This window comes from Eupeodes corollae, chromosome 1 (assembly GCF_945859685.1).
Source record: "Eupeodes corollae chromosome 1, idEupCoro1.1, whole genome shotgun sequence".
Classification (NCBI taxonomy): domain Eukaryota; kingdom Metazoa; phylum Arthropoda; class Insecta; order Diptera; family Syrphidae; genus Eupeodes; species Eupeodes corollae.
Window position 1 is genome coordinate 107,039,499 of NC_079147.1, and position 125,671 is coordinate 107,165,169.

Genomic DNA, 125,671 nt, shown 5'->3' on the forward strand with positions numbered 1-125,671 from the left:
GCGATTGTAGCCGTTCGACGTTGTATCTTCTCCCAGCACCTCCCTGTTTTGCCTTGGGTCTGGAAATCCGAAGTGCTACCCTGGCTACAACGAGGTAGTGGTCCGAGTCGATGTTAGCTCCTCGGAAAGTTCGTACATCCATAATGCTGGAAGCGTGTCTGGCGTCGATCGCAATATGGTCAATCTGGTTGACGGTAGATTGATCTGGAGAAGTCCAAGTTCCTTTGTGGATGTTGAGGTGTGGAAAACACGTACTGGCTACCATGACGTTTCGCCCCGCAGCAAAATCTATGAGCCTGAATCCCTTGTCGGAAGTGTTGTCATGCAGTCTGTTTTTCCCGATTATTCCACCAAAAACGTCTTCCCTTATTAGCTTGCGATTAAAATCACCCATGACTATTTTAATATCGTAGCTAGTGCACTGCTCATATGTTTTGTCTAAGAGCTCGAAGAACATATCTTTGTTGTTGTCGTTTTTGTCTTCTGTGGGGGCGTGCGCGCATATCAGGCTAATGTTGCCGAATTTAGCCTTGATGCGTATGGTAATGAGGCGCATTGATGCACCTATAGCTCAAGACTTCTTGCCTAAGTCTGGCTCCAATGACGAAGCCGCATCCAAATAAGCGCTGTTGGTTTTCGTGGGCCTCCGCTAATTCTTCGGCTGCACGTGGTCTGTTAAGGGACCTAACATTCCACTTGCATATCCGAAGTTCGTTGTCCATAATCCGTTTGTGTAGGTTGTCAACAGTACTTCCGTCCGTATCCGAGGCTTGTTGGTGTTTCGCAACTATGTTTTTACTTGGAGGGCCAGATCCTTAGTAGTAGTAGTAGTAGTAGTAGTAAGTGTGATTTTTATTTACATTTATAAGAAGTAATTACATAGTTTGGTAGTTATCACAAAAGAGCATTGGCATGTGCCGTCAGCCGAAAAGAGAGCAATAATATTTCTTAATACAAAGTAAGAGTTAATTTAACGCAAAGTTTACATTAATAACAAATAGATAAACTAATACAATAAATATAAAAAATTAATTTTTTGATTATAAAAAGTAAAGCAGGATCAAAAAGATTCGTTTATGATTTGATTTCGATATTTATAGGCAGTTTTTATGTAGCAGTAAAGAAGTGTCCAATTTTCGCCATTAAGAATACCCTGAATTTCATCTTCATTAAGAGTATTTTTTCTCCAGATTGATCTTCTGATTGAGTTTAAAATAGGACATATGCCAATGAAATGACATATGTCTTCTCTAGTTCTCATATTGCACAAGGTGCATTCCGTATTTTGCTCGCTTATGTAGGGTACGTAATTTAGTCTAAGGAGTTCGCCTCTCGCTTTAAAGATAGTACTTATAACATCTAGACTATTTTGGTCATTAAAGTAATTATTTTCTCCCAGGAAGTGGTTTAAAAGCTTATACGAGCTTCTTGTTTGACTTTGATGGCAATGTTCGATGAAAGCATTTCTAGCTGAGTCTTCAATTTTACTTAAAAGGGTTTGCAGGTTTATTCTTAAATAATCTTCATTTTCTAGTTGGAGTGGAACATCATGCTCTAGGCTCAGTCTTCTCCATTCCGAAAAAAATTGTTCATTTCTGTTTTTGAGATGCAAAGCGATTTTATTTGTGAGGCGATGGTTAGGGTGTTTCAAGGTCTTTATTATATATGAAAAGTGTAAATCAAGAGTGTACAAATACAGTGGAGGTAGACCAGTTTCGAGGTGCAACATGTACGTTGGTGAATTTTCTGGAAGTCTGAATATTCTTTTTAAGAAAAAACGTAAGAGTTTTTCTACTTCTTCAAACTCGAGAATACCCCAAACTTGTGCCGCATAACACATAATTGATCTGACTACGGCCTCAAAAATTCTGTATTTTGCACTTGAAGCTATATTTCGATTGCAGAATACTGTTTTCCAATTACAGTTTATCGCGCGTTTGGATTCTTTAAGTTTTTCTTGTAAATGCTTTTTGAATGATAGCGTTTGAGTAATCCAAACACCGAGGTATTTATATTCCTTAACAGTTTCCAGTTTTTCATTTCCCCAAGTCCAACTTTCATTCCTTGCAAGACGACCCGCCCCGTTTCGAAACACCATTACTTTTGATTTAGCTGTATTTATTTTTAGGTTCCACAGTTTGCAGTAACAATACAGTTTATTTATCATGATCTGGAGCATGTTGGGAGATTCGGAGAGAACTACAATGTCATCAGCGTAGAGCAATATTTTTAAGGACATTCCATCAAAAGGAACTCCACCCGGAAGAACCGTAACTAGATCGTCTAAATAAATTGAGAAGAGGAGTGGACTCAAGAGACATCCCTGCTTTACACCAGTTGTTGGTTCGAACCAATTTGAAAGACTATTTCCATCCCAAACAGCCGACTTATTTTCTTCGTAGAGCTTTTGAAAGATTCTTAACATTTTTGTTGAGACTCCAAGGTTGCTTAGTTTAAGAAATAGAGATCTTCTGTCTATGCAATCGAAAGCTGCCTTGAAGTCTACGAAGAACGCATACAATTTTTTTCCTTTTTCCACATACATACGAGCAATACTTGTTAGAGAGAAGATATTATCTACTGTTGAGTACCCCTTGCGGAAGCCGGCTTGAAATTCGCTTAACCGGTCATTTTCGTTTATCCAGTCTGTTAAACGTTGAAGTAAGATGCCTGTGAAGATTTTCATGACAGTGTTTAAAAACGATATACCTCTGTAGTTACTGGGATTTCTTGGATCTCCTTTTTTTAAAATCGGTAGTATTACACTTTTCTTAAAACTGTCAGGGACTTCTCCCGTGGACCAAATAAAATTGAATGTCGATGTTAGTTTTACTAAAAAATCTGTTGAAGCGTTCTTGAAGAACTCATACGATATGCGATCTTCACCAGGGGCTTTGTTCAATCCACATCGGTGTATGACACTTGTAACCTCTTCGAGCAGTATAGATCGGTCTAAGAAAATGTCCTGTTGATATGGGAGTGCATATTCCATGGGGTTTGGATTTGGTGGCGGATTTAGGAGTTTTTTGAAATGTGTAGCTAACTCTCCAGCTTCCACTTTGATATTTTGCAAGAACAGGGCTCCATTTAGCACTTTGGCAGTTTTCCAGAAGGAACGACTGTCTTTGATGTTAACCAGGGCTGAAGATAAATTTTGTGAATAACGCTTTTGTTTTTGAGCGCATAAAATTTTGTAGTTTTTGTTAGCCTCGCGATACATGATTTTAGCGTAATTGGAATTGCATCTTCTTAACAGGAGGAGAAAGGCAAAAGATTTTTTCCTTGCAGATTCGCATTCCCAATCATACCATGGTTGCTTGCCTATTTTAACTGTTTTTTTCTGCAAAGGCTTCGCTGATTCCATAATACATGAAGTAAGAATATCTGAGCCCCATATAGACTGAAGGTCAGTTTCGTTTATAAGGCTAACATTGAGGTTTAGATTCGCTGTATACTTCTGTAAATCTCTTTCATACCACCGTAGTTTAGGTAATAAATACTGCTGTTTAGGCTGAGAATCCTGCTGAAGCTTAATATCAACTTGAACAGATATGGGTAAATGGTCTGAGTAGGTAAGCTCATTCACTATGAAGTCAGCAATATATTTTAGCCATATTCCCTTTGCAAGACAATAATCTATCGTTGAGCAAGCAGTACCCCTGATAAATGTGAAATTACCATTTGTATCGCCGTTTGTTCGTCCATTTAGTAAGGTTAAGCCGATGGATTCACACATTTCAACTAGTTTCTTTCCATTGCCATCCAAAACTTCATCTGTTGCACTTCTTACATTTTTTATTGAATCAGGCAAAAATTCCGGCTCTTCATTCAGTATTTGTGAATTACCAACTCTCCCGTTAAAATCGCCAATGATCATTAGGTCTTCTTTTTCGAATTCTAAGAGAAAATTGTATAAGCTGCTAAAGTCTTGCGCCCATTTGTTGCAGTTTATATAGACTGGTATTATATACATTTTCGTCTGTTCGACAGTTATTTCTATCAAATCTCTTTGAAGTATTTGGACATAACTACAATCAATGCCTATATCCTTTTTTATTCCAAAAAGACTTCCTCCGCTAGCTCTTCCTTGTGAGGACGTCCTAGTTGCTGGTATCCATAATAGTTTGTGATTAATAAAGAAGTTTTCGAATCTATCCATACCCTTATCAATAAAAGTTTCAAAAAGAACAAAAATATCGAACTTATTTATAAATTTAAAAAAATCGTTGAAGAGAAGCTTATTTCCTAGCCCTGCTATATTAAAAGCGGTAATACTTAAAGAAAAGTTACTTAAATTATTTCTTTTTTTATTAACATTAAATTTAAAACGACTGACGGCATTATTACTAAAAGCGCTGAATGCGATCATTTCGATTTACAGATTGAGAGCCACTGGCTACTGCGTCATGGGATGACGTTTCATCACTGACATTTAACAGCTGCTCCATGAGTGACATTCCACCTTCCTCATCACACGAGAGATTGTTGTTTATGTCGAAATAAAATATTTTATCTTGTATTTTAAGAGTTTCTCCTCGTAAATAACTTTTAACTCTCGGGTTTTTTGACGTTATTTCATCTCTCAGTTTGATTACACGTCTTCGTCTCTCACGTGCCGCTGCTGGATAATCTTTATGTACCGAAATGCCAGTACCTCTGAGTCTTACTGCAGATTGCAAAATCCGGCCGACATCTTCGCGATTGTGCAGCTCCACAATTATATTTTCCACCTTAGGGTTTCGGGATTGTATTAATCTTGCCGATGAAATTGCAGCCGTATTTTGGGTTTCTAGCAAGTCGAGGCATAAAGATTTTGCTTTATCCGTAGCTACTTCACCGTTTATTGCTGGGACGTGAAAGATTATATTCTTTTTGTTTGCTTTTTTTGACAGCCACTCGACATGTCTTTCTAGCGATATGCAGCGAGACTCCATTTTTTGAAGTTGATCTTGTAGAGAGAGATTCTTTTGTTGAAGTTTGTGTATTTCCTCACCAATGTCCTTTAAATCAGATTTGGTGGGCAAATCTTTAAGTTTTTCATCTAGTAAAGATGACATTGAGCCCATTATTAAAGATTTTAGGGCAGTGACAGACATGTTACCGACGGACGATTTACTTTCTTGGATTGAAGTCATTTTATGAGGTGGGAATTCCGGAGAAATCTCTTCTAGGGAACGTTTTGGGGGTGGGGGTGGCGACGTCGTTCCGAGGGTACAGTTCTCTTCGTTTCCTTTGTTAGGTGGGGTTCGTTGCATTTCAATATTTTTGGTTTATTGGTAGAATTAAATGCAATATCCTAGTGTTTTTGGACTCACCCTTGTGATTTCTACAAAGTCGAACTTTGATGCACTTTTGGATAGTTTGTTTAGGCTTTTTAAGCGTTTTTTTATATTATTTAAAGAGCTCTACTTTGAACACAACCGGTCTACTCACGCACACAGATCCTTAGTATAACTCCAAGGATGGGGAGCCGGATGAAACCGCTCCTATTAGGGCTGGGCTCCGAATAAGTCGAAGAAGCCCTATAAGGTGTTCACTAAGTAGTTCAACCTTACTGGAACTGTAGACGCCACCGTTGATTCCATCTCGGGAATTCCTCCGCTTCCATCTGGATAAGAAGGTGGCTTAGTGAATACACCTCTCCCCCCTCTCTCGTTTGCTACCCCCAACAACTTTCCACTAGGGTTGCAACTCAATCTCCAGTTGAGGTACTAGGCACCCGATGTTCACTACGGGGAGGTGAGAGTAGGAGTTGAGGTGGGATTTGAGAAAAACCTGTGGACGCTTGTGTCCTCTTGAATGCACATGTTTACCTTTTGAATATCTAATGAAGAATCTACTGAGCTGAAAAGATGCTTCTTCAATGAAGATGAAATGGTCAAAAATACATAGTTATTGAGTTAATTGCACCTTGTAAGTCCTAAATGCAAGTCTAAATGCATAATGTTCATCAACGAGAGAGGTGCAATTGTTGGGTACGACGACAAGTTGTGGTGGATGGCTCTTCAGCCCTACTATCGCGAACAGCAATAATTCCTACAGTACAAGATGTACCCCTAAAATGCTAAAATTATTGCACGATTTTTCCGATTATACCACCCTTTTTATTTGTTTTTAGACATAGTTTTATTGCTTTTCAGCACTTTATTAAATACTTTTTCTTTTGTTAACAGTGATAAATAGTTGCGTTGCATGCTTTTTCCTGAATAATCTTTTAAAAACCAATAAACGTGCCAAACATTTAGTTTGTTCCTTTCACAATTTTCATAATAATTTGGGCTCTAAACTGAATTCAAAATTGGGATACATAATAATTATTAATAAATTGTTTTAGATACTAATTATAGAAATATAAAAACACGGTACAAATCAGCCAACACCGAGCATTAGAGGCAATCACCAGCCTGGTGGTTTTTGGTTTGGATATCCTCCCTGTTGGTTAGCATAACTACCTGGGTATGTTCCATAGTGACCAGGCTGTGGGCCTTGAGGAAATCCAGAGTACTGGTATGCATCTAAAATAAAATCTTATTGTTAAAATTTCCGTTCAGTTACAATGAAAATGTGAGCACTTACTTGTTGGATACGGAAGAGTCGCGTACGGATTGAAACCTTGTGGCATTGGAGGTGGAACATATGCTGGATATGGGACACCAGCTGTTCCTCCATATGGCATCGGCATACCCTGCGTTTGCTGTGGGTATGGAATGCTTCCAGTAGATGCCCCCAAGGACGGAGCTGAACCACCAGCAGAATCTAAAATGTAAGATGAGTTAAAAACATTCAAATACAATTTGAACACCTAAACAATTGTCCTACCAGTTGTGTTTGTAGATGCATAATGTGATGGCATCTGAGGTGTTGGGGGTGGTGCTTGCCTGCTGGATTCCGTAGTTAGATCCTTTAATAGTTCTTCTTTTTCGGTCTTGCGAGCGAAACAAAAATCTGAGATTTTATTTTGGAAAACTACCAGCAGCTGAGTTAGATCATTGTAGAACTTTGTGCCTTCCTTGAGATTGCTTAGTAAATCGTTGAAGCTATCATAAGCCAAAGCCAACTCGGAGAAGAGTGCATCACGAGAATTGCCGGTGTTGCCATTTTCGGCAGTGAAGGCAGAGTGCGCCTCCTGAATGTCACTAACTAAGGTTGTCTGACGTTGAATGCTCTCCTGAACTTGAGATTGCAATGGGCCGAGGACTTGGCCAATGCATGAGACCGACAATGCAGGCTCATCAATGGCACCATCTTGAGCAAGGGCTTGTAGAAATTGATCTTTCATATTCACTGTTGCTGACTTGAGTTCTGATTCTATGGCGTCACGTTCGGCTTTTATTGTTTCAACCTGCAAAGTTACAACATGACTTTTATCGATATTTTAAAAACAGTATCTAGTACTTACAGCTTCCATTAGAGCTTTTAATTTTTGCACGCTTGAGCAATTCTGATCAACACTCCCGCCAGAAGATGGTATGGAATTATTTAACTGGTCGGCCGGCAACGACAGCAATTGAATTCCCTAAAATTCATTCAAAAACAATTAAAACAATTAAATCAATGAATTAAATTATTACCTTTGAATTCTTTTCAAACTTTTGACGAACTATTTTGTCTGCCTCTACAGCATTGTTTATGACTTCACGATACTTCTTGGCATTTGTCCTAAACATTTCGGTTAGTTTTTCCGATGAAATTCTCGACCAACGTTCCTTGAATTGAGCACGCAACTGGTTGTCCGAATCACGTTCCTCGTCGAGCATATTCTCGGTAGCGTCAAGTATTTCCCGGTTTCTCGTCAATAATTCGGGCAACTCTCGCAAGTACGTATTCAAACTAACAATGCCACCCTTGGCTTGAAGATCACTTGATTTTTCCAGCAGCGATGGCGGTAAACCGGAACCCGAATCAGCTGTTTCCACAGCCGCTGGTAAATTCAAACTTGACAGAACACCATTCAAGAGAGTTGTTGCTTCACGCAATTTCATTATTTCGGCATTGACAATCTCATTCTTTCGTGCTTCGGATGCATGAAGAGCACGATGAAGTTCAACTGGTACCAACTCAACGAAAATGTCTTTGAATTTGGGTGACATTGGCGATGCCACTGGCAGCATCTTGGCCAGTTGAGCCTTGCCCGGGGAGGCAAGAGTTTTAACATCAGGAATCATCTCATTGTAGATGAATTCATTGTCCTTTGTTGATTCGGCTAGATTGCGCTTGGCGCGGTTTGCGTATTCATCGAGGAAATGTGGATTACCAGAACGTGATTGGGCTGAATTGAAAAGATCAACAGCATTGCGCAAACGGGCAATTTCCTCACCAATTCGCTTAGCTGAACGACACACCAAACTCTGGTAGAGATTTGTCATGGCGTGGAAACCAGCCTGCTTTCCCGCTATCAATGGCACCCATTCTTTGTCCCAAAGATTGCGCAACGATTCTTTTTGCATTAGACGCAAAACATCAGCATAGAACTCTTCACATTGGCAACACAACTTTGCGATGATTTGATCTTTCATTTCATCTTAATTTAAAATAAAACAATATTTTATAAGAAATGTGGTCCCCAGGGTTAAATGTTTTTCTAAATATTTACCTTTAATTGCTTTATTAACAAAAACTTCTTGAGCCTGAGCCAACATCAAACTACTCAAAACAGCTAAAGTATCTTGACTTAGATCAGGTGTTGGTTCCGAAGGGATGGCAGCTGGAACAGCGCCTTTAAGAAACTGATAGATTCCAGCGCTTTGTTGGAATAATTTAAGCGCCAATTTAAGACCATCGTCATTGTCAAGGGCTTGTGATGCGGCGATACTGCTCTGCAAAGCTGCTATATTAAACAAAACGCATACTTTCTCATACAAGAGAGACGTAAGGGCTGCAAACAAAAAATAAATAAGATATTAAACAATTCTTTTTACAATGTGTATGCATTCCGAAGCGATGGATCCCCCTTCGAAGTTTCCTTTTTTTAATTTTTTGTAAAAATCCCTTGAATTCAAAACCTATCGTATTGTGTTGATGAATATGACTCCGGTATATTTTGAATTATTTATTAGGTATAAAAATAAAATTTGTGTTTTCCTGCTTTAAACTTTTAAACTATTATGCTGAAATACTGGACCAAGAGCATAAAATGAATCAGAAATTCAGCTCTCTTCCAATCGGGCAGCAAAAATTCATCAGCTTTTGACTAATACGCGATCCAGGGGGAGGGGGATTATATGAGTCATAAAGCTTATATATTTTATTTTATTTATTGAATTCGTTGAACAAACTAACGTTAGAAATTAACACTAATGTTACATTTATTCTAGATTAATAGATTTACATTGCTTTAATTCAATTTGCAAAAAAAATGAAGCTAAACTGAAGTATTGAAAAAATTTACTTTAAATGTTTTACTTTTAAAATCATCGCTTACGGCCAAAAACGTAATATTTGTTGTAAACTGAAATCGATTGGTCGAGGGGGCTGTTTTTACCATAGTTCGATCTGCTTGATATAGGACGAAAAGGGACTTGGCTTCTAATCCTTAAACGGCTATAAATAAAGTTTTATTTTCCAAAATTGATAGTGATATGACCGACCCATTGATTAATTTTATAATAAAGCACTGCTGAATGTACTCTGTGCTTAGAAAGCGATGGAAGATTTATAAGCGTGAGCCTATGATTGTAACGTGGAAGTTCGAGATTATTGGACTATGGGAAGAAACGGTGGCAGAAGCACAAAAGGGAGCCCATATTATGCAGCCACATTCCAATATTGGTCTTACAAATGTTATATAAGGAAGTTTAAGAATATAAAGGTCGCGAAATTCATGTGAAAACCGTTTTATAAAACAAGTGTCCTATTTGCTTTTTTAATAATATAATGACTTGTAAAAGTTAATTTTGAGTCAAGAATAATGCCTAGGTCAGAGAAGGTAGAGAGTTTAGTCAAATAAGAAGAGTCTAATTGATAATTGAAAGTCAAAACATTTTGTTTGCGTGTAAAACACATTGATTTACATTTGCCTATGTTTAGTAAAAGCTTATTTATAAAACACCTTTCGCGAAAACTATTTAGATCATCTTGTAGGCAAACAGTCGTCAAGTGAGTCAATACGTTTGCAAATTTTAATGTCATCAGCGTCAATTAAAGCGGATGAGTGACTTATAATAGAAGGTAAGTCGCTAACGTACAAAATAAACAGTAAAGATCCAAAGTGGCTACTTTGTGGTACGCCAGAGTTGGTATAAAAATATGATGACTGCTCATTCCTAAAAACTACGCTGTATGATCTATTATATAAGTACGACGAAACCCAACTAACAAATTTATCCTTAAGGCCTTGGGATTTAAGTTTGGAAGTTAACGTTTTATGGCACAATTTATCAAAGGCATTACTAAAGTCGGTGAAGACACAGTCAATTTGTTTCCGTTTTTCAAACGAATTTAAACAAAAAGAACTGAAATAAAAGAGGTTTGTAACTGTTGACTTATTTTGAACAAAACCATGTTGACTATCACAAATTATAGACTTACAATTAAACGATATGACTTTTCAAACTGTGGACTCAAATAACTTAGGAATGACAGACAGTTTTGCAATGGGACTAACATTTTGTATTTCATTTTTACTACCTTTTTTATGTATCGGTGTTATGAACGTACTCTTCCAAATTTCAGGAAAATAGGATAAATAGGATGCGCATTTTTCAAAATATAAGAAGGTACACCATCTGGACAGGGCTATACTAAACGTCAAGTTCTGAAGCTTTGCGAACAATTTCATCTTCAGAGATCCAAAGACTAATTAAATTCAAATGAGGGAAATTTTGTGAGAGGGCCAATAACTTAGGCTTTTGATAGAAGTTCGCTAATGCAAACATATTTGAAATTTTTTAAGAGTCATGGCTAAGTTCGTTGTTGAAAAACATGCAGTTTAAATAACCGTCAGTATTTCTCTTACTTTTAACATAGCTCTAAATTTTGTTTGTTTATTTTTTTATTTCGGTTTCAGTATTTAAAATAAAGTCATTATAAAGAATATCTGAATAGTCAATAAACACATTTCTTAGCTCATTGTATATTACCAAGTCATTATCAGCTTTCGTTTTATTATATTTAATCCAGGCCTTGTTTCTTTTATTTTTTAAGTTTTTTAAGCAAGAGTCAAACCAGATTTAGAATAAATAAAGAGAACATTAATGTCACAGTTCTCAAACAAATGATTCCAGTCAACATTACATAACGGGTTGAAAAGTTCATTAAGTCTGCATTTTTTTAAGTTAAATTTCAAGATTTTCTTTGGAGCAATTAGGAACATCACATACATTTAAATTAAAAGATAGGTCTTATCCTGGGTGATGTCGGTCTTCTTCGACAAGTAGGGTATTGGCTTAATTTACAGCAATATCAGCATTGAGTGTGTCCGAGAAGAATATGGGGTCCAATATTTTGTTGAAGTTGTTGGTAATCCCATTAAATTGGCTTAGTCCACATGAGGCAAGACCGTCAATTGTCAAGAATTCGTTGGTAGAGGACATGTTAATAGGAGATAGATATTTCTCATGCGTCTGTTTAGTCTAGATCAAGTTTGGAAGATTGAAATCTCCTAAGACTAGTGGCTCAATTTGATAGTTTATTTTGTCTATGCAATTAATTAAGTTTTTATAAACGTTGTTAGGAGAGTTTGGAGGTATATATGTGGCGATAATGTATAGCAGTCCTGTCACAGTTTTAACTTTTATGCAAATCATTTCTACATCAGATTGATGAAATTCGTCAACCAAAGTGCATATCAAGTAATTTTGTACGGCAAGCAAAAGTCCACCTCCTACAGTGCTGATATCATTTAAGCAATGTCTATCACGTCTGTTCACTTGATAATTCAAATCGATGAGTTCCGTATCCAAGAATGTATTTTTTAGCCAAGTTTTAGTCAAAATGATTATGTCTTGTGGTAGAATGGTATATTTTTGTAGACCTTATTGATTTTTGTCCGTACTCCATTGATATTTTGATAATAGATTTTAATTGCGAATAATGAAGAAGAGATACTAGAAAGTGTAGTTCGTGAAATGTGATGATATATTTCTTCCCAACTTAATTGTTTACCTTAATTTCTCTACAATTTTTCAATTTTGTTAACTCCTTTAAGATCAAAATATCTTGAAAAGTTTCTCATTTTCTGGGTTTTTGCATTTATATTTTTGTAGCGTTCTTCGCATTTATAGAAATGCCAAAAAGGATAGAATATATTACTTTTGGAAGAAAGCTACATTTCAACACAATTTCTAAGATTTGTACGTTAAATGGGCAAAAACCCTCTAAACTATTGTAATTTAACTATCTTAAATAAAACATATTTGGAAAATTTTTGAAATCATGGAATGCTTTCGAATGTAGGGAATCGTCCAAATTAAATAGTTAGACCATATCTTGCTGGACAACAGTGTTTTAAAATAATCTAATAAGTAAAATTTAACTTTAACCCTCGAAATATGTAAATGTAAGATTGAGAAACACATAAGAGAAAATAAAAGAATATTTGGAACACATCTTTATGTTAAGTGTGTGATTATGAGACCCTATTACTACTATGTGCGCTATGAAGAATATAAGACCCCTCGAAAAGATAAGAAATTAAGAAATCCGAAACAATATCCCAACTGACTTAAAAGATGGAACAAAAAGTCTGAAATGGAGTTGGGCAGAACATATTTAAAGACTTTAGGACCAAACTTTAAAATCGAGAACAGAGAAAAAGTAAAAGACCAACAGAAAGAACGAACAAGACATGGAGTAAAGAGATTTACCAAATAAACGAAAAAATCGAGACATGAGCCGCCTTGTTGGAGGCTTATGCCAGCAAAAAATATAAAATAATGTTCAATTTCCGTTCTAAAAATTTAAATTAAAGATACTAGACTAAAAAATACAATTGTAAAATACAAATTTCAAATCTAAACTAATGATTTTTATTTTATTTAATTTGTTTAAGTAGATTCAAAGTGAAAAATCTTTCAATTACTTGTTTAATTAAAACTGTACATAATTTCAATGCTTAGATGATAATAATGAAAATGCCAAGAGGGCTTATTGAGGAAAAGATTCAATCGTGAATAATACGAGCTGCATCAAAATGTGGATGTATTGAAAAGAGCCAAAACACGCCGACATCCCAAACCCAAGCCTTACACGACGATTAAGACCGGACTTCTGCTAAAGGGATCATATGGGTACTAACGCTAGAGCTCTTGGTTTGGAGGGCATTAGGGAGCTTGCAAAGGCTCGCAAACGACGAAAGAACTCCGGATGAGTAAGTTAAAAATAAATTAATCAACGGATTTTTTTTAATAACTCTATTTAAGGACAGTTTTGGGCTATTCAGGCCTATCACAAAATCTATAGTAATCGGAAACTTTTATGATTTCCGCTGTTTCACAAAATTCGTTTGTAATTCGAAATTGTATGAGACTTTCCTCTACGAACGTATTTGGTAATAGCTTTTTCGGCATTCTTAAAAATTTCCGATTACGATGGAATTCGTGATAAGGCTGATTAAGTTTATTACAACACTGAACAAAATACGCGAACACATTTGAAGATACTTTGCATATGTTCTAAATCTGTTGATGCTAACATAAGATTTTAAGATAAGATTTTCAGAAGCACAACTTGAAAACCAACCACTAGTTTCTCCTTCGCCCACTTTCTAAGCTTTCTACTTAGACAAATACTTTTTTTTAGTCAAATGAATGTTGGAATAAATCAAAGTTTTTTATGGGTAGTTCTTTTTTTTATAATTAGCAAACACTAAAAGGGTTTTTTATACCTTTAATATGCCAAAGACACAGTGTGAGCATTAGGAAAAGAGGGAAGGGTTGGATAGGAGGTGTCGGTGTACATTGGTTTTAAATTTCTGAACATTGCAATGATAGGGAAAGATAGAGCGTGGCAAGGCGTTCCACATTCGCGTAGTACGGCTAAAAAAAGAATCTCTGTACTTCATAGTACGTCCGAAGTTGGGCTCAAGGGTAAACTGATGGGCATTCCTAGAAGCGCGGGTATTACGGTTAAATTGTTTAAGGGGAGGAATGCAACTGGCTATTTCACTAGAGCATAGTCCGTTAAAATAACGGTAAAAAAGAGTGAGGCAAGAAACCTTGCGTCGATGTTCGAGTGATGTAAACGAGTTGATGATGTTAATGTCACCAATCATTTTAAAAGCTCTTTTTTGAATACTGTCCAAGAGGCTTAAATAAGTTACTGGAGCACCAGCCCAGAGATGAGAGTTATATTCAAGTTTCGGACGTATATAGGTTTTGTAGATTGTAGCCAGATCAGACGGAGAACAACATTTCTTGCAACGTCTCAAAAAACCTAGACATCTGGCGGCATTTTTGGCAACATCGCGTATGTGATCGCTCCAAAATAAGTGGTTGCTGATGCACATTCCGAGGATGTCAAGATTTTCTGTTTCGTTGATGCAAGTGCCACTCATAGATAGTGGCAAAGACGGTTTATCTCGCTTTAACGATGCAAGACAGCATTGCGTTTTCGAAGCATTAAATTCCACACGATTTTGTATTCCCCATTGTACAATGCTGTGTAGGTCGGAATTTAATGAGCTTATCATATTTTGCCGTTGCAGTTCCACATCCGAAGAGGAGGGTTGTGAGTCTGGAAACGAATATGAAAAGCTAAGAGTGCTATCGTCAGCGAAACAAAGTATTGGATTAGAAGAAGCAGACAGGTGATCATTTATAAAAATGAGGAAGAGGGTCGGAGACAAAACGGAGCCCTGGGGCACACCAGCGTTTATTTTATGAGTTTCAGACTTGAATCCGTCCAAAACAACTTGTATTGAACGGTTCGAAAGAAAATTTCTAATCCAACGAAGAAGAGATTCGTCGATACCGAAAGCACGCATTTTCGATGCCAAACTTTATCAAATGCCTTTGAAATATCAAGTGCAATAATCTTACTTTCTCCAAAACGATGTAAAGATCTGTTCCACTGTTCGGTGAGATGAACCATGAGATCACCAGTGGACCTATTGCTACGAAAGCCGTATTGCCGGTCATTAAGAAGCTTCCGTTCCTCAAGATATTTCTTAAGCTAATAATTAATCAGCGTTTCCATGACCTCAGAAAGAAGGGACGTTAGTGCTATCGGTCGGTAATTTGTGGGAGAAGAAGATTCGCCTTTTTTTTGGAATTGGCTGAACAAATGCAGTTTTCCAACTACTCGGAACGAGCCCAGAAGAATAGGATAGATGGAAAAGCTTACGCAGTGGTTTTGCTAGCGTGGAAGAACACCTCTTCAGAATAATAGCGGGGATACCATCTGGGCCAGCGGATTTATGAATGTTGAGATCTTTAAGAACTCTCGCCACAGTTCAAGTACGAAAAAAGATTGGTCCCATAGAATCATTTACGCGTTCAAGAACTGGGGGAGTCATGACACTATCTGGTAAGGTGGAATTTTCGGCGAACTGCATTGCAAATAAGTTGGCTTTATCAATAGAGCTAACTAAAGGAGTGTCATTGACAACAAGCGTAGGAACCGAGAAAGAGGAAGAATTCCTCATGTTTTTTACAAATGACCAAAAATTCTTACTGCCTTTGGGACATTGCAGTATTTTTCGCCGTAATTTTTGGTCATGTAAAAATTTGGTCCTTCGAATATAGGCGTTGCAGGGCTTCCTGGCTTGCTTAAACTTTTTCCGGTTTTCTTCAGTTGGGTTGGCTTTAAAACACCGGAAGCTCACCTCGTTCTCCTTGATAACCTCTTTGCAGCTCGAATCGAACCATGATTTAACCTTGGGTTTAATACTTTTAACCCTATTCGGGATAAACGTTTCCATTCCCAAATGAATCATACTAGAAATCATATCTGCACTGGAGTCTACGTCGCTACCGAGGAAGCATAGCGACCAGTTAAAGATCCTGAAAAGATTATTGAGACCGTCCCAGTTGGCTTTCTCGTACTGCCAAACGGTTCTCTTTGGAGCTCTTTCTTTAACTGGATTTGTTGGACACGAGAAATTAGCAGATATAACACTATGGTCCGATGCGCCTAGAGGCGTCAATACACTGATTGTGTACTTATCAGGATCAGAAGTGAGAAACAAGTCAAGGGTATTTTCTGCTCGGCCGTTAACGTCTGATATTCGAGTAGGCTCATTGACAAGCTGAGTAAGATGGTTAAACTCAGCAAAAATTTTAGCACACATTCCTTCGGGCGTTGTCTGGCCCGAATGGCGAAGCCACGAAGAATTGTGAACATTGAAATCGCCCGTAATAACGATTTCAGTGTGAGGATACAGGGAGACAATTCTTTGTATGGAGTCAGACAGAGCATCAAATTCCTGAGAAGTTGAAACTCTGTCCAGGTATGGGAACCGATAAAGAAAACAATAGTGAATGATGTCATTTTTCACGGAAAGTTTTAACCACATGAAATTAAAAAGGGAGTTGGTACAATGACCGTATTGTGGTAAAAGTTGATATGCAACATCATTCCTAATATATATGGCGAGACCATGGTGTGAGAAGAATAATGGCACTAATATAATAAAATTTTCAGCAGGATCGGAATCTTCACCTACTTGGGTTCTACTATTTAATAATAAATACCGACATGATTCAGACCGTTTGAATTAATTTAATATATACAATATGTAGTTCAACGAAAAGTAAATGTTTTGCACGTTCTAGTAAAACAATTATGCATAGAAATGCAATAAACTAATATGTGATCTGTTATTATTCTTTAACTTTAACATTTAAACCACTTGAGCGATTTATGTCATATCTAATCTACGTGATACTCGATATGATCATATTGCATCAATTGAATCAGCAAATATTGCCAAAGGTCTATGTGCTTCAAACACACACATCCGTTTTTAAGATAAAGATGTAAATAGACACGCAACACAAAGTAATGATGAGTTTGACTAAATGCTTCAATAGCCACTGAGTTAGATAAAATGTGTCCAATTTTATGAAAAATATAGACAGTGACGGCTACGACTGATCCGACACATGGAATATAAATACTTAAAATGCATTTTCTATGATAAAATGTTTGCAGAATATTAAACTTTATAACCATTTTATAGAGATATTTAAACACGTTTTTATTTTAAATAAGCCTAAATTACAATTTAAGCCTTTAAAAACAAAAGTAACTCAGAAACAAAAATTTAGTACTTAGTTGCGTATTATTCTTCTTGAAGGCCCGTCTTTGAGTCTTTACTTTTTATAAAGTTCTATTGATGATATTGCCTTGTATTCCGAATTTACAGACACTTGATCCCAAATGTTGTTTCAAAGTATCCATTTAATACATTTTACCTTCCAACAAATGTTAGATCCGAACTTGCAAACACAGCCTCATACCATAACCGACTCACCGCTATGCTATGTTAATAAAGGGTGTCCCAAAATTAACGCAAAATTTGAATTTGCCGCCATTTGTGCAGTGAATTGTTGGCAACCCTGAAAAAAAGCAATTTGACAGCTAACAGTATAGGGTTATTAAAAATGGAGAGTTACCCGATAGAACAACGTGTCTTCATTATTAAAAATATTTCAAAAATAGTGAAAGCTTGGCGGCTGCTGTTCGAAAATTTCATACAAAATATGGTCGGAATAGTGTTTTAACTTCGTCAACTGTGAAGAGATTAATTGAAAAGTTCATGGAGACTGGATCCGTTGGAGACGCCAAACACAATGGTCGCCCAAAAACAAGCCGTTCAAATGTGAATGTCGAAGCAGTGCGTGAGTGTTGCTGACAATCCAGGAACCTCAGTTCGACGTCGTGGACAAGAATTGCAAATTTCAAGAACCTCTCTACAGCGCATACTCACCAAAGATCTGTGTCTTCATGCTTACAAAATTCAATTAACACAACAATTGAAGCCTAATTACCATGGACAGAGAAGAGAGTTCGTTAAATGGATTATTGAACATCAACAATTGGACCCTGATTTTTCGAGCAAAATAATCCTACGCGATGAAGCACATTTTCATCTTGATGGCTTTGTCAATCGCCAAAATTGCCGCATTTGGGGTTCGGAGAACCCACATGTGATCGTCGAAAAACAAATGCATCCACAACGCGTGACTGTATGGTGTGGATTTTGGGCTGGAGGCATAATTGGGCCATATTTTTTTTGAAAATGATGCTGGTCAAGCAGTGACTGTTACTGTTGCTCGATATCGCGACATGATTACACAGTTCTTTTTGCCAAAATTGGATGATATTGATGTGTCCAATATGTGGTTTCAACAAGACGGTGCCACATGTCATACAGCCCGTGAAACAATTCAATTACTGCATGAGACATTTCCAGGTCGTGTACTCTCTCCTTTCGGTGATCGAAATTGGCCTCCTAGATCGTTTGATTTAACACCATTAGACTTCTTTTTATAGGGTTATTTGAAATCACAAGTCTATGTCAACAAGCCCACAACCACCCGTGCATTAAAGGAGGAGATTCAACGCTGGATCAACGAAATTCAGCCACATTTATGCAGAATGGTCAAGAAAAATTTCAACAAAAGAGTGCGCATGTGCATGCAAAGCCGTGGAGGCCATTTGTCCGATGTGTTATTCCATACATAACCCTATCCTATGTACTTTACGAGTCAATACAAATAAAACTATCAAAAGACTAAAAACGGCGTTTTCTATTTAATTCAAATCTTGCGTTAATTTTGGGACACCCTTTATTAAACAAAATAGACTACGGGCTCAGCATTTACGAAAAGTGTCCAAAATCAACACTTAACGTAATAAAAATAACATTTTATCAATCAATTAACGCATTTCAAACTACACCAATATTGGCCGTATCCGACGAGAGATTTGAAGAAACAACTTTAAGACTCACTACAGAACTCTTGTTTCTGTCAAGATCCATTATAGATAAAGATACAAAATCTGTGATACGACACCAAAAAAGAAACCCATCCTTTCTTATATTTTCGTCATACCCTTAAGGAACGTGCAGACAGGAATCCTTTGAACTGTCACTGTTCAATTTATCTAAAGAGCACCCTCCAAAAATGTGTACCGACAAATGTTCAATTCCATCAAAAACGACCTCAAAACCAAAAACTAAAAATTCATATTCTCCGAAGCTTCAAAAACACGAAATCATACTGGTTTTGCTGTAACAGCACATAATGGCGATCTTATTAGACTGGGTCTACTGCCTGAACACTCGTTAATTGTTTCCGCAGAAGTTCTAGCTCTCTACGAATCCTTAAAATAAGCTTGCAACGCAAAAGTTCACTGGGTCGTATGCACTGCATAGACAGCTTCTTAGTGATCCATGCTATCATGAACATAAACAACAGCTCTACGGCCATTACGAATCTTTGAGATATTGTTATCAAGAAAGCACACAGAAACTAATACACTGATATGCTGTTAGTAAATCATCCTTGGTACTAACTTTTTAGTAAGTAATGTTGGAAATAAACCTACCTTTACTACTCAAACTATACAAAAAGTCCTAAACATAACTCTTGTGTCCGATAATATGCACTATATCATCTTGGACTGGAAAGTATCCAAAGAACACTCGTTCTCTGATCACAGAAACATACTACAAAGTTTAGTAAAACAGGGACTATTTATTCCTTCCTCTAACGCTAGTGAATTTGGCAATAAAGTCAATGATCTCACCTTAACTATGAATAGATCGTTAGAAATTGCTTGTCCATTTAAATTCATGAGAGGAAGAAGAAAACCACTATGGTTGGCCTCAGAGCTAGCCTCACTCAGAAGAGAATGTACAAAACTCTTTAGAGCCAACGCCACAAGAATAAATTTTCACTGGGATTCTTATAAAGAGTTCTTAAGAAGTTATAACAATGTACTAAGGAAATCTTAGCGATCTTCCTGTGGCACGATTTCCTAGTAGCTCTCTAACCGCAACTTGCAACAATCAAACTCGTTCCAAGTTTAAATGTATATTCAGAAGGTCTGATCACAAGAGACAAGCTACAATAGGTTCCCAACAGCTTCGAACCATCTGAGTCCCGTCTATCAAAATTCGTAGTCAGATTGAGTGGAAGCCTGTTAATGGTTTTCTAATAAGTGGAAGGTGCCTGCAAGAGTTAATGAGTACAATAAACGCCCCGGTTTCTGTTAAAAAGATGCTGCAAGGAAAAGCATTCGCTAAAGCCGTTCGTGTTTTAATAATAATAATGGAACAAGTCGACATAAGCCAACATGAATTAGAGGAAATCCAAAATCTCATACAAAATTTTTTTGGTGAGTCTCCTTCGTTATGTGCACTAAAAAAACCCTCATTTGATACAATAGTGAGAAACTACAAACAAACCTTAACAAACTCAAATCCAATGGACCAACCGCAGCCTTATGGATTCAGTTGTTATTATGATTACATTGCTTAAAGATTTTATTCACGTTTAGAGGTCTGGCGATTGGAACGCCTATATTAACTGTGTGAAGAATATGATTCCATATTTCCATGCCGGCCGGCACTTCTCGTACGCCAAATCATGTAACCTGTATTTGCAGGACAAGATACAAGCCTTCTGTGATGACCCCAGATGAATTTAAAAACTTTGTGCAAGAGGGTTACTTTACTATGAGAATATTGGACAGCGGTGTGGTCGGACCGGACGATTGAACAAACTCTAATGTGTGGAATGCAGAGTATGGTGGCTTGACACCAAGGCGTGGAATCACGGATAGTATACTTAGCAAATGGGTACTAGGGCTAAATGCTGTAGCCTTGTTGTTCAGCATTCAAGGTCAACTAACAGGACTGCAAAGTCAGATAAAGGAGCAAGGCAAAAGGGTAGATCATCTCTACTCTTTGTTGCCTGGCCTGGCGCAATTTAGACCATAATGGGCGCGCTGCCGGAGACGCGCCTAAAAGTCCTAGCTGTGAATCTAAACTCACTGATTAGGATTGAACGAAGAGCCAATATGTTCCAATTGTTAAAAGACTACAGTCCCGATGTGTTTATGGCTAGCGAAACTAAGCTAAACCACAAACACAAATTGACTCATAAAAATTACAATATCGTAAGAAGAGACCGGCCCGACTCCACTCAAGGGGGCGGTGTCGCTCTCTTTATACGAAAAGGCATTAATTATAAAGTCATATACAACAATGAATTGCGAAAGCTCAAGACGCTAGAAGTTTGCGTTGTATGCATCTCTCTCTCTCAAGGGAAGCCGATGTATATGATTGCGGCTTATGCGGCTGGAGCTCCGCAGGTCACTTACTTTGCATCAGAACTCGAGATTGTCTTTAGGGAACTTAAACTGAGCTTTGAAGAAAACTATTTCATCTTGGCCGGTGATTTGAACGCAAAACATGAAGATTGGGGAAATCAACATAGTAATCCCAGAGGTAATCATCTTTTTAATTTGATGAATCTTTACAGCGTTGAATATGGCGTCTACCTGCTGGCTACTGAAAGGCCATCGTATCCAAGAAGCGGCTCCTTTCTGGACCTTTTGCTGTACGCCACCAGACAAAGTGGGTAATCACCCGCGAAACTGCTTACAGACAGTCGAGTACGACAGTGATCACTGCGGGCTGGCTGCTGTAACGCAGATTCCTAACGAACGCGTGGAGTTGGAGGAAAACGTTGCAACGCATTCTTCCAATTACAGTAAGATGCGGTGGCCTCGTTTCACCAATGCCCTAGCGAGAGAACTTCGTTCGAGTGACATAGCCCCACCAAACAACAGAAACCTGACAAATACAGAAATTGACCAACATTTACAACAGATGGACGAAACAATAAAACGAACGATGGAACGGACAATTCCAAAGTACAGAGAACGGGACCAAATGGACGCTTACAGAAACGCGACAATTGACGCACTGCGAAGGCACAAGAGTGGCTTACTGACAAGACTCAAAAACTTGCACAGACGATTTACAGACCCACGCGACTGGGAGGGTAGGACACTGAAATCGTCCATAAAAAATGTCAATCTGTTGATTAAGGAGAACTACAGGCTATCAATTAACAAGTACTGGGACCGCAAAATCCGGTCAGTTAATTCGAGTGACCCTAGTATGTTCCCCAAAATCAACAAGATATTCAGGAAAAAAAAAACGATAATGACCTTCCGTGTCTTAAACTCCAAAGAACTGAAGAGAACAGAGACGTACTCAGGACAGCGCAAATAGATCCAGAGGAAGCCATCTTTGACGATGACTTTTACATAATTGAAGATCCGAAGGAAAAAGTGGAGGCGGTGGGAGCTGCTTTCCAGCAAGTATACAAGGTGAATGTTAGCATTCGCCCCAACCACGACCTGGAAAACAGAGGCCTACTTAATCACTTTTACCTCCGTAATGATATCACACATTGGCGATCTGAGAACCGCGGTTTCATGCTGTTCAATGACGATTCCTTGGCAAATGCCATAATCGCCGAGCAAACGGGACCAAGTCCCTTGTTAGTGACGAAGGTTGAGCTTCAACTCGTCTTCAATTCAATAAAAAATAAAAAGTCAGCAGGTGTCGATGGTATATCCAACGTTGTACTAAGACATTTACCGACGGAAGCAATTGACATTTACACCACACTCTTTAACAATGCACTGAATAATGCATATTATCCAGTGCATTGGAAGACTGCTGTGGTTCATCCTCTCCCGAAAAAGGGAAAGGACAACTCCAACCCGTCAAATCTTCGGTCGATAAGTCTTCTTCCGAGCATCAGCAAAGTTTTCGAAAAAATCATTAATAGGGCTCTGACTAAGTGGGCTGCGGACAACAAAATAATTCCGGATAAACAATTCGGGTTCAAGGCGGGTCATGACACAATTCATGCTGCGTCTAAACTCGTTTCGGATATCCAATGGAATAAATCAAAACAACAATGCACAGGTGCTGTTCTGGTTGATTTGGAAAAGGCCTTTGACACCGTATGGTTAGAGGGCCTTTACCTAAAACTGAGCAGGCTTGGCATAAGCAAGCCATTGTTGTATATACTTTATGATATGCTTAACGGCAGAAAGTTTGTTTTCAAAACTGGCAATGTAACTTCTACCACAACATTCTCAATTATAAATCGTCCGAAAGGTTGAGGTTATTAGAATTCTCTTGCAGCGTGATTTCGACAAGATTCACCGATATTGCGACGACTGGAAACTGAAAATAAATGTCCAGAAGTCAGAGACAATTCTGTTCCGGACTCCGTTGGCTAGGGCCACGAGGGATACGTGTAAGAATTGGCGCAAGATGGTCATCGTTGATCTTCACGGGCAGCCATTAGCGAGCAAAAGTGTAGTGAAGTACCTCGGTATCTGGTTAGATCAGTATTTATATTTCGACAGACATATAAAAGCTGCTCTGACCAGGGCCAGAGGAGCCTTCGCTCTGACGAAACGGCTGTTTTTTAGCAGTCGGCTTGACCCCAGAGTGAAGGTAATTTGCTACATGGCCCTCATACGGCCAATGATTGTTTATGGATGTCCTGTGTGATTCAACGTTGCGTTCGAGTGTTCGAGCGGCAGTGTTTACGACGCTGTACCGGCTTATATCGAACAGCCGAATCTTCTTATGTGCATTACTATTCCAACGAGGTCCTAAACAACGGGGCTCGAACCAACAGAATTGACAATTTCGTGATAAAACTCGTTCGAGGTCACATTGCAAGAGCTATGTCTTAGACCAACAATTTAATTTTCGGGGCGTTCTATCCGAACGACGAGTATTTTGAAAGTGCACGCTTGAGCGGGTTCATTCCACCAGAGGCATTCCTCTTTTTAGACAAATGCGGACTGAGACACAATAGATTGGCAGTTCCGTTAATCTACCACGTCAGACGAAGAACCGTGGATAGGCGACTCCCGTAAATGATATTGATATTAGTTTTCTTTTTCAAATTTTCTAATAAATACAAAAATAAATTAAATTAAAATGAAGTAAAATAGATCTTAGGGGCGAAAGGCATTAGTTTTAAGTGTTATAGTTTAACTTAGAGTGTCCGTATGGGACCATTAAGTTAGTTGTAAGTTATGGATAATTAGGCTAGTTTTATGAATTTTTCTCTAGCTTTAAGATAGGTTTAAGATTGAATAAATAAAAATGAATTTGAAAAAAAAGGATAAATGCTGCTCATGAAATTTTCTCATCACTCGAAGAATTCCCTGGTTCCTTTTTCTACTAGTGAGTAACATGAAGATTTGAGGAGGTTAGAGATAATACAGACATTACAATGCTGTCAAATTGGTTCCAATGTCATCCTCTTTTTCCAGTTACAAATGAAATCATGTCAATAGCGAGTGGAATCGTTGGAGAAGATAAAGTAAGTTGCTACAATGCCTATTCTCTAGGCATGCAGGCAATAAGCCATACAGTGGGCCAACGAATTTCAGAAGTAAGAAAGGACCTACAAATTGAATACTACAATTTTTTTGTGGACAATTACAGACACGAATATATTTTTACCATATTTTTTAAGGAAGTTTAATAAGCTTTCTTTTCGTGTAAAAAAAACACATGTTTTCCTTAAATGCCTATAGAGTTATTTTACGAACTTAAACAAGTACAAACAAACCCGAAAAACTGAAAATGTTTCTCTTCACTGCCGCTAGAGTTATTTTATAGACTTAGATATAACAGATACGAAAAAATCAAGAAAGCTTTTTTTTTATAAAATTGAATGAGCTTTAATTTTGTGGATTGCTTAAGAAAAAGCAAACTTAATAAGGACATTCGTGAAATACAAGTCAATTCTAATGACCTATAAGGAAGCTGTATGGATAAGTAAGAAAAGGAAACAGTTTTTCACATCCTCTGTACATGCCCTGCTCTAGCTCCAAAACGTGAGACTTACCAAGGAGATTTCTTCTATAACGAATTAAAATAATGAGGTTTTCACGTTTCGTAAGATTGGTTTCATTGAGCTTAGAAGAAAACCTCAACATTTGTTATGTTTTTAAAGTTTTTTTTTTTTAATTCAAAAACGTTATTTATCAAAACTAATAGTAAATGTATCAAAAATCCTACATCATCACGGACAGCCGTTTTAACCTAAACTAGTAAATCACCAACGATTTTGTTCAACATCTATGATTCGGATCCCTTAAGAACGATCAAATCAGAAATGAAAACCATCCAGAGGCACAGGTGGTTCATCTATACTCATCACTTTTCTGGTATTAACAAAAACAAAAGCACAATCTAGTTTATACCCAATTGTTACACAGAAAGAAACAATTACCAATTTTGTTCTCTGACTCATTGACATCTTCTGAAAAGGGAAAATCCTCCGATCTGCCTACTTGCAATTAAACAATGGACATCACATACCTTCTAGACCACATAAACCGTCATTTATCTAAAAACAATCAGAACATTAACGAACTACTTACGGAAATGAAAATCTAGAAACTTTCAATAAATTATTTGAAAACTTAACTTTAAATTGTAAACTTGCTCAAAATTTTCAAATATATATCAGCGAGCCGAAAGCCCATTATGCTCCCCAAAATCTGGTACCAACCAAGCAATTTAAGATACTACGTTAGTTTTTATAAATAAATAAATATTTTCATGACTTTTATAACTCATACAGGTGGATTGGTTGGTAAATATTTGTAATCTTGTTTGTTTTTGTTTTAATGATAATTTTATATTTAAAAAAAAAAACAAGATAAGGTAGCCATGCATCTTCCAGAAAAATGTTCTTCTTTGCTTTCGTAGAAGTGGTTTATCAATTTAACCGCGATTGAGTCATTTCAATTAATCACCTACATAAGATAACCTTTGTCATCACAGAAGCAATCAAAATAAGTTTTGTGTAAACAGAATCGGAAGAAGAATCAAAAACTTTAAACTTACTCAAACTGATTTTTCCTCCAAAAATTGAACCCTTGTCAAAAGCGTCTTTCCATTTGAATGGTACCTGAAGTTCATTAACCGGAATCTTTGCTTCCAATGCGCATATTTGATCGTAGTACCTGAAGAATAGATGAACAAGAAAAACTTGCTTTGTTAACTTAAATAAGCATTCAGTGGTTTTTGTTTTGATATTTCTTTTCGAGAGCAATTGAAAGAATATAATCATCAACACAACTTTGCTACTAATTCTGTCCAATGACTCAGTAGTCGGTTGTTAGTTTGTTTTAATTTAATTCACAATCCAAGAGAGAGAGTTTTTCACACATTTTTAATTTTATTATGGGAATGAGAATGAGAAGCAAAAAGGTCTTAACTCACGCATAGACTGTCTCCAATGATGCTTCGTATTTGTCGAAGAATTTCCAAATAGCAGTGTTTCTTTGCTTTGAGAATTCGGTGACGGCCTCGGAGTAGTTTACTTTGTCTGAGCCTGGGCCACTGTATGTGCTTTGGATGAGATTTGTAAGGGGTTTTACAATATCTACTTCAGATGGCTTTTTAAGGGGGACGCCCAATAACTTCGACATTGTTTTAACTTTTTTCTTTTTAAGATCTTTTAATTAATATTGAACAAATATAAATTAATAACAATAAATTAGATGATATAAGAACAAATTTAATAAAACAAAATCAACTTCAGACACTTTTTTGTGGTTTTTCTTTAATTTCTTTTCTCCTGGAGCAAAAATTTTGTTACTTATTGCTTTGTGATGACGAATTATTTAATTTCACCGCAGTTGGAATTTTAATTTGACATATTGTTGATTGGTCAGCTGACATTTGGAAGATGGCAGAATGCGTTCAGTGCAAGAAATTTGTATGAGTTCGGAAATACATCCCCCTGAATGGGAGAACGAATTCAATGTTTCGTGTAGTTTTTGATATAAGGCTGAGTTTTCATCGAAAAATAAAGTAATAAGCGAAAACATGTAATGGTTGATTTACATATATCTGCAGTTTGTTTCTGCAAAAAAGCTATAAAGTAATGTTTGTGAGAAACAGAGAAAAGAATAAAATGCAGAAGATATTCTCTAGGCCTGAAACTGAATCCAATATTAGATTACAGAAAACACCTATGTGAGAAAAGCAACTGTGAGCAAGGCATGAAAAATACCTTTACGAACAAACGTATAATTCTTTCAACTACATATAATTTTGATTCAATTGTAAAATAAACTTTAGGCTACGCTTCTCAAGTTTGGGGAGAAGATGAATATGAAGGCATTGAATACTTGTATAGAAACCTAATAAATACTCTTTTTAACCTGCCCCAAAATTCAAGGTGATTACACAATCAAAATCAGCAGCAACTATCCAATCGCAAGACTTTCGAAAAAAATGTTCTTATATGAGTTGCGAAACAAGGACTGTTGTTTTTCAAAATGGCAGTATTTTGCAAATGCTTATCAAGAGACATTAGATGTTAATTGAATTAAGCGACATAAGCAATTTTTAAGAAAAAATATCCTGCGATATACCAACAAATGAGAACTCAATTCGACCCGAACTGAAAGTAAAAGCTCGGGAATCTAACAGCAGGATAATTGACTTAATTACAATCTGAGTGGCAGAAACTGTTTCCAAGGTTCGCTAAGCTATGAAGAAATACCTTTAATATTCTAATCTAAAAAAAACTATCTACATATATCCTAAACGAGCTTGACTGGAAAACTTTGAGCAAGTATCTGAAAGTAATGTATGGACAAGTACCTATAAGTTATTATTAATTACAGAATATTTAAATTTTTAAGTTTTTTGATATATGTATATTGTTCACAATTAAAAGAATGAAAAGTAATAAAACGTTAAAAAATGTTTTCAACCTGACTGACGGAATAACCAAAACTTTAATATTCCAAATTGTATTCAATTGTTAAGAACTAAATGTTAATACATTGATTACTTAGTCACTTTATTACTTAACTATAGGAAATTCCTATAATGCAGATGTCAAGATTATAGTGAAGACAAACATGTTCATATTTATTCAAGAGGACACAAGCGCCCACAGGTTTTTCTCAAAACCCACCTCTGTCTATAAACTCCTACTCTCACCTCCCCGTGATAACCATTGGGTGCTGGAGGTGTTTCTACTAAGGCACCTCTCCTTATCCAGACGGCAGCGGAGGAATTCACGAGATGGAATCAACGGTGGCGTCTACAGTTCCAGTAAGGTTGAACTACTTAGTGAACACCTTATAGGGCTTCTTCGAATTATTCGGAGCCAAGGCCTATAGGGAACGGTTATATCCGGCTCCCCATCCATGGAGCTGTACTTAGGATCTGGCCCTCCAGGTTGGGGGTTGTGCCGTATCGGGGTGACATCCTGGCCACGAAAAAGCCTCATTGTTGCGAAGCACCAACAAGTCGCAAGAACCTACGCAAACGAATTAAGGTCAACGAACTTCGGATATGCACGTGGAATGTTAGGTCCCTTAACAGACCACGTGCTGCCGAAGAATTAGCGGAGGCCCTAGACTGCTATAAAACAGACATCACCACCATCCAGGAAATACGATGGCATGAGCCGGGCAAAAAGAAGATGAAAAACTGTGATATTTACTATGGTGACTGCTACCACGAAAACCAACAGCGCTTCTTTGGATGCGGCTTCATCATTGGAGCCAGACTTAGGCAAGAAGTCTTGAGCTAATGGTGCATCAATGAGCGCCTCATGACCATACGCATCGAGGCTACATTCGGCAACTTATGCCTGATATGCGCAGGCCCCCCTCAGAAGAGAAAGATGACAACACCAAAGATATTTTCTTCGAGCTCTTAGACAAAACATATGAGCAGTGTACTAGCTACGATATTAAATTTATGCTGGGTGATTTTAATGCCAAGTAAGGAAGGGAAGACATCTTTGGTGGAATAATCGGGAAAAACAGCCTGCAGGTCAACACTTCCGACAACGGATTTAGGCTCATAGATTTTGCTGCGGGGAGAAACGTCATGGTAGCCAATACGTGTTTTCCACACATCAACATCCCCAAAGGAACTTGGATTTTTCCAGATAATCTACCTTCAACTAGATTGACCATATTGCGATCGACGCCAGACACACATCCAGCATCATTGATGTCCGAAGTTTCCGAGGAGCTAACATCGACTCGGACCACTACCTCGTTGTAGCCAAGGTAGCACTTCGGGTTTAAAGACCCAAGCAAAACAGGGAGGTGCTGGGAGAAGGTACAACGTCAAACGGCTACAATTGCCAGAGATCGCCAAATCCTTTTCCGACCGAGTTACAAGTAACCTCTCTCGAAGTTCTCTGCCGCCAACACAATGTATCGAAAACCAGTGGCAACATTGCCAAGATGCAATCAGAGAAGCCACCTCTGATGTGCTGGGTTTCAAGCAGCCACCAACAAGGAACCCCTGGTTTGATGAGGAATGTCGGCAGTCAAATGCAGCCAAACAACAGGCACGCAAAGCTGTGCTGCATAAAAGAACGAGAGCTGCTCATGTGCTCAATGAGCAGAAGAGAAGAGAAAAACATCGACTTTTCAGAAGAAAAAAAAGGCATGAGAAGATGTTAAGAGGTTTAAAAGCAGTTATGATGTTCAAAAGTTTTATGAACAGGTGAAACGAAATTCTCGATACATAAACCTAGAACCGAAGGCTGCAAAGACGAAAGTGGAAACATCATAGTGGAACCGCAGTCAATGCTGAGGATATGGAAGGACCACTTCTGCAGACCATATAACGGCGACGACGAACCGACTTCCGCTGTCAGGCTGGATGATCCATTCAACATAGACGACGAAAGCCAACAATCCCTTCCTCCCAATTTAGACGAAGTGAAGATTGACATATCTAAGCTAAAGTCTTATAAAGCCGCTGGAGCGGATGACTTGAATGCCGAGCCCTTTGAAGCAGCTGGAGATAAGTTGGTTAGAAGCATCCACCAACTTATACGTAAGATATGGCTGACCGAAAGCATGCCCGATGAATGGAACCTCAGGATTGTTTTCCCGATCCTAAAAAAAGGAGTTCCTCTAAACTGCATCATCTATAGAGGTATCAGTCTACTTAACATCGCCTATAAAATCTTCTCGGCCGTAATATGTGAACGTCTAAATCCTATCGTCAACAACCTGATAGTTCCTTATCAGTGAGGTTTTAGACCAGGAAAGTCCACAGTCGTTCAAATATTCACATTACAGCAGATCCTGGAAAAATCCCGAGAACACCAAATCAACACCTACCATCTTTTCATCGATTTCAAGGCCGCATATGATAGCATCTACAGGGACGAGCTGTATAGAGCCATGTTTAGTTTTGGCATCCCTGCCAAACTCGTAGGTTTGTGCAGGATGACCATGGACAAGGTGATGCGCTGTCATGCGATTTTTTTAACATCGTATTTGAACGAATAGTGCAGAGCTCATACGTCAACACTAAGGGCACCATCTTTCCAAAGTCTGTCCAATTACTTGCATATGCTGATGACATTGACATAATCGGAAGAACTCAGAGCGATGTCAATGGGGCTGTTGTAGGTATATTGTAGGCGGCAAAAATGGGTTTAGGGGTTAATGAGGCCAAAACAAAGTACATGCTGTCGTCAAGAAAGGACATACAACACCGACGTCTTGGTCAAAACGTCACCATCGACAGACATAACTTTGAGGGAGTCAAGGACTTCGTCTAACTAGGCTCCGCTGTAAACGCATAAAATAACACTAGCGCTGAGATCAAACACAGAATAACTCTTGCTAACCGATGTTTCTTTGAGCTAAGAAAGCAATTGAGTGGTATAGTCCTTTCTCGAGGGACAAAATGGCGCTATATAAGACCCTTATCATCCTCGTCATGCTATACGGTGCAGAAGCATGGACTATGACAAAAACGAATGAAAGCAGTTTGCTTCGTTTCGAGAGAAAAGTTCTTCGTGTGATCTACGGTCCCGTATACATGGAAGAGGAGTGGAGGAGAAGATGGAACGACGAGCGCATGAAAACCAATGCTCCGGCCCTGAAAGTCTTTGAATCCACACCCACAGGACAGCTCAGTAGAGGAAGACCACGACTCAGGTCGCACACGCTGGTGGAATAAGACGTCAACGAATTGGGGGTAGATAACTAGGTAGGGACCGAGCTAGCTGGAGACGCATGATGATTAAGGCCGAGCCCCCCCGGGCACCACCTTAAGCAAGTAAGTATTATGCATTATTTTGTTTGTATTTATTTTTTTTGTATTTTTATTAAGACACAAAATTATAATTTGGATCATATCACAGTTCAAAAATCTTAACTGAGGCCTAAGAATAGAGACCTTGGGGAAGGACATTTATTCTGAACTAATATTGGTTGCTTTTTGCGCATAAAAACTTTAAAGGGTTCTGCTTCACCGATTATTTCTTCATTCTCAGAAGATGTCGCTGTATGATTATTTTCAAAATCCTTGCTACTTTTTTCAACTCTTGCCGTCAAATTTAATTCTATACAGTTAGTGTTCAAGTTATCTCCAATATTCTTTTCGAAAATAACGGCTTTTTGGCGATCCTAAGAATAACATAAAAAATACTGTTTATAAAATGTTCATGATATAAAATAATCAATAAACTTGCATTGTTATTAAACTTGTAGTCGGATTTTGAAATTTTTTTAGATGTTCCTTCTTGTTTATATTTCATTTCACTCTTAACTTTTCTTATTTTGTTAATTTTTCTCAAATAATTCTTTGCTTTGGACTGTTCTTTGATATGAGATGCTTCATTATACAGGTCATTTCTCCTTGAGAGAAAATGTTAGTAAATATTTTCAGAAGTTTGATATTAAACATCATTATGCACTCACTCATTGATAATTGAGTCCAAGGAATCATTCTTTACTAAGACATAACCTTCTGGAATCTCCAGTTCCTTACTTTCTGCTAGTTGATTTTCATAGGCAACAATTTGATTGTGCAGTTTTTCATTCAAATGTTCAACTTGCTTGCGTAAGACCTTTTCCGATGCCAATTGTTCTTCCATAAACTTAAGACGTTCCTTAAGCTTTGACATCGATACTTTTGTTGATGATAGTTTTTCTTCACTTTCTTCTGAATTATCATCATCCTTTCCGAGTTGTTGGCGAATATTTCTGTGGATAAATTTACTCACCTCAATATTGTTTTTGATATTGAAGTCGATAATTGATTCATTTATAGCAAGGCAGTCTGATATAAGGTTTGCTCCAATATCCGTTATTCCACAATTCTCCATGTCAATAACTGAAAATTTAGTAAAATCATTTGAATGAAAAAATTTACTTAAAATCTGTAAATTTATCGATGTTTAACTTTTAATCCAAACATCTTCTTTGAGCACTTCAGAAATTATTCTCACTCCATCATCAGTTATATTTGGATTTCTAGCTAATAAGATGACACGAAGACCTGAGATCGTATTTGGATCTACATCTTGATATCGCAATGATTTTTGCCAGCCTTCCGAGTATCTACAGATTTTTTGAAACTACAAAAGTTAATAAGAAAATTGAAAATGCATTTATTTGAAGACTCCAAAAACCTAACCTTAATCATATCTCCGATATGACCAGCAGCTAGAACTGTCAAATTACATTCAGACAAATCGAGGGTCTCAATTGAAGGGAGACATTTAATGGACGAACAAATAGCTTCGCAACCCTTATCACCAACGGGTGACCTTTGAAAACTTATTTTTTTCAATTGCGTGTTGCTTGAAAGGGCCTACAAAAAGAAAATACAAAAATGTTAAGAAAATTGAGTTTATACCAGGGCGCCATTTATATTTTTAAATCATCTCTAAACAAAAGTAGGTACAACCTTTTCCTTCAAAGGTAAGTTATTTTGGTTTTAAGAGAACTGAATAGAGCGTTTGAGTATGTGGTTTGCCCGGGCGCCAGTTAAAAATAAAAGTACCTTTGCTATAGAGACAGCATAATTTTCATTCATTGGAAGAGCCTCCAAACAAAGAATTGTAAGGTTCTTATTGAATTGAATACTATAAGTGACCGCATCAATAATTCCTCCAAATATATACTTCGTATAGACCGCCGGTTTTTGTCTAAAAACCTTTGCCTTTTTCTCACTATCAATGTGTTCAATAACTATAAAAATTAAAAAGAAATTGAAATAAAGCAAACAAAGTTTTTAAAAAATTACCATTTCCAATATTTTTTCTTAAACGAATTGCTAAATGTTGTACAATTTTATCAAAACGCAACGACTCAATTACAAATAGCCAATCTTCAACCTTAAGTTTGTCTCCGAAGAAATCTAAAATTGATGTTGCATTGTTTTTTGATTTAATTGCTGGATTAGGTGGATAGTTTTTCGCTCGACATAATTCTAAATAACGAATATGGAAGCTTCCACACCGATTAAGTTTTTTCTCGTTCACCATTATAAGCTCAAGATTTGTTAATCCAACAAAAAAAAATTATTTTAAAAAATAAAGATAAAGTTAACCTAAAACAAAATTATACTATTTATGTGTATGTTAGTTTTATGACAGTAGAGAGAATTTTTTATAGAAAAGAAAAACTAAGTTAATTAAGGAATTTCAAATATACAAAACAAAACAGTAATTTGATGCTTTTTACGGTGATCTTATTAAAGAATTTTGAGGCTATTTATTTGAAATCACAAAATTGAAACTCTTCCCATTTGAAGTTTAAGAGAGACAAAAATCTAAGCAACATTTTTTGACAAAAATAAGACATTCAAATACAACGATTGGTGTCAAAACATGTATTGGTTGTCAAATTATACGCTACTTGACTCGCTGCTGAACTGACAGCAAAAGGGCAGTGAGGTAAACTGCAAGTTGGAAAGATGAACACATGTAGGTAACTAATTTTCAATAACTCGCCTACTATGCAGACTGAAAATAGACAATTAAAACACTATTATTTTACATAACGGATGCTTCTGGATGGGGCTTTTTCATTGGTGCCAGACAACAACCCTTGAGCTATAGGTACATGAACAAAGCGCCTCATGACCATCCGCAGACGAAAAGGATAAGTTCACACCAAGGATGTTTTTTTCGAGCTCTTGGAAAAAACATATGAACAGTGCTGTAGCTAAAAAAGGAGACCCTCTAAATTGGGCCAACTACAGAGGCATCAGTCTCCTTAACTTTGCATATAAGATTCTCTCTGCTGTATTATGTGAACGTCTGAAGCCGTTCGTCAACAACCTGACGATCAATGTGGCTTCAGCGGCCACTATAGACCAAATATTCACAATATGGCAGATCTTGGAAAAAATCCAGGAGCTTCAAATCGGTACCCACAATCTGTTTATCGGTTTTAAAGCCAATGACAGCATCTATAGGGAAGAGCTCTACAGAGCAATGTCCGTTTGTACAGAATGACAATGGAGAATGCACGCAGCTCTATCAAAGTCGGAAAAAATCTTACTGATGCATTTAATGTCAAAAAAAGGTTTTAGACCAGGCGATGCACTGTCATGCGACTTCTTCAATATCGTTCTGGAAGAATTGTGCAAAACTCAACCGTCAACACTAGAGGCACAATCTTCCAAAGGTCCATCCAATTACTCGGATACACAGATGATATTGACATAATTGGAAGATCAAAGCGTGATGTCATTGGAGCGTTTTTGAGCACTGCGACGTCTTGGACAAAACATGTACAGCTATAATTTTGAGGTAGTTGAGGACTTTGTCTACCTAGGCACCGCTATAAACACAGCCACGACACAAGCGATGAAAGCAAACGAAGAAGAACTCTTGCAAATTGCTTCTTCCTTGGACGTAGAAGGCAATTGAGAAGTAAAGTCCTCTCTCGAGCATCTAAAATCACCATCTGTAAGACACTCACCATCCCTGTCAAAGAAAGATGAGAGCGCCTTAGGATGCTAAGAGAGAAAAATTCTTTAGGTGATTTTTGGTCTCGTATGCATAGATGGAGAATGGAAGAGAAGATTAAACGATGAGATGTATGGGCTGTACAGCGACACTGACCTAGTTAGCAAAAATAAAGTCCAACGGCTTAGATGGCTAGGGCATGTAGAGCGAGTGGACATCAACGTTCCAGCCTGGAAGGTCTTCGAATATGACTCAGGTGGAGCCCGCAGGTCTGTGAAAACCGCAACCAACTTGGCCTGCGAAACTAGAGGGAGCTAATTAGGGACCGAGCTGGCTGGAGACGCATGCTGGTTGTGGCCCAGTTCTACCCCGGCTAGTAAATGTTCTAGGTGCTAGATTAAAATTGCTCTGGGTGATTTTAATGCCAAGCTGGGAAAGGAAGACATCGACTGCACTTTCTACAAAGGATTCAGCTTATCAACTTTGCTGCGGGCGGAACGTCATTGCAGACAATATGCGGTTTACACACCTCAACATCCACAAAGGAACTTGGAGTTCTGCAGATCAATCTACTGTCAACTAGATTGATCATATTGCGATCGACGCTAAATACGCTTCCAGCATCAAGGAAGTCGGAACTTTTCGAAGAGCTAACATCGACTCTACCACTACCTCGTTGTAGCCAAGGCAGCACTTCGAGTTTCCAGACCCAAGGCAAAACATTGGAGAGAACTGGGAGTTGATACAATGTCGAACGGCTACAATCGCAAAAAGATAACCAAATCCTTCTCCGACCAAGTCATAAATAAGCTTTTGCGAAGTTTTCTACCGCCAACACAGGGTATCGAGAACCAGCGGCAACATTGCAAAGATGCGATGAGAGAAGCCGTTTCTGACGTGCTGAGTTTCAAGCAGCCACCAACATGATGAGAAATGTCGGAAGGCAAATGCAGCCAAACAACAGGGACACAAAATGGGACTGTATAGAAGCACGAGAGCTACTCATGAGCTCTATGAGCAGAAGAGGAGAGAGGAACACCGACTTCTCAGAAAGAAAAAGAGAGAGAGAGAGCATGTGAAGCGTGCGGTCGAAGATGTTGAAAGGTTTAAAGGCAGAAATGAAGTGCAAACGTTTTATAAGCAGGTAAAATGAAATTCACAGTTCGTTTTTTCATAAAAAAATGAAATATACAAAAAATAGTACGCAAATTGGTAAAAATTGATGTTCGGTTCTTGATATCCCTCAAATTTATTTCATTCATCTAATTTATAAAAATTTAAGAAATGCTACTTAAATTGGTAAAAATTGTTTTCGGCTTAAAAACCTATTTAACAAAACTAGATTTTCAAACTTAACTATTCTTGGTATGAAAAATATTGTTGATAACTTACAAAAAATTATTTATAATGTCGATTAAACATTAATTTGAACTGGAACAAGAAAATTCAAGCCGTTAACTCTAGTGACCCGAGTATGGTTCCGCAAATTAACAAGATCTTTAGGAGGAATGATCAGAACGACATTCCTTGTCTTAAGCTTCAGAGGACGACAGAGAACAGAACGTACTTCTGACAGTGGGAATAGCTCCAGGATACGCCGCCTTGGACGATGACTTCTTTGTTGTCGAAGATCCGCGGAAGAAAGCAGAGGCCGTGGGGGCTGCTTTCCAGCAAGTGTACAAGGTGAATAGAGCCCTGCAGCACCACTTCTACCTGCGTAGCGACATAACACAGTGGCGATCCGAGAACCTCGGTTTTACCAGGTTCAATGACGAAAACTTCTAAAATGTCATCATTGACGAGCAAAACAGGACTAATACCCCATCACCACTCTGTTTAACAACGTTCTGAAAATGTTTCCGGTCCGCTGGAAAACAGCTGTGGAACATTCTCTCCCGAAAAAGGGAAAGTACAACTCCAATCTAATCTCCGGTCGATAAGTCTTCTGCCAAGTATCAGTAGAATTCGAGAAGGTTATAAATAGAGCTCTGTCCAAGTGGGCTGAGAACAACAAAATAATTCCGGATAATCAGTTCGGCTTTAAGGGGGGACATGACGCTATAAGCTTATTTTTGATATCCAGTGGAACAAATCTAAAAGGCAATGTACGGGTGTTTGTCTTGTTGACTTGGAGAAGGCCTTCGACACCATATGGTTAGGTTAGGGTCTGCATCTTAAGTTAAACAGACTTGGCATAAGTAAACCACTGTTGTATATGCTTTATGACATGCTTAAGAGCAGACGGTTTATTGTCAAATTTGGAAATGTAACATCTATAAAGTCTTGTATATTAAATATGTTCTTCAACAGGAAGCTGTTAACTCGTCGATGATTTTCAGCATTTACACCAGTGATTTGATAGCAAGCCTGACTCAGGCAGTAGCGTACGCCGACGACCTAATTGCGTACAGAACGGCCCCAAAAATTGAGGTTATCAAGACACTATTGCAGGGTGAATTCGACAAGATTCAGCAATATTGCGATGACTGGAAGTTGAGAATCAACTTTCAGAAATGCGAAATTATTCTGTTCAGGACCCTGTTGTATGGAGCCTCAAGGGATACGAGAAAGAACTGGAAAAATCTAGTGATCGTTGAACCAAATCCACAGCCACTGACGAATAAAAGAGTAGTAAAGTACATTGGTATCTGGTGGATCAGTACTTGCATTTTGACAGACATATGAGTGCTGCTCTATCCAGAGCTAGGGGAGGCTTTGCCCTGACAAAACATTTATTTTTTAGCAATCGTCTTAACATCAAGGTAAAGGTGATTTGCTACATGGCCCTTATCCGGCCAATGATTGCCTATGGGTGCCTGGTATGGTTCAACGTTGCCCCATTTCAAATGGAAAAGATTTGGGTATTTGAGAGACATTGTCTTTGACGTTGCCTTGGACTACACAGAACACAGAGTTGGAGTACAAACATTACTACTCCAATCAACATTACTATAAAACAGAGCCAACATAAAAAGAATAGATAATTTCTTGCTGAAGCTTGGTAGCGGTCACATTACGAGATAGATAACGTTGACTAACAGCTTAATTTTCGGGCCTTACTACCCCAACAATGAGTACTACGAAAGTGCACGTTTGAGTCGCAACATTCTGCCCGAGACTTTTCTCTATTTAGAGAATCGAGGGCTGATACAGGATAGGGCGTCGGTTCCACTAATCTACCACGTCAGCCGTAAAACTGTAGATAGGAAACTCCTTTACAGTCGAGACGTCCTAGCACTGGACCGAGCTGAGTACCTTCGGTTCAGTAGGACTGTTTCCGATAGGGACCTAAGAGATAGGGTGAGGCAGGAGAACCAGTTTTGGTGGCTTCAAATTGAGAATGTCATTTAAAGACTTACATAGTTTAAAAGATTAGGTTAGGGACAGTCAGGGTGGCACAAAAAAAAAAAAAAATAAACACACACACACAAAAAAAAACATAACACAAAAAAAAGGCTATCTGTGGCTGTTCTAGTTTTTAAATAGTTTTTAAGTAGTTTTAAGTAATTTTAAGTAGTATTATTGGTTTTGGTTAGTTTTAAGTACCTTAAGTATTATAATTTAATTTAATTTAATTTATTATGATTTAAGTATAATGGGTTTCTATTTTGTTTATTTAGTTTTAAGTTTTATATAAAATAAAAAAAAAAAACAAATATAAAGATACCAAGTTTTTTTTATAAATGTTCTTGGTTTTAGATTAAATTCTCGTTATTTAGCATCAAACTTGTTCTTAGGCCGAAAGCCAGTAGTTATAAGATTGGATTAACTTAGAGCACCCGCATAGGACCAGTAAGATATTTTTTAAGTTTTTGAAATTTAAGCTAGGTTTTTTTTAAGAATTTTTATCTAGATTTTGATAAAATAAAAAACAAATACTCATACATGTTGAAGTTTTTGAAGTCCTTGAAAATCAAATTCGTTCATTATTTGCAGCATCATTATACTAACCCTAAATATTGTTCTACCTTTATTCTATACTATTTCAAGAGTGAACATAAAAAAGAATTAATAAAGCACTCGCTAATACCACTCCTCCATGATATATCTCAAAATAGAACCTTTACCAGAGCCCCATTACTCGTATTCTTACAAAACACATATTTCATCAATTATAAAGATTGATGACAGTTTTGTTTTAATAAGCTTTCATTCAATATAAATTCAATTAAGTTAATGTATCTTCATTTGATAGACACATTTTCTCAAACCCAACGCAATGCGACGATGAAGACGATGCTTGAGCTCTTACTATAGCTTTAAAGGTAAAACAAAACCATGAATAAAGTCTACCTCGCCTCCATCCACATGAAATAATCCTTTCAGATTTTTAGAACTCTCACAAAATTTCATACCACACATTTCTCTGTTTTATATTTTATTTTTTATATGCAGATACTCGTATATAAAGGATACATCCATTCTTACAAACCATATGTAACCAAGGTGTGTATAATGTAAATATGTTTACATTTAATATACAGAAATGTACCAATTTCCGGTTCCTCACGTATTATATTGGTCAGCGATATGAATTACCTGCACTTGGTAGAGCATATAATCGAAAGTTCAAAGTAATTTTTTCCCAGCTGATATTTACTTTTAATTATAATTCTTTTTTTATTAATTCTACGGCGAGTATCATCAACTATCAAAATCCTTATTGAGAGATTTCTTTTTTTAAGAGAATGAGAAAAGACCACCTGCGCAGGATTCAACATTAGAGCTTTTTAAAGTGCGAGAAAAAATTCACTTGGGTGCATATGAACTTTTCATCCATTCGAACAAGTGTGTAGAACGTAGTCTAAGACGTAAATTTATCAAGGATAGAACTATCTGTCGCGTAGTATCTTTCTTTATATAAAAATATCAATTTAAATTAAACCCAACAAAAAGAAAAAAGAAAGAAATTTTCAACCCAAAAGCAAAAACGATTCAATTCAATTCGTCCTTATTCACATTATAAACACGGCTTAAAATCGCATTTAAAAAATTCCAATAAAAATCAAATAAAACACAAAACAACAACCTTTAAGAATCTTACCTGCATACATAAAATAATATTCCTAAAAATCTCAATTCAGTGTAATTTTAATTCTAAAAACAAAACAGACCATAAAAAGCAATACACAATAAAACATCCTTTTAACTTGTACCTATTTAGCTTAATAAATCAAAAGAAAAATACAAAAAGGTAAGTAAGGATCAAAACTTCTTTCATTTTTGTCCTACGGATATAATGTGCCAGTCTTTGCCAAATTTACGCCTCCCTCCTCGGAAAACACACAACTATAATATACCTACCAAAAATTGTGGTCACCTTATGGCCAAGCCAATAGCATAATACAACACAATACAGCATATTATTATGTGTGCTGGTATTATGGACATATTCCTTAATGGCTGCCAGGATAATTGGCATAATGGGATGACATTATACATTATACATTATACCTTGTCAATGGCACCGAACTTTTCTAAAAAAAAATCGGAAAAAGGAAACATTTGGTTTCTTTCTGATGTTTTGTCCTGATGTATATCTGATCCTACTCGTCGTTGTCGTCGTAGCCGACTCCACCAGTCGTTTGTATAAAAAAAATAGAAAAGAAAAATGATTATTGTGTCCTTGATCTTTGGGATCCTTATGAATGTTTTATGGTTGAGAAAACAAGTGATGCTGAAATAATTTTAATTACCTCTCTATCTCTATAAAATATTTTATGTGTGTAAGCCAACTATGAATGAGTTTGTTTTGTTTAAAGTGAAAAATATATAAACAAACATAAGCCTCCCACCATCATCACCATACGAGTAGGCCTCCTCATCCTTAGTCTTGTCTATACAATATTTTACTGCAGCACTATACTACCGACCGTGTCGTCGCCCGCCGCCGCCGCTGCCGGTTCTCTGGCCGCATTCTTCTTTTGCTTGCGTCCACTTTAAGGACATCTCACATCATTGTGTCACTAGTGGCAGTAGGCAGAAGCTTGATTATCCTGTTTCTTTCATTATATTTTTGTTGTGTTTGAGTCTTTTTGTTTCCAGTCCACCGCACCGCTTGTTGTGTAGTGACAAGTGGCGGCGGTGATGGTGCTAGAAAACGTGTGATGGTGCTTATGAAAAATGTTGTGGAAAAATTGACACATTTCTTAAGACTGACAGTGGTTTTTTCTTTTCTTATAAACCATAAACAAAACAACGAAACAACATTTTTTGAAAAGAATATCCTTTTCTATCGTCTTCTTGGAAGAGAATAACGCATCTGATTCTAAAGTTGTGGGTCAAGGAAAACCTCTATTATGACAGGAGATGGTTCTATTCTTTTCTTACTTTTTTTTTGTTTTTGTTATCAATGGAAATCAGTGAAGGGTTCTTTTAAATTCTTAAGAAAAGTGTCAAGAAGGACCTGAACCCTTCTAAAAAAAAGAAACTTTACAATCTTTCACCTAATGAGCACTTGAAAAATCAATGGCAAATTAGCAAAATTCAGGGTTTTTATGTGTACACGTAGGATACAGGCAGCCAGCCAGCAGGAGATGGTTCCTTTTTATAAAGCATTTTAAAATGTGTGCTATACGCTCCTTCGTACATGATATGGTGTAAGGGAACCTACCCTAAACTAAACTTTTTGCTACATATAAAGGTACAAAAAAGTCATATACAGTGCGGCAACGGCGGCGGTGGTGGTTGGTGTTGGCGCAATGCTCAAGTTTCTATATAAACTAAAAAATTATATCTGACAAGTTAAGACGTACGTACGTACATACATAATATGCATTGGATTCGGATTAAGGTGAATTATTTGGTATTTCTAATTCCACAAAAGCCACATCAACTAGAATATAAAATAGGGGCGAGTTCGAGTAAGCCGGTGTCACCTATATGATGGGACTTTTGGAATAGGAGGTGATTTCGACCAGTATAGGTATATGCATAATTTTGAATAAATTGTTTGTATACACGTCTATTCGTCTACATAACCATTAGGGTGCACTTTTTATGAAGAGCCTTGAAGTTGGCTAAAGTATACAACCCCATCTCGAGTATAGAAGTACACAAAAATAAATGCTTAAAAAACGTTTTTATGGTCTTTTTTTGCCACATATGCAATGAACTGACCTTTTGATATAAATTATTTAAGTCTCAGGTTTTACTTATACTCATATAGATTCAAAGGTTTAAACTTTAGAAGTGTTTATTATAGGCCAAGTAAAGAATTCACACAAAACACACACAACATGGGGTTTCTAATCAAAGGGCTCAGCGTTAGATTTGTGTAAATATAAAGGTTAGGTTGTGATGGCAATCGTGTAGTTGATTGGAATCTTTGAATTAAAGGCTGAAATATTCAGCAAAAATTGTAGATAGGAGATTTTTACTTTTACCTATAATCATTTGAAGTCAGTTATAGTAAAAATAGTTTATGATACTATTTGAACTTGTATTTTGAAATGGAATTTCTGACGTAAGAATAAGTGCCCAGTAGTGTATGATTCTTACCGCACTAAAACCACTGATTAATTTAGAAAAATCTATGAAAGATCGACAAATATAAATTTTCTTTCTTGCGTTGTAATTCACTGTAGGGGAAGTTTATAGGTGTATTGAAGGTCAGATCCAGACTTTTAATGGGGGGGGGGGGGGGTCAACCCACTTTAACGAGTTTTTGATAACCGCTTTAAATTGATCTTTAATGTTCTGTTAAGATGGCTGACAAAATTGAAAATAACATAAAGTGTGTCATAGCCTTTATTTTAAATTTTTTAAGGGCTCAAGTGACAACTTTAGTTTTTAGTTTATTTTAGAACACTGTTGGTTGATTTGGTCTAACTATTTAATATGGACTGCTCCCTGCATATGAAAGCATTTCAAGTTTCCCACAGTTTTCTAAATATGCCATATTTAAGAGACAAATTACGAGAGTTTAGAAGGTTACATTAGAGGGGTACATTTCAAGCAGAAATGTTAGAAAATGTGTTTCCAAAAACATTATATTCTGTTCTTGTTGGCATTTCTTTTCTTTTATTTTTATAATAAGCATCCTCTCAAGGGGACATTAATACCCTTATTAGGGAGAGACACATTGGGCAGGTTTAGGACACAATAAGGACTTTATTTGCAGTCAACTTCATTCTTTGAACGTAAATTTTAACAAAGGAACTAGTTAGTTTATCAAGCGCCATGACTTTCAAACTAAGAACTTTACTTCGCAAATCTCTACTTTAAGTTCATAGTACTAAAAGTACGAACATTACATTTTGTACATTTTGTATTGTAAAGAAATATTAGTTATTTCTTTTCAAAATTGACAAGGAAACCTTTTACAGAAAGCATTAAATAAAGTTGTGCAGAAAATAAATAAAGCATAGAGTAATAAAGTTCAGCTTTCAGTTGAATGAAAAAACAGGATCAACTGTCATTTTGACATGAGTAGACTTCACTTGATAGTTAAGGAGATTTTTCTTGACTAACTTTCCAGTCAACTTTCTAACAAAGTTGCCTTAATTGGAAGGCAATGTTTTGGCAGCTGGCCAATCAGATCCTAGAAACTTGCCTTACTTTCAAGTCCCTTATGTCGCCTGAACCTGTCCATTTTAAGCAATAGGAAAAGAGAGGGTTTGAAAGGAGATGTCAGTGCATATTGGTTTTGAATTTTAAAACACTAAGCCATTTCACATTCGCTTAGTACGGCTAAAAAGTAAATATCTGTATTTGACAGTATGTGCAGTAAAGTGAAGTTGGGTTTGGGGATACACTGTTGAGTGTTTCTAGAACCGCTAGTATTACGGTTGAATTTTTTAAGCGGAGGAAAGCAGCTGGCTATTTATCTAGAGCAATAACCGTTTAAATAACGGTTAAAACGGTTAGACAAGCAACAAAAAAAATGTATTTTTTTGTGTAGGAAAATAAAACAGAATACGTTATGAATAATTTTGTTGACGTATTTTTTCGGAATTGAATTTCTGGAGATTATTATTACCATCGTTAATACTTTATCAGTCTGCTTATTCGTAGATTGATGCTGATGTTTGAAGATAAATTCCAAAAAAATTCCTCTTTTCCGTGAACCTTTTGAAAATATGTCGATCTTGAGGGAGTTAACAAAATTTAAAACTTCCAGAGAGAGTTAGTTCTTGAATTTAAGGAAAAAAATGCATTTAAGTACATAATACCCGTGTTTTTTTGGCATTCTATAAATAGTATAGTAGAAAATTTTCAAGAGAATCCATCGGCATAGCCAGATTTTTGTATTTAAAAATTGGTAATACTGAAAGAAGATCTGCCAGAATAATAATTAAAAAACACACAAATAGAAGAAAGTTTTGTGAAAATCAAAAGTTACAACTAGCTTATCAAAAAACACTAACTAAAACTAATTAAATGGACAATTTTCAAGAAGAAATATTAAGAAAACATTTAGAAATTAAGATTCTTTAAAAAAAGATCATTTAACAATTGCAGCTTTAAAATAAAATATAAACTTCAAGAAAGGGGCTTGTTCGTAAACTACTACATTGACGTGTGGTCAAGGCTCGCCTCAATTCTGTATATACCTGAATGGTGTTAAAATGAGCTTGATTCTCCGACCGGAATGTAGTCAAAATTTGTGAAGAAAAACCTATGTGGAGGAGTTGGTTTTACAGATAATGCATTATGGTCAGTTTATTTGCATATTTGTGTACAAAAATTACAGTTTTATTTTCATCAGTCAAATTAGAAAAAAATTGCACTTAGAGTTGTTAGTATATTTGTATATGGTGCTGAACTATTCAGCTCTTTATTGTTTAACACGAATCAACTAACCACTTGCACTTCATAAGAAACATCAAAACACCATTTGCATTTTAGAAAGTGCTGTCAAACGTAATCATTTTTAAATCTTATTATGCGGTGGAAACACCAGAAAGTTTTTTTTGTCTAAACTGAGATAAACCTTTGGTGGAAACATAACAAAACTTAATAATCTTTTCTATTGTTTTCTCTTGTAAAATAAGTCCAGTTAGTCCATTTTCATTTACAAAACTAAATAATATCAACAGTAGCAGATTGATTTGTTTCGCCAATGGAGAACACATGATTCCAAATGCACAACTACTCAACGAACACAGCCATCGAGATACAAATGCAATATCAATCGTACCAACATTTGAGAACTAAATCACATGAGATCAATTGGAGACTCGTATAAATGTCAAAAACCCATTATTCAAAAAAACAGTATTCATACTACGGATAATGTTTTTGTTATTGGTGTAAGATCCTACTATACTATTGATAGTTTTCCAACAAAACACGGGTAATTCCTCAATTTTGCTGTTTTTGGGATATTTAAATTCATGACATTCGTGTTTAAATCTCTGATCTAGAGCATTTAAAGCAAATTAACTTCAAAAGGTGGATTTCTATAGTTTTGTAAGATCATAAAAATGTTTGAATTTAAAGGAAAATCACTTTGAAAATATTATAAAATGCAAGACTGGATCGCACGAACTTGCTCCTTTATACAAAGAGCCTGTTTAAAAAAGTACCTATATAAGATTTAAAAATATATTGTACCTGTAAAATAAGTTTGTCTTCAAATATATAAATGGCATTTTATTTGTCAAAAAAACCTCAATTTTTCAATATTTTTCTTTGAAAATCGTTTGACAGACAATATTATTTTACACATTTAGTAATTTTTTTTAATAAAATTCCAATGGTCAAAATTAAAATCTACAAAAAATAGAATATAAAATTGGTAAAAATTGATGTTCAATTCTCTATATCTCGTGATTAATAGAAGATATTGACTTTATAATTATTTAATTCATCCAAATTGTATTTGTTTATATTAGACATAAAAACGACAAATGGTTTACTATAAGAATACAACCTACATAATCTTTACTTTTTGTCTCTTAAATAAAGCTATTGATCCAAACCTATAACTTCATGTCGCAATGGGGATTTAATGACTGTCGCTAGCCTAGAATATAATTCTAAAACATGACTTCGGAGAAAATATATTTTGGTTTTTGAAATGTTTTGACTGTAAACAAGACATATTCTACACTTTAACCAAACCAAATATTGACAAAAACGAGGATAAGTTCTATATTGCCTTATTAAAGATAACCTTAATTTTGTTTAAAATGTATTTGAAGGTATCTGCATCTCATTTTTTATCGATTCAGCTATGAGATATATTAATCAAAGTATGTTTTCCAAAAATAGCTCTACAAATTCAACGTGTATATTAGATATCAATAACAAAATAAATATGTACATGTATGTAGTCAATAAATAAATTCATTTGAAAAATTGTTTGTATATATTATTTATTTCTGTTATTTTTTCAACCCGAACAAGGTTCATGTGTTGAGTGTAGACATAGATAACAGTAATTTATATGTCAGGATGGCCGAGCGGTCTAAGGCGCCAGACTCAAGAGAAATCTTGTCCAATGTGCAAACAAAAATTGGGCTACTGAGCGTTCTGGTCCTCTCTGAGGGCGTGGGTTCGAATCCCACTTCTGACAAGAGTTTTTTTGTGCTTACTTTTATAATGTTTTTTTTAAATTTATTTATAGAATTTGAAATAATTCTTAGATTTTAGTTATTTATATGAATTGCAAATACATACATTATAATATTTATTAGTTTAAACGGAATTTCATTTAATGAAATCAGAAACTTAAAATACATTCTGTATGTACAGTGAAGTGAATTCTTGAAAGATTTCAAAAATCGAGATATTACTATTCAAGTGATACTAATAGGGGCACTTGCACCATGCCTCAGTCGAAACAGAATTATCAGAAATAGAAGACAGCCCCAGTGAATCAAGTGTTGTACCTATATGGCTCGTGTTTGGCGGTGAAAGTTGAGCATAGCAAAGTTTAGGTTTAAAATTATTATTTGTGGAACTTGGTGGAAGCCACAGTTTCCGTCTAACGTTGAGGGCTTGAGGCACGTGGCGCGCGAAGCCCGCGTTAATATACGTGTATCATAAGTTTAACATGTTCGACAACTTATTTCACAAGGGTTGGGAATGCGTTGTTTTCACGTAATACCAATTTTACCCACGTATTATTCAAATCTTTGGTAATTGATTAATGAAAGCAATCAGATTCCTTGAAAAGTAATTTTTCCATGGATTTGCGTTCTTTTCCCGATGTCAAAAGTAACTTATATTCTTTCTTAAGTCTTAAACCATCTCCTTATCAAATTTCATTTAAATTTATTCAGTATAGTTTAGGTATAAAAGCGATCGGCTCACCTTAATTTTCCAATTGGATTGAGTCATTTTTCCGGTCTTAAAAGTAGCCTATGTCCTTTCTCGGATATACAAATATCTTCATACCAAATATCATGCAAATTTGTTCAGTAGTTTAGGCGTGATTGAGTAACAGACAAATATTCAGAGTTACTTTCGCATTTATAATATTAAGTACGGATATAGTACAATCAAAAGATTATGAAGCAAGAACAATTTAAGTGAACGACTGGGTCACACGAACTTGAGGAATAGGAATATTGTTTAAATACAACTATTTTTTTAACACCATAAGTGTTCCATTGGGCTTAGGCCGGGGGATTGTGATGGTTATTTTTGTTAGTATTTACTAGATAATGATGGTTATTTTTGTAAGTATTTACTAGATAATTTTGAGGGGTGCTTCTGGTCAAAAAATGCCACTTTTCGTGGACTTCTAACAGGAAGACTTGCTTCTATAAGTTGGTTTCTTATTGTTCTAGCTGCCAATGATCCGTTTAATTAATTTTTTGAGTTCTCTTAAAGAAAGAAATGGTTTCTTCTTACATATTCTTATTAATAGTGTATCAAAACGCGAAGAAGTTTATCTTTTTCTTCATCTTGTTTCTTCTTCTGGGCCTGAATGTAGAGTTTCAAATACTTTTTCTTTCGAACAGTTTAAGGTTTTTGCAATTTCAACCACCGTTTGTCCAGCTTGTCTTAGTTTTTTCATCACTTCGCGTTCAAAGGAACCACGACCCTTATTTATTAAAACTATAGACGACTTTTAAACATTTTGTTTAGTATCGTATATAAAACATCTGACAAACCTGTAAACAAACGAAAAACGCCTATTTGCATACAAAATAAAACGCAAATTACCTATATAAGATTTAAAAATAAACCTGTAAAATAAGTTTGTTTTAAAAAATATAAATATATATATAGATATTACTTCTTGATAGACACTTTAAAATAGATTGTTGATTAAATATATCATATTCGTTATTCCGATGTAATGGCCATCGTTGGTATTTACAATAGTAATAGTTATAAAAATACATAAATATGTACCAGATGCATTAATGTCGATAAAAGATAGGATTCTTGTTAAAATTTTGTCAAAATAATGCGCTCTTTCGGGCTCATGAATAGGATTTGATCAGGTGAGATGGGAGGGGGTTGCATTTAATACAGTTAAAATAATTAAAAAAAAAATATTTTAAGATTCAAAATTTTACCTGAAAAATAAGTTTGTCTTCAAAAATTTAGATGCTATTTATAAATCAAAAAACCCTTGGTTTTAAACATATTTAACTCCCCATAGGAAGTTATTGTAATGGGTCCGATTTGTCAAATTGAAAATTTTGACATTTCTCGATGTTTCAAGGTCCCTAGAGTCGAAATAAAAGATTTTTAGAAAGATGTCTGTGCGTGCGTGTGTACGTACGTTTGTACGTCCATACGTCCGTACGTTCGCGATGTTTTTTCGTTCTCCATAGCTCAAGAACCAGAAGAGATATCGATAGATATCCAACATTTTACGACTGAAATATGATTTCATCTCTAAAACAATTTTGTGCAACGAAGAATAATGTTTTTGACATCTAATAAAATTTTGAGAAAAATCGAATTGACAGTTTTTTTTTATAAAAAATAAAAATCTAAAAGAACATTACTCAAAGTTCGTAAAAGTTGAACATCGATTCAAATATCTTTTTAAAAACTTGAAATTTAGGCTTCAAGCTTATTTTATCTTATAAGAAATATTGTTTTAAACATTTTGAAAAATGTTGAGAAAAATCGAATTGACAGTTTTTTTTACAAAAAATTAAAACCTAAAAAAAAAATTATAAAAGTTGGTAAAAATTGATTTTCGACTCAAATATCTTTTCAAAACTTTGAGATAATAGGTTCTAGCTAATTTTTTCTTATAATAAATATTGTTTTCAACATTAGGACTAATCTTGAGAAAAATCGAATTGACAGTTTTTTTACAAAAAATAAAATCCTACAAAAAAAATGTATAAAAGTTGGTAAAAATTGATTTTTGACTCAAATATCAAACAAACATTTAAGCAAGAGCGGTTTATTTTTAAATTAATTTTGTGCATATAAAATTTTTCAATTTTGTTCTAAAAATATTTTTGGTATGCAGTTGTTTGTTTAGTAATTGTAAATATACGCTCTTCATTTGGATTTCGTAAAAAACGTTGACCAGTTTTTGAGATATAGAATTAAAAAAAAAAAATCAGTATTTTTTTTTTTAAATCCAAACAATAAAAAATTGCACTTTTGATAATCAAATATTGTTAATGAAATATTGTTAATATAAGAGCTAATTCAAAAAAAAAATTATTGAAATCAGTTCATAAGTTGTTAAGAAAATTAAAAATCAAAATAACGGTTCTATGAGCGGTACTTTTCCTGAGCAATACAAAAATATGTTTTCCGTATTAAAAGAAGCCAAGTTAAAATTAAAATTTAGAGAAAATTAAAAAAAAAACTTACCATATAGTTCCTATATGTCGCAAGTAAAAATGGATCCTTACGTTAGAATAACAGTTACCTTAGGTTGTTTCTATAATTTTTCCAGACGAATTCATCATTGGCTCCGAACTTTTTACCCTTAAGTGAAAACAAAAAGTTGTTTTTACAAAATAATTTTTGTCATTTGAGAGCTTTATTAGGTACGATTTAAATATAGAAAGACTAACGATAAAAGACTTACCTAATTGTTAAAAAAATATTATGTATCGAAAATGATGACTAAACTTGTTTCTATTATTTTTTCCAACACTGTGTATATTAAAATGCAGTTATTTAGAGTTTATTAATATAGATATGTATGTACGTTTTTAATTTGACTTGTAAGAAAATGATAACTCATTAATTCCCATAGAAAGTTATGGTAATCGACCCGATTTGGCGATTTTAAAATCTATGATTTGTAGAGTGATGTCTTCTTACAACCATACATACGTCCGTACATTCTGAACGTTTTTTTTCAAATTTTCTAATAAAACAAAAATTTTAAAATGAATTACAGTAAAATAGATCTTAGGGCCGAAAGGCATAAGTATTAAGTGTTATAGTTTAACTTAGAGTGTCCGTATGGGACCTTAATGGTTAGTTGTAAGTTATTTTCATTTAGACTAGTTTTATAATTTTTGGTCTAGCTAGCTAGGTATAAGATTGAATTAATAAAAATAAATTTAAAATAAAAAAAACATTCGGAAAGCTCCTTTCATCGTTTATATCTCAAGAACCAGTAGACATATCGACTTCAAGTTAATTTTGTTATACACATAGTAGCTTAAAAAGAGACTGGGATGCGACCCACACTGAAAACTTTCCATTCCGTCCATTTGTCTAGCTTAACTTTAAGGTAATATAAATAACAATATTTTGTGTGAGATAAATAATTTGAAGTCAATATCTTTCTTTGTTCTCCTAATACTTGAGTCGTTTCAGTTTTTTTGATGTTTTCGTGTTTCTTTAAAAAAAGTTGTCAGTTGAATTTTTCTAAAAAAAAATGTACTTAAATTTATCAACGATGTTTTGCATATGATGAACAGTTTGATTTCAAAATCTATTTTTGTTGACGAGATTTTTAATCAATAACTAATTTTTATCAATTTTAGTAGCATTTCTTTAAAGTTTTTATTTCTTATATAAACAAATACATAGTGAATTTTTCTAATAAAATATAACACAATGAAATCATTTTGAAGTCGATACCTTCATTTATTCACGAGAGATCGAGAATCGAATATTAATTTTTACCAATTTTGCGTATTATTTTTTGTATGAATAAAAACAGACTGTCGTACTTTTATAAAAATTTTACTGAATGCCGAACACGATATTTTCTATAAGATTAAATTAGTTTAAAGCCAATACCTATAATTTTGAAAAGGATAATTAAGTCGAAAATCAATTTCTAGCAAGTTTTAGTAATATTTTGTTTAGGTTTTAATTTTTTGTAAATAAACTGTTGATTTGATTTTTATTAAAATTATACTAGATGCCAAAAACGGTATTATACGTCGCATACAATTATTTTGGAAATAAAAACGTTTCTGTTCGTAAATTATTCAGAGTGAAAATTATTTTTTTTCAGTTTTTTTTGATTAAATCAACATTACTTGTATTTTTTCAAAATTATCTTAGTTTGGTATCACGTCACAATATATAATATAAAATTTAATTCTATTCGATAGTGAGATATTGAATGCGAAAAAAGATTCCCAAACGTCACGCACAGACATCTCCCTTAAAACCTTTTATTTAGATTATAGGGGCCTTGTAACGTCGAAAAATGTTTTTTCGATCAAAAATACTGAACAAAATTTGCTGTCATTCCGACCATTTTTCCAACAAGAAACAATTTTTACTCTAAAATAATTCTATATAATCAAGAATAACGTTTTGAAAATCTGTTATTTTTTTTTTTTGAAAAATCGAATTAATTTTTTCAAAAAATAGAATCCTAAAAAGAATACTACTGAAAATTAGTAAAATTGGGGTTTGACTCAAATATTTTCGGAATGATTAGTTTTGCGGCATTTTTAACTTTAAAGCTCTTCTTTTCGCTGACGACATTGTCCTTCTCTCGTATACACCGCAGTCCCTTCAGCTAATGGTAAATAAGATTGCTAAATATTGTAAAAAGTGGAAAGTATTGGTAAATTTAAGTAAATCCAAAGTGATGGTTTTTAAGAATGGCGGAGGAAGAATGCCACTATAAAGTGAAAGAGTAGAGTTGGTGAAAGAATACAAATATCTACGAGTCTGCTTTACTAAGAACTTGAGCATGGAAAAACATATTACTGACAAACTTGTTAAGGCGAAAACAGCTATAAACGTAGCAGGGAAGCAATATTTTAATAATAAGGAAATTACACATTCCAGTGAATTCAGCGTCTTCGAAGCTGTATCGGAATCAGTTATGTTTTATGCGGCACAAGCTGGGGAGGTCGGAAATATGAATAAGTGGAAAAACTGCTTAGATTTTACATTAAACAGACTTTCCACCTTCCTTCGAGTACGTCAAACATCGTGATCATGTTGGAATCAGGTCTATCGCCTTTATTTATAAAAACACTCAAGCTGCACATCGATTACATCCTCAAAGCTCTGGATATGCCAAATTATCGTCCCCCAAAAAAAGTAGTTCTTCAAACAATCCAATCCTGAAGTGGATGGTTTAAAGACTGGTTAGAACTTGCCGAGCAGGGGGATGTTGACCTAAACTACAGTAACCTCCTCTTGGAAACCAACTTTATATCGCCTAATAGCTCGTCTGGATGAACGAGCTATTGTTCAAGAGAACAATACACGGAGCAAGCCAAAGGCTCACTGCACAGTATGATATACAGTAGACTAAACTACGATCTCCGGGAAAGAAACTACTTTCATGACAAATATACCATTGAACAAATTTCGTGCATGTTCTGGCTAAGAGGAGAATTCCTTAATCTAAACTACATTCTTCACCGCAATGACTTATCGATTTTGTGCAACCTGTGCAACTTGAATGAGCGCGAGGATGTTTTTCATTTTGTTGGGCGATGTGCGATAGTGACAGAAGTAAGAAGACTTATCCTAGGCAGTGACTTTCTTTCAAATTCAGAAATCATAAGCCTTCTACAGGAAATGGAAGTCACAAAGTTATATGCATATTACAAAACAGCACTTAATTATAGATATCATATTTTAAATGAAGCGTTTTAAACTTAAACTTCACTTTCTTTTTTTAATCTATATAAAGCTTTACTTTTAGTTGTCAATCAGGCAGGCGGCAATGCCATGCATCATATTGATTGTATTGACCAAATTTTTGTTAAAAATTTATGTTTAAATAAAATCAATCTAAATATAAATCTAATCTCGTTTTGCAGCCTTTAAAATGAATCTATTTTATACAGATATTGTTATCAATATAAAGTATTGGCTTTAATTAACTCTAATGGGCAGTTTTCATACAAAGTAAAAACCTTCCAAAAATCCTTCTTAAATTAGGTAATAAATTCTCGAATAACTCGAGAACCAAAAGAGTTTTAACCAAACATTTTTTGATTCTACACAAAATATTGTTATTACCATTTATTTAACTTTGAGGAAAAATTGGATTTTTTTACAAACAAAAAAATAAAAACTGGTAAAAATTGTTTTTCGACTCTAGTTTTTTTTATAACAAAACCAAATTATTAACGTCCTTATTTAAAGCTATAACCAATTGAAAAAAAAAATAAAAACCTGAAAAAATATTAACCAATAAATTTTGAACTTAATATCTTCAGAACTAAAGAAGATAATGACTTCCAAGGTGTTTCATGTAGATTTAACTACCTGCAATACATCTCCACAGGAAAAAGCTTTATTTTCAAATTTTGATTGCATAATTATCTGCTCTAAGTAATAAAATTGGCTTGAAACATCGTTTTATTTACCCACAACCAGAAAAGTAACCCAAAACATCCCGATTTGACATATTCAAAAGATTCATTGTTTAAGTATAATTAATCAAATATTATTAATTAAAGGACGGAACTTAAATCGCTGGTTTAAAAAAAAATAATGACTGTATTTTATTTTAACCTTATTTTCACTTTCTCTTTTACAAATACTATACGAGTAGGTATATTATATAATGTACATATTATGTTCTTTTTTAAACTTTGACTTTTGAACAGGATATTTCAATAAACTTACTATCTTTTTCAATATTATTGATCGTAACCTTTTTATGAACTTTAACACCCCTATTTATGTAATATTGAAAATGCCTACTCAATATCCTCGATTAATATAATATACAGTTATGTTTAAATGTCAAACAAATTTCGTATCATCTCTGTTTGGGTAAAACATTATGTTGTAAAAGGAGGAATAAATTATGGAAATTTGTTCAATTCCAATACAAAATTTCAAAGCGCTTCTTTTAATTTTACTTATTTATTCACAAAAATATATTTTTCACGATTATCGTTGAGTTAACAGTATAGGTAGTTTATGCCTTTACTAAATGCTTTAAGATTAATTCGGAGAAAATACATTCAAATTTGAAAACATTATCTAGATGTTCCAAGGTAATTTTTTGTCCCTTTTGATAATTTGTTGGTTAATTATTAAACAACAATGTAAAAAGGCGAAGTGATTTGAATGTTTTTTACCAAACTGTAAAGCGGGGTGGTGTGGCGGCGTGCGTAGCCAATTAGAACTTTACTTATTTATTTCCAAACTGCCAACCGAAGTTAGGAAATCATTAAGGCCAACGCAGACTATCTTATTAAAATTATGAATAGACCTGATAGTAACCTAAAGCAAATCTTGCTTATATCACTCCATTGCGAAAATTTCCCTTTTTGAAATTGGGAAACTCTTGCCACAGCACATAATTTAGCAAGAAGAATGGAGAAATACTTTTTACAACTTTATTTTGATGGTTGGTGTGGAAATGTACAAAATTAATCTCGAAAGGGATAGGAAATCACTTTCTAGAGCAACCTATAGCCGTTTTAATTTGACTTTGGGTGATTATAGTTATTTCTGTGAGGACGTTTCTGCTTCTGATATAAGTTCGATATTCAAAATACGGACTAAAACTCTTGAGGTCAACTACAGGTCACATGAAACTGGCATAAATGCTATTTGTTCACTCTGCAACTCAAGCCAAAACGAAGATGTTTACCATTTTTAGCAACTTGTCCTATTTTACAACAAATCCGTAGACTTCATTTTGATAAAAGCTTCTTTTCGTCGGAAGAATGTTAACGTGTTTTGAACGTGGTTGGAAATTACTAGTACTTAACTTAAATATTTGGAACAATCATTTAAAGTACTTAAATGTTAATTTTGTTTTTTCTTTTTTCATAGTACACATATTTATTGTTAACTATTCTTTTTCTTCTTTAAATTACTTGCCACTTTAACAAATTAACGTTTAAAAAGGTTATCACATTTTTGTAATATTATGTATATATGTATGTTCATTATTTTATATTCCAAAATTATTTTTTCTCAATGTTACTGTCTTGATAATATTCGGCAGACAGCTCTTATGCCATGCTTGTAAGTTTTTTTTTCTATATTATATATCAAAAACACTCAAAAAAAATTTAATCAGTAAAATATGAAACAGGAGGAATCTGAAATGTTTTACTGATGAGCGTTTATAGCAATCAGCAAATTTATGTCATTAAATGTTGTTTTCTTTCGATCATAACATCGAGCTTCATGCCTCAGACAATTTTTTTACTTTTATCAGTAAATTTTTAACGTTGTGATCAGAACAGTAAAAAATTAGAACACCAACAGTGAAACGAAATGGAGTTTTTTGGCATTAGGCAGTCATCTTTTCAGTAAAATGAAATTTCACCAATAAAATAATTAAAATGGATTTATAAATTAAATAAAACTTTGAATACATTGTTTCTAACCAGCCCCTAATACTAGATGTGAATTTGTACAGTGTTTTAGCAAAGTGTCGAGACGGTAGAAGAGATCTGGCAAAAGTAGTTATTATAGCGGCAAAGTTTGTGAATAAGATGGCAAATAACTTACATATGTATTTTAGACAACGGATTCGTAACAAAAATAAAACTTGATGTTTTAGCACAATTAACATGACATTAAGATTTGTTTAAGATAGGTGAAATTTGAAGAATGAATTATAAATCTGAAAAACCATCAAGAACTTTATTGAAAAAATCTATTTCATGACTTTAGATTGCCTTGTTTTTTTTTTCAACTTTAAAAAAAGTCTCAATTTTAGAGCCGGATTTAAATTAAACCGATTAGAAAAGTGCAATTTGATTGCCAAGAACATCATTTTGCTGTCCAGTGTTTTAATAATAATTAACTGCATATTCATGTTAAGGTGTTTCCATTTAAATTAACATAAATATAATAATTTGTTTTTAAATTGTATTTCAAAGAAGTTACAAAGAATTTAAAAAAGCAAAAATTTAAAAAAAATTAAAGATAGGAAAAAATACTTTATTGTAGGATATGAAATAACAGTTTTAGAAAAATAATCAAGGAACCCATTTACTTCCAATAAAGGTTTCTAATTATGTATATATGTTTTGAATTAAAAAAATGTCTAACTCAAGATTTTAATCAAACATATGACATTCTACGATGAAAGAGAAATTGAAAAGAGTAGGTCCGAGATTGTGTCGTCAGTCTATATCGCCCCTACAGTCTAAACCATTGGGTCAATTGAGTTCAAAATTGGAATATTGTGTTAATAATTTTTAATACGAAAAATAACAGAAGACCCCATACAAGTTTTTTGGTCAAAATTTGTCTGATAAATGACCCGATAGATTTTTATAAAATGTTCTCAACATTTAAATAGACTTTACTAATTTTTTTTAACCCAATACAAAAGACTTAAAAAAAGTAAAAGTATTCAACCATACTTTGGTGCAAGACTTTAAGCAAAACTGCAACTAATTTCATATTGATTGAATGTTTTTTTTGCGATTCACTTAAAATCTTTAATTGGAAATTGTATTCTTTTTCCCAACTTACAAAAAAAAATAAGACCATGTTTGTTTGTGACGAAAGTTCTCATAGTTTTCGATTCAATAGATGGAGTCAATTGTACTTCACTTTATTATTATTTGGTAAAGTCTCATAAATTAAACCACAATGAGCTTATTCAAAACTCTGGGGAACACACATTAAAACCACAATTCTTCCTTATAAAGGTTGTCGAACAACATAATTATGTCGTAAATACGAACATGTAATATTTGTATTCTCTTTAGTGGTACACTTAGGCGTATGCGTAATAGTTATTAATTTATATACTCGTAATTTCCCTTTAGTTTTGTTTGTAGTTAAGTAAATTTGGTAAATGTATATTTAGTGGAACAGTATTATTTGAAGAAATAAACGAGTATAATAATACTTTATCAATTTTTCAACCACAGAAACATAACATTTAAATAAATCTTCTTCACAAGGAACTTATTTTTAAAAATATTAAAAGAAGTAAAACATTTCGCTAGAAGGTGCTTTTGAAATACGAATTTAATTTTAAAATATTGCGTACAATGTTAATGAAAATTACTCATCCAGAATCACTTCAAATAACCATATGGCAATATTTTGAGACTTAATTCATTTTAAATTAAACTTAATTCCATTTCTAGGAAGATTAAAGATGTCAGTACAAAATGTTGGTTTATAATAATAATAAATTTTCTTGGAAACTTCCGATAAAATCCAATGTCTATTTATTTATTTTTGGTTTCTGAAGAAAGTAACACATTTATTTATTGATTTTTTTAATATTTTAAGATCAAAATGAAAAAGTTTTATTATCATTATAAGTTTACTTCAACGTAACGAAACATTGTAGGGAAAACAATTGTTTTAAATCTTGTTAATGTTTTAAAAAAACTTATCTTTTTTTATAAAAATTAAGTCGTTTGAAGTTACCTAGACTCCCAAATTTTAAGGTTGAAAATATAAACCTATTTCAAATTTAGATTTTCAACGCTTAAGAACTTGACGAAAAAATTAGCAATTAGTAAAATTCAGTCAACCGATGTTAACTGAATTTTAAGGATCAAGGATTTGTCAAGAAATAAGCTTTTCATTTTAGTTTCATAAGAAAATCTTATTTAAAATTCATATTTTTACTCAATCTCAACACACAACTTGAGGAGAGCAAAATTATTTATAGGATCACAAAGTACCTCATCAAATCAGTGTCGTGCCCGCATATAAATTCAAATACCAACTTACAAATAAAAGTGTACCTAATATTTTTTCCTCTTGCGCAAGTAAATATTCTATACAAAGCCTTTTTTTCCAAATAAGATAGTCGCCATTACTGACCGCAATTTTATAAAAGTACACACACTTCACAGAATTCCAAGTGTCTATAATTCTGTAATTTAAATTTTGGTTGAATGCCCGCACCATGGAAAATCATTGCAAGCACAAATATTTTCATCTTACTTCTTAGAGACTAAACCAAAACCAAGGATATTTGTTACATCAGAACTAAAGAAAAAGCTGAATGTAAATGATATTTTGTGAGTGTTTGAATTTCGACAGCCATCACTTTGGCTATAAAGGTGTGTATACACTTTGTTGTATTTAATGTTTAATTTAATGACAATAACAAGACCCAACAAAGGCAGTGTTTATTTAATGAAAATATTCGTTATTGTTGATGAAATTCTCAGACGGGGATACCATTTCTGGGATATGAGAGATGTAGGGTTTTTGATGAGTGTGATGTTATTAAGGGCGCCAGGGATTACTACTTTTTGAGAGAGTTTAATAATTCTTGGCTTGTTTTACATTTTGGATAAGTTATTTGTAATACAAATCTCTTGATGGTCGTTGTTTGAATGAATTTTAAATTTGTGTTTATATTTTTATAAGGCTTTCTATGTTTAAAAGACAAAAAAAGGAAAAAACGACGCACTTATAGAAGGTATAAAAGGTACAAAGAAGGTTAAAAGTAACTTAATAATTTAAAGTGATAATAACTTCTGTGGATTAAATTTTTTAATAATAATTTAATGTTTAATCTGAAATTATAATTAGAATTGGTTTTTGTTAACTTAGTATGAAATATAATGTCCCTCAAGTGAGCACTAGCTTCCTGCCCAAAGAGACGGGATCTTTCTAGGGCGTTTTCCTTGACACTTTGCAGGACATCTGGTTTGATGTCTCTTTCAGCTGCATGTTAGAAGGTTTTTTATTCACGTACACTTTACTCTTTATATAACTAACAGAAAAAGGTCTAGTGCTTTCAAATCCGTAAAAAGTACATGTCAATTAAACCTGAAGTTTTGGAAACTATTTGGTCTATTCGAAAATGTCTCCTTAGTACCGCCGTTTTGGTTCGAGCAGTGTGCACAGTAGCTCCATCCTGCTAAAACCACATTTCAGGACCATCAGTAATTGCTAATTCAATAATGTTTTGATCTTAGTCCGATACAGTATTGGCAGTATTATTGGTATCGTCTTCAAAGAATTAAGAATTTTCAATGATTTTCTATCAAGTAACATCACATCAGACAGTTTTATGAATTCAGTGGAAATGGGCTTCATCGCTTATTCTAAGATGATGAACAATATCATTTTATTGCCTTGCCAAATCTTTTGAACGAGCTTTTTGCACAACACTTTTTTGAAGATCTCCTGGCTTTTATTGTAGCCCGAATAGGATTTTGCATTTAAAAAGCTAAACAAACTAAGCTAAACAGTTTGCTTATGTTAGAGAAGTGCGACCTGTGCCGGAATCGTGCTACTAGTGTCGTAATCATGTACGCAAAGTACGCATAGTATTGATTTTGAAGCTTAGAATGAATCCAATAAGCTTTATCGATTGAAATATTTGAGCGATTATTTTCAGAACTAAATTCAATTAGTTCGATCCTCTTTAAAGCATTGAAGTTCATTTTATTAGAACTTTTCATCAAACCTGCACTTATGTTTGTGTTATGTATGTATACAAAGAATTTTAAAGTGAAACGCGATTTAATTTTAATTGCGATATCACAAACCCCTCTTTAATTAAGAAGTCTATAATCTTCCCGATACATAAAAAAGGACTATTGGATGCTGTTGAAAATATAGAAAAATATACTTCTTGAAAGTGATAGCTAAAATTTTTTACGGTTTTACGGTTCAAAGACTTGAGAAATGGATGGATGGGAATACCGTTGTATCTGAATTCTATAATGCAGGCTTTAGAAAGAATTACAGTACGTCTATTATTTTATCCAAAATCCGTTGTGAAAAGCGTTTCAAGCGAGGAAACAAAGGTTTTATACTTTCTTTGTTGATTTTAAAGCTGTCTTTGATCCTACTAACGGAAATGCTGCTCTTCATAAACCCTCACAACTTGGGATAATTTTGAAGTTCATCAAATTAAAAAATAAATTAAATACTGGTACTGATGCTGCAGTTTTGGAAGGTAGAACGTTCTCTGAGTGGTTCGCTAGCAGGGATATCTTCTCAGTTCATTACTTTCCTCTTTAATTATAAATAACATAGTTCCGGGAGTGTAAGAATTTCACATTTCACTTATTTCAGGATCTCAAAAGCTCCCAAAGCTTGATAAATTTCGCTTGGAAAAACATTTTACAAAACAAAAGAAGTGTTTTGTTTAGAGGACAATACAAAATATTTAACTTCGTAGTCAACTAAACCCTTTCCTATGCTTTTCAGGTTCGGGGTTCTAATTAGAGAATAAAGAAAAATTACATATAAATTATTATAAAAAAGTTTTTAACGTTCCTAGCTACGACATAAAAATTGTCCTGGGTGAAGGCAAGACTACTTTGGTGGGATAATTGGCAAAAGCAGCCTCCACGAAAACACTGCCGATAACGATTTAAACGATCAATATCCACAAAGAAACTTGCAGTTGTCCAGATCAATTTATATCGTCAAACACATTAACCATAATGCGGTCAACGCTAGACTCGCTCCCAGCATCAAAGATGTCCGAACTTTTCGAAGAGCTAATATCGACTAAAACCTCGTTGCCAAGATAGCACTTTGGTTTTTCAGACATTTGGCAAAAACAGAGAGCTTCTGGGAGAAAATACAACATCAAATGGCTACAATCGCATAGCCATCTATCCGGTTTTCCTGACTAAGACGAAGCAAGGATTGCCATATCTAAGCTGAAGTCTAACAAAGCCATTGAAACAGATGGCTTAAATGCCGTCCTCTTCAAAGCAGCTGGAGACAATTTGGTTGGGAGCATGCACCAACCAATTATCTGAAGAAACCATGCCCGATGAATGGAACATAGAGGGACAAACAATACTGAGTGTTTGTCCCTCTAAGCTGCACCAACTATGGACGAATCAGTCTACTTAACATTGCTTACAAAACCTTCCTGCTTTAATTTCTAAAAAACCCAAAGTCCATTGTCAACAATCTGATACGTCTTTGTCAGTGTGGTTTAAGACCAGGAAAGTCCCTAGACGATCAAATATTAACATTACGGCAGATCCTGGAAAAAGCCCAAGAAAAACAAATCGACACCCACGATCTTTTTATCGATTTCAAGGCCGCATATGAGAGCATCTACAGGGTCGAGCTGTATAGAGCCATGTCTAGTTTTTGGCATCCCTGCCAAACTCGTCCGTTTGTGCAGGATGGCCATGGAGAATTCACTCTGCTCCATAAAGGTTGAAAACTTAACAGAAACTTTTGTATCAAAAAAGGTTTTAGACAAGGTGATGCGCTGTCATGTGATTTTCTTAACATCGTGCTTGAAAGAATAGTGTAGAGCTTCCAAGTCAACAATGAGACACTATCTTTCAAAAGTAAGTCCAATTAATGGCATGTGCTGATGACATCGGGCTTTTGCAAGTATTAAAGCAGAGGCGGCAGAACGTCACCATTGATATAAATAACTTTGACGTAGTTAAGGAATTTGTCTACCTAAGGCTCCAATATGAAGACAGAAAAAAACACCAGCACTGAGATAAAACGAAGAATTACTATTGCTAGCCCCTGTTTCTGAGGGCTAGGCAAGCAATTGAGTAGTAAGACCCTCTCTCGATCCAACAAAGTGCCGCTAGATAAGACCCTCATCATATTCATTCTGCTATCCGGTGAAGAAGTATGGACTATAACAAAAGCGAATGAAAGCACCTTGGGCGTTTTGAGAAAAAAGTTCTTGGCGTGATCTACAATCCATACAATGAAAGGTTCAATTAATTTTGGTCGTTCTGCAAACTAAAGTCAAGGGAAAATTGCATTTATCGCAACTTGAGATCACAAATGCACAATTACTTCTGAGAACCTGTATATCATTGCAAGAAACAATTGAGCTTTAAATGTATGTACACTAAACAAATACAGAACGTTATTAATCAGAAAATATATATATGTGTTGTCCGGCTGGAAGTACAGCAGTGCTTTAACTCCTCCTGAAGCATAGGGTAGCAACAAGATCCGTCCACCTGTTACGATTCACCGCAACTGACCCACGATTGAATACCTTGAGACCGAGCCTCCTTCAAAACTGATGACCTCCAAGTTGTTTTTGGTCTTGCAATCCTGGGGATTCCATTGGACGGATTGTTTTGCTATATTGTCGACAGGGTTCCTTAGTGTATGGCCTATCCATCGCCATTAGCATGATGTCTACGTCCAATTTGTTCTGTCTTGTCATATTCCACAGCTCAACCTTAGATATGGTTACGGCCTTCAGAAGCATATAACAACACTGATTTGACGTTGGATTCGAAGAGTTTCAACTTGGTGCATAGCGATATTGCGGGCTTTGTTAATTCTACTGTTAACATCCAGTCCGTTCCGCCATCGAAAGCTTTAAAACTTCCCAGATAATTTAACTGCTTGACCTCCACTATGGTCTCCTGCCTTAGATTAACTTGTGTGCTTTAGCCCGCGGTCATTACTTTGGTCTCATTTGTGTTAATCCTTAAGCCAGCCACCTCCCCATTCAATTGCAGCGAATGACACATCTGATTTAAGCCTGCCTTGTTGCTTGCCATGAGACATATATCGTCAGCATAATCTATGTGGCTAAGCTTGTCAAACAGACTCCATTGAATACCGTGTCTTTGTACCCCTCGTGGCAGTAATCACGTCGTCAATCTCCTTGTCTCACTCCTTAATGCACATCGAAGGAGTCCGAAAGCTGTCAATTGTACAACACAAAACACCTTGCCTTGTTGTACGATTCTTTAATAACAGCGGTGATTGGTACTCAGATGATTGTTCGAGTATGATTCGCAAGGTGTTGATGTGGTCGATGCACCATCGTCCACTGCGAAACCCCGCTTGGTTCCTATTGAGAGTAGACTCGATCCTGCACTTAAACCTCTCGAGAATAATAGTTGCCATTAACTTCGGAAAAACGGACAGAACTGTGATACCGCGCCAGTTATAACATTTTTTGGGGTTTCCTTTCCTTGGTAACTTTACAATAACTCCATCCTTCTAGTCCCTTGACATTCCCTTGACAGCCTGCAGTCCCAGACAGCCTGCACGAGCTTAAGCAAATACGGGAAGCTGCCTCAAAGTATGCTTTTAGGAATTCTGCGGAAATACCGTCCAGTTGCTTTGTTTTTCTTTAGAAGATGTATCGCATTACTTATCCCTGCACTTGTTGGGGGACAGGTGACAATACCGCTAGAAGATTTGCGCATGTTGTTTAATTCTGGATTCAATTCCCCATTGTGGTCATCAATTAGCAGTGCACAAAAGTGCTTCTTCCAGCTTTGTAGTTGATCTTCTATCGTCACTAAAAGGTTGCCGTTCAAATCTAACACGGGATGGTTAGTGTTACTTCTCTGTATAACAATGTCCTTAGTAATTTTATCCGTTGCGGACCCTCTTGTTTGTCCACCCTTGCCCTCTTGTCACGTCTCACACACCGATGCACTGTCTTATGAGATGCCCTATACTCGTTTCGTAGAATCAATTTCCGCTGAGCATCACTTTCTGAATTGATTCTAATTTTAAGTATTCTTCGATATGTGATTTTGTCCCAGTCGTCTTGGGATATCCAGGAATCTCTAGCTCTTGTCTGTCTGGGTATTGTTTCAGTTCCAGACTCCATGTAAGTGCTCTTAATTTGGCCCCACAAAGCATCTACCGATAAGCCATCATTTTGTTTGTTTGATGCTTTGTCGCCGAGTGTGGTGAAGAAATAACGACGTACATTTGGGTCATTTAGAAGGCTTGTGTTGAATCTTGGTCTCCTTGCTATACCCTCTGAGTGACGTGTACGGCAGCTGTTCGGAAGCGAAGCAAACCCAGGACCAAATGATGGTCACTACCTCGTCAGCCTTTGTTTCGTTACGAACATCGCATAGTAACTTCCTCCATTTCTGCTGAATAATGAAGTGATCGATTTGATTTTTGGTTCGACCATCAGGAGATTCCCAGGTGATTGTGTGGCAGGTCTTGTGCGGAAATAAAGAACCCCCAATCACAAGTTGACAAGGGTTGCAGAAGTCGACAAGCATATAACCATTTTCGTTACGTTGACCTAAGCCATGCTTGCCCATAACTCGTTCGAGGCCTACGTTATCAGAACCAATTTTGGCATTAAAGTCCCCCATGATGATAATGATATCGCCCCCTGAAACATCGTTATACCTTATATATCTTAATACATTACTACTTATTAAATTATCAAGCATAAACATATAAATAAAGCAAGTGGATACTATAAAATTAAAAAACAATTAAACATTAAAGATTTCTCAAGGATTGTTGACAACAAATTAATATCAGCTCTCGTTTCCTTTTAAACACTTAAATTAATGTTTTATTTAATGTTCAGCGGTAGAATATGCATTCTCGAATGCACTCTCATAGCTATAAGTGCCATCTTTAATATCACATCTTAACAATTGTACTCCACAAAGACATCAAGAGGATGTGAAACTCAAACTGCAATTCTAAAGGCTGGCTAACCACAAACAAGATGAAGAAGAAATTATCATCTCAATTCTTGCAAAAATATCATTAAAATTGTCATTTCTGCTCTAAAATCTTTGCCTACATCTCTAGATGCATTTTCATAACTTCTTTCATATAACCACATTTCTGGCACGACAAGACTTATATACGTTTGTACATTTATATATACATCACTGTTAAATCTGACATAATATAAATTCACTTTAAATTGTGTCGTGTCATTTCGATGTTCTTTTAGATTTTTTTTTGGGGAGAGAAATTTTGGTGCCAAATATGCTTCTCCATCTCCGCAATCCGCATTCCTCATTCCATCCACTCTTAGCTCAGCTAAAATGTTAACGTCAATCATGGAATTTATGAGCTTTGGGTGCAATACGAGTATTTTACTACATGTCCAGGTTCAATAACCTTAAAAAAAGAAAGGAAAACAAAATCTCTTGTATCCTTATAGAAGGGTATATTATTATCCTGCCATCCAAGTTGATTTACCGTCTGCAAACAACTTATACTTAAGGTTGCATGCAACAATTCTCTTCCTGTTTTTAAATAATAAATGATTGCGCTGGACAAAAAGTTCCGTATTTTACAGCAGTATAGGTCCTGGCCTTTGTTTCTTTGTTTAAAATCAAATCAAAGGTACTTATGTGTAGGTATACCTCTCTAGACCTATCTATTATCTTAAGACTAAAAATTTGTATCGATTACGAGGAGGTAGATATAAGTTTATAAACTATGTATGTAAGAAGGTACAACAGTAGTTCTTTTTCCCACATGATATTCCTACAAATTGTTTGCTGAACAGGGTCGAACTCATTCAACCATAACCAGAGACCGCGAAGCTGACCTGTGCAAATAATTTTGTAAGCTACCACGTAAACATTTTTTTCTTTGGAAAGTTACAACAATTCTACGCTAAAGTTGGATTACGAAAAAGTTCTATTCAAATAAGTCATCAGAATTCAGTCACACGATTATATTATTGATTTTTATACATAATTTAAGAACTTAAAGTCCTTACACCGCGATGTAATGGGATCGTAATTTATTGGTTGTCTATAAATATAAGGTTTGCCCTCACCACAATATCCCATCAAACAATAAATGGAAGAATTATTGATGGGATTTTCGGCAGAATTGACATTTTTCATCAGTATTTCTGAGAATTATTTGAGAGCAAAATCCTTTTTATACGTACGTTCTTATAATGTGAGACTTTACTGAAAGTTATAATAGGGGGTTTGACATTAAGTTAAGGTATGGACTAAAGTAGCGCCCGTGGCGTAATGGAAAGTGCGTTAGACTGTTACAGAGTCTTTATCTAAAACTGAGCAGGCTTGGCATAAGCAAAGTTTATTGTGAAAAGTGGGAGTGTAACTTCTACCACCACATTCCAAATTAAAAATGGTCTTGAACAGGGAGCGGTAAATTCGTCGATTCTTTTCAGCATTTACAGTACTGATCTGATAGTGTTGAAAGTTGAGATTTGATACTTTGTTTTAAAATACTATGTTTATTTTATCGTTATCAAATTGTACTAATCTTTACATGTTTGATGTATTGAAAATAAATATTACTGTTACTGTTCAGAATCTTAAAACATCAGGTTATGGGCCTTATCACGATCTAAATACAAAATAATAAGGAAATTTGTATTGAGAAAAGATGTCTTCAACGAAATTCAGTATTAAAAAGCTTTGGGGAAGCGAAAACTTCGAAGACTGGAAATTTTCAGTTGAAGCTTATTTCCAAATGAAAGGACTTTGGAAGGCTGTTTCTGATGGTAGTGAGACGGAGAAGGATGCAACGACGCTCTTAAACGCAAAATCGGAGCTTATATTGCTTGTTGAAAGATCCATTTATCCTCATATAAGACTTTGCAAAAGCGCTAAGGAGATTTGGGATTCTCTTCAGAAAATTTTTCAAGATTCTGGTCTTGTGAGGAGAGTTGGGCTCATCCAAAAGTTTTGTTCTACAAAATTGAAAGATTTCTCTACCGTAGATGCGTACGTTAACGATGTTTTAAATACATCGTACAAGCTCAGGTCTGTTGGTCTTAACCTAGATAAACAATGGATAGGATCAATGCTTTTAGCTTAGCTGGTCTTCCCGAAGAATACAAGCCAAAGATAATGGGAATCCGAAGCTCTGAGATTCTTATTACAGGAGACAGTATTAAAACCAAATTTCTTCAAGACGTTAATTTGGATGCAAGTCAAGATACTACTTTTGTTGGCAAGAACAAGAAAAACTTTGGGAATAAGAACTTTAAGGGTCCTAAATGTTACAACGGAAACGAATTTGGCCATATTGCTGCTAAATGTCCAGAAAAGAATAAGAACTATCAAGAAAAGAAGAATGCGATGTTAGGATGTTTTTCCGTCACGACTCTTGACAAAGAAGAATGGTATTTGGACTCGGGAGCGTCAGCTCACATGTGCTCAAAATCTGAACTCTGAGGTAATTGTTGCAAATAATTCAAAAATGCAAGTCCAAGGTATAGGTAAAGTCGATATGTGGAAAATTCAAAGAAAGTGAGGTTGAATTTTTAGGCGTCCTTTACGTTTCTGACTTATTCATTAATCTTTTATCTGTCTCGAAAATAGTTCAGAAAAGTTTTTCAATGATTTTTTCCATAAATGGATGTTTAGTGAAAGACCAAAGGGGTAATGTTGTTGCCCCTTGGTGAACAATATGTTCCGACTCAACAGACCACCCAACCAAAGTGCATATGTTACAAAAAATGTAGCTTCACACTTTAAACTTTGGCACAAGCGTGTTGGACATCCAAGTATTGAAACCACACAAGCTATGATTCTGAAAGTGGTGCAGAATATTGATTGCGATAGTTCAAAAATCAATTGGATCACATGTATCAAAGTAAAAATGGCACGCCTGCCGTTTAACTCAATTGGTACAAGAGCAAAATCAATATTAGAACTAGTACACACAGATTTTTGTGGTCTGATTGAACAAAAATCAATTGGAGGTTCAGGGTACATGCTTCTATTCATTGATGATTTTTCAAGAAAAGTCTTTGCGAAAGACGACAACACCAAAGAAATAGTCATGGGCGATTTTAATGCTTAGCTAGGAAAGGAAGTCATCTTTGGTGGAATAATCGTTAAGAACAGCCTGCACGACAACACTTCCGACAACGGATTCAGGCTCATAGATTTTGCTATGGGGCGAAACGTCATGATAGCCAGTACGCGTTTTCCACACCTCAACATCCACAAATTAACGTGGAGTTAGATCAATCTACAATCAACCAGATTGACCATATTAACATCGACTCAGACTACTACCTCGTTGAACCCGGGTTTCGAGACCCAAGGCAAAACAGGAAAGTCCGGGAGAAGGTACAACGTCGAACGGCCACAATCGCCAGAGATCGCCAAATCCTTTTCCGACCGAGTTACAAGTAACCTCTCTCGAAGTTCTCTGCCACCAACACAATGTATCGAAAACCAGTGGCAGCATTGCCAAGATGCAATCAGAGAAGCCGCCTCTGATGTGCTGGGTTTCAAGCAACCACCAACAAGGAACCCCTGGTTTGATGAGAAATGTCGGCAGGCAAATGCAGCCAAACAACGCAAAGCTATGCTGCATAAAAGGACGAGACCTGCTCATGAGCTTTATGAGCAGAAAAAGCGAGAGGAACACCGACTTCAAAGAAGGAAAAAAAGAGGGCATGAGAAGCGTGCGGTCGAAGATGTTGAGAGATTTAAAAGCAGGAACGAAGTTCGGAAGTCTTATGCACAGGTGAAACGACACTTACAGGTACATAAACCTAGAACCGAAGGCTGCAAAGACGAAAATGGAAACATGATAGTGGAACCGCAGTCAATACTTAGGATATGGAAGGACCTCTTCTGCAGACTGTATAAAGGCGACGACGAACCGAATTCCGCTGTCAGGCAGGATGATGATCCATTCAACATAGACGATGAAAGCCAACAATCCCGTTCTCCCGACTTAGACTAAGTAAAGACTGCCATATCAAAGTGAAGTCTAATAAAGCCGCTGGAGCAGATGGCTTGAATGCCAAGCTCTTAAAAGCAGCTGGAGATATGTTGGTTAGAAGCATGTACCAACTTTTCTGTAAGATATGGTCGGAAGGAAGCATGTCCGATAAATGGATCCTCAGTATTGTTTACCCGATCCTGAAAAAAGAAGACCCTCTAAACTGCACCAACTATAGAGGAATCAGTCTACTTAACATCGCCTATAAAATCTTCTCTGCCGTAATATGTGAGCGTAAGCCCATCGTCAACAACCTGATAGGTCCTTATCTGTTTGGTTTTAAACCAGGAAAGTCCATAGTGGATCAAATATTCACATTACGATAGATCCTGGAAAAAACATAAGAACACCAAATCGACACCCACCATCTTTTCATCGATTTTAAGGCCGCATATGACAGAATCTACAACGACGAGCTGTATATAGCCATGCCTAGTTTTTGCATCCCTACCAAACTCGTCCGTTTGTGCAGGATGACAATATAGAATTCACGCTGCTCCATAAAGGTTGCAAACAACTTAACAGAACCTTAAGAGAATCGTGCAATTTTTTAACATCGTACTTGAAAGAATAGTACAGTGCAATTTTTTAACATCGTACTTGAAAGAATAGTACAGTGCTCACACGTCAACACAAGAGGCACTATCTTCCAAAAGTATGTCCAATTACTAGTATATGCTGATGACATTGACATACGCGGAAGAACTCAGCGTTTATGGGTTTAACGTTTAATGAGGGCAAAACAAAGTACATGCTGTCGTCAAGAAAGGACATGCAATACCGACGTCTTGGTCAAAACGTCACCATAGACAGGCGTAACTTTGAGGTAGTCAAGAACTTCGCCTACCCAGGCTCCGCTGTAAACGCAGAAAACAACACCAGCGCTGAGATCAAACACAGAATAATTCTTGCTAACCACTGTTTTTTTGGGCCAAGAAAGCAATTGAGTGGTAAAGTCCTCTCTCGAGGGACCAAAGTGTCGCTATATGAGACAGTCATCATCCCCGTTCTGCTATGCGGTTGCAAAAGCATGGAGTATTACAAAACCGGATGAAAGCACCTTGGGTCGGTTCGAGAGAAAAGTTCTTCGTGTGATTTACGGTCGCGTATGCATCGAAGGGGAGTTGAGGAGAAGATGGAACGACGAGCTGTACGGGCTGTACAGCAACGTATACTTAGCCAGAAGGGTAAAAGTTCAACGACTAAGATGGCTGGGTCACGTAGAGCGCATGGAAACCAATGCTCCGGCCCGCAAAGTCTTAGTATCTACACCCACAGGACAGCGCAGTAGAGGAAGGCCACTGGAGATGTTTGTTGGGTGAGGCCCTAGTTCACACAGGACTGTAGGGCCACCTTAAGTAAGTAATTAAGTCTAGACTCTGGGGAAAAGGCCAGCTGCATTCCTCCCCTTAAAGAGTTAAACCGTAATACTCGCGCTTCCAGGAATGATCATCATTATACCTTCAAGTCCATCTTCAGCTGTACTGTCAAATATAAAGATTCGTTTTTGTGCCGTACTACGCGAATGTTTAATGCCTTACCACACATTTTCTTTCTTATATATACAAAAAGTATACGGAATAACTAGATCCACAAACATCTTAAATCTAAGGATCGAAATTCTAATGTTCTGATGTTTTAACCTTGATAAGACAACTTTGTACTTTTAAAGCTCTGATTTTAATGTACTTATATCTCTGGGTTTTATTTTGCATCAAGTTTGTATCGAATAAAAAAGTAGCAAACAAAAATGCAAAATAGAGTCTTCCATATCCATTTAAAAGAATAACATCCACAAAAGGTTAAAGCTGTGCCTCAATATTGAGCAGGAGTGTATTTGGCCTTCCTTATATTTATGGTACATATAAGAACCTCTGAAAAACAAAAAAACAACAAAGTAGAAGTTTTTCTTTGAAAGCGACATTTGTTAGTGCATGACCCCAAGCTGCAATTTAACCTATTACGTGCATACGTGAATACGGCCCTGTTAACATTAATGAAAAGTGCAGGTTGTTAAAAGGCCACGCTATCTAAGGACGGCATCATCAGCATATTATACAAAACAAGGAGTATGGGGTGTAAGGCTCGCTTGTATATCTAGAAGGTATATCTTTTTATTTTGGTCTTAATTCATTCGTTTTGTAGATGTGCAATTGCACCCCTTCTTTTATTTTTACTGGGAAAAGGGGGGAGGTGAATTGTTGATGATGACTATGGTCTCTGGCTAGACGGAAGAACGTAAAGAGAATGGCATTTCGTTTAAGTAGAATGGTTTAATTTATGTGCTTCACTATGGTAACTGCATATACTCAAAGCAGGCAGGTTTATTATGTTTTACCAAAATAAAACAGCTTTGGTTGCAAGGATTTGTGTATTGGTGGTTTTGGGGGCTTTAAAATGTCTTTAACCTTGAATTGTAATAAGTAAATGCAAAACAGGTATAGATAGGTATCTACTACTTTCTATATAAGAAAAACAAACTTAAACGAAAAATAAAGGAAAGCCGGTTTTCTTCTTGCACTTTCTTTCCAGACAATCTGCTTTTCCCACGCGATAAAGTTGTTTTCACAAACATTAACAAGCCTAATGTGAGAGACCGGAATTTTCAAATTCAAAATGTCAAACGTAATAGATTTTTTAGTAATTTCATAGAACATTTTGAAAAACGATTTTTTAATGATTTGTAGTCCTTGTTTTTGGATGAATCAAATGGAAATGGGGTTTTTGCTACGAAAGCACAAGCAACAAACTTGAACATTACTAACACCTTACCAACATCGACATCTAACGAAGACTTGAGTCAGAGTCTTTCGGAGTATACGGATGCAGATGAAAGCATGTCAGCTCCAACTGAATTTTTGGCAGAGGTAAGTCTATCATTTATCTTTTTAAACTTTATGTCTTAAATTTGGTTAACCAAGTTTATTCCTAAACCTTAAGACAAATATCCCAAGAAATAACCGTTTCGTTCACGATATTTAGACTGTATTTTAATATATCTTTTATTTTTCAGTTCCTTTCCGCTGTTATGTTGAAAGACTACAAAAAAGCCTTAAAATACTGCAAATTAAGTAAGTATGGCCTTATATTTTTATTTCATAATCATTTTTTTATCGTTGATGTTTAAATATTTCACCTGAAAAGATTCGAAATTCCAAGGTCCAAGGAATACAAAATCAGACTTGTTTTGATGATGATTTTAAAAAAGAATCAACTAATGGACATTTGTAGCTCATTTTATTACTTAGTTTTCCAAAAGATATCCCATATAAAAGGCGCTTAAATGCTTTTTATTCCAACACAACACTTTGCATTCAATTTCAAAAATGTATATTTTTTATTTAAATTCTATTGTTTAAGTCTTTTGTAGAAAGTATAACAATTTTGCATTTAAATTTTTATAAATGAAAAATATTTTATACAAATTTTACATTACAAACATTTGTCTTCATAGCTTTTATATTATAAACAATTGAATTTTTTCTTTTAGTTTTACAGTATGAACCAAACAATGCAACAGCTAAGGAATTCCGTCCCTTGATTGTTGAGAAGCTAAAAGGTAAGGAATTTTATGTAAATTGTTACACTTTTAATGACTATGACAAAAAAGATACAAACTAGTCAAGTATTTGTGCACACGTTTTCATTACATGAATTTAAACTACTCTGCTCAGGGTTACGAGGAGTTAAACAATCAGCGCTTAGAATTTTTTAAGTATTGAATACGTTAAATGCTAACGTTTAAGTTTACAATATTTATTTCTATCTTAACTTAAAATTAGATAGTTTCAACTACTTACAGCAAAATCCTAAATTTTAAGCTTGTAGTTTGAAATTTGTAGAGGCAATGATTAAAAGGCATTGGCTTAGCAAAAGAAATATACAGAATTTAAGTAACATATGGATCAAGCAAAATCTTTTAACGTTTGTCAATATTCAAAATCAGACGAATATTATTCCATAATTCCTAACATTAATTTAGATCTTCTTATAGCACTTGACAATCCTTGATGGAGCTAATAATAACACAAATATGAACAACACCGTTGTGATAAAAAAACTCTTCAAAATAGAAGGCAAATCAGTAATAAATAAAATAAACAAGAATGGACTGATGTGACTCCCTTGAGGTATACCGCAATTGACTTTAAATTGACACGAAGTGTTAAGGTTAGGTTAGGTCAAAGTGGCTGTCTGCGATAGAGTAGGACACACTTAGGCCAGTTTAATGGGCCATTGTTTTACCACATGAACCTTGAGGTTTTTTCTAAGCTCAATGAAACCAGTTTGAGTCCTTTACGAATTGTAAAAGACTGATTATGTTAATATGATTGAGATCATTTAGAAGAATTCTTCTAAGTAAGTCTTGGGTTTTTGATTTAGAGCAGGGCATCTTCAGAGGAGGATGTGAAGTACTGTTTCTTTTTTTTCCTCAGTGCCCGGTTATGACACCGATTATGGGGCTTATATGCTATCTGCTTAAAGATAGCAAGCACCTTGATGTTTTTTGTGACCTTACACATGGTGATGTTGTTCCACCTGATGTTTGCCTTCTTTATAGCGTCTCGCCTTGGCAATATTCCACATGAAGCAATTGGTATGCTAGCATTAACCAAAATTGGTAGAACGAAATTGTTTACCCACTGTGATGAAGCTTTGAGATGAATAGCAGAGATTGCAGCTATTTGTTTGTTAAGTATATCAAGAGGTGTTAGGTATTTGATTTGAACTTAAGACTAATATTACATTTATTCTTTGATTTATAGAATTCCAATGCTTTAAGCAATTTTCCAAAAAAAACGCTAAACTGAAGTATTGAACAAATTTAATTTAAATGTTTTACTTTTAAAATCATCGCTTACGGAATATACCAAAAAGTAATACTTGTTGTAAACTGAAATCGATTGGTTGAGGGGACTGTTTTTACGATAGTTTGATCTACTTGATATAGGAAAGTAACTTATCTTCTTAAACTTAACGGCTATAAATAAAAATTAACTGTTCCAAAATTGATGGAGATATGTCTGTCCCATTTTATAATAAAGCACAGCTGAATGTACTCTCTGTGTTTAGAAAGTAGTTTAGAAAGTAAGTCGTTAACGTACAAAATAACCAGTAATGGTCCTAAGTGGCTACCTTGTGGTACGCTAGAGTTGGTTTAGAAATATGATGACCGCTGATTCCTAAAAACTACGCTGTATGATCTATTGCATAAGTACGACGAAACCCAACTAACAAATTTATCGTTAAAGCAGAGGAATTAAAACTTGGAAGTTAATCTTTTATGCCACAATTTATCAAAGGCATTACTAAAGTCGGTGAAGACACAGTCAATTTGTTTCCGTTTTTCAAACGAATTTAAACAAAAAGAACTGAAATAAAAGAGGTTAGTAACTGTTGACTTATTTTGAACAAAACCATGTTGACTATCACAAATTATAGACTTACAATTAAACGATATGACTTTTCAAACTGTGGACTCAAATAACTTAGGAATGACAGACAGTTTTGCAATGGGACGAACATTTTGTATTTCATTTTTACTACCTTTTTTATGTATCGGTGTTATGAACGTACTCCTCCAAATTTCAGGAAAATAGGATAAATAGGATGCGCATTTTTTGAAAATATAAGAAGGTACACCATCTGGATCAGGGCTATACTAAACGTCAAGTTCTGAAGCTTTACGAACGATTTCATCTTCAGAGATCCAAAGATTAATTGAATTCAAATGAGGGAAACTTTGTGAGAGGGCCAATAACTCAGGCTTTTGATAGGAGTTCGCTACTGCAAACGTATTTGAAATTTTTAAAGAGCCATGGCTAAGTTCGTTGTTGAAAAACATGCAGTTTAAATAACCGTCAGTATCCCTCTTACTTTTACAGAGCTCCAAAAGTTTTTTTTTTTTTTTTATTTCGGTTTCAGTATTTAAAATAAAGTTATTATAAAGAATATCTGAAAGCATATAAACACATTTCTTAGCTCATTGTATATTACCAAGTCATTATCAGCTTTTATTTTATTATATTTAATCTAGGCCTTGTTTCTTTTATTTTTTAATTTTTTTAAGCAAGAGTCAAACCATGGAGGAGATTTAGAAATATTGCGCGGTTTTCGCAATGATGAGATTTCATAAAAAGTTAAAGAGAACACAGTAAAATTTAGAGCACATAGCATTAATGTGACAGTTCTCAAACAAATGATTCCAGTTAACATTACATAACAGGTTGAAAAGTTCATTAAGTCTGCATTTTTTAAAGTTAAATTCAAGATTTTCTTTGGAGCAATTAGTAACATTACATACATTTAAATTAAAAGATAGGTCTAATGCTGGGTGATATCGGTCTTCTTCGACAAGTAGGGTATTGGCTGAATTTACAGCAATATCAGCATTGAGTATGTATGGAATATGGACCAGGTATAGGCAGCTGTTAAAAATTGCTTCAAGGATTAGTACTAGATTAGTATTAGAAGTCTAAGACATTGCTTCTTGTAGTTCGGCTGTAATTATACCATCTGGTTCTGCAGATTTAGTTGGTTCAAAGCTGTTTATAGCCCATTGCAGCTTCTCACTTGTTATCAGACCTTGTGGATATGGTACATTTGAACTTGAACGAATTTGATTGTTACAATTTGCGGTTACAGCAAACTAAGTATCCAATAGTAAGTTTAGCGATTCTTCACTTGAAATGGTCCAATAGGCATCTGCATTTTTCAGACAGTTTGGTGTCGTTGGATAAGTTGAAAGAAATGTTCGTAGCCTAGAAGCCTCGGAAGTTTCTTCTATCGTGCCACAGAAGAACTCCAAGGAAAATCGCTTACATTTCCTTATTGTCTTCTTATGACTTGTTAGGGATTCGTTTTAGGAATCCAATTGAGAAACTAGTCTCGGTTATAGAGTTTGCTACATTCTGTTCTAAATGAGTCTAGCTCTGAGGCCCACCATTGCGGTTTCCTTTTCCCTTTTATGAGTATAAGTGGGTAAGCTATTTCTAACGACCTAATCATAGTTAAGGTGAGGTCATTTATTATCAAGTTCACTAGCGTTAAAGGAGGGACTAAATAGTTCCCAAATAGTGTACGTAGTAGTAATATAAGTTCTGTTATAAGTATAAAATACCATAAGATACGAACTATAAAATATTTTCTATTCATTGTTGTTTCATTTATTTGGTCATCATACGAATATAAGTTCAACTAAAAAAATAGTCTCACTAAAAATGTCTGAACCTAGCTTTAATAAAAGCCCTTAAACGTTGTGGCCTTCAAACTATAGTGGAACGCTCTGTTTCTGTTGATATTTTTGACACTGCTTTCGTTAACTCTATGTTAAAAGTTTACAAATTCCTGTTAGAAATCTTCGAGGCACGCTCTTAAATTCCGACCACAAAAAATACTTCCACAGAGCCAATCTTAAGCTTCTTTAAAAGCTACTATTTTGACCCTAAGGCAATTTTGTGTTGTCTTGGCTTTGTTTGTCTCACCAGAAGCTTGTAAAGAAATTCATCTATCTTCATTGAAAACGGTATTTGTTAAACAATTTACCAAATCCACTTTCACTTCTATATAGCATAACTTGTCAACCATTTTTACAGATTTTGAAAAATGATCTGTAGAGCGTCGATAGTTCTTTAAGTGTAGATTCTCCAATATCGGTATTGAAATTGATCTGCTGAATATATTCAATTCTATGGACATTATCTTTCTCTTCCGAAGTCGTTTTAGTGGTATTCGTTCTCGAACTAGCATTCAAATGTGGGCAACCTGAGGACAACTACTTTTTGGGCTAGTAATCTTCTCTTGAAGATATAGGAAATTGGAAAAGAATCCAATTCCCGAAAAATATTTCGGTTCCCAGTCATTTTTAAAACCAGAAGGCAATTATTGCCTTAAGCGACTTATTTTATGGCATTCAAAAATAGCGAAACTGAAACCAAATTTACATTTGTTCTTTGCTAACTAATGTAAATATTTAGAAAAATAATTTAACCAATTTATATCAAATGAATGTTTTGGACAAGAAGGTCTTGAGGTTTTGTAACTTAATTTATGGCACGACTATGTAATTTATTTCACGTTTCATTAGTAATTGCCCTTTTTAAATGTTTTATGTTGAAACATTAAATATCCACTTTTAAGACATTATTTTAATCAGTTAATTTATTTAAGAAAATACCCATTCTAACCTATTTCAGGTGAAGCCTTAAGTGACAGCGATGAGAACTACAACAAATCATCATCATCACCCGAAATGGCATTAGATCAATCCGAAGAAGATGTCTCAAATGGTAGTGAAGAAGAAAGTGACTCAAATCAAAGCGACCGCGACGATGCAGATGCAGATGCTGATGTCGATTGTGACAATTCATCTGGCGAAAATGCCGACGGAAGTCGTCGTTCAAGCTCAAGAAGCAGTGGCCTTGCTGGAGAAAGTATCAGCGATTCAGAAGATGTCATTAGCAGTGACGATTTGGAGGACAATAATTTGTGTGTATTAAATTCACGAAATTCCTCCAGCACCGGGGGAAGTCGCAGTCGAAGCGACAACACAACACATTCATATTCCAGTCTCCTATTGGAAGAAGAAGACGACATTGTACCTAACACATTACATCTCTCGAAGGAACTTTCAGCTCATGACATGGACATAAGCAATGGTGAACATTTTATAAAAATTCAATCTATTCTGTGTTTTATTAAATATATAATTTTAATTGGTTTTTCAGGCAATAAGGTTAACTCAACATCATGCAGTGACTCTGAGTCACCAACAGAGCCACTTACTCAACGATTGGCCGCCATTTTACGTTCCAAGTGTGGTGTCAATGACGGCAAAAACTAGAAAATCCATCTCAAAATAAGACTTCCACATGATTATGACTTTTCTAATACCTTAAAACCTGGAATCCGGAAACGAACAAAGTATAATCCTTTTGTTTGTAGACTCTTGAAGTCTGCAAATAATCAAAATTCATGCAATGAAAAGAATGAATGAAAAGCTACGAGTATAATGTTGTAAGTTTCTAGAAAACATTTAACCACACTATAATGTAATTTATTATAAACAAAATAAGACTTTGATGGATAAAAATAAAACTATGTTAAACATATCGTACAAAGGTATATGAAACGAAAGAGGGTTTGTCGAAAAACAGACGACTTTAAATAAAATTATTAACAAAATAAATGGAGCTGGAATATGTTAGCTTGGATGTGTCTCATACATTGCACATATACCCTGTTAAACATTAAACAAATAGAACCCTATATATATACATATATATATTTATACTTAAAGAAAAAAATTGTAAAACATTCATATACATAAATGTAAGTTAAATGTAATTTTTTGAAACATATACGAAACTTAAAGAAACAAAATAAAAACAAAAAACATTATAAGAAGTGTAGACTCTAGGATTTAAGTACATATATAAGTCTTATTATTATAACCTCTACATATTTATATGTGTCTAAACATACAGACGGTCCAAAATATCTTTTTTGCTATTCACTTTTATTTATTGTTTTTATTTTCGTCTTCATTATAAATTAAACAAACAAACATTTAAATAATATGTTTATATTTTTCCAACTATATTATAAATATATTTACCCTTTGATTTAAAAATAATACCGAATAAAGAGTAACAAGAAGAAAAAAACTCAACATTTTGTGCAATAAAACAACACAAAACAAAAATAACAATAAAAATTATTATATCTATTTTTAAATTTAATATATATATATAATGTTTAAATAACGTACTAAGAATATAACGAAAGACTTATTATCACAACTGATTTGTATAAAAACGAAATGTGTTTGAAACTTATTTTATTTTTTAATAAAATGAACGCTAAGCTATACGAAGATGATGAGCGGGGAAATGAGATTGTTTTATTGTTGTAGAAGATTCAATTTTTCTCAAAAACTGTTGTAGCAGTTTTACAAATAACTGGATGCAATAAACTGACGAACTATGAGCCTCAAGAAAGCTTGTGTGTTTAATTTTAGTGCTGTAGACTAAACCGACTAAAAATATGATATCCACAAAATAAAAGATGGTATGCCACAGGGCTCCAGTTTGTCTCCTACGCTCTTTCTTACTTTTATAAATGATCTTTTATCTCAATCTTCTAACCCACTTTATTGTTTTGCTGATGACAGTGCCCTCAGCTTTTCATATTCGTTTATAGGTTCTCATCTATAAGTGGACTACCAACGGCAGCATATGATAAGCAGCATTGTCCGTGCAATGGGATATGAAAAATTGAAAAGAGACTTCTAAAAACGATAGGAGATAGATCTCTTACCAAGACATTTGCTTCTCTTAAACACCGCTGTAAGGTCTCATGCCTATCATCGTCTTATCGTTACTTTTATAAACAATCCTCTAGTGAAATAGCCAGCTGCATTCCTCTCCTTAAACAATTCAACCGTAATAACCGTACTGCTAGGAATGCCCATCAGTTAACCCTTGAGCCCAATTTCAGACGTACTGTTAAGTACAGTGAATCTTTTTTTAGCCACACTTCGCGAATATGGAATGCTTTACCAGGCTCAATATTTTCCACTTATTACAGTGTGCAGACATTCAAAACCAATGTACATAGGTTTCTTCTTTCTAATCATGTCCTCCTTTCTTAAATACTTGCACAGTGTCTAATCATTGTAAGGGTATTAATTTCCCTTTAGTGTGCGCATAATATCAAATCAAATGGGGTGGCGCAACAGTCCGTTGTGAACCAGGGCCTAGTGACTTACAACTCTCAACCATTCCTGTGTGCGAGTACTGTTGTCAGGAATGGACTACCACACTAACCATCATGCCACGGTACACGGGTACGGTGCGCACAATATAAAAAAAGGAAATTTTAGAATTCACTTATAAAGTCCATGGACACAAAGCCTCTATTCAGTCAAAGATATGGCATTATCAAAATGTAGAACTTCGAGAAGAATTATTTCTTATTGAGTGCAATTATCGTATTTGGGAAGATGTCCTCAATCTTTTTTAAAAAATTCAAGAGAAATATCTTAAAGCGATAGTAGTTTATTATTTTTTTCTTACAGTGTTTTAGTGTAATAGCCATTTGACTCCTACCAACAATTTAACCGTAAAACCCGTTCTTCAAGAAATGCTCATCAGTTTATCTTAGAGCCAGATTTCGAATGTTCTGTCAATAAGTGCTTCTATTTTTAACCACACTTCGGTATCTCCTTCCAAATTCTATCCCAATTTCTCGATTCCTCACATGCTGGAAATTGTAAGGGTTTTCATAAGTCTTTTGTTAAGTAAGAAAGGGCTTTTTCAGACTTCCCATACATACATCGATAAATATGTGTATAATAAATCACATAATAGACAAATAGACAGATAGACAAAATCCATAACTGACCTAAAATTACAACTGCTGATAGTGATGTTTTGACCGGAACATCGGTGTTGTAGGTCCTTTCTTGATGACAGAATTTGCCAAACCCATTTTTGCCGAATCTGTCTTAAAACTTACAAAAGTTCAATTGAGATCAGAGATGTGCTTCTTGTTATGGGCATGTTCAGATAACATAACGGACTTCATTTACGGACTTCATTCTTTGAACGCAAAATAAGACAAACACAGCTTGTTAATTTTTTAGGTGTCAATAATTTCAAACTTGGCACTCTACTTTTCTATCTTTTACTCGCAGAAAGTAACAACGACTTTATCATCTACAAAAAAAGGGAGATTTTTCTTGACTAGCTTCCCAATCAAATTTCAAAAAAGTTGTCTTAATTGGAAATCAAATTTTTGTTATCTACCAGAAACTTACCCTACCTCCAAGTCCCTTATGTTGATATAACCGGCAATATGTCAATGTCATCACCATATGCGAGTAAATAGATAGACTTTTGAAAGATAGTGCCTCAAGTTAGAGCTCTTCACTCTTCAATTATCAGGATCTGTAGTAATGTGAATATTTGATCGCCTGTTATAAAGCCTCACTGATAAGGACCAATCAAATTGTTGACGATGGGTTTTGAACGCTTACATATTACGGCTCTCGTTATTGTTTAATTTGAATGGATTATCCTGTAAAATTCTGTTCGTCATCGCCATTTTACAGTCTGTAAAATCGGCGCTTCCATATCATCGGCATTATCTGCGGTTCTACTATGATGTTGAAGTTTGAACTTTATTTCCTCTCGTAGAGCGCATTAGCAGCTCAAGGCCTTCTATACACCGGCATTTTGTATGCTTTTACACGATCTAGTTAGAAATAGCAAACACCTTGATCGCTTTAAATCTAGTGGTCAGTGATGTTATTCCACCAAACGTTTCTGACGAGTTCATCTGCCTGTAATTTTTCTGTGGCCTGTTACCCATCAATTCTTCATTGCTCAACATTCGGGCCAGACAACATCCGAAAGAGTGTGTGCTCAGCAAGTCAACGATCCCAGTCAAATATCGGACGTGGTAGGTCGAGCAAAAAACACTCTTGACTTGTTTCTTACCCTGGTAAGTATCTACACTATTAGTGTTCTATCTCCTTTAGGCATATCTGACCATTGTGTCATATCAGCAAATTTCTCGTGTAAAAATTCTTCAGTTAAAGAAAGAGCTCCTAAGAGAACCGTTTGGCAATACGAGCAAGCCAACTGGGACGGTCTCAACAACAATTGTAGGATCTTTGACTGGTCACTATGCTTCCTCGTTAGTGACGTTAACGCCAGCGCTGATATGATCACAAGTTTGATTCTCCTGGGAATTAGAACTTTTATACGAAAAAGGGTAAAAAGCATCAGACCTAAGGAAAACGCATGATTCGATGCAAGCTGTAAGGAGGTTATTAAGGTCATGAAGGTAAGTTTCCGTTATTTTAAAGCCAATCCAACTGAGGAAAACCGGAATAAGTTCAAGTAAGCCAAGAAGGCCTGCAACGCCCATATTCGATAGACCAAATTTGTACATGATAAAAAATAACGCAAAAAATACTGCAATGTCCCAAAGGCAGTACAAATTTTTGGTAATTTGTAAAAATATGAGGAATTCTTCCTCTTTTTCGGTCCCTACGCTTGTTGTCATTGTTAGCTTTTAAGAGAAAGCTAATCTCTTTGCTAGGCAGTTCGCCGCCAATTCAACGCTGCCAGTGAATGTTATGACTCCGCCTGTTATCGAGCGCGTTAGTGATTCTATGGGGTCAATCTTTTTTCGCACTCGTACTGTGGCGAGACTTCTAAAAGATCTTAAGATATATAACCCCCGCTATTGTTGTGAAGAGGTGTTCTTCAACGCCTGCAAAACCACTGCGTAAGATTTTTCATCTGTCCTACTCCTCAGGTCTCGTTCCGAGCGGATGGAAAACTGCATTTGTTCAGCCTATTCCCAAAAAAGCGAATCTTCCTCACCCTCTAATTTTCGACTGATTGGACTGATGCACTTACGTCTCTTCTTTCCAAGATCTAGAAACACTGATTAATTATCAGCTCAAGAAATAAAAAAATTTTGTGTCATCTCCATAAGAGATGACCCACAGTTATGGACTTTTAAGAAGTTTTTAGAAACAGAGCTCAGAGACTTGATAGCCTGCCTATCTGAAAAAATGCAGATATCAGATGTTGATATCACGTTTTCTTTTAACCAGGACAAGACTTCTCTTATCGACAAAAGTTCCGTCTGGAACACGATTTCGAAGGCGAAATGAGAGATTTAATTTCAGTCGTACAGAGTACACACCTCCACCAACTTCTTCGTTTGTTTTTGATTCATCTGTGTTAAAGTGATTGGTCAGGGAAGGATTTGAAGATCTTTTGCGAGTTCGACATTTCTTTCCTATAGCTCCTATAGCTTTGTATTAAAATCTCCCAACAGAATTTTAATATCGTAGCTAGAGGGCAGGGTCATATGTTTTGTCCAAGAGCTCGAAGAACATTTTGTATTGTCATTTTTCTTTTCCGCGCGCACCTTAGACTTATGTTACCGAATTAAATCTTGATGTGAATGGTCACAAGGGGCTCGTTGATATAGCTAAAGACGTTTATCTAAGTCCAATGACAAAGCCTTCAATTCCCTCACTGTGGTCTTAAAAAAAATTATATGGTACTTAGTGGTAGTACCCGTGGCATGATGGTTAGTGCGTTGGACTGTCAAGCAAGGGGTCTAGGGTTCAATCCCTGCCTGTGCCACCTTAATTAAAAAAAAAAAAAAAAAATTCGAGGGTACTGCCTCTTGCGAGGAATTGACAAATCCTTCAAGAGTAATTCTTGTCATGAAAAAGTGCTTTCTCAAACTAGCCGTTCGGATTCGGCCTCAAATTGTAGGTCCCTTCCATTCCTGCCAACAGTACTCGCACACAGGAATGGCTGAGAGTTGTAAGTCACTAGGCCCTGGTTCACAAAGGACTATTGCGCCACCCCAATTGAATTGAATTGGTACTTAGTGGAAATTGAAAATAAAGTTAAGCACTTAAATAATCCGCGGATAATAATTTTCAAAAATGCCTTACTTTTTCAATTGTAATATTTATTTTTCATCTTTATTCATTTTACATTATTTAATTATTTTATTAATTTGGTTGATTTAATTTTGTTGTATATAATGTACTTTTCGAAAAAAGTATCTTTTATCTTCACTTGGAGTTGTTGTTTTTCATTGTTAATATTTTAAAAAATCTTTCAATTGTGGGATTAAAAAAATAATACATGTGTATTAATTTTACAGCAATTTGTAAATCATTTGATAGATACCATAAAAAACTCATTTAACATTATTATAGATTTTTTTTTGTTTGTTTTGTTTAAATTCAGAATATAGTACTTATATATGTACATATATTATATAAATTCTTAAGTTTTTTATTTATTTTTCTATTGTTTATCTTTTTTTATTTAATTTTACATATTTTTCCCAATGATATGTTAAAAAGTGCTACAATTTAGTTTGTTTTATTTTTAATAATATTTTAACAATAAATAAACTTGCTTTAATAATTTTTATAAACAAAATTCTTTAAACTTTTTTGTATTATTATTAAATTTGTATGACAATATGAAATTATTGAATGGAATAGAACTTATAATGATAGTTTTTTGTACACAAACATATAAAATTTACTGCTTTCACAATTTAATTTTTGTTTGATTTTGATAGCACCATTATATTTATTTTATTTATTTGTTTTTGCGTTAAACTATGAATAAAGCAGGCAAATTGTTTTCATACTTATTTAGAATGATCAATAAAATGTATCAACTATGTATTTCTTCACAAACTATCAGGCTATCTGTATCAATATGAATAAAAGATCTTTAGGTAGACAGTGGGTTATTGTTTTATCAAAACCACAGGCCAATGGGGGCGATATAGTTGAATTTTCAGTAAAACCTTTTTCACAGGAAGAAGGGTTAAGAGGGTAGAGAAACCTACAAAATCATTCATTAAATAAAATTTCACACTACTTCTTAACTCAAGAATCAATATTTAATCATTAACCGTTTTGGGCTAGAAGACTTATTAAAATTGGATAAGATTTATTAGTACTAATGTAAGATTTGAATCTTTCCATAAATTCCACTGTCTTATAGATTTACATCCATTCAAAAGTTTAAAAAAGAAACTCATTGGCTGCCTTTGATCTCAGACTGATAGGGTATCCGGATACCTTTTTGTTAATGTTTTACGTGTAAAAAAACAGCTGAAATGTCAAAAAAGGAATCCAAAGGTATCCAATAATTTCTGGGGTATGTAGATATCTCACAAAACAGCTGATTCAATATATGGTTGAATTTTAAGAAACTTGAAATTGATTTCAGCTTTTTTTTATTTAAAGAAGCTTTTTGTATTTTTAGACGAAGAAGAAGCTATTTGGCTTATTTTGTTCTCGTTTTGTAGACGAACAATTTGCTAGGTCAGTTGAGTTATCCAATTAATGTTTTATCTTACAACAATTTTGACTTCGAAGGTTAAATGTTTCTCTGCGGTATCTAAAAATCCACCTATCTAAAATACCCTATCCAACACGACATTAAACGCAGCCATTAATCATAAAAAATTGTATTATAATTTTGAAATTACTCGACAGTGAAAATTCTCATTCCAAACTGAATTGGACACGCCATATGCAAGAAAAAGAGTCAAAAAAGTTATTGGTAATAAATGAGGCTTACAACCCCGAATTTCACATTGGTTATACACATCGGTAATCAGACCGATATTTAATGTTCAGTTTGGCATTATGGTGGATTGCTTTAGACAAAGCTATAAGCCGCCACACACTAAATAAAGTTCAACGTTCAGCTCAAAGCATAATCACAGTGAGTTAACAACAACATTGGCTACTCCATAATTTTTTTTTTAGAATCAATTCCAAAGTACGCTAACTACACAATCCCTCAACTGCAATTCGCCAGGAACTTTCAGATTTCTATACCTTCCAGATATTTCTGGGAGGATAGGGCATTCCTGAAAGACGAGTCAGTCCACTTTTACAGAGACGGATCAAAAACAAATGAAGGGGTTGGTGGAAGTGTGCACTCTGAACGACTGGAATAAAGGCTCTCTTCGTAGTCTTTGTAGCGTGTTACAGGCGGAGCTTTCGGCGGTGAATGAAGTATTGTCCTGGCTTAAAGAAAACGTGATATCAACATCTGATATCTGTAATTTCTCAGATAGTCAGGCTGCTATCAAATCTCTGGATTCTGTCTCGACAAACTCTATAACAGTCGATGATCACAAATAGAGATGATACAAAAGGTTAATATCTAACTTTGACTGACCAATTGCTACGTTTAAACTATTGCTAATGGAAGTCACTTTGAAGAAGGAAAATATTAGGTGGAATAATATCACCACGTGTCAGATCACGAAAAGCATCTGGCCTACACTTGAGATCAAGGTGTTTTCTACCTCTAAATATATCGCATATAAGCCCGGTTAAAACCGGGCACTGTCTTATAGAAAAGCACGCCACGTGGCTAGGCGTATTCTCAAACGACTAGCAAAGGCTGTACATGCCCTGCTCTAGCTCAAAACACAAGACATACGAGTACCAAGAAGAATTCTTCTTTAACGATCTCAATCACATATTAACATAATCAGTCTCTAACTTTTCGTAAGGGGCTTAAACTGGTATCATTGAGCTTAGAAGAAAGCCGTAAGATTCATGTAGTATCACAATGGGCCATTAAACTGGCCTAAGTGTATCCTACTCTATCAGGAACAGCCACTTTAACCTATGTCTTGCAAATTGGTTTAAGAAGTGGGTAATGATAATGAGATATTTAAATTTGAAAACTTGGTTGTGTTACCATAAAGAATAGGACTACATATACGAGGTGTGTTCAAAAAGTACCCGGAATTTTTATATTTCGCGGGTCTGGAGAGTCCGAAGGTCAAATTTTGTTTGTATTTTTGTATATGCTCCTAAAGTATGATGCAATTTTCAGCTATATTCACATTACTCTGTCTTGTAAGGTTCGACGTGTTTTTATGAGCTCGGCGATTTTTGCTGAAACTGCTGAATTTTGACCAAAAAAACAATCACATGAACAACGCTCAAGAGTTGTTTAATAACGTCAAAGACGATCCAATATGGGTGTACGGTTATGATGTCGAAACCAAAGCACAATCGTCCATCTGGAAGCATGCAACGCCACCAAGATCGAAAAAAGCACGTGCAGTTCGATCAAATGTGAAGGTTTTGCTTACTGTTTTCTTCGATTAAAATGGCATAGTGCATCAAGAGTTCTTACCACAAGGTCGTACGATTAATAAAGAGTATTACCTTGAAGTCATGCAACGTTTTCGTGAAGCAATCTAAAAAAAAAACTCTCAGATTTAAGGAAAAACAATTCATGGCTTTTGCACCACGATAACGCACCTGCTAAATCTTTGTTGCTTGTTCCTAATTTTTTAGCCAAAAACAATACCTAGTCATTCCCCAACCTCCATATCCACCAGATATGGCTTTGATTTCTTCCTGTTTCCAAAGTTTGAAAGATCCATGAAAGGACCGCGGCGTCCGACAGGACGAACTGAACCCAAATTAAGGAATCTTTTAAATTGACCCTCCATCCAACTCTTAGAGTTTAAGTTTCAAAAATGTTAATATTTGATTAAACCGTTACTGAGCGAGCATTGCGACGGAAGCGAAGAATATGGGTTTAGTGGTCAATGAGGGCAAGACCAAGTATATGCTGTCATCAAAAAAGGACATTGAACGACGACGTCTTGGACAAAACGTCACCAAGGACAGCTATTCCTTCGAGGCAGTTAAGAACTTTGTCTACCTAGGCACTGCTATAAACACAGACAACGACACCAGCGCTGAAATCAATCAGTCTTTGGACTTAGAAGGCAATTGAGAAGTAAAGTCCTCTCTCGAGCATCTACGAGTAAAATCACCATCTATAAGACACTCATCATCCCGGTTCTCATTTATGGCGCTGAGGCCTGGACCCTGTCAAAGAAAGATGAGAGCGTCTTAGGATGCTTCGAAAGAAAAATTCTTTGAGTGATTTTTGGTCCCATATGCATAGATGGAGAGTGGAGGAGAAGATATAACGACGAACTGTACGGGTTGTACAGCGACACTGACCTAGTTAACAGAATTAAAATCCAACGACTAAGAAGGCTGGGTCATGTAGAGCGAATGGACATCAATGCTCCAGCCCGGAAGGTGAAGACTTCAACCAACTTGGCGTGCGAAACTGGAGACAGCCAGCTAGGGACCGAGCTGGCTGGAGACGCTTGTTGGTTGAGGCCCAGATCCGCTCCGGACGGTAGCGTCACTTAAAGTAAGTAAGTTAGTAAATGAGCGAAGAAGTGTGAATGTAGTTTGAAATCTTTAATTAAATGGCAATTACCTGTTTGCCTGCCTACTGTTTTATCTTGTACCTTAAAAAAATAAAAATAAGATTTTCATAATCCTGTGTTCTGTTGAGGAGAACTTATTGAACAGAGAAAGCACCATTTAATCTTCAATTATTTTTATACAAAGACAAATTTGAATCCACTATGTACTCTAAACAGATACGAAAGCTAATTAAGTACTCTAAACACTATAAATTACCGAATGCAAAATTTCTCTTCCGCTCGCAAATGTAATTTTTAGGGAAGTCAAATGTGTGACTCAATTTAAAACTTCTAACAAAATAGGTATTAAGTACATCACTAATATCATCAATAAACCCTAGAAATGTAAAAGGACCATCTGACGTTAATTTCAAAAGTTATAAATCATATAAGTTCAAACTTTATTTTTTAATCAGCTATTTTAAAATCAAATATCTGAATAAACGTTACAAAATTTAAAATAAAAAAAGTCCTTTAATTTGAAATATATTTCCACACAGGAACGTTTCAAGATCTTCACATTTCAACATCACACTTCCATAACTATTGAATGAACAATAAATTTACAAATTATACATTAAAAAAGTCAGGTATACATAATAACAATATTATTATTATCATCAATATAAATAAAACTATAATTTTATATCCTCACAGAATAATTTTACAATTCTGGAAGAAAACTATGTTTTTTATAATTGTTTACAATAACAAATAGAACCTATTACTCTGCTTTTCCTGTTAATATTTTTTGTTTTGTAATTTCTTGTATTTTAATAATAGTGTATTTTTGTATTTTTAATATAAATTATTAAACAAAACTATTTTGAAAACTTTCAGGTATATTGTACTTTTCAGAAAAAAATATAAATCAATTAATAAGATATTTTCTTAGATTTATTTATCTTTTTATTTATATAATAATGTAAATAAATTATGTGTTGGAATTGTACATAGATTTTGTTTTGTTTGTTTGTAGAAAATAAAAACTATAAAAATAATTTTAAATTAAGAAAATATCTTATTAATTAGAAGTTTGTAATTTACCCTATTAATTCATATACAATTCTCCGTGTTTTAAAACCATTCTCTTAATTTTTATCTATGAAAACATTGTTCTATTTTTTTATATAATTTCTGAAACTGTTTTTGTTTTTGTTTTTTTACATAATGTACTATAGAATAATTTTGCAAAGATATTTATATAATATTATATTATTATCATTTTTAATAAAACACGTACTATTTTTAATTTTTGTTTTTTCTTAATGCTACACTTTTATATAAATTTTTGTTTTTAATTTAAAAAAACAATCGAAATGTTTTATCTATTTTGAAATACTTAATTTTGATGATATTTGGCACAGCACGCCATAAAATATATATATAATTCTTTTACTCTTTTCATCTTTTTTTTTGAAACTCTAATGTTTTATTTTACTTTTATTTCTAATTTACTTAGAATGTTTTTTTTAAAATGGTGTTTATAACGTTTTATAAACTAATATCTAGTCTTTTACATTTTGTTTTACTTCTTTCGAATTTATGAATATGTTTTTTATTTATTTTTTAATCAACTTCATAATTTAATTTGTATATAAAAATGTACAGATAATACAAAAAAAAATCAAAACACTGCAAATAAAAATAACAATAAAAAAGGATTTAATGAAATAAAAACTAAAAAAAAATAAGTTTAATTTCAAGAATTTAAAACAATAGTGTTTTTAGCTCCTTTCATTCTCTTGTCCAATATGGAAAACTTTAAAGCAACTTCCTCCGTCTGCACTGTAAAACAGGACTTTAAGTCTACCATACAGCCCAAACGCCGTTTTCGTGACTTTAAACCTGGTTTTAGAATCTTTAGACCTCTTTTTATCTATTGTTATTCACTTCCAAGATAAAACTTAGGTCACGTATGTAAGTTGGCCCAACATAATTCATTTTATTTTTCATAACTCATCTCCTGAAATAAAATTATAATTTTCCGAAGGGTTTTAGGTCGAATGCAATTGCAAGCAAAATTCCTTAATCACTAAAAGTTTTTGAGATACTCGTAACTCTGTTTGAATTGGAAAATCCTTTATTATCCTTATCTTCAAAGTTCTTCTGCTGTCCTACGTAAAGTTTAAACAAATGCTGAATCATAATGCTTAAACCTTTAAAAACTCAAACAGACAAAATAAAAAAAAAAGGAAATTTAAATAAGGTTTTGACAAAAAGCTTTTGAAGTATAGGATGTCTGGCGGAAGATTAATATTTTTAAAATTAAATTAAAACAAATCAATTTGATATAAATTTGAAATATTGAATGACAGACTAATTAGGCGTATGTATTTCAATTTTTGAACATTATGTCATCCAAATGTCTTCCCTCGAGTTGCATGCACAGTTCAAAACGAAGCCTTGTGTTATGCGCTATACACTGCAGTAAACTTGATTCAATTGCGCTGATTTCTCGACGAATGTTTTATTTTAGTTTCACTAAAGTTCGAAGTTTGTTTCTGTAAACTACATATCTCTTTGAGGTAGCCCAATAAAAAAAAAAACCATAGGGAGACGTGATGTCCCCAAAGCGACTGATAAGTTTTTTAGCGAAAGCAAAAGGGAGACGTGATGTCCCCAAAGCGACTGATAAGTTTTTTTAGCGAAAGCAAAGCTTCAAAAAGCAAATTGATCGAATCTCAAGCCGTGTGTGCGGTCGCACCATCCTGTTGGAACCCAGAGTGCAATAAAAACGATGGATTAGTTGAAAAATGCGGCAAAAAGAAATGCGTCGGTATTTGTCACTATTGACATTTGTCGCATGGCTCTGAGCATTTTCAAAAAAAAATGGTCCAATTACACCATGCATGGATAACGCTCACCAAACAATTACCCTGGGGCAATGCGATGGCTCTTGGTGTTTCAATCAGGAGTTGTAGGTTCTTGGAGCCCAGTAAAGGCAGTTTTGTTTATTAACGTAGAAGTTTACATGGAAATGAGCCTCGTCGCTTCAAAAATGGGATTCACAATACGAAAACGCTCCAAAATTGGCTTACAAAAATGTTTGCGTGAAACAAAATCACTTTCTTTGAGTTTTTGAACGATTTGATTTTGATCGGATGAAACTTTTAATAATTTTTTTTTAAATTTCATGAATAACGGCTCTAGGAAGTCCCAGTGAGGCTGCCCTTTTCTGCATCAAAAGTCGTGGATTTTCACGTAAACTCTTTTCAACCACTTCGTATTTTTTCGTGAATCCTTGAAGATCGACCTTGGAGTGTTCAAAACCACAGCAGTTGCGATTAACCTCTGCACCCACGTATTAAATTTCTACTCGGTCTATCACTTATTCGTCGTTTACCGAAATGTGAACAAAACTTTCGACGCGAAGTTACGTACAAATCGTTACTCTTGATGGTGAACGCGCGATGCTCACTTGACCAGTGCGACATCGTGATTAAGAAATCAGCAGGATCACTGAATCCAATGACAACCCTCCCCTCTCCCCACGCACCGTTTATTACTTTTTGAAATAATCGTATTTAAAGACATAAAAGATATCCAAGCTACTGTTTAGTGAAGTCGATCTATAAATTCGTCGCCCCGTTCGCGACACCATCAGTTGCAACATGCACTTTTTGAATAAGCACGAGATTGTTTGCGATATAAAAAAAAAAGTATATTTTCTAAGTGTTTTTGTTTTTAATCTTTAAAGTGATCTTTGTGACAAAAATTTGATATGGATGTCACAAACTGTCCCCCAGAGAAAATAGATGAACTTACAAAAATTATCAAGGCATTCAAAGCAAACTATAAACGGAGATGGCAACTCTGCAACTACACAGAAAAGCGTTTCTTGGATAAGAATGAAGAGTGGCTTAGCGAAGAAGTAACACTACCTGTTCACATACTTCCCGGAAAGTCTAAAGGTCGCCCAAGCAAAGAGTTTGGGGAAACAAGTGACCGAACAAAACGTCGAAAAGCAGAGGAACTTCGAAATAGTGTGTCTTTTGATGAACTGACATACGCAGCACAGATGAGTCAACGAGCAGCGAGAAATATTGATGTCGCAAAAGTGATGGAGGTTGCGATCCAAACTCCAACTAGGGCTATGAAGTTCCGGAAAGCAGCTGCAAATGGCAGCAAAACTCTGAAAACTGAGAAAACACTCCTGAAAACGCTTTGAGGATATTCGTCGAAGCTAATTTAACTGCTAGTCAATACGAAAGGATTCATCAGGCCAACGTGTTATAAAGCTAAACAGGATTGTTACCCACCAAAATGCGTAAGTGAGACAGTTGCCGAAATGAAGCGCCAATATTTAGTGGATCACCGCCGTGGAACCACAACTCCAACAGTGCCTTGAGACCAGTGAAACAGATTAAGAGCTCATATACAAGTTGGGATGCGAAGGGTCTACGCAAAGCCAGTATAAGCAGAAATTCGAAGATGACGATAATAGTGATGTAAATATATTTTGGAGTTCCCTTGTACCTCTTCGTCTTAAGTATGGGAGTCAAATCTTATGGCAAAACATTTACTTTTCATCACCGAGATGGTGCATACCAATACGGATTCGTTTTGTAAAAGAAAGTAAGGACATAACCAATGAAGAAATTTCTTACTGGCATTAAAAATGTACTTTTCCAATGGGTTTTAGTGGCCTTAATTTAAATCCAAATCTAAAATCACGTCAGGTTTTTGAGTTATGACTTTTTTAAATTAAAAAAAAACACGTACATAAGGCTTTATGAGCCTACTAAATTCATGAAGTAGCTTTTTTCATTACAACCCGTGATGGTTTTCCAAATCAATAATCCTTTTCTTCAATATTCAGCGAAATATTCATATTATTTTATATAATAATCGAAAAATCTTCACAAGTTGTTAAATCTCAACTTTCTTCCATTTTTGCTAAAATGGGTTTTGAACAGGAAAATTCAAAACGATTTGAAATTAAATTTTGTTCTATATAAATCTATTTTCTAAACAAATTTATAATATCAAGTTTTTGAAATATATTAAAAAATATAAAAATAATGTTGAAAACTGTTTTTTTTTTTAAATTTGAACAAATAGCTGATATTAGAGTTTGGATTCGAAATCAGCACAAAAAAAAACAAGTCTATGACGTACTTTCCAAAACTATCAAAGTATCAAATTTAAGTTTTTAACGAAACTTCATATAGATTCAAATAAAGACCCATAACTAATCAGCCCTATCAGGAGTTTCGGCCGAATGTCATTCCACCTGAAAAAATCCCCTTTTTCTTTTCCCTTTGAGTGTCACCCTAAAAAAAAATGATGTTCGAAAAGTTCCAATTATTAGAAGCATTAAATTCGGGCGAAAATGTTCACTTAACTTTTTGTATGTCCGCTTACTCAGACATTTTTTTTTTGAAGAAATCGATTGGGGAGGGATTAAAAATCGTACCATGGCTACAATGGCCACAATTTTATCAGGAAATTGCAACACCTCATTCTTTTTATACTTTTTTATATTCAAGAAAAAACTTAGGTTGAGAGCTCAGTTTTTTGAACATAGCCATTTTTAGAACTGTCAGTTTTAAATTAAAAGTGAAATTTTATTAGTGCGAAACTCCTGATAGCTTTTTAAAATCCGGGGAATCAAAAATGAAATATTTCGGGTAAAAAGCTTTTTGGGTGAAACTCCTGATAGGGCTGAATGAGAATTTCCAAAAACTAAGTAAGATACTAAAATGCTTTAAATTGTATCTAAAAGAGAAAGATTGGTACTTTTCAAAATCATCAAAGAATTTACTGTAGAGATATTTTGTTTTTTTTTTAGCATTTTTAAAGGGGCAAAAACCTGATATGATAGATAAAGGGGATTGCTCATTTTATAAGGGACATCCGGCCCGGAGTGTACACCAATGAATTTGGTATCAAATTAAAGGTTGTTCTAAGCCGGATATATCTGCAAAAATATTTTGTCCATAACTCATGGGAGATCCGAGATATTTGAGATTGAAGTTTGAAATGTCCAACCATTAAAAATCAGCACTTTTTCGACATAAATGCTAATATCTTTGGATATAGAAAAGCTAGGAAAATCAAAAAGGGATTAAAATAAAAGTGTCAAAAATATCTTTCAAATGAAACTAAAATTACATTTCTATGATTTATATATTTTGAGTTATTTAGAATCAAACCTTTGCATTTTTTAGGCAAACTTTTGTACAATAATATCTTTTAAATTCAATAATGATATTAATTTTTTTTGGCACCAATAAGTGGCTAAGTTTACAACCTTTATTTTCATATATAATTTTTTAGAGTTTCTCAACAAATTATTCATTTTGCCAATAATAATTCAAAAATATGCTCCTAAAATACAAAACAAATCTTATACCTAACACTATAATGTTATAAGAGTAGCATGTTAGCGGTGTAAGCTTAACATACAGGAAAGAGTTAACCACTCACGCTATTAAATATCTATAAATAAGTTTTTTCCGTTATATTTTTTGGTTTGATGCAGTTGATATTTGGTTTTTTGGTGTGATTTCTTTTTAAAATATGTCTTTTGACAAAAATGGATTACGATTCAACTTTTAAAGAAAATCCAAGTAACTTAAATAGTTCCCAAGTGCAAAGAAACGAACAAACGGTTGGATTCTGCGCTCATGTTATGACCATAATATGGTTTTTAAGTTGGGCAAGATATGAGAGTAATTTAAGACCCCCATCTCAATTTTTAAACAACCTTTTAGTTACCTATGATTCAGATTAGAATTATGTTTTGCCAAACCCATTGCCATTAAAATTATTTATTTTTTATTATTTAGTTTATAATTATTTATTATTTTTCTTTGAATTAATTTAATTTTGTTTTGTCGATATTGTAATAACAACTTCTTTTTTTATTCTAATATTTCGACCACTTTAATAAGAATTATTTAGTTTTTGTTTTAATTTTTCCACTATCACTATAAGAATTATTTTTATTTTAGTGTTAGGTATAAGATTTTTTTTTGTATTTTAGGAGCATATTTTTTGAATTATTATTGGCAAAATGAATAATTTGTTGAAGAAACTCTATAAAATTATATATGAAAATAAAGGTTGTAAACTTAGCCACTTATTGGTGCCAAAAAAAATTAATATCATCATTGAATTTTAAAAAAATATTACTGTACAAAAGTTTGCCTAAAAAATGCTGTTTTTCAAAGGTTTGATTCAAAATAACTCAAAATATATAAATCATAGAAATGTAATTTTAGTTTCATTTGAAAGATATTTTTGACACCTTTATTTTAATCCCTTTTTGATTTTCCTAGCTTTTCTATATCCAAAGATATTAGCATTTATGTCGAAAAAGTGCTGATTTTTAATGGTTGGACATTTCAAACTTCAATCTCAAATATCTCGGATCTCCCATGAGTTATGGACAAAATATTTTTGCAGATATATCCGGCTTAGAACAACCTTTAATTTGATACCAAATTCATTGGTGTACACTCTGGGCCGAAAATGAGCATACCCCTTTAAAAGCGATATTCAAATTTAGGACATCTTAATCCTTTGGAAAAGTATTGTTTTGTATGAAGAGTTTTTTCATTCATGCTAATTGAGAATGTTTCTATAACTTTTTTTTTTGTTAAAAATTCTGCTTTTTGGCTAAAAACAAAATCAAGTTATTAAACTGAAATAAGAAAAAGTCACGTTCAAAAATAAAACAAAGAAAAATAAAGTTGTTTTTTGTCTTTAATTAAAAATAATTATGTAAATATATATTTTATTTTACTTAAAAAGCATTAGTTAAAAATAAAATTAATTAAAAAATTAAAATTTCTATATAAACAAACCGAAAACAAAAATATAAAATATGCTTACAACTTAAAATTTATAGATTTTGTTTGTTGTCCAGTCATAAATACCCTCTGTTAAAAATATATACTTGTTTATTTTTATAATACAAATTTTTGAATACAAAATTTTTAACTAGTGCCAATTTGAGAAGCGATATAATACATATTCAAAATAATGTTTCCAAAACTTTATTATTAATTTACACCGAATAAAATCTGGAGTCAAATATAATTTATTTTTTAAAAAATATCAAGAAAACTAATAAAACAATTTAAAAGTAAAGTTACAGTTTTTTAACTATCAAAAATGTTTTGATAGTTAAGATCCAAGAAGTAAAATTTGAATTTTAAAACCTGTTGGTGTATACCAACAGAAAAAGAGAATATTCTTAAAAAAGTTGTTGTTCAATAGGTCGTGGTTGTTTTTAAATAAATTTATAATTCTGAATTGTAAGTTATTTTGTATGATGTTTTTACAATTTGAACTAAGAAAGAGAAAGATTATGATCCTAATTTTAAAAACAATTCCGCCCTAACATTAAAATTAACACTTGGAAGACCACAATTTATTTGATTTCTGTTTGAAATGTATGTTGACTCAAACAATTAATTTTTCAAACTATAACTTTAGTATTTATGGCCAGACAGACATATTTTAACTGTATTTTAATTATAAAAAAAAGCTTAACATAAATAAATATATAAAAAAACATTGAAGAAGCACAGAGAAACAAAAAAACAATACTAGGTGAGATTAGTTCCAAAAAAATAATTAACTAACACATTTACCTTGAGCTGCATTTAATTAAATGAAATAAAAACAAAAAATTAATAAACATTCCTCTATAAACAAAATATATTTTCGAAAACTACTTTATTGGCTTGAAGACTTATTGTTGGTGTGACAAAAAAAAATATTATTTTTCTAATTTTTGAACATATTATTATTAAATAAAAAAAAAACAATGTTCAATCAGTCGTATATTAATTATATGAATTACACAACTTACTCGAATCGATTGTCAACTTTTTTTTTAAATTGTCAACAATATTTTTGTATTTTGTATGTATGTATAACTTTTATGAATTCTAAATTATTTATAGCTACCTAAAATGTACGCGCGTTTTTTTTACTCTTATAATATTGTTTTATATTTATTTATTTATTTTCTTATTTTGTTTAAGATTAAATCTTTCGTTCTGTACACCAAAAACGGATGTGCGATAAATCTAAGGGGGTATGGATCTACTTACATGAAACTATGCGTTTTGAATCTTTTTTGATTTTGATTTTTGTTTTGTTTTTTTGTTTCTTCATAAAACATTCACATCTAAAATCTAATATGATGTATCATTGAATTTTATAAACAATTCGTCGTATCTTTTATTGTGTTGTCACTGTTAGTCTCTATTAAAAGTGGCATTTGGGGATATTTGTTGAACTGGGTGAAACGTTCCATAACACATGATGAGGATAGCCGCGCTTCTGCATCATGATCCCAGCATTCTTCCATTGTGTCGCATATCACACTTAGACCCTGGAACAAATTTAAAAAAAAATATTTGTATATTTGGTTTTGAAATTAATTTAGCTAAAAAGAAAGAATAAACTTTGTTTGACACAAGCCAAGCATTTAGCATAGCTCAACTCCGAAAAAAAATTGAATTGTTTTTTTTTTTTATTTTCTGTAATACCCGTGCCGTGATGTTTAATTAGCGTAGGACTGTAATCTGTTAATAAAGGATATCTACAGGTTATTAATTTACAAGTATTTGGAAAATAAAACAAACAAAATGATAAGCTGATGAAAATCTAATTCTAAAGTAAAACACCTTCACTGAATTAGATAACACCAAAGCTAAGTCCAAGAGCAGAAGAACAAGTAATATGCTTTGCTTCATTTCTTCAGTGCAGACGTATTTCAAAATAATATTTCCTTCGTCAATTTTTTCTAGTATAAAGTGATGTTCAACATCAATGTGTTTTATTCTTCCATGATATGTGCTGGTTGGAGCCAGGCTTATAGCACTTTTGTTATCACAACGAATGATAGTTGAATCTGGTGAATTTAGAATTAGTTCTCTCTGTAAGCCTATCAACCAGGTTGCTTCTAGTTGCTGTCGAGATGGCGACTGTTGGCTGTTTTTTTCGAATTCCATGAGATTGCATTATTATAAAGCAAGAAATTATAACCGGTAACGGATCGTCTCTTATCTGAGTCTCTATCCCAATCGGCGTCGAGAAATCCGGAAACATGACCTTCCCCAGCGGTATAAACTAGTTTCATATGGGCTGTTCCTTTTAGACAGCGAAAAATGTGTTTTACTGCTGTCCAGTGGGCTTTTCCGGGTTCTGGTCTTATCGACTAACTGTGCTAACAGCAAAACTAATATCAGGACGTGAAACTTGAACTGCAAACATAAGACTTCCCACAGCTTCTTGATAGGGTACATCTTTCATTTCAGCATATTCCTTTTCATTTTGTGGGCACATCTCCTTTGTTAACATTTGGTTAGCATCTAAAGGTGTTTTCGCTTAGTTACAATCAAACATATGGAATCGATTAATAATTTCATTGATGTATAACTGTTGATCCAATAAAATTAAACCTCTTTTTCGATCCCTTTTAATTTGAATGCCCAAGAAAAAAACGGGCCTCTCCTATGTCTTTCATTTTGAAAAGGTTTTCCAAGTTCGTTTCCAATTCCAACTTCTGGTATTTATCGTTAGCGTGTTTAATGTCTCATTAACTGTAAATGGATCGTAGAGCTCAACGGATTTAGCTTGACAAACATAATCATCCATTCGGGCAGGTTTTGATGCACGTCGTGGTTCAGTGTCTCCATTAACAGTCTCGCGGTTTCCGTCAACTTCTTCCTCTTCTGAGAACAACATTTTAGTGTTCTTTAATGGTGCTATCATCTTCACTGTCACCAACATCCCCCACTGAATTCGACTCATCTGAGAATATATAAAAAGGCAATTCTCGAAGAACACAACATCTCGACTAGTTATGATTTTATCTTTCTCGTCCTGGAATAATCGATAACCTTTTGTATTTTCAGTGTAACCGCGAAAAATGCAGCATTATGACTTTGAATCAAATTTCTTTCGGCAATGTTTCGGCACATGTACCATTGCCTTACACCCAAAAACTCGAACATGGCTGGGATTACGAACTCGTCCAGAAAATGTCTAGGAGATCTGTTGATGATTAACGTCAAGTCCAGCGTCAAATAACGTGCAGCGTGCCTTCTCGATATAATCTATCGATTGGTTTTATCTACTAAACTGTTCTGCTCTGGCGTATACGGAGTTGTCGTCTGGTGTTGAATTCCATTTTCTTTCATCAACTTGCTAAATGAACGGTTGCAAAACTTAGTGCCGTTATCGGTGCGTAAAATCTTGATTTTCTTTTTGCTCTGTCTTTCAACAAAAGTTTTGAATTCGACAAAAATGTTTGAAAAGCTTCACACTTTGCTTTCAAAAAATAAACAAAGATTTTTCTACTAAAATCATCGACTAGTACCATGAAGCAACATCAATAGGACCGCAAAGACCAGAATGGATTAATTCCCTTTTTTCTTTAAAGGCATTCGAGTTTGATTGCCCTTGACACAAACTTCACAGTTTTTCTTGTTGAGATTCAATTCTTTAACTTTAGCAAACTATCGAAGTTAAGGTGGCCCATGCGACGACACCACACCGACTATCCTCTTCTTCTTTGCTTCTTTGACGTTACCTTTACAGAAACATCTCGGACATTCTTCTAAACAGCAACTCGTACAGACAGGCGAGATTTGTTGGCACATATTATATCTCCCCTACCTAGTTCTGCGAAATCTATGAGACATTCACGTTTCTTAGACATGTGAGCCGATGCCCCTGAGTCAATAAACCAATCATTATTTCCTGCGTTAGCCGTAAAAGCAGAATACAAACTATGCGTCTTCGAATGTGATTTTGGTTTAGAGACACTGTTGATTGAACTGAAGAGAAAATAGACGTACTTATAACGGCACAAATAAATCCAGAAGAAACCATCATTGACGATGACTTTAACATAACTTAAGATTTGAGGCAAATACCATAATCACTGAACAAACGAGACCATGTCACTTGTTAGTAACTAAGATTGAGCTTTAGCTCATCGTCAACTCAATAAAGAACAAAAAGGCAGCAGGTGTCCATGGTATATCTAACGTTGTAGTAAAACATTTACCGATGAAGTCAATAGACATTTATACCACACTCTTCAATAGCGCATTGGATCCCGTCAAATCCTCGGTCGATAAGTCTTCTTCCGAGCATCAGCAAAGTTTTCGAGATGATTATCAGTAGGTCTCCGATTAAGTGTCCGGCTTACAACAAAATAATTCCGGATAAACAGTTCGGGTTCAAGGCGGGTCATGACACAATTTATGCTCAACTTATGGTTAGGGGGCCTTTATCTAAAATTGATCAGGCTTGGCATAAGCAAACCATTGTTTACATACTTTGTGAAATTCCTAGTGGTAGAAAAAACTTTGTTTGCAAAAGTGTCAATGTAACTTCTACTACAACATTCCCAATTAAAAATAGTCTTCAACAGGGAGCTTTAAAATCGCCGATTCTCTTCAGCATATTAACCAGCGATCTGGTAGATACTCTTATTATGGCAATTGCGTCCGCCAACGATATAATTGTGTACAGAACGGCCCCAAAGATTGAGGTTATTAAAACTCTCTTGCAGCGTGATTAAACAAGATTCAGCTATATTGCATGGCTAGGGCCTTAAGGGATACGTGATCTTCACGGGCAGTTTTTAGGTGTAGTGAATCTACATCTGGTATCTGGTTAATTTTTATATTTCGACAGACATATAAATGCTGCTTTCCTAAATGGTCCTCATACTGCCGATGACCGTTTTTGGATGTCCTGTGTGGTTCAACATTGCCCCTTAACAGATGGAGAAGTTTCGGATGTTCAAGAGGCTTTTACGACGCTGTAGCGGCTTACATCGAACAGTCGAATCTTATTACGTTCATTACTATTCCAAAGAGTCCTATACAACGGGGTTCGAATCAGTAGAATTGACAATTTCGTGATAAAACTCTTTCGAGGTCACATTGCGAGAGCTATGTCTTTGATCAACAATTAAATTTTCGGGGCGTTCTATCCGAACGACGCGTATTTTGAAAGTGTACGCTTGAGCATTTTTTCACGGATACTGTCTCTTGCAATGAATTGACAAATCCTCCAAAGTGCTTTTACAAATTAAACGTTAACATTCGGCAAATAAACTACATTTCTCCTTCAACCCTGACATGACTCGCACACGGGAACAGTTGAAAGTTGTTAGCCACTAGGTCCAGGTTCTCTACGGATTGTTGCACCACCTAATTTATTTATTGAATTTAATTTTCCAGAAATCCAAATATTTTTGCGAACCATTTTGTGATTTTCAATAATTTGAAATCCAAATACCTTGAATTTGAAATGCCTCAACTGAGTTTAATCATAAATTTATATTTAAGTACTGACAGATTTAAATAAAATCCATACTTGAGAACGTAGCGAAATATAGTCGCTATTTCCATCGTGGTTTGTTGCTAAGTGCAAAATTATGATTCCATAAATAAAATGTTTTCATGAATTTCAAACCAATAATAAAATTCGCAACAAAAAAATCGAAATTTAACTAACAAAATGATTCCTGATTCAAACACAACCAGCAAGATATATGTATAAATTAAAAATAAACAAAATAAAATTCAATTACTCACTGGGTGTAATCTCCAAGAATCTAAAATGCGGGGACGAAGTTTCTTCCCAACGACTTTGTCTTGAACTTCTTCGAGCGACGGCCGTTGGCCAAGCTGAAATCGAAACAAAAACTTATGCAAAAACCGAATCGATTTACTTTTTTTAATTTTTACAAACCTCAGCTTCAAATGGCAGGGCATATTCTGCGGCAGGTCCATTTACATCACACCTTGAAACCATTTCCCACAGCACTAACCCGCATGCATAAACATCAATACGTAAAAACGCATCACGATTGAAGTTTATGGCTCCTTCGAGTACTTCAGGTGCCATATACCTTCTGGTGCCAACTTGGCCGTGTGTATCTCCACAAGATTTTCCTTAAAAATGAAAACCCATTTAATTTTCTGATCACTTAGACATTGTTTGAAATTCTTTACGAACCTGGTTGGAAAATCATAGCTAAGCCAAAATCTGCTACACATGCAGTCAAATCGCTTTTTAGCAAAACATTTTTTGACTTGAAGTCTCGGTGGGCAATGGCTGGCTTAAGACCTTCTGTTTTTGTTGGCAAAATTTCCTCGTGCAAATGCATCAATCCTCTTGCCATTGACTCGGCTATTTTGCACAAATCATTCCAAGTGAGTGTGTGAGCTTTCAAATAATCACAAAGTGAACCATTTGTGTGGTAAACTGTAATAAGCCACAATTCGGGCTTCATTTTTTCCAAGTGTTTTTCCCCACCGAGAAATTCTAAAATGTTTGGGTGCTTCATTCGTGGAAGCTATCAACGACAACCAAAATAAATTAAATTCTTGTTCAAGAAAAAAGGGCAACATTATTATTTTAAAACACTTTGTACCTTGTATATTTCTATTTCTGTATTCCATGAGTCTTTTTCTTGCATTGAGAATATTTTAACTGCCACATCTTCGTTACGAAGTTTTCCTTGCCAAACATCACCAAATCGTCCTCTGGCCTTTAGTTCCAGCAATTCTATTGGTCGTACTGCCAGACACGGTGACGAACTTGTTACTTCAGCTTCGATCTAAGGAAGATGTCAGGAAGATGTTACACGCAATTCATATTTGAAAAATAAAATTTGTATAACTTACACTTGGTATTTCATTGAACATTCCTTGTTTTCGTTTTTTGTAAACAAATAGTCCGGCAAGGAAGATTCCCACAAGAACCGACAGAATAAGAATGGCAAGCAAAACGTACAAGAAATTTTCATCTGACGTTTTCTCTTTTGGAACTAAAAGTAAACAATTAATAAAGAATTCAATGTGATACTTATGAAGCTGTTAAAGTCAAAACATTACCTTGAGTTGTAGCCTCTGTTGATGTTGGGATCCATTTATGGTCTCTATTGCACAGGGAACCTTTACAACAGCAAAAGTTCATATTGTTACGTGGCTCAGCAGTGGATATGCATTCTGTTTGATTGCACTCATGGCTGTCAGTGAAACAACCCTTCATTGTTATTTTCACTTCGGCTGAAAGTAAATTAACAAATTATACTATTTACTGTATGTAAATACAAAATATTAGAATTTTTAATAAAGTTTTGGAAGGATTATCTTCACAATTTTAAGCTGGCGAGTGTAACTGATTGTTAAACCACTTACGAAGAAAATACATTTCCACTCTCAATTGTAAGTAAACATTTCTCATAAGTATGAAAAGTCACTAACTGTATATAACTGCCATAAATGAGAAAATTAACTATTAAACTATTAACTATTGAGCATATCCCCGTTTTGTTTGGCTCTCCTGAAAAATGTTGATTTTGTTAATTAATTAAATTTACCTCGAAGCAAACGAAATGTTTCAGTAAGACAACGGTCACCTATCATTTTGTTGGCTTTGTAAATTATAGGCACATTGGACTTCAAACATGACTCAATTTAAAAGAGAAGATTAGCGATGCACATACCTAAAATTCAGTCTCCTTTATGCATGTATTGTACATAGATAGTGGCATTGGGGCAGGGTTGCGCTTTAGCGAGAGTAGACATTATTGAGTTTTAGAAGCATTCAAATTTACACGATTTTTAATTCCTCTTTGGAAAAGATCAGAATTTAATTAACTTATCATAAGTTGCCGTTGAAGTTCCACATCTGACGCAATGGTGTTAATCCAAAAACGAATATGAAAAGCTGAGGAAACAATTTTGTGGACTAGAAGTTTCAGGCAATAGATCATTTATTCAAATGAAGAAGAGTGTCAGAACGACGATGGAGAATGCGCGCTGCTCTATCAAGGTCGGACAAGTTTTTACCTAGGCATTTGATGTCCAAACATTTTTTAGACAAGGCGATGCACTGTCATACGACTTCTTCAGCATCGTTCTGGAAAGATTTGTGCAAAACTTACCCGTCAACAATAGAGGCACAATCTTCTAAAGGTCCATCCAATTACTCGGATACGCAGATGATATTGACATAATTGGAAGATCAAAGCGTAATGTCAGTGGAGCGTTTTTGAGCATTGCGAAAGAAGCGGAGAAGATGAGTTTAGTGGTTAATGAGGCAAGACCAAGTATAGGTTGTCATCAAAAAACGACATTCAACGACGACAACTTGGACAAAACGTCATCATGAACAGCGCTAAAATCAAACAAAGAATAACTCTTGCAAATTGGTGCTTCTTTGGACTTAGAAGGCAATTGAGGAGTAAAGACCTCTCTCGAGCATCTAAAATCACCACTATAAAACTCATCATCTCGGTTCTCATTTATAAACCTGAGTACTGGACCCTGTAAAAGACAGATGAGAGCGTCTTGGGATGCTTCGAGAGAAAAATACTTCGGGTGATTTTTGCTCCTGTCTGCATAGATGGAAAATGGAGGATAATATACAACGAAGAACTGAACGGACTGTGCAGAGACACTGACCTGGTTAACAAAATTAAAGTCCGATGACTTAGATGGCTGGATCATGTAGAGCGAATGAGAAAATGGACATTAACGCTCCAGCCCGGAAGGTCGTCGAATCCAATCCCGAGGAAGAACGCTACTCAGGTGGCGTACGCAGATGGATGAAGACCTCAACCAACTTGGTATGCACAACTGAAGACAGCTAGCTAGGGACCGAGCTGGCTGGAGACGCATGTTGGTTGAGGCCCAGGTCCGCCCCGGACTGTAGTGATATCTTAAGTAAGTACGTAAGTAAGAAAGAATGTTGGAGAAGAACCCTAACTCAACAAATGCGCGCATTTTCGATATGAGAGCTGGATGGTAAACTCTATCGAACGTCTTAAAGAAGCTTTCGTTCTTCAAAATACGAGTATTTCTAAAATTAAGAATTGATCAGAGTTTCCAATATCTTGAAAAGGTCGTAAGTCCAATTGGACGATAGTTAATACGAGACGAGGATTTGCTTTTTTAAGGGACAGGCTGGCTGGCAAAAAACTCTTTTCCATCCACTCAGAAAGAGACCCGCTTAATCAGTGGTTTTGCCTGCGTTAAACAAAACTCTTTTCACATCTTTAAATACTCTAGCAATTGTACGAGTGCGAAAGGAGATTGGTCAAGTAGAATCGTTTACGCTTTCACGTACAGGAAGAGTCAAGTCACTTATTAGCAGGTTTCAATTAACAGCAAACTGTGCTGCAAGCAAATTACATTCTTCGATCGAGCTTACAAAAATAGTGTTATTGATTATCTACTAATTTTTAAATAGCTCCTATATCCTGATATGTCATTCGATGATCATGCACAACAACTATACGAAGGTCTGTGAGGTTTAAATGCATTTATCATTATACAAGAGGGCTAAAGGACCTGAGTTGAGCGTTTTCAGTCCATTGCACTGTGTGTGCATAATCTTCCTCATCAATAATGTTTTACCTTTGGATTTAGGCAAAAAGGAAAACTAGCTTAGGTAAATGGTTAATAAAAATGTATTAATTTAATTCATAGCTCTGCAAGATAAAATTATTTTTTTTTTAAGTAAAAGAAACAGACGTGTTTGCCAAATAGCCAATATTCCTCTCTTACACTCATTCCAAAAAATCGATTGCTCTAGGTACTGATCAGTTATAAAAATTTTAAGGAGACAATTTGAACTTTTTAAATATTTAATTGATCGAAAAAATAATCAAATGTACTCAAACACATTTTTGAGCCAAGCCATGAATTCGAAGAACTATAATTTGTATGCGATCCTCCACTATGATCAAATCTTAGGCATTCCTAACAAAATAATTATTATTTTATAATAGAATATGTGATAAAGTTTATTGTCTGCAACACTTGAACTATTTTTATCAGCATTACAAATAATACATAATACAATTGTTTTTCTTAATTCTATGTTTATCTTGTTTATTTTGAAGGCGTATGAAATTAAATCAAATTATGATTATTCAATTACTGCTTAGAATATTTTGTTAATGCAATCCATAAAATGTAAGGCATTCTAATTCAAAAGTTTGATTTTTTATCTTAGCAAAAAATATTCTTATTTTCTGGCTATTTTCCTCCGAATATTGTAAAATCTGTCCTTATAAAAAAAAAACGCAAAAGATTCACCAATAACATGTTTCAGTGCTAGTCCTGATGGAATACCATCGTTTATGTTCAAAAATTGTGTGTCTTCTGTTTCCTATATATAGTTTCTTCTTTGAAGTATTTTAGGTTTCCAGGTTCTAAAAGATGAATTTAAGAATTATCATCTTGTAGTGCAATTGTCTGCTATTCCTAAATTGCTTGAATCTCTTGTCTGTGGCATAATCTCTTTTAATTGTTCTTCTGCGATATGTGTGAAAATCGACATTTGTTTGTTAAAAAAAAATTACAATTACTTGTTCATTACAATTCTCTAGGAGTAACTTTTTATGTCAGCTTAAAGTCAATTATGGTGTACCACAAGGGAGCAACATTGATCCATTGCTGTTTCTTTTATTTATTAATGATTTACTTTCTGTTTTAAATAATTCTATATCGCTAATCTATGCAGAGGATGTGAAAATCCTTCGAATTATTAGCTTTATCAAAGATCAAAAGAACTACAAAAAAAAAAAAAAATCGTTTGATTATATAAAAAGTGAACACTTTATGTTGAATTCGTGACGTTTGAATAGAGAATCCATTATTCCGACCTCGGTATTGTACTAGACTCAAAATTTAATGTTTACTGAACACTATATTTTCCCGAGGGATTCTGCTCCTTGATGTAAGGGTAATAAAAAACATTAGATAGTTGAAAGAGAAGAGGAATTCAATGGTTGTTGAATAAATGAAATCGGGTAAGAGTGGAACCAGCGAAAAATTTGGTAAATACTCAAAATAGTTTGGTAAATACTCAAAACAATCCTGCAAGAATGAATTTTTAAAATATATTGTATTATCATTGCAAGTCTGTCTGTCTTTGGTGATTAACAAACTAAAAGAAGGATTTGGGATGGTTCATAAGGTTAGCTTGAGTTTTTTGAAAACACTCTTGGTAGATAGAATTCTATAGATTGTTGAAATGAAGATAAGCACCAAGGTATTTAGAGTAGTTAGTTGGGCTTTGAGAGCGTAGGAATCTTCACACAGCTTGTTCTATTGGTTAAGCAGCGATTGAAGTCTACGATCATATCAAGGCGGAGCTTATTTAAAAAAAGGTTAGTGCCTTCTTTAACTGACATACTTTAAATATTAAATGGAACCCTGTTAATATAATCGTAATTTGATGAAATTGGGTTTTCGGAAAATCATACTAAATAGGATGTGATGTGGGATTAACTTTTAAACACGAGGTAAGTTAGAAAGTTAATAACAAGGAAGTGTGATAATTGTTCGGTGTTGGTGAGTCTTCTTGTTTGGCTTTTAATGAGGTCAGCTTTAGTGTAGATGTTATGCAGATAAATTGGTAATTTGCTTGCAAGGTTGGCAGCTTCGTCCGCCAGGTCTTTCCCCCGGATGCCAACGTGGCCAGGGGTCCACATTAGTTTTATGTATTGGTTTGATTTGATTAATAAGGAGCGGCTATTGTTGATAAGATCGGTATTATTTTTGGTATTTAATATGGCTTTGATGGTAGAGAGGCTGTCTGTACAAATAACTTGTTTTTTGCCAATTTGTATAGCCTCTTGAATGGCGGTAAGAATGGCTTCTTTTCAATATCGGAACATATTATTTACAAAGCCATTCACTTAACTGAGGCTTGAATTAGTTAAATGATTGTTAAAAAGGACATTCTTTCACCGAAGAGGAATAACAATTGTAATTTGATCCGTGCTCTAACGCTGTCAATTAAAAAATAAAATTTTTATCAAGTAGGTCGCTTTGTTTTATTAAGTGATCGAATCGCACAAACAGCAATTTCATGTGCTTTTAGAGGGTAGTATGTTGTGGCACATAAGATAAACAAACGTTTTTAGAAGTTTTATTTTAATTATAACAAAATCAACTTCATACATGCTACAGATTAAAAAAAATAAGAGTCGAATGTATTTTTGATTTCGAAAAGGACTCCTCTGCAAGGAGAATTAATGATAAACCAATAATCATGCTGATTCACATTAAAATAAGAGGGACATTCTAGGCTATTGGAACTGGGGATCAAGTAAGTTTCATTCAAAGCGTAGACATCAGAAGAGTCTTTTAAGACTGAGACGGTTTTAGATCGAGGACCTATAAAATGTTGATAATAGATAATTAGAGGTAGTTGTTGACGTGTTAGATATGCATTATTTAATTCAAATAAAAGTCCATATTCTGCCAGCTGCCATTAAATGAAATGTCAAGGCGTTTATGTACAAACATTTGATTTTATGGTGTGTTATGCGGATAACTGTTATCGATAATACGTTCTTTTTTGGGAGGGACTTTTTTGATAGCTAGAAGTTTTGTTCGGAAACAGTGATTGGTTTGACAAAAGAGTAAACGCCTCCACCAACATCAAATTTTGATTCTTCAGTATAAAAGCAACCCGATTTATCTTCTAATAATTACGCAAACTAAGATTTGGACTTTATTGGAGAAGCGGATACCAGGAAGTATTATGATATTTACCATAACCAATCAATACAAAAATAATAATAGAAAAAGAGAGCGGATTTCCCAATTAAAATTAAATTCAAGATTAATTTTTCACCTAAAAAGGTTAAGATATTTTATTTTATATCTGGGAAACCTTTATAAATATAGGGATAAAACCCAGAATTTTTCAATTTTTTACAAGTTAACAACAAAATGAAAGAGAACAATTGGTTCTGCAACAAAGGACACAAAGAAATGTCAACTTGGGAAAGTTCCCGAAGAACAAAGAATTTTTTTTTTGTCCCGCAATCTCGGAAGACAAAGGAATCGACCGAAAGTCTATGTGTTACATTTTGGCTCTTTATAGCCAACTACAAATTACAAGCAAAGATAAAAAGCACAAAACTCACTCAACAAAAAGATATACTTAGCTTCCTTGGTTTAAGAAAATCGATCCTGCCTCTTGCTTATTAACAACGCCTTCCTCACAAATTTTGTTTGGTTTTTTTCCCAATTTTAATTTAGTTATCATCCAACACAAATCTAACAGGATTTTTCTTGTTTTTCTTCCTCAAAAAATCCTTCACCAATTTTACTTTGCTTTTCGACCTCACTCTTCTTAGCTTCTCCAAAAAATAAAGTGCCATATTCATAGCGAACTTTCCTCATCAAAGAGGCCACGACAAGTATGCCATCATACTCTGACCTTTTGTTATTATCTGGTTTTCTCTTTCGGTCTAACTGCGACACCCGGCTTTTTCGCTGGGTTGCATGCCGATTTCAAAAACCAGTCAAACCTTTGTGGTCTCTTTCACATTGGTCATTTGAACACTTACCTTGGCTTAATGGACGAGTTCAGTTTTATCCGTCCAATCCAATTGGTCTAAAAAGTCAACGAAAAATTTAGACTGTAAACCCTTAGACTTCCGTGCCGACAATTTTAGGGGAGGGAAAAACACATCGCAAGGTGACCTTACTTAGTATTCCGACACTTTAGGCTGGGCATTACGCCATACTAAATTTATGTTGGTGTGCAAATTATACAAAGGATGCACACTTTCATTTTCTCCTTGTGTGGACCACCTGTCACACACTCAAAAGACCGTCTTCGTGACTCATCCGTCACACAATTGTGTATTTTGTGACCGCCCGTCACAAATTTCAAAAGTAATTGACACATTCTGTCACACAACTCCGCATTACCACTGAAAAATACAATAAGAGCAGGGCACTAACTGATATAAAGCAGGATTCTACTGAACTCTTAAAATATTTTGGAGCCGCAACGACGAAAGGAAGGTTAAAAAAAGGAAAAATGATATGAGATAGGCTAGCCAAACTTGTTGTGGTAAATTTTACCGCAACACGCCTAGATATTGTGGACCGTTGAACTTTTTTTTGTTTTTCTTTTTTTTATAATAAGCCTGAGTTAAGGGCAGGTACGTAGAGATGGCAGTCATAAGCAGCCCTTGGCGACTCAATTAGCGCTGCTAAGCGCCTTTTTGATACCTTTCGTTGGACCTACATATGTATGTAATGAAAATAAAAAAAAAGATAATATGGCGGATTTATATTAACAGAATAAGCGATCATAGAGCAATTTCGTCGCATTCAGGAAGGAAATCATGTCATTGATTTTAATCTCGAAAAGTTCATCAAAATCTTAATTAAATGTCTTTGGAAAGCTTAACATTCAAGAAACGGCCAGGGTAGGACATTTACGTAGAAAGTAAATTACAGTTTCCCTTTCATGTAAAGTCTCCACAGCTACGGCAGTAAGTATTGTGAGGGTTACTCTGCTTTGTTGCAAAAATTAAGAAAACGTTCCCCTTCATAGCTCCAAGAGAAATAATTACCCTTTCAGCAAGTGAGCTATGAAGAGCCGATCCTTGCCGAGGCAATTAGTCAGCCCGTTAATTTCCATTGCAGACCTGAACCCAAAGAGGAGTGATAAGGAAGTTAATTTTGGGGCTGGATAGTTCATCCCGACATTTTTGGTCCAGTTTAGAGTATTTTGAATATTTTTCATGCCTCTGATTGGTAGTAATTCCGTTTGAAATAAACTGGCACAAACAGGTAGCCGAAAAGACTTAGAGATATTTAAGGATTCAGAGACGATTCCCGACCCAACTGCACACTCCATCTTTGACCCTACAGTAGTATCGAAGCCTTTCATATCTAAACCATCCGCCCAATCCTTTCGGGCAAGAAATATGACTTTAAAATCTTTACTGGAGTGCAATACAGGGGTGTAGAAGTCGGAGCCCATCGCAAAAATATCCGCTTTAATCAGTAAGTAAGTATTGCCATGCTCATGGTTTTGAAAACCAACAGATTGATACTTTAAATTTAAGTGCGCTTCACGATACTAAATATTTAATGTTAGGTCCACTGATAGGAGGTCCAGAACAACATTTAAGCCACCTGGGCAGGATCTAAGGGCCCCTGCATTACTGATACTAACTATTCTTTTAACCTTCTTTAGTTTATCGTTTGATTGTATTCCTTGTTAAGCGCAGCCCGCAACACAATCAATCTATAAGACAAAAAGGACGTTAAAGCGGCTGTCAACGACCAAAAAATCAGTGAAGGACCACTTTTTACCAAAAGTTTTTCTACATGCGTTCCAGTTTAGATAAGGATCTAGAGCTAGAGATAGTCTTTGTTAATGATGCCCAATCAATGCATTACCCTAAAAATAGAATTCGCGAAATTATCAAGAACATACAATCGCAAAAATGTGGAAATTCTTTGTGAAAAATTGTATTAAAAATGATCTGGTGCTGCAACCATAGTCGCTTTGGTATGTCGTAGTCTATATGGAAACACATACACATGAAATAAACATCAATTTTTGTTTAATACTAAAATAAAACTTCTTATTCGAAAACTCCATAATTCTAAGTATACGCAATTTTTCTTACTAACTACAAAAGGACTTTTCCAGCAGTTCTTGTTTATCTACATAATTATCCTATCCTTTTTTAATCAGATTTGTTTTACATACAACGAAGCTTTAAGCCATTAAGTTTATGTTATAGTTTGCCGCCAAATTAGTTTGCAATATTTATTTTTATTTGAAGGCAAAACTGATTCATTTATTTCAGATCTCATTTACGTTAACTTGGAAATAGGTTAATTTAATTATTTTATTTGAAATTTGGTCAATCTCCTTTCGAAAATAAGGTCATCAAAAATTTAAATCCATTGCTTTTTAGACGAGTTGCTTTGCAAAACCTTTCAAGCAAAATTAGTGCTACCATTTTATTAGATTACTTTCTTCTTACCTGATTTACAAATACCTAAACATTCTTGTAAGGCAAAATACATATTATTTAGAAGAACAAAAAGAAAAGACAGGCAAATGGGTCGATAGAAAAAACATAGAACACAGATGCATGTTAAGTCCCTCAAGTAAATTCAAAGCAGAACAATGCAACTCATCAAAGTTACACTAACCTGGGAGGTTTTGTGAGTGTGTTTTTTTTTTTGTTAAGAGAGTGTAGCACTTGTAGGTAATGCATCTACTCTGGTGGGTGGTTTAATGTTGGGGAAGGGTGAACTGAACACGCTTAGTTTACACCTACCCTACATAACACATAATTTGATTTAAATACTAACCTAACATACCTACAATAAGAAGGAGAATAAGAACAACCATGACACATACCTGTCGCAGGATCCGTCGACCAAAGGACATAGCAACTGGGCGACTTATCCGAGTCAATTTTACATGTTTCCACAACTGGTGTGCATTGCGATGGCGATCTAGAGCAATTCTTCTCATTATATTGCTCGCATTCAACTTTGGGGCTGTTTATTATTGATCCGCATACTGTTTGAGCTGCGAGAAGGGGAAGAGGAACCATGAATATATACAAACATTTTACTTACTGTCCTTCTGTTCTGTGTTCTGCTTTTCAGTAGCACTAGAACCAAGGAACCAACATAAAGAAAGAAGCCCAATGGCGCAATTCTTCATGTAATCCTACACTACTTACCCACAAAAACCAACAACAGCGTTACAACCATGCAATCGATTTTTCCCATTTTGTCGTCCCTTACACAAATCAAAACCGAAATCCAAATCAAAGCTTGGAGTTACAACTCGCGCGCAGAGTAGATAGAATTTATGTATGTAAAGTAAACGACTCAACAACGACTATTTATACGAGATACGAATGTACAAAGAACGTAAGGTAGGTAGGAAATGGCAACTGTAGGTAGGTATACGAGAATATATGAATTATGAATAAAAAGGGCAGCAGGTCAAAAGCGCGCGGGGACTTCCTTGAATTTCTTAGCTGCTATCTTTTCTAACTTTCGATGCAAATTCCAAATTCCCGATTAGCGACTCCCGAGTGGGCGTTTGTTGCTTAGAGGTAGCTTAACCCGAACCAGATGATATTACAACACTAGAAAAGACCACTCGTCCTCTCTAAACAGATGGCAGCAACACGGAGACGGAGACGGAGCTGAGTAGTAGTAAAATCGAATCTATTTATAAGTTTCTGTTGGAACTGCTGCAGCTGGATTCGCTTTTAATTGTAGACGATAATAATTTGTACGAGTCTTTGACTTTGACGTCGTCGTCGTCACTAACATGTTGAACTTTATTCTTCTATTTGCAATAACTTTATTTTAATCTTATATTTTTTGGTAAAAATTCAAATACAATGAAATTTATCGAAAATTGTTTGCTTTGCAAGAAAATAAGAAGTTTTCTTTTGTTCTCGTCGCCACATAAGAAAATAATAAAAACAAAAACATTCCCTAGAGCACTGCTGGGCTGATTGGTGGACGAGAGACGGAGCACGGAACACGGAAAGAGAGAGCGATCACAATTTTGGATTTTGGAAATCTACTTCTTAAGGCTTTCACTTAATATTAACGTCTTCACTGAATTCATTTTTGTTTTCATTGAATATTCATGTTGGTTTTGTGGATTATTTCAATGGAATTTATTGTTTTTTTGTTGGATTATTTACGAAAAATTTCGTCCGCGATTCCTTTCGGAAACTCTCTTCTTTCGAAAATTAGTTCGGGGACATTTTGGATTCTTTTATTTTTACACAAGCGTTGTCTCGCGACGACGGCAAAAGACGCATGAGTAGGTGTATTGGATCGTCTTGCAACGCATTCAAAGAGCGATGATATGCGTTTGTGGACTTTTGATGGTTGACATTTTAAGGATGAGTATTAATGTGTTTTATGGTTGAGTTACATAGCGTATATTCATTTGATATTACCAAAAAAAGAGGGATGTGATATATAAATTAAATGTTTGTTAGATAAAGAGAAAAGGCCAATTATTGCATAAAAGGAAATTAAGAAAATTGTGTGCAAACGAACATGATAATCTTCATCATAGCATTTTCGTTGGCATCAATGTTGCCACAAAGTTACAACTAGTGCAACAAAAGCCGTACATTTCTTCTTTTTTTTAAATGTTATTCCTATGTTATATTTTTTTTACGTTGTATTAATTTTTTTTTAATTACTGCATTTAAATTTCCTTCTAATTGTGTAGTTTCCAACTAATTGCAATTGTTTTCTTACGCTAGTGAGATTTTTTTCCGAATTTCAATGCGTTTTTATTGTATAAATAATTAAAAGTACCTTCATTGTATATATATTTCTTATAGTACTCCTATGGAACGAAAATTTGTATTTCATCTCCACGCCGTTTATGGCGCTGCGTGTATCAAAATGCTTGATAGGAAATCAAAAATGAGGAGAAAATTACTAAAGAAAGAATGAGAAAAGTAAATTTGTTTAGGTTCCATAAGCATTAATATGTTCGAGGGAGATATCCAAAGTACAAATTTCAAACCAAAAAGGAATAATATTTGTTTACATTTTTGTTTTGCTTTCACGCGTGAATGTAGAGGAGATGTGCATATGTATTCATATGCTTGTAGCTATGTATACTTTAACGTTGTAGGTATTTTGAATTTAAAAATTGTCGTTAGATTTTAAATTTTCAATTTTTGTGAAAAATGAAATGTTGCCATATTTGGCATATACAAATACATATGTTTGTAGCTATGTATACAATAACGTTGTAGGTATTTTGAAATTAGTAATTCTCATTTCATTTTAAATTTTCAATTTTTGTTAAAAATGAAATGTTGCCATATTTGGCATATGATGCATTGAAGATTTTAAATATATTCAGTTATTTTGTTGTTGTTATTCTTGCGTATTATTTGTTATTTGTACGCATCAAGTATAAACACAATCAAAAATTAAAACTTATTCAAAACTTGGATGATTTTTGTTTTTTAACGGCTTAGTAGGGTGTACTGAATTGAATTTTAAATTTTTATATAAAAACATACAAATAAATAAATACAATATAATATCATATTATATATATATATATAATATAATATCAATGCCTTAATTGGAAAGATATAAGCCTAATATATAAGATATCGTGATTTTGACAGAATGGAAGTGTTTCTTGTGTGAAGATATCATTATGATAACATTAATTGCTTCTATGGAACTCTTCGATTCATATAGCCCAGAACATTTTGCTTTTTTCGGTTTGAATCTTTTAAGGTCTTTTCTTGTAAAAGATACAAACATACTTGTAAGTGCATTGTATGCCGAGTTTGCACCTTGTTTCAAGAGTTTTTTTTTCGGCGGGCATTTTAATTAACATGTCTAGGAATTTAGCAACAAAAACTTCTCAAAAATGGATATCTTATCAGAACAAATAGCCCATTTGACTCTAGTTGGGATCTTACTAAAGAATTCGTAGATAGTTTGAGGTTTAACTGCAAGTATTGACGAAATCAAAATTATTACCGAAAAGCTAATCAAGAAAAAAAGTCTTTTTGAAAACAAAAGAGTCCCTTTTAAAGTGAAGGGAGATTTGTACCTGTTATCTTTTTGGCAAGACTGGTTTAAACAGCTGACGCACGTTTCGTGTTTTGTTTCACTATCAAACGTATTCAGTTTGGTCTATAATTGCACCATAATTCGTCTAACAAACGAACAACGCTTGCAATTTATTGAATTGAAATATAGAAAATTGGACTAAGCGAATGAGGCGCGGTCAAGTTCAACATCTGCATGAAATAATCTTCAAAAATTAAATTATATGGACCGTACTATCCATTCAAATAAAGATTTGATGCATTTTCCCGAATTGTATGTGTTTGTTTTTAACTTTCATATAACTTTACCTACATACAAAACGGGCAAACTAAAGGAATTACATGAAACTACATTTTTGGTAACAAAAGATAAAATATAATTTTTTTATTTAAGAGTCATATCAAAAATAAAGACACCCTATTGAATTGAAAAACAAATATATTACAAAATATATTATATTCACTACCTACCGCAAAAAATACTCTTGCAGTACTTTTTTTGCGTTGTTATTGTTTCTCTTATAAATACTTTTTCTATTTCTTGCCAAAGCATAACCGTAAAAACTTTCCTCTTTAAGTATAATATGCATACACACAAATAATTTCAAAACGTTGTTGCTATTGTCTCCCTCGATCTCCTACTACATTTGCATATGTTCTTCTCTATTTTCTATTCTTTAATTATTGTTGAATTTTCCCTCATTCTCAACTATTGAGGGGTATAAAAAAAAGGGATCAAATTCAATCATCTCCACGCCTCTCAGATGTCGCTTCGATCGTTCCTCTTCATGAGAGTACTATAGAAAATATATATACAATGGTACTCCTATGGGACGAACATTTTTATTTCATCTAGACGCCGTTGAGGGCGCTGCGTGTATCAAAATGCTCGGTGGAGAGTTAAGAATGAGGAGAAAATTACTGTATGGGTAGAATGAGAGGAGTGATTTGTTTAAGATGCATAAACATTAATATGTCTGAGGGAGTTGTAGTGGTCACCCAATACTTCGAATTATGTATTCCTTAGAGTTGATAGAGTCAGGCCTGGTCTATCCGCTCCATATGAAGGACCATATAAAGTAGTTCGTAAACTACGAAAGCAATTCATAATTGACATAAATAATAAAAACATATCAGTTTCAATTGACCGATTGAAACCTGCGCATATCATCGCAAATGAATCAAACTCGGTTGGAAGAAAGAAAGTAACTTTCGCTTAATTTTTTGATTGAATTTTTTTTAATTAATTAATTTACATAATTTCGGGACGCTTACAGCTGGAAGGGGAGTATGTAGTGGTCACCCTATGACTCCGAAATCATCACCATCATTACTTGAATGATTGCTTGCAGACTAGATGTGTACATATATACATACATACATACAGCTGTGGACAACTAATTAGAAACACAAATTGAATTTACTTTTAAAGCAGTATCTGTATTGTTTTTGTTTTTTTTTGCGCAAAAATATTTTCTTTCTAAATATATTTTTTAAACATAAAACAATGTTTCCCAAACATACAATTTATTTCATATGGCAGTTTCTGCATAAAAAACACAGCGTTTATTGGTAGACAACTAATAAGAAACAAAGAGAGAAATCATATCTTATTTTAAAATGTATAACTTTATAATATTATTTAACTTATATTTATCTTTAATACCTTGTTACGAAACCTTTTTGCTTCCAAACTTCCCGATATCTTCGTTCCATTGATGAAATAAGCCAACTGCACTGCTCTACGGGTACAGCCTTTCAATCAGCTTATTATTATCTTTAATACCTTCGAAAGAACATCATTGTTGGAGTTATTTTTGAGAGCAACAGCTCTTTTAACATCTGCCCCAAGATGGTCCATCGGATTTGGGTCTGCACTTGATGATGCCCATTCCAGAACTGTTATCGATTGGTTCCTAAATACTGTTTCGTAATTCCAGCAGTGTGCTTGGGGTCGTTGTCTTGCTGAAACATCCATATCACTGTCATGTTTTCATCGGCCCAATCCACTAATCGTTCCTTAAGAATGTCAAGGTATTTAACGGCTGTCAGCGTTCCATCGATTCGATGGATTTGGCCAACTCCACCCCACGAGAAACAACCCCAAACGTTAAGCGAGCCACCTCGCTTATATCACTGTCATGTTTTCATCGGCCCAATCCACTAATCGTTCCTTAAGAATGTCAATGTATTTAACGGCTGTCAGCGTTCCATCGATTCGATGGATTTGGCCAACTCCACCCCACGAAAAACAACCCCAAACGTTAAGCGAGCCATCTCCATGCTTTATTATTGGCAAAACGTATTTAGGGTGGAACGCCAGTTCCAGTTTCTGCCAGTTTTTCCAAAACATCCATTCTTGAAAAGTCTCTCAGAAAAATAGTCTGAAGACTATTAACAGTGTCTTCGAAACGGATCGAAGGAGCTTTGAGTTTCCCGAAATCTGAAACTGTGGCAGCTGTCTCGTAGGCTCTTAGTTTTATTAAAAACGTCTGTTGCCTTTCTTTATCCTCTTCATGTTCGTCTATTAGGAATTGAGTGCACGGATCACAATTTAACTTACTCTTGAGTTTTTTTGCTGTGAATCCGGCATAATATGCTGCAGCTCCTTTCTGGAGCTCCTGACTCTTTGTTGTGTTGTCTATCATAACAACATCCTGGTCCTTATCCTCAAGTTCCTCTGGCTCTTCGAAAATGAAATTTTCAATTGCCGATTCGTTTTGTGCTGCCGTTGTGTTCATACCATCAGCTATTTGTAGGAGCGGTTCTGCTTTTGCATCCTCATATCCAGAATGGTCCGCTGAAGTCAAATGCTGGAATATGATCTGCTTCAGATTCCGGACGAGTCTCCAAGTTGAAAGGTGCCTTCATATGACCCTTTACTGTGGCGCAGCACAGAAAACAAATTTTCTGCCACATCTGTGTTAAGATGTGAAAGCAGAAAATATGTTTGGTCATCGCTCTCGAAATGTTCCCACATCATCTCTATTCCTAAGAGAGTTTGCATTAATCCCTTAAAGCAAGGTGGGACTTTCATTTTGCTACTTGACTTCAATGTCGATATTCACTCCCTTGCGTTTTTAATTGCATCCAGGGTTTCAGTGAAGTCTGACAAAACCCGTTGATTGGGGTTTCTTGAATAAAGGTGCCCAGTGTTCAACGTGTCACATAGATCATTCATTCTCTTGATGAATTTTGCTGTGGACTCTGCAACTTTCTTTTCCTGTTCCGTTTTGAAGAAATTGATGCTAAGTGCGTATATGATTCCGAAGAACACACTTGCGCTGAAAACTTCCGTTGCCAATTTGACAGACATTTTCTCAAAAGGACCGGGTTTGATGTGCAATATTGTAAGTTTAAAGAAAACTTGAAATATACCTTTCGAGTCTTCTTCAAAAATCTTTTCCAAAATTCGCCAATCAACAACTTCGTCTCCTATTGAGATTGTATGCTTTAGCGAAATGTTTCGAACGCTTTTAAACATATGCGGATAATCATAGAGTAAGAAAACTCTATGATTTTCGATATCCACATACGGTTTCGCATCCTGGTATGGTTGCGGCCTTATCATAAAGTACGCCGATTTATTTGACGCTGCTTGATCGCAGCTTGTTGCTACAATTGTTAGTCCAAAATTATTTACTCCTTTTATAATTGTGACCAACATCTTCACTAGCATATCTGAGTTAGGTGATCCCACGTAGTAAGCAATCGTCTGCTTCCAGTTTTTGTTTAAGCCTCTAAGGGTGAAAATCATTACTTTAGAGGCCACAGTATTTGCTCTTCCAAATTCTCCAAAATCCTGGAAACCATATATAAAATCATCCTTGATATTATATTCCAGCTATAACATATGAACAACAAATTGATATCATAAAATTAAATTTTAATGCTTTTTTAAATATATTTTTTAGATTAAATATAAATATAAACCTCTTCAAATAAAGTCACTTTGTATCAAAAATATTTAAATATTTCTGGAATTTTTTAATAGTTAAACCTCTTTAAAACGCAAGATACCACAACTCATGGTCTTGACGCATATTATTGCGTCATTATTTTACCAACGTTTACTACAAATCCTAGTACTTAAATTAAAACTCAACGTCAGAAAATACAACGTACAAATTGTTGAAATTATGAATTGCAAATCACATTTAAGATTCAGTTTTGTATCTATTATCTGATAATACCCTTGTATCTCTTTTATCGGAACACACTTTTTTTATTCTTACATTTTGATTTGGTTCATTCACTTTTTGGCTCTTCTCGCTTATAGAATATTATAGACTTTCCTCCATCATCTTATATTCCATTAAAAGTATTTTTTAATAAAAAGCTGAAAGCGTTTCTTTTCATTCTTAAGCCTTGGATTATTATTATAATCCCTTCACAAATCAATATAATAATAAGGTTAAAAATGTATATACCTATTATTAACCATATTTTATATTCTCTTTAAAGTACTACCATGTAAATTTTGTAAGAATTATTTAAGCATTTGGTAATTAATTTCAAAAAAGTACTAACTTTTTTACTACCAACCGCAAAAAGTACTCTTGCAATACTTTTTTGCTTTGTTTCTATTTTTGTTTACATTTTTTCTATTTCTAGCCAAAGCAAAACCATAAAATCATTCCTCTTGAAGAATTATATTCATACACACATATATTATCAAAAGGTTGTTTCTATTGTCTCCCTCGATCTCCTACTACATTTACATATGTTCTTCTCTATTTTCTATTCTTTAATTATTGTTGATTATTGTTAAATTTTCCATCATTCTCAACTCTCCACAACTATTGAGGGGTATGAAAAAAAGGGATCAAAAGGGATCAAATCATCTCCACGCCTCTCAAATGTCGCTTCGTTCGTTCCTCTTCATAATAGTACTATAGAAAATATATATACAATGCTGTCATGAAGGAAACTTGGAGACGTGGTCCAAGGTATCGTGCTAGGAATAGAGAGAGATGGAAGGAACTGGTTGCCGCCCTATGCTTCAGGAGGAGCTAAAGTGCTTCTACTAGCAGCCGCAAACGAAGAAGAAGAAGAAAATGTCCTCCTATTTAAATGAATTTGGAGAATATATAAATGTAGTAATTCAGATACCAACCAACCCCAGTGGAAAGTTGTTTGGGGTAGGAAAAAAGAAAGATGGAAGAGGTGTTTTCACTAAGTCACCTCTTCTTTTATGAAGACAGCAGCGGAAGAATTTTCAAGATGGAAAGTCAGTATGATAAATCAAGGACATGATCCTTCAAGTTGAAGGTCGTGCGTCAGGATTACTTCCTGACCACGTAAATAAAAACCAATTCCGAAGCAGCAACAAGCCTCGGATACCAACAAGCTTCGGATACGGAAAGATTTACTGTTGACAACAAAATGTCTGTAAAATACGTTCGGAAAAAATCATACCCGATGAATAGAACAACCGATACTGAAAAAAGTAGACCAACTAAACTGCAGCAACTATAGAGAAATCAGTCTGTTAAACACCGCTTACAAAATCTTAACCGTCCTAATATGTGAACGTTAATAGATAGGTCCTTATAAGTCTGGCCTTAGAACAGGAGACTTAGTTCAAATCTTTAAAGTAGTACATACTTGTGAACCATCTCGTGAACCCATACAAATTTCAGTTTTTGGTTCACCCGTGAACTTGCTCGTGAAGCTGAGTGGAGAACAAAGTGGAGAGTTTTCGTTCACGGGCAATTCACGTGCAAAATGTACGGGAACTGTTGGTGAAGCTTTGACATTTGGATTTATGTCTTCATTAGAGTGTTTTTGAAACGTCAAATGTTCACAACGTGTACTCACAAGTGTGTACCAGTGAGCAATGTCAAAAGTTCACTTTCTCCACTGGTGAACGTTCACTTCACGAGGAAGTATGTACTAGGCTTTAAAGACTAAACTGATATCATTAACAGAAATAATTGTCGTTCGCCAGATTGAAGTTAAGTTTTTCGCAAATCGTTCTTGAAGACGACTGTCTCGCTCAGTTAAGTTCGACTGAAAAGTTATATCGTCTTTAATAGCTATAAGGTCGTACAATTCGTTTCTGAAAGCATAAAGTCAATGCATAGTTATGTTCCGATAATAAATCAAACCATTACCTAAAAGGATAATACCTTCAGCGCAGTGTGGTATAAAGTATCTGTTTCTGTAGATTATTATTGAATCTTTGCAAGACTTTGACTTTATAGTCCGCATTAGCCTTAAGGATTCCTGTGTAGATTCAACTAGAAAAGCATAATTCAGAGAAATACTTTGCACGGATACTATTTCTACAAATTCTTTCTATCCATAAACATCATTGGCATAACAGAGAGGGCATCGAACATCTTAAATTTAATCGACGGCTCTGTAGATTGATTTTTGAAAAAGTTTGAGCACAAACAATTTAAAGCCGATTTTGGTATCTTTATTTTGTTTTTCAAATGAGGGCGACAATTTAAGTTATGTGTCATGGTAAAACCCAGGTATTTGAACTCGGGTACTACTTTTATACTATGAGTGCTCTCAATTCGATTCTGAGATCTAAATACCATTATTTTCGATTAAAGTGTACATATTAATATTAAGATCGCAGTATTGTTTAAGTAAACTGATTTGAAGTTGTATATTCAATGGGTCATCGGTTAAAATCACAAGGTCATCCACATATAAAAGCATTTTGATTAAGATACTTCCAAATAAAACGCCACCTGAAATACTATATCATTAACGAAGAGAGAGAAAATCAAAGGATTTAAAATGTATCCTTATGTAACTCCCGTTTCTGTTTTAAAGTGCTTGGAAGACTTCAACTGAAACAACTGCACTCGTATTTGCTAAAAGTTGCTTTTATATTCTGAAGAATTTTGTTGATAAACCCGAACTTGCAAGTTTGGATAATAGTAACTGCCTGTTGATAATATAAACTGGAGCTTTACAAATTTACTTGTTTTTTTTTTAATCTACAAAACGTCTAGAAACTGAAAAAAGGATAAGATTGGTTCAACTGTAGATAAGTTTGATCTAAATCTTATTTTATTTATCTTATCAGCCCCAGAGATAAGCCTTAAATAGCAGACTTAGGTAAAAATCTTCAGCAAGGATCTGAGTACAGAGATTTGTTTGATGTTTTCGGTATGGTTGGGATCACTTTTTTTTTAAATTTCAGAAATTGATGAGACATGAAAAGCCATTGGGATGGTTTCTCTAGAAAATATTGTACCTATTTAGTAAAATGTTTATAAAACCCGACAGGGATGCCACCTAAGCTCGAAACCTTGTTATTATTCATTTGTCCTAACGCGAAAACTAGTTCCACCATTAAAAACTGGAAATCCAGTTCCTTAATGTAGATGAAAGTTATAGCAAAACATTTTACTTACTCAGAGTCAGCTACGAACATTGTTTAAAGTTTGAGGCCGTTGATTTATGATTTCCATCTAGAGTTTGAACATTTGACCAAAATGATCTAGCGTCTCTACAATGAATGTGATTTAAAAGCCATATTTTTCAAAAAAATTAGCTTTTTGAGACCACATAAGTTGTTGTATGAATTACTTGAGTGAAGGTATAGAGATCTCGCAGCCAAATTATTTGATTTCCTAGAAAGTATTAGCAACATGAACGCTTTATTTCTACATACTTGTTCTACATTCTTCTACATAGGTACCACTTAGATTTAAAGTCTTTACCTCTACTGTTATGACGGCTGTTTCTCTGATGGCATTCAGTTCTGTTGACTCATCGACTGAATTTGAAGTCAAGCTTAGAATTTTATTTGATTTCTGGATAAGGATTCTTCAAATATCACTTTTTTTCAATCCAACGAAGTTTATGGGTTTTTAACTCACACAAAACACATATTGAACGTCTCTTGACAATGTCATATCAAATTAATGACTCATGAACTTTTCACAGCTTGACTACTTTGCTGATGAACCGTTAACACTTGATCATTCAAATCTAATATTGAAAAACACTATCGGCGCAATCAGACTTGGTCGAAAAAGCGTTACAGAATTAGGCCGACGAACGTTAACGTATTGTTTTATTTAAAAAGACAGATCTACTTACTTAAGGTGACGCTACAGTCCGGGGTGGACCTGGGCCTCAAACAACATGCGTCTCCAGCCAGCTCGGCCAAGTTGGTTGATGTCCTCTCCCACCTGGGTGCGCCACCTGAGTCGCGGTCTTCCTCTACTGCGCCGTCCCTAGTGATTGGATTCGAAGACCTTCTGGGCTGGAGCGTTGATGTCCATCCGATCTGCATGACCTAGCCATCTAAGCCGTTGGACTTTAATTCTGCTAATTAGGTCAGTGTCGCTGTACAGCCCGTACAGTTCGTCGTTATATCTTCTCCTCCATTCTCCATCTATGCGTACGAGACCAAAAATCACCCGAAGAATTTTTCTCTCGAAGCATCCTAAGACGCTCTCATCTTTCTTTGACAGGGTCCAGGCCTCAGCGCCATAAATGAGAACCGGGATGATGAGTGTCTTATAGATGGTGATTTTACATGCTCGAGAGAGGACTTCACTTCTCAATTGCCTTTTAAGTCCAAAGAAGCAGCGATTTGCGAGAGTTATTCTTCGTTTGATTTCAGCGCTGGTGTCGTTGTCTGCATTAATAGCGGTGCCTAGGTAGACAAAGTCCTTAACGACCTCAAAGTTATAGCTGTCCATGGTGACGTTTTGTCCAAGACGTCGTCGTTCAGTGTCCTTTTTTGATGACAGCATATACTTGGTCTTGCCCTCATTGACCACTAAACCCATCTTCTTCGCTTCCGTCGCAATGCTCAAAAACGCTCCACTGACATTACGCTTTGATCTTCCAATTATGTCAATATCATCTGCGTATCCGAGTAATTGGATGGATTCTTGGAAGATTGTGCCTCTAGTGTTGACGGTTGAGTTTTGCACAATTCTTTCCAGAACGATGTTGAAGAAGTCGCATGACAGTGCATCACCTTGTCTAAAACCTTTTTTGACATCAAATGCATCGGTAAGATCTTTTCCGACCTTGATAGAGCAGCGTGCATTCTCCATCGTCATTCTGCACAAACGGATAAGTTTGACAGGGATGCCAAAACTAGACATTGCTCGGTAGAGCTCTTCCCTATAGATGCTGTCATACGCGGCTTTAAATCGATAAAGAGATGGTGGGTATTGATTTGAAGCTCCTGGATTTTTTCCAACATCTGCCGTAGTGTGAATATTTGGTCGAGGTTGAGTGGTTCTATCTCCCTTACAGCGGAATTCGGTTCGTCATCGCCGTTATATAATTTGGAGAAGTGATCTTTCCATATTCTCAGCATTGTCTGTGGTTCTACTACGATGTTCCCTTGATCGTCTTTACAGGCTTCGGTCCGTGGCTGGTACCCTTGGGAGGTTTTTTTTACCTTTTGGTAAAATTTACGAACCTCATTCCTGTTGTGACATCCCTCTATCTCCTCGATCGCGCGCTTCTCATGCTCTCTTTTTTCCGTCTAAGAAGCTGGTGTTCCTCTCTCCTCTTCTGCTCGTAGAGCTCGCGAGCAGCTCTCGTCCTTTTGTGCAGCGCCGTTTTGTATGCCTCTTGTTTCGCTGCGTGAGCTTGCCGGCATTCGTCGTCAAACCAGGGGTTTCGCTGTGGTGGCCGTGTGAAACCTAGCACTTCAGAGGCGGCATCTCTGATCGCTGCAAGGCAATGTTGCCACTGATTTTCAATGCTTAATGCAGACAGCTTAGAACTCCTTAAGAGGTTATTAGAGACTCGATCGGAAAAGGACATGGCAGTCTCTTGCGATTGTAGCCGTCTAACGTCGAATCTTCTCACAGTACTTCCTTGTTTTGGCTTGGATCGGGATATCCGTAGACGTACCTTGGCTACAACGAGGTAGTGGTCCGAGTCAATGTTGGCCTCTCGGAATGTTCGGATATCCTGGATACTGGAGAAGTGTCGTGCGTCGATCGCAATGTGGTCAATCTGGTTGACGGTTGATTGATCAGGAGATTGCCATGTCCCCTTGTGGATATTGAGATGCGTGAACTGCGTACTAGCTACTAGAACGTCTTGCCCCGCAGCGAAATCGACCAGCCTGAATCCGTTGCAGGCGATGACTTGGTGGTGTCGTGCAGGCTGTATCTCCCGATTATGCCACCAAAGATGTCTTCTCTTCATAGCTTGGCATTAAAATCTCCTAAGACAATTTAAATGTCATATCCAGGGCACTGCTCATATGTCTTGTCTAAGAGCTCGAAGAATATGTCTTTGGTGTCTTCATCTTTCTCCTCTGTTGGGGCATGCGCGCATATTAGGCTTATGTTGGCGAATTTAGCCTTGATGCGGATTGTCGTGATGCGCTCGCTCACACTGTTGAAACTCAAGACTTTTTGCCTGAGTCTAGTTCCAACAACAAATCCACACCCAAATAGACGCTGTCTTTGTTATCATTAGCAGTCGCCGTAGTATACATCGCAGTGTTTTAGTTTGCGTTTGCCCGGTCCATCCAATCGCACTTCTTGGATGGCGGTAATATTAATATCTGCCTTGCAGCAGTTTAGGGCTTCCGCTAATTGTTCGGCTGCACGTGGTCTGTTAAGGGACCTAACATTCCACGTACATATCCGAAGTTCGTTGTCCTTATTTCGTTTGCGTGGGTTGTCAACAGTGAATCCGTCCGTATCCGAGGCTTGTTGTTGCTTCGAAACTATGATGTTTTTACGTGGCCTGGAAGTCACCCCGACGGCACAACCCCCAACCTGGAGGGCCAGATCCTTAGTATAACTCCAAGGAAGGGGAGCCGCATGAACCGCTCCTTATAGGCCTGGGCTCCGAATATGTCGAAGAAGCCCTATAAGGTGTTCACTAAGTAGTTCGACCTTACTGGAACTGTAGACGCCACCGTTGATTCTATCTCGAGAATTCGCGGGGAGGTGAGAGTAGGAGTTGATAGACTAGGAGTTGATAGACAGAGGTGGGTTTTGAGAAAAAC

The 125,671-nt window shown here is 35.0% G+C and overlaps 5 protein-coding genes and 1 non-coding gene across 7 annotated transcripts in view; 2 read left to right on the forward strand and 4 right to left on the reverse strand.

Moving 5' to 3' along the window:
- LOC129942508 (uncharacterized) overlaps positions 1-3,973 on the reverse strand; it is an 8,080-nt gene extending 4,107 nt beyond the window's left edge. Inside the window, exons 1-2 of the mRNA XM_056051490.1 lie at positions 3,322-3,973; positions 2,154-3,141 (exon numbers count right to left, since the gene is read on the reverse strand). Coding sequence (XP_055907465.1) covers positions 2,154-3,141; positions 3,322-3,973 — 1,640 coding nt within the window. The remainder of the gene's footprint in view (positions 1-2,153; positions 3,142-3,321) is intronic.
- A 2,128-nt stretch (positions 3,974-6,101) lies between these two features.
- On the reverse strand, positions 6,102-26,644 carry LOC129938877 (programmed cell death 6-interacting protein). Its single transcript, XM_056046693.1, has 8 exons — positions 26,234-26,644; positions 25,856-25,974; positions 8,594-8,875; positions 7,572-8,521; positions 7,400-7,516; positions 6,820-7,342; positions 6,577-6,756; positions 6,102-6,515 (listed from the first exon to the last, which is right to left on the reverse strand). The coding sequence occupies exons 1-8, from the start codon at positions 26,440-26,442 to the stop codon at positions 6,397-6,399; spliced, it is 2,499 nt and encodes an 832-aa protein (XP_055902668.1). The 5' UTR covers positions 26,443-26,644; the 3' UTR covers positions 6,102-6,396.
- Positions 26,645-31,089: 4,445 nt separating this feature from the next.
- On the reverse strand, positions 31,090-33,428 carry LOC129941198 (protein Cep78 homolog). Of its 2 annotated transcripts, none has more exons than XM_056049770.1 (7): positions 33,050-33,428; positions 32,807-32,994; positions 32,438-32,614; positions 32,204-32,378; positions 31,720-32,134; positions 31,491-31,653; positions 31,090-31,425 (listed from the first exon to the last, which is right to left on the reverse strand). In XM_056049770.1, exons 1-7 carry the CDS (start codon positions 33,288-33,290, stop codon positions 31,171-31,173), a joined length of 1,614 nt encoding a protein of 537 aa, XP_055905745.1. In that variant the 5' UTR covers positions 33,291-33,428; the 3' UTR covers positions 31,090-31,170. The 2 variants fall into 2 exon arrangements, with proteins under 2 accessions (XP_055905745.1, XP_055905744.1); XM_056049769.1 differs by having other exon boundaries at positions 31,092-31,425; positions 31,491-31,656; positions 33,050-33,425.
- Positions 33,429-39,506: 6,078 nt separating this feature from the next.
- Positions 39,507-77,408, forward strand: LOC129942475 (serine-aspartate repeat-containing protein C). Its single transcript, XM_056051451.1, has 7 exons — positions 39,507-39,915; positions 70,974-71,066; positions 71,129-71,308; positions 71,455-71,512; positions 71,932-72,000; positions 76,637-77,098; positions 77,168-77,408. The coding sequence occupies exons 2-7, from the start codon at positions 71,058-71,060 to the stop codon at positions 77,281-77,283; spliced, it is 894 nt and encodes a 297-aa protein (XP_055907426.1). The 5' UTR covers positions 39,507-39,915; positions 70,974-71,057; the 3' UTR covers positions 77,284-77,408.
- Trnal-caa (transfer RNA leucine (anticodon CAA)) lies at positions 46,116-46,242 on the forward strand. The gene is made up of 2 exons: positions 46,116-46,153; positions 46,198-46,242. It is a non-coding gene; the product is annotated as a tRNA-Leu (tRNA).
- A 17,565-nt stretch (positions 77,409-94,973) lies between the features above and the next one.
- LOC129939322 (activin receptor type-2A) lies at positions 94,974-112,871 on the reverse strand. The gene is made up of 9 exons (XM_056047297.1): positions 111,817-112,871; positions 111,486-111,659; positions 102,167-102,340; positions 101,957-102,099; positions 101,704-101,889; positions 101,286-101,625; positions 101,019-101,221; positions 100,862-100,954; positions 94,974-96,633 (listed from the first exon to the last, which is right to left on the reverse strand). The coding sequence occupies exons 1-9, from the start codon at positions 111,863-111,865 to the stop codon at positions 96,457-96,459; spliced, it is 1,539 nt and encodes a 512-aa protein (XP_055903272.1). The 5' UTR covers positions 111,866-112,871; the 3' UTR covers positions 94,974-96,456.
- Between the last annotated feature and the right edge of the window lie 12,800 nt (positions 112,872-125,671).

Bases quoted from the DNA above. Each gene is read 5' to 3' on its own strand.
- LOC129938877 (XM_056046693.1), bottom strand. From the start codon at position 26,442: ATGTCGAAGTTATTGGGCGTCCCCCTTAAAAAGCCATCTGAAGTAGAT. The intron at 7,517-7,571 runs GTAATAATTTAA...AATGAATTTTAG, and splicing joins AGTTTGAAAAGAATTCAAAG to GGAATTCAATTGCTGTCGTT. The intron at 6,757-6,819 runs GTAGGACAATTG...CTTACATTTTAG, and splicing joins TGCATCTACAAACACAACTG to ATTCTGCTGGTGGTTCAGCT.
- LOC129941198 (XM_056049769.1), bottom strand. From the start codon at position 33,290: ATGGTGAACGAGAAAAAACTTAATCGGTGTGGAAGCTTCCATATTCGT. The intron at 32,135-32,203 runs GTTAAACATCGA...CTAAATTTTCAG, and splicing joins AGAAGATGTTTGGATTAAAA to TTATTGACATGGAGAATTGT. The intron at 31,657-31,719 runs GTGAGTGCATAA...TTTTCTCTCAAG, and splicing joins TTGGACTCAATTATCAATGA to GAGAAATGACCTGTATAATG.
- LOC129942475 (XM_056051451.1), top strand. The intron at 71,513-71,931 runs GTAAGTATGGCC...TTTTTCTTTTAG, and splicing joins CTTAAAATACTGCAAATTAA to TTTTACAGTATGAACCAAAC. The intron at 72,001-76,636 runs GTAAGGAATTTT...AACCTATTTCAG, and splicing joins GATTGTTGAGAAGCTAAAAG to GTGAAGCCTTAAGTGACAGC.
- LOC129939322 (XM_056047297.1), bottom strand. From the start codon at position 111,865: ATGGGAAAAATCGATTGCATGGTTGTAACGCTGTTGTTGGTTTTTGTG. The intron at 100,955-101,018 runs GTTTGTAAAAAT...TTTCGATTTCAG, and splicing joins CCCTGCCATTTGAAGCTGAG to CTTGGCCAACGGCCGTCGCT. The intron at 96,634-100,861 runs GTGAGTAATTGA...AATTTGTTCCAG, and splicing joins ATTCTTGGAGATTACACCCA to GGTCTAAGTGTGATATGCGA.